This window comes from Oculina patagonica, chromosome 8 (genome assembly GCF_052425735.1).
Source record: "Oculina patagonica isolate OP01 chromosome 8, crgOcupat, whole genome shotgun sequence".
NCBI classification, from domain to species: domain Eukaryota; kingdom Metazoa; phylum Cnidaria; class Anthozoa; order Scleractinia; family Oculinidae; genus Oculina; species Oculina patagonica.
Window position 1 is genome coordinate 8,325,397 of NC_135765.1, and position 144,179 is coordinate 8,469,575.

General features: G+C 39.3%; 8 protein-coding genes, 1 long non-coding RNA gene, 1 other non-coding gene and 1 pseudogene across 12 annotated transcripts in view; 6 read left to right on the forward strand and 5 right to left on the reverse strand.

Moving 5' to 3' along the window:
- Positions 1-4,023: 4,023 nt before the first annotated feature.
- Positions 4,024-6,453, reverse strand: LOC144663096 (uncharacterized). Its single transcript, XM_078524029.1, has 3 exons — positions 5,772-6,453; positions 4,571-4,673; positions 4,024-4,402 (listed from the first exon to the last, which is right to left on the reverse strand). Exons 1-3 carry the CDS (start codon positions 6,451-6,453, stop codon positions 4,024-4,026), a joined length of 1,164 nt encoding a protein of 387 aa, XP_078380155.1.
- A 5,111-nt stretch (positions 6,454-11,564) lies between these two features.
- Positions 11,565-24,097, reverse strand: LOC144662608 (uncharacterized). The gene is made up of 3 exons (XM_078523459.1): positions 23,860-24,097; positions 18,740-19,371; positions 11,565-12,042 (listed from the first exon to the last, which is right to left on the reverse strand). Exons 2-3 carry the CDS (start codon positions 19,359-19,361, stop codon positions 11,585-11,587), a joined length of 1,080 nt encoding a protein of 359 aa, XP_078379585.1. The 5' UTR covers positions 19,362-19,371; positions 23,860-24,097; the 3' UTR covers positions 11,565-11,584.
- A 9,668-nt stretch (positions 24,098-33,765) lies between these two features.
- LOC144662595 (uncharacterized) lies at positions 33,766-38,423 on the reverse strand. 2 transcript variants are annotated; one of them, XM_078523437.1, is made up of 3 exons: positions 38,126-38,423; positions 36,103-36,782; positions 33,766-35,187 (listed from the first exon to the last, which is right to left on the reverse strand). In XM_078523437.1, the coding sequence occupies exons 2-3, from the start codon at positions 36,773-36,775 to the stop codon at positions 34,691-34,693; spliced, it is 1,170 nt and encodes a 389-aa protein (XP_078379563.1). In that variant the 5' UTR covers positions 36,776-36,782; positions 38,126-38,423; the 3' UTR covers positions 33,766-34,690. The 2 variants fall into 2 exon arrangements, with proteins under 2 accessions (XP_078379563.1, XP_078379562.1); XM_078523436.1 differs by having other exon boundaries at positions 38,120-38,423.
- A 2,824-nt stretch (positions 38,424-41,247) lies between these two features.
- Positions 41,248-41,322, forward strand: Trnat-ggu (transfer RNA threonine (anticodon GGU)). The gene has a single exon. It is a non-coding gene; the product is annotated as a tRNA-Thr (tRNA).
- Positions 41,323-46,774: 5,452 nt separating this feature from the next.
- On the forward strand, positions 46,775-75,186 carry LOC144662517 (uncharacterized). Its single transcript, XM_078523331.1, is given in 25 exon segments — positions 46,775-47,100; positions 47,737-47,778; positions 50,001-51,475; positions 51,477-51,737; positions 52,930-53,125; positions 53,820-54,089; positions 55,171-55,509; positions 56,339-56,674; positions 57,180-57,539; positions 58,139-58,459; positions 58,792-58,950; positions 59,568-59,708; positions 60,597-60,884; positions 61,925-62,437; positions 63,226-63,531; positions 64,111-65,340; positions 66,061-66,228; positions 66,980-67,309; positions 67,869-67,955; positions 68,774-68,995; positions 70,139-70,271; positions 71,575-71,768; positions 73,264-73,354; positions 73,504-73,565; positions 74,154-75,186. Coding segments are annotated over 24 exon segments (7,602 nt in total). The 5' UTR covers positions 46,775-47,000; the 3' UTR covers positions 73,544-73,565; positions 74,154-75,186.
- A 2,286-nt stretch (positions 75,187-77,472) lies between these two features.
- LOC144662672 (kelch-like protein 21) lies at positions 77,473-79,659 on the forward strand. The gene is made up of 2 exons (XM_078523524.1): positions 77,473-78,160; positions 78,198-79,659. The coding sequence occupies exons 1-2, from the start codon at positions 77,808-77,810 to the stop codon at positions 79,573-79,575; spliced, it is 1,731 nt and encodes a 576-aa protein (XP_078379650.1). The 5' UTR covers positions 77,473-77,807; the 3' UTR covers positions 79,576-79,659.
- A 13,273-nt stretch (positions 79,660-92,932) lies between these two features.
- On the forward strand, positions 92,933-95,831 carry LOC144662669 (uncharacterized). Its single transcript, XR_013572504.1, has 2 exons — positions 92,933-93,281; positions 95,601-95,831. It is a non-coding gene; the product is annotated as an uncharacterized LOC144662669 (long non-coding RNA).
- Positions 95,832-100,930: 5,099 nt separating this feature from the next.
- On the forward strand, positions 100,931-103,282 carry LOC144664132 (ATP-dependent DNA helicase Pif1-like). Its single transcript, XM_078525254.1, has one exon. It carries the CDS (start codon positions 101,186-101,188, stop codon positions 103,280-103,282), a length of 2,097 nt encoding a protein of 698 aa, XP_078381380.1. The 5' UTR covers positions 100,931-101,185.
- Positions 103,283-111,693: 8,411 nt separating this feature from the next.
- LOC144662688 (uncharacterized) lies at positions 111,694-115,440 on the reverse strand. The gene is made up of 6 exons (XM_078523546.1): positions 115,074-115,440; positions 114,617-114,646; positions 114,178-114,501; positions 113,730-113,820; positions 113,224-113,299; positions 111,694-112,926 (listed from the first exon to the last, which is right to left on the reverse strand). Exons 1-6 carry the CDS (start codon positions 115,144-115,146, stop codon positions 112,918-112,920), a joined length of 603 nt encoding a protein of 200 aa, XP_078379672.1. The 5' UTR covers positions 115,147-115,440; the 3' UTR covers positions 111,694-112,917.
- A 6,638-nt stretch (positions 115,441-122,078) lies between these two features.
- LOC144662446 (uncharacterized) lies at positions 122,079-133,218 on the reverse strand (annotated as a pseudogene). The gene is made up of 2 exons (XR_013572448.1): positions 132,818-133,218; positions 122,079-125,020 (listed from the first exon to the last, which is right to left on the reverse strand). The product of XR_013572448.1 is annotated as an uncharacterized LOC144662446 (transcript).
- Positions 133,219-135,285: 2,067 nt separating this feature from the next.
- LOC144664133 (uncharacterized) overlaps positions 135,286-144,179 on the forward strand; it is a 14,328-nt gene continuing 5,434 nt past the window's right edge. Inside the window, exons 1-2 of the mRNA XM_078525255.1 lie at positions 135,286-135,386; positions 143,183-143,409. Of these exons, the coding sequence (XP_078381381.1) occupies positions 135,286-135,386; positions 143,183-143,409 (328 nt within the window). The remainder of the gene's footprint in view (positions 135,387-143,182; positions 143,410-144,179) is intronic.

Sequence of the window (144,179 nt, forward strand, 5' to 3'; positions counted from 1 at the left end):
GATGAAACCCTCTCCCCTGGCCCCGATAAGCCCTTCTAGTCACTCAGAGAAAATCAAAGACTAGCTCTTGGTCATGGAAATTAAAACGAGCAAGTCTGAAGTGTTCTTTAAGCACTCATTCGAGTGAGCAACGCGCTGTCAAAGATGTCCACAGAACTAATCATAGTGGAGCTTATCTCACATCGTTAGGCAAACGGTTTAATGCATTTTTTTGGGATTTTATTATTTAGAATGTACCGTATTTATTCAGCTATAAGCCGATCTCGGCTATAAGCCGAGACCCCAAACTTCGGACTTGTAAACTTAGTTGGCTCATCACGGGAAAAAAAAGCAAAACATTCGGCTATAAGCCGAGACCCCATTTTAAGTCAAATGTTCGTAACAAACACAATTTTTTTTTGCAAAATCCCACCGATGAACTTTTAAAAAGCTTAACGTACCTTTCACCTCTGTGATGAGAAAGCACGATCCCTCTTGAAGAAATTATACTCGTTGAAGTTTTAACCCGATTAACACTAAATCGCCTATATCGCGTTCTTTAAATTTTTCCCGTTTATACTCGTTTTAAACTGCAGGGTTTCAGTTTCGTGACAAAGCACCACGCGGTAAAATTTGCATTCCGATCAAAAATTCACCTTGCTCCCTTGAGAAGGTCAGTGTGGTCAGCTTTATTTATACACATAAAACGCGCTGGATGCTTTTCTTTTCTTTTTTTATTGATAATGCATCGATCGTAGGGACAAGAACTTAACTAAATATTGAAAAGGAATAAACGGTAATATTGGTGTGCTAAAAAAAGATAAACATTTATTAACAAACGCTGATGGGTTTGCACTAACATGGTTGTTCTCTGTCTATTTTATTATTTGTTTAATTAATTGATCCAAGCCCCTTCCGTGAGTTGACGCATTTCAAACGTGACTTCCGCTCCGCACGGTACGTGAATAAATCCACGTTACATAAGTGATTGGTCACGCAAGTCAGGAACGATACGAACGCACTTCTCTTAATCCTCAATGGGATCAAAAGGACTTTGTCACGAGTTTTACCAGAATTTTAAACAACTAAAATTTATATTTGTGTTGCAGGAAACCTAAAAATAGTAGTCCATTTTTACCGAATGGTAATGAGGTATTAAAAATGACTATTTATTTCCCTCACTGGCTCACTCACTCACTCTTTCGCTCACTCCATTCCGATATCAAACTGCAATTAATTCATGCATTAAACAGTAAACGTGCTGACAGAAAGGACCTTTCAACGCATTCAGCACATGTCAATAACAAACAAATTATTCTCCAACCTCATTCCCAAGATCCCTCTCTTCCAGGAAGCGATGTTGATCAGTATTTACAAAAGAAATTTTCCTAAATGCGAAAGAGGACCAAAGCCTATTACACTATATTCTAGTGGTAACAAAAAAAATTGCTCTACGAAGTCTGAGAGCACAAGCCATCAACGACCAATTCGCGCAACTCCCATGAGAAAAAAAACATTCAAAGAGGCAAATGAAGTGAGATTGTGACTTACTGATAGCAGGTATGAGATACATGCAATTTCGCCATTTGACGTGATTTAATAAACATTTCAGTTGGTATCGCGGCACGTTTTTGTTTCGCGTCACGTCAACTCGTGTCACGTCATCCGTTTTCAGTGGTGAAAATAAATTCGCTCTACAAAGCCTGACAGCACAAACAATGACCCATTCACGCAACTCCCATTAAAAAAAAGAAAAAAACATTCAAAAAGGAAATTGAATAGAGAATCTGAGTTTAATACTGGGCCTTGTGGCGTGATTTAATAAACGTTTCAGCTCACTGGAAGAACACGAGTTGCAGTAGCACGTTTCTGTTTCGCGTCACGTCATTTCGTGTCACATCATCCGTTTTTCATCTTTTTGAGTCGAGCAGAAACACAAAGTGCTCAGGTGCCTCTTCTTCTCTAATTTCATCGGCTGCTCAAAAATTAACAACGCTTGTCGCTGTCCGTGACGTATATTATATCTGTCCTGACAGAAAAGTAATTGAAAACGCAATTCAGCGCATCCAAGACCGTATAGATGAAAAAAAAAAAAAAATTACAAACGAAGTGAGACTGTTACATTATTGAACGCTTAGTTGAAAAAAAAGCGAAGGACGCCACTTCATCGAATCATCGAATTACCATGAGGTTGCTCGAAGAGCCTTTGATTTTTTAAAATAAATTGTTATATAAAATCTGCGAAATTTCCGTGACAAAACTCCTTTAAGCAGACGTCTTACAAGGCAGCATTGGACTAGAATTCGATTAAAATCTTAAGTTAATTTTGGAAAGAACTGAAACGGATTATAAATGACAAAACTGATTTTTTTCTTTTTTTGACCGCCGTCATCCGTTACGCAGCACCTTTTATTAAAAGGAAAACCACTCTTGTCTATTTCAGCATGATTTGGAGCAACAGATCCCCGGTGGCTGACCGCATTGACGTAAGCCGATTTGTTTCAGAAGTTCGAGAGCACATTGTTGTTCAACCATCCTTGCATAATTACTTCGCGTTCCTGTCTTTTTTTCTATTGCTGACGCCACAAAAGGAATCCAAGTTATTTAAGCAAATTTTTGACGTGCTCAGTGGCTAAAAAATGTCATATAAATATAGACTGTGACAACTAGTTTTTTCCCCACGACAGCGTGATAATCATTTTGTTTATGTCCTCTTCGAAAGTAGTTAATGCGGGTATTTTACTCCTAGATTTCTGTTATTCTATTCTATTATTCTCCAGAAGTCTGTGAAATGTTGAAAACAAAGCAGTAAAACTTGAAAGCTGCTATTATTTAGTGATGTAAATCGGTACGTTTTGAAGTTGAAGTACTTTGTTTTTAAAGTTATCGAGGTATGTCGACCAAGGGAGGGGGAGGGGGGGGGGAGGGGGGAGGGAACTCAATAAAGCTTTATATGGGAAGTCTTTGCCCCGGGGTCCAAAGCTTTATCCTCGTTTACCATTTTTTTTTACAGAAAATGTAACCCTATAATATACCTTTGATAAAGAATGGTACCCCTTTAAATAGATACCAGCGGAAAGATCGACTTGTGTCACCAGAGCGAAAGAATCACCCGTTTTATCACCCGTTTAACGCTCACCAGTTTCACTCCTTTTTGCTAGCGTCGTTTTATATTCGCGTTATATAGACTGAAGATGAATTCAACAGACTTGTTCTTAGATGAAACCCTCTCCCCTGGCCCCGATAAGCCCTTCTAGTCACTCAGAGAAAATCAAAGACTAGCTCTTGGTCATGGAAATTAAAACGAGCAAGTCTATTGTTGAGGATCAATCCCGGATTATCCCGCCGGATCTGCTGAACCCGGGGTTTACGTCACTTCGGTTGCTAAGTAACGCTTCGCATTTCTATTGTGCCGTGTTTGCTTGGCAATTTCTGTAGTAATTCCCTGCTTATAAGAGCTGTACTTGAGTGTGGTGTCTTCTTCGTGAGGTTAGTAAAGATTTATAGAAAACTCAACAATTAAACAGTTACATAAATGTCGTTAGTTGTTCGTTAGCTATTTTATGCGGTCGAAATTAAAATTACTTAAAATTGCTTTCCTGGCTGGCAAAAATAGGACCGTCAAATTTGCTGGGAAACCTGATTCACATAAGTACACTGGCCGTGGAAAAAGATATCTTTGTAACAGATCCTGGCTGGCAACTAGAATAGGGTATCTACTGCTAGCTGGCACTGAAGAGCGGATATTTTTCCCACGGTTGTTAGTTATGAAAATTGCTCATTCGACTTCCAGTAAATCGTTTTGTGCAGTGGCAGATCGATTTTGTCGGAATTTGTCTCGTTGTCTGTAATCCTGCGCTATGTTTGATTCGGCGATGAGAAAATTGAAAAGCTTTTGAGCGCCTCGACGGTGACGAGTCTGCACTTTTCGATGCTTTGCTGCTATAGCGACCGGTAAAAAATTCATTCATATTTCTGTAGGCGCTTTAACCTTACAGACATCCCACCTACTTTCCATGTTTCTTCTGTTAGTATTTTTTTGTATCAGATTAGATTGGTGGTTTCTTTAGGCTCCCCGTTGTTCTGGTGCGCATCACTGCGATTTGGCGTCAAATCCTTCATCACAATTCTCACACTACCATAATCTGACTCAGTCTGCCCAGGATCGTTACGTGTTGAATATTGCTTAGAAAAATACGTTGTGCTCCAGCGTTTCGTTGGGTCACCAGTAGCGACTCTGGGGTACAGCTCCTTGAATTTGTTGTACGCATCAAGATAATGCCAGTTCGGGTCGTGTTCCTTCCAGTCTTTGAACATTTTGATGACCATACTTTCACCAAAACGCTCGGGAATGCTATTAGGATGGAGGGTAACCTTCACCTCTTGAGATCTGTTCTTGCTCTCGCTCTTTTCCTCACGTTCACTTTCGTGTTTGGCCTCATCAGTCTCGATGTCTTCATCGTTGCCTTCAGCGCGTTTCAAGTTCTCCCCGTTAGCAAATTCTTGATCAGAGCTTGATGCTCCTACGTATACATTCCCTGCTGCTAGACTGCTCGAGGCTTCCTCGACGACAACAGTGATGTCCCCATGCTTCAGATCTGCGCTTTCAACTTCGTCATTACGCAAACCCCGCGTGAACTCGTCGAAAACTTTTTTCGCCCATCTGGCTTCCCGCTCTTCGAAGATGCATATATCTGGAATGAAATGCACACATGTAAATGCATGGCGAGAGGAATGTATGGTGGTTATTGCAAGATGGGACAATCCTATACGCTGCACAAGAGTGTATCACTTGTTTTTGAGGAGGTTTTTTTAAAGGGAAATGTCCACACAGGAGATGAACAGACCCCCGGGGGTGGGGGAAACTTCCACATATGGGCTGTATATGTATGTGCCGCGGATTAGGGTATGGTTTGCGAGGTTCTCGGTCCTTATATTAAATAGGGTATCAATTTTTGCTCCTTTTGGCATTGTGCCTCCGGTGTGATCCTTAGATAGGGTACCTAAATTCTATCAGCTAAAATAAACGCCCAGCGAAACGCAAGAAAAGGATCTTAAAACTGAACTATCCGTTCAAGTATTAGTAAAGCGATTTTATAAAGATTTGTTTTTTTGCCGTGCACAGTTAGCCGTTATTTGGGTCGTCACGGAACACTTCTCCCCCACTTGAATAGGGTGTCATTTTTCGGTTTTGGACCATAAAAAGGGTGTCATTTTTCGCTTTCTTTATCTTCAAATAGGGTCAGGGTTTAAGAACGTTTGCGGCACACCCTTATCCGAAATTTATGGTAGTACCCCTCCCCCGGGTACAGACCTGCATATAAATCATGATGATTTTTCTAAAATATTCTGTGAAGCTGCTGTGGACAAGGGTTTTGAGGAGGTTTTTCAAAGGGACGTTTCCATACGAGAGATGGGGGGAGGGGGGGGGGGGGGGGTCTCCATGTTAATACATGGAGTGAAATCGCATTTTCAATCTTCTGTGAAACTGCTGTTGGCAATAGTTGTATTCAGAGGGCTTCATTACCTCAGTTGATATTCGGGCAAAATTCGCAAAGCATAATTCATTGGCACTAATGGTGAAATATTAAATGAAAATCCTTCAGTGAGCCTAGCCAGAAAAGACGGTAAATTTGAAAAAAGATTATTACGCAGGATTGCTAGAATACGGAATAAAATTTTAAATTGCGAAATCTTCCTGGAAAAACAACGAATCTGTAATTGGTTCGAACTTCAAACCAATTTTCCCAGTGATTACATAGAATACTAGAAAGTACATATGTAAACGTTACCATCTAAGAGGTCGTGGTCTTTGATGAAACATTTCTTTGTGATAACCATCATAGCGCCAGAGATCACTAGGATCAGAAATACTACCCAGGCTAAAATGTGTGACAGTCCCTTAGCAGCTGCAAACGCCTTTTCGTATTCTCTGATCTGATCTTTGTCAGTGATATTTCTTTCATGGATATCCTTTCCTACTTCGGCGCACACAAAATAATCCTCACGAGCGAACGCCACAGTTAACCACACAAAAGCTCCAACCATAGCCTTGACGATGCTGGGGATGGTGTGGGCGCAGAGATCGCCTCTTCGGTGATAGTCGCACACAAAGCACCGATCGGAAAGTGTCCAAATGTCCCCGATGATCAGGACATTGACGACGAAGATGATAGCGGTCGGGGCATACAGCCAGAAGCGTCCGTAACTCTTATGATTCTCAACCGGGCAGTCAAAGACTTCGGAATGCAGCAAAACTTCCAGCCCAATAACCGCCATGGAAATGACCAGATTCTTTAACGTGATCTTGTTGTCGGAAATTATGCCTAAAATGACCGTTCCTTTCGTTGATTGCTTGATTTTGTTCTTGATTTGGTCTTTGATCGTTGAGAGGTATCTCGTGGCGGGGGCGGTGTGGCCTGGGGCTAGTTCAATCCCAGGCTGCTCAGTCGGCTCAGTTCGGTCATCAGCCATTTTACCTTAGGTGATGAATCTTTTAGAGAAACAACACGGGTTAGTTTGCACAGCACATTTTTGCCCTGGGTTGTCAGTTTGGAGTATGTTTAAAAAAGCCAATATAGCTGATTCAATATAAGAAAATAGGAATGCATGATGTTGGAAATCGAGTAAAGAAATTCAAAAACCAGACCCAGAGTACTTGCAATCGATATCAGGACTGACTGACCGACCGACCGACTGACTGACTGACTGACTGACTGACTGACTGACTGACTGACTGGCTGGCTGGCTGACTGACATGACTGACTGGTTGGCTGCCTGACTGACTGACTGACTGGTTGGCTAGCTGGCTGGCTGGCTGGCTGGCTGGCTGACTGGCTGACTGACTGACTGACTGACTGACTGACTGACTGACAGACTGCAAGTGTTTGGCTACGCTTACCAGTGTCACTTGAACTCAACCTCGCTCCCATAGTCTCGATCGAGCTCTTTCTCTGGGGCTGGAAGAGAGAGACCCTGAGAACGAGGTTGTCTTTATCGTTTGCGCGCACTTTTTCAAGCTGACAAATTAAACAATCACGTATGGTACGCTGTATACATCGTTTCAGGTAACGTTGTTGGATGGAAACGTCACAACCTACGTGATAAGACCGAATGGTGGTCTGGGTATTTATTGGAACTCGATAAAGGAAATCTACAAGCTCGAGGTATCATTCTCGTCTCTAGATAGAGCCACTTGTCCTTTTTAACCGGCATTGTCTGGTGCACGAAGTGGCTCTGGGGACACGTGATTTGATTGGCTAGATCTTAAAAAAAAAATCTAGCCAATCAAATCAACCGTAGTAAAATCCCTTACAACAAAGGGATTTTAAAACTGTTTATTTGATTTGCCAAATTCAAACTTCCTTTGTTAAATTTCCTCGTGCCCCAGGCTACGCCGGCTAAGAGGGACAAGCAGCTCTGGGGACGAGAATGCTTTTCCTCTCATGAGACCTTTTCCTGTAGCGTTTTCTTTCACTGTTACATGGCTTTGAGTTTGAAAATTCTTCTAAATTTCAGTGTGGCTAAACACGTCTGAAGAGGGAAACAGTGTACAAAAGTCCCACTTGCCATAAAGCCCGTTTCGAAACTCGTTCGGCAGCTTGCCATCTAGTACTCTACCCATACCACCTTTCGGTCTAGTCGTGTAAGCTCTGACAGCGCTAAATTTACATATAGTGGAAAGGGCAATATGCAAATAATAACATAACATGAAGCAGGTTACAATATTCACGATAATCAACATCGATTTAGTTTAAATGACCAGACGCAAAAAAGTGTGGTTCAAATATGCGACTAATCGTGGAAACAAAGAATGCGCATGATCGATTTTTACCGCCATTAATCCCAACACTGTAAAGTATCTGTTTTGTTTTGATATCGGTACATAACTGCAAGATAAACCCTTGCTAAAGTGCTCTTTAAGTACTTTTTCGAGTGAGCAATGCGCTGTCAAAGAAATCAACAGCACAAATCATAGTGGAGCTTTTTTCACATCGTTAGGCAAACGGTTTAATGCATTTTTTGTATTTTATCATTTAAAATGTATTTTATTTATAAGCGGCGTTTTCCACAACACCTATCTAACTGTTTTATTTAAATGGACTTTTTAAAAAGCTTAACGTACCTTTTACCAATGTGATGAGAAAACACGATCCCTCTCAAAGAACTTCTACTCGTTGAAGTTTTAACCCGATTAACACTAAATCGTACTCTGTGCTGAATGCATTCATTTCACAGTTTCGTGACGAAGTACCATACGGTAAAATTTCCGATCAAAAATTCACCTTGCTCCCTTCAAGTGAAGGTCAGCGTGGTCAGCTTTATTAATACACATAAAACGCGCTGAATCCTTTTGTTTTCTTTATTTTAATGATAATGCATCGATCGTAGGGACAAGAACTTAAGTTAATTTTGAAAACGAAAAAACGATAATATTAGATTGCTAAAAAAAAAATAGTAAAAAAATTCTTAAACAAACGCTGATGGTTTTGTACTCACGTGATTGTTCTCTGTCTATTTTATTATTTGTTGAATTAATTGATCCATGCCCCTTCCGTGATTTGACGCATTTCATGCATGGCTTCCGCTCCGCACGGCACGTGAATTAATTCACGTTATATAAGTGATACTGGTTGATAAAAGCCAATTGGTCACGCGAGTGACGAACGATACGAACGCACTTCTCTTAATCCTCAATGGGATTAAAGGGACTTTGTCACGGGTTTTACCAGAATTTTGAACAGCTAAAATTTATATTTGTATTGCAGGAAACCTAAAAATAATAGTCCATTTTGATTAAAAATTGTTATATTAGAGCACTGAAACTGTTAACGAGCATCTTTGGCTGCGGATGGCTCGGATGGAAACGGATTGCAACGTGAAAAAGTAAAGTTTACTTTTGCAAGTTGATTCCGCGCGTCTTAAAAAGTTGACATTTATAGCCGCAGCTTGATTTCTATCCGCAAATTAGGGGTTTATCTTCCTTTAGATGTTCAAAGATAATGTTTTTATGGGTTAAGTTGCCTACCACTAATTTCAGATGTTTAGATCAAAAATCTGCAAAATGCCCGTGACATATAGCCCCTTTGAGCAGACGTCTAACAAGGCAGCAGTGCACTTCAGTAAAAGTCGATTAAAGTCTCAAGTTTGGAAAGAACTGAAACGGATTATAAACGACAAAACTAAAAAAAAATATGGCCGTCATCCGTGACGCAGCACCTTTTATCAAAGGAAAACCACTTTTGTCTATTTCAGCATGATTTGGAGCAACAGAATCCGGTGGCTTACCGTTGGCATAATTCTGCGGAAAATAGGACGTGACAAATGAAGGTCCTAAAAACAGTTTTGGACGCGTCAAATAATGATGAGATTAAAATTATTGTCTCAAAATTTCCAAAATGTCTTTTGCAATCTTAACAGTGACCAGCGTGTCCATACCGTATTTATTTGATTAAACGCCGCCCTCGAATAAACGCCGCACATAATGATAGAAATATGCGGCGTTTATTCCAATAATATGGTCAAAAAGCAAATTCAGTAATAACCAAGTTTGAGCAAGCCTAAAAATGTTTTCCTTGATTGTAACAATGTTACACTAAAACTAAAACATTTTTTGTTTTTAAAACTCAATTGTTCAGTTACCAACCATGCTTTTGTTATCAAGAAATTAACTGAATTTTAAAAAAAAAGGCTGCCCTCGAATAAACGCCGCACTCTAATCGCGAAAAATTTAATTAACGCCGCTGCGTTTAATCGAATAAATACGGTAGTAGATTTGGGACAATGCAGCATAAGTAGGCAGCTCAGACGATCCTGCTTCACTCTGCTTCTTAGTTACTTTTTATAGTCGTCGGAGGGCAGAAAATGTACGCTCTGAACTCGCCGAATCCAAAGGTAATGTCAAATACAATCTTAACGTTTGCGGACCTCTCCTAGTGGCGTTTTGGAGAGAGGAGTTTTGTTTAAAGTTCTTCAACATACTATTTCACGAAACGCGACCCTGATGAAACGATTTGTGAAACGTAGGGGATGGGAATCTAAGCCCCCTGTCCCCCCGCGCCGTGCTCCGCCGCCTATGGCTAGAAAGATGTCAAGTCTTGTTAAGTGTACTTACATAATCTCGGGCGTTTAGCACGCTCATAGGCTCATATATTGCTTTTCAAAATGACTGAAATAGGCACATTGTTTACTGGTACGAAGGTCAATGATAAATATACGGTCATCAATCTGCAGTGTTCCTTTTCATCAAATTTGATTGGCACTTACCTAATAAATTTACAGGCAGATAAAAAAGAGTAAAATTGTTTAGGAAAGGTTTTATTTTATCTTGTAAGGCGTAGAGCCGCTGATTCTTGTAAGTTTGTCTAATTTAAGGGTATCGTAAAGTTCAAAGGGTTACCCATTTTTTACCTTGTTCAGAACTCCTTTCCCTGAACCTCTAGCAAAACTGAGTCTTAATCCTTTTACTCCTAAACGCGCATTTTAAACCTATTCAGACCGGGGGGAGGGGGGGGGCTTTTGAGGCCCGCGCTGACTTTGAACGCTTATAACTTTTTCAAGATTCAACCAAACCCTGCAAAACTTTGTGATTTTATCTAAAATTTATCAGGGAATATTTTGGTAGGATAGAATGTTGTGTCAGGAACTTGACATCACCATGGCAACGGCATTTTGATAGGCATGTTTTCCCAAATTTGTAATTTTCGTGTTTCTATTAATGAAATTAACTTATATGTAATTAATTTTTTACCATTTTACGGTTTTTAAGCAAAGGTTTATTGATTTTGTGTACTTTGCAGTAGTTTTGAGTGGTTTTCTGGCATTTTCTTATGATTACTTCAAAACTTCTTCGACCAAAAGAAAGGATGTGAAGAGTAGAAAGTAAGGGACGGACCATTATTTTCTTGGAGGGGGGGATGAAAAATTTTCCTCTGCAAACTTTTTTTTTTTAGTTTCAATCAATCAATCAACTTTATTAAAAGAGGGTAACGGCAAACAGTAAAAACTACTGACAAACAAGCGGCCCTCGGATTACAAATTACAACTACATAATATATACAATTTAAAATTTGAATTAAAATACAGAAATTTCTAAAAATAGGGATTAAGAATTAAAAAACTGTAAAATGATGAATGTCCTTAAGGCTAGATGCGTAAAAATCAATTAGGCCATTTTTAAAACAATGTAGACTCTCACTTTTCTTTAAGAAATTGGGAAGAGTGTTCCAAAGTCTAGTTGCTCTCACGCTAAATGATCGCCCTCCTTCGGTTTTTCGTTTGAAACGGGGGCAGGCCAAGTTGACAGAGCCATATCGACTATTTCTTTCATTTATTTCAGAGTTTGGCACTAAAAGTTCGTTCATATAGTTTATGCACCTCTGCAAACATATTTTTCGAAATTCTTACTATTTTTTTCTATACATATCGTTTTTGCAAACAATTTATTTTGTCTTTCCAGGCCCTGCAAACACTTTTCTTCAATATTTTTCATCCCCCCCCCCCCCCCTTCCAAAAAAATAATGGTCCGTCCCTAACGAGAATAAGAAAGCCGTCCAAATTGTGGCTTACGCGCATTAGCCAAAGTGAAAATTCAGGAGTGAAAGGGTTAAGGTGGAGAGGTGTCCTCTTTCAACACATTGTCATTCACTATACAATCAGATACCCACGGCTTCCATGGCTTTCCAGACGCAATTCTGGGATACATTCCTGCAAATTCCTTATACGCTTTAAGATAATGCCAGGCGTCCTTTTTGGACCAGTTCTCGAACAGTTTTTCGACTCTTTTTTGGCCGAATAGTTCAGGCGCGCCATCGGGATAAAGAATTATTTTTGTTTCTTCGTATTTCGGTATGAATGGGTCTGTTTCTTTCCCTTCCTTATCTTCTCTGTCTTCGGCTTCGTCTTCACGGGTAACAGCGTGTGGATTAGGATTTGGTTCTTCCCCGCTACCAGATGGCCTCGTCCCTTTACTAGCGTTTCTGTCCTGTTTGTACAGATGCCTGGTACGCTCGCAGAAGGTCTCCATTGCCTTATAAGCTTCGCGTCGTTCAAGAATGAAGGGATCTAGAGAAAGAAAGAAATAATTTGAAAATATGGGTTTCAGGTGGTTTGTATATCATACAACAGATGACTGAGTCAAGGTTCCGTTAAGGTCTCCGCACACGTAGGGACATGTCGCAGGGACATGTTGCAGCAACATGTAGCAGCGACAAAATCATGTTGTTCACACTGAGGGAACATGCAACGGGGGCGATTTTGCGGCAGTTTTGTTCCTGCGACTTGTTGCACGGAATTCGAATCGTTGAACTTCGTGCACTGACATGTCGCAGGGACAAAATGTTGCAGGAATTCGTGTTGTACGCGCCAAAAATGATCAGCACACACGAGGGGACATGTCGCTGCGATATGTCCCCGCTACATTTTCTTGCGTGTGTACACATTGTGATTTTGTCGCTGCCACATGTTCCCGCTACACGTCCCGGCTTCATGTCCCCTCAGCGTGAGCAACACAAGATTTTGTCGCTGCTACATGTTGCTGCGACATGCCACTGCGTCTTGACCCCACGTATGCGGAGACCTTTAACTAACATTTATCAATGACAGCGGCTGACATGTACGATCTTTAAATTAGCTAGGTTCCATCTGATGACAACTTCGAAAGCGGTTGAACGCGACTATGGTTCTGCCTCGATTAGGGATTCGGACTGAAAGGGACTCATTCAGTACATTGAAGTGCATAAAGGTATCCGCACACGGGGGGACAAGACACAGGGGCATGTCGCAGCAACATGTAGCAGCGACAGAATCATGTGTTGTTCACACTAAAGGGACATGTAACAGGGACGTGTAGCGGGGACATGTAGCAGCAACAAAATCAAAATGAGTACCCACACAAGTAACTGTAGCCGCGGGGAACATGCCGCAGGGACATGTCGCAGCGACACATCCCCTCGAATGTGCTGATAATGGCTGCGGTCACATCTACGACGTAACTAAAGTTTAACTATAGTTAGTCTCAAGTTAGGAGACGTCATACCTAACTATAGTTAGTGCTTTCTGTCGTCTTTGCGGTCACACCAATGCAGTTAACTATAGTTAGTTCTGATAAGGTTGTGAATAATTTGGTATTTAAATTAGTTCATGACAGCCCTTGTGGTTTATTTGTGTCTAGGTGTTCCTCTATTTTTTTATTTTTGCACGGCATTTCGGCGTTGAAGAAAATAAAATGAAGTAGGGATGCTAGAAACCGAAGAATTCAAGCTTTATTTTTGCTAACATTGATGATATGTAATTTCTTGGCATGTTGTTTTTCTTGTTTTCCTTTCCTTGACGCTTTGTTTTGCATATTTATGTTCATTTCGCACGTGCGAAAAGAATTGTCGCATTCTGATTGGCTTTTCGTTTGTAAACTTAAGACTAACCCATGAACCTTGCTTGGGTATAACTATAGTTAGTGTGTATTGTTTTGGATCAGCGAGGCGTAAATTTTCTAACTATAGTTAGGGCGAACAGAGAAGCGGTCACATTATCGAAATAGCTAACTATAGTTAACGCCGTCCTAACTATAGTTAGCAGTCTAGATGTGACCGCAGCCAATGTTTGGCACGTGCAACACGAATTCCAGCAACATTTTGTCCCTGCGACATGTTGCACGAAGTTCAACGAGTTGAATTCCGTGCAACATGTCGCAGGGACAAAACAGCTTCAAAGTTCGTGTTGCTTTTGGCTGTTCTAAAGTTAATCTGTTAAAATCCGCGACAAAGCCCTTTTGAGGCTTACAAATAGTTATATGGTTAGCTCGAATAGCGAAAAAAACCTCACCATCTTTATTATTCACTACACTTGATGATTTCGACATTGCTGATCCAGCAGTATGCAGGACGTGTGTCACTTATCAACCTAGTAAAATGGCCCAGCTCAGCACAAGTCTCTCGTAGCTCAGTTAATTAGAGCGCCCAACCGGTATCTGGGAGGCCATGGGTTCGATTCTCGTCGGGGCTAAGATTTTTTCTTTTGTGTGCAATGCTTGTGTCATTGTTGAACAATTCATCTTCATTATTTATCACCGAGCTTAAAGGAAGGATTTTGTTACGATCAACGTAAAGACGCCGAGGCCAAGCTAACACAACAACTTTTAATGGCTGACGAACAAGACCACGCGAGACCCGAGGCGCGGTTACATAACAATCTTAGTCACGTGCAAAACTTAATTATGTAAACTTATTCAATATCACAACATCTTCCCCTTTGTAAAGAAAGTGTCTTTCACAAAGTTCTCGCACAAAAAGCGACTGAGTTCCTTAGTAATAAAAACAGCAACAGTGTACATGTTCAACAATGAATCAGAGTTCCAAATAAAAATGTCTAACAGGTCTAAGTAGTAAAGTCCTGAAAACGGGCTGGTGGTTTCACAATACGACCACTCCTTGTCACATTAGGATTGGATGCAAGTTCCACATGCTCTGCTGCAGGTTTCACAACAGGCGGAGGTTCAGCTGAAGGTTTCACAACAGGCAGAGGTTCAGCTGCAGGTTTCACAACAGATGGGGAATCTGCTTGTGGCAATGATCGCAGTGGCTCAAATGCTGGTTGCACAATAGTTGAAGAATCTGATTGTGGCACTGATCGCAGCTGTCGGTGATTTCGCCTGTACGTTTGGCCACCCGATACAACAACATAGGAACGTGGGCCAATCATTTTCTTGCAAACAGCTTCTGTCCAAGTAGATTCGTTTGGCTTCTTCATCCTGACTGTCTGTCCAGGTTGCAACTCGGGCAATGCTTTTCCTTTCAGGTTGTAGTAGAAAGCCTGCTTCTGTTTAGAGTTAATCAGCTTGTCTTGGACAGCTTGTGGGGGAAGTGTGTTAGGCTGTAGTTGTTTACTTGACAGAGGTAACAAATTGCGTGTTCTTCTGCTGAACAGCCTTTGCGCTGGGGATGAACCAATTTCTGTGGGCGTGTCGCGGTAGTCTAGAAGAGCAAGGTACGGGTCAAACTTTCCACACGCTGCCTTCTTCATTAGATTTTCACAGATTTTCACAGCACTCTCGACCTTTCCATTACTTTGGGGATAGCGCGGAGAGGATGTGAGGTGTTGAAAGTGCCAGTCATTTGCAAACTTTGCAAACTCAGCAGAAGAATACTGTGGTCCGTTGTCGGAGATTACAACCTCCGTAATTCCATGACGACTAAAATGCATTTTCAACTTTGCAATGACTGTCCTGGAGTCTGTCATGTCGAGCTTGTCAACCTCGAAGAAAGAGGAGTAATAATCAACTGTAATCAGGTACTGGCGCCCATCAAAGAAGAACATATCTGTGCCAATTTTTTGCCAAGGCCTTGATGGAATTGCATGGGGCATTAGCGGTTCTCAAGGCTGCTCTGGCTTGAAGGAATTGCAGATATCACACTTGAGAATGAAGTCTTTCAACTCAGCATTCATACGCGGCCAGTAAAACACCTCTCTAGCTCGTCTAAGACATCCCTCGATACCGAGATGAGACGAATGAACCATTTCCATCATCTCCTTTCTTAACTTGGCAGGTACAATAAGACGCTCAGCCTTGAACAGCAAACCATATCATTTTGAGCTGTGATTTCATCTCGAAACTGAAAATATGGCTTGACCTCTGCTGGAACTTCATCAGGAGTGCTAGGCCAACCCTCTAGGACAACTGACATAAGGGTTTGAAGGTTTTCATCTGAGGCTGTGCCTTCTTTGAATTCCATTAGTCGTGCTTCTGAAATGGGAAGATCCTCTGTAAGTACTATCGCCTCTAACTCACTACAGTACTCGGTCTGAGTGGGAGGTTCATCTAGATAAGCTCGGGACAGGGGATCTGACATAACCATCGAGCTTCCTTTTTGGTACTTGATATCAAGGTTGTATCGCTGTAGACGCAGCAGCATCCGCTGGAGACGCTTGGGAGCAGAGCCAAGCTTGAAAATAGCTTCTAGGGGCTGATGATCTGTTTTAACGTGTACCACATCTCGACCAAACAGGTACGTATCAAATCGCTCACAGGCAAACACGACTGAGAGAAGCTCCTTTTCAATCTGCGCGTAACGACCTTCTGTTGGAGTTAGGGCTCTAGAGGCAAATGCAACTGGCTGACCCTCCTGAAGTAGGGAGGCGCCAAGTCCAGAAAGTGATGCGTCACTTTCGATTGTGACTTCCTGATTGACATCGTAAAACTTCAACACTGGAGCTTTACAAACAAGATTCTCTAGCTTGATACTCTGGACAGCTTCATCATGAACAGGCAGCCAATACCATTCAGTATTCTTAAGCTCCAGTCGTCTCAACGGCTCGCAGACACTGGACAGGTTTGGTAAGAACTTAGCCAAGTAAGTAACCATGCCAAGGAATCGCTTTAGGGATTTGACATCTGTCGGGGTTGGCATGTCACGTATGGCACGAACTTTGTTTGGGTCGGTCACCACACCATCAGCAGTGAGTAGATGACCCATGAATGGTACTTCTGATAGGCGAAGCTTAACCTTCTGAAGATTAAGTGTCAGATTCAACTCACGGCATCTTTCAAGGAAAGCCGTTAAATTCTGATCATGATCCTTTACTGCTTCATCGACAGTGTCTCCAAATCCACAAACCAGGAAATCATCGGCGATAACTTCCAATCCTTGGAGACCCTCAATTGCTTCATGCATCTTCCGCTGCCATATCTCGGGCGCAGAACTTATGCCAAATGGCATTCTCAGCCAACGAAAGCGGCCAAAGGGGGTGTTAAAAGTGGTGTAAAAGCTTGATTGCTCAGTTAGTTTCACTTGCCAAAATCCACTTTTCGCATCAAACACACTGAACACTTTGGCATTTGTGAGATGAGTTGTGACATCTTCAACTGTCGGTAAAGGGTAATGAGAGCGCTTAATGGCAGTGTTCAAATCTTTGGGATCCAGACAAATGCGAACCGATCCATCCTTCTTGTGGACTGCTAAGACACTCGACACCCAGTCAGTTGGCTCTGTAACTGGAGTAATAATCTCCTTGGCAACCATCTTGTCAAGCTCGGTCTTCATGGCCTCTCGGCTTAGGAACAGGCACTCTTCGTGGTGGGTGAACAACAGGGTGAACATCTTAACTCAGCTGGATGTTGTATTCCCCGGGTAAACAGCCAATGCCTTGGAACACATCAACAAAAGGACTAAGCACAGGATCATTGGTGACATCCTCAGAAACTACTGGATCTTGTTTCGGGGCTTCAATTACATTATTGATAGGGGTATCAGCACTAGAGACCATAATCTTGATAAGACCCATCCCCTTTGATGACTGCAAACCAAGCAAAGGTGTGACCTTCTGGTCGACAATGACAAAATTCAGTTCATGCTTACTACCATTATGTTCCACTTTCATCCTGGCAAAACCCAGTGCCTTTCGCCTCGAGAGATCATGCATAACAAGTGTAATGTCCTTGGGAACAATTTTAGCTTTGCTGTGATCGTTTGTTGCCCTGATGTAATCCTGCAGTGGCAAAATATTTGCAGTAGAACCTGTATCAATTTGAAATGTCACTGATGCTGAATCATTGACAGTTAGTGAGACGAGAGCTTGACCTTGACCACTGATGCTATGAATGTAAAATTCTTCTTCGACCATGTGAACTTTCGCACCTTCTGAGTTGCCGTGACACTTGACTGCAAAATGACCTTGTTTACCACACTTCTTACATTTCTGACCAGAGGCCGGGCACAATTTCCTTTCCAGTGCATGTTTACCACCACAAAACAAACACTCTTTCAGCTTGGGAGGTCCCTTGTTTGGCGACGGAAGCTTGGGAGGCGGCGTTTTCCGGCGCTTGTTTTTAAACGGAGGTTTGTGACTCACTCGATTAATATCTTCGTGTCCTGAAGATTCTTCTGAAATTTCGGTCGCTCGCTTGTGAGTAACTTGACTTGCCTTGATAGTTTCGATGGCTTTATCGAGATCGAGGTCTCGCTTTCCAAGAAGCTTTTCACGAACTCTATCATCCTTCACACCGAGAATTAAGCGGTCTCGAACCAGCGATTCTCGTAACGCACCAAAACCACACGATTCTGAAAGCTTCATCAATGCAGTTATGTAATTATCAAGCGACTCACTGGACAATTGCTCACGTTTGAAGAAAACATATCTTTCATAGGTTTCGTTCCGTGCAGGGACACAACGCTCTTCGAACTTTTCAAGAACCTTATCAATCTTCAGAGCGTCCGAAGCATTAGCCCATTGGAAGGTGTCGTACATGTCCATTCCTTCTTTACCGATCACATTCAACAGCGAAGCCACCCGAACTTCTTCTTGTTTCTTGTGAATGCCAGCCGCTAGCTCGTAAAACTTCCATTCACGTCGAAACGATTTCCAATTTTCTCCTTGATGCAAACGGTCAGTAAGATTCAGCGGCGAGGGAATTTTCGCTGTAGTACTGACAGCAGCCATGATACTTGTAATGCCACGTGCAACGAACCAAAGCAAACTCGAACGCAAACTATAGACTTCACAACAGCCTACCAATCGCGAACGAAACGCTGGACTTGAGGACTTCAAAGCTACGAAGTAATTCTGAAACGTTGGGTTAAAATCTCGCGTCTGACACCATGTTACGATCAACGTAAAGACGCCGAGGCCAAGCTAACACAACAACTTTTAATGGCTGACGAACAAGACCACGCGAGACCCGAGGCGCGGTTACATAACAATCTTAGTCACGTGCAAAACTTAATTATGCAAACTTATTCAATATCACAACAGATTTCACGGTACTAACCTTCTACAAGTTCTTCATCTTTGAGCACACATCTCTTTGAAAACATTTCTAGGGCAGTTACAATGACCAAAATTATAAAGAACAACCAGGCCAGCATATGTGATGTGCTTTTCGCATCTGCAAACTCCTGTTCCAATGCTTTTATCACTGCCTCGTTAGTCAGATTTCTTTTCTTGATGGCCGGTCCAACTTCACTACACACGTAGGGCGTAGTGTCAACGAACGCAGTGATCAACCAAACGAATGGTCCAAAAAGAGCTTTGATGGTGTTTGGTAAAACAAGACCGGTACATTCGCTCCACCGGCGGTACTTTCCAACGAAACATCTCTCAGTTAGCTTGGAAAGCCCACCAAGAATTACCAGACTGGTGAAAAAAACTATAAAAAATGGAGCCACGAGAAATACAGTTCCGTAGGCTTTATGGTTATTGGTAGGACATTCGAACACTTTGGAACTTAAAAGCTGCTCGAGTCCCACGACAACGGCGGACAGTAGAAGGTTCTTTAAGGTGATCGTGGTTTTGTTCTTCGCTGAGTTCTTTGCTTTAGAGAATATGCCCCTGATGCCGCTAGTAATCCGGCTGGATGCACCTGCTGGCTGACGGTCCACTTTGTCACCCATTTAATGGTCGCTGAAACGAATGAGAAACTTTAATTTGTAATGGTCTTAAATCAGCATAAACTACTGTTTTGCCGGAACGGACCAGAGGGTTGGGCGCGGGTTTGTGGTTCGTAATGCATAGTGGGATTTGAGTTTGTAATAGGTGACCGTTAGGAAGGTGAGACATTCTACGGTCAGCCTTCGCCTCATTTATATTGAGGTTTTCACCGTAATTTTGAGAAGGACATTTACTCCATGATGTCGAAACTTTCAGTAGTTGTTAATTTTCGCTTACAGAAATTACTTCTTTTTTTCTCTTCTACTTCTATGTCCGGGTTCTAAGTGTCCGTTACCAATTCAAAATTTTACAACAACAGCTGATTTTCAGGTGTCGATATGAAAGGGGCAGGGATGCTCCTCGTCTCGCTTAGGGGTACACATTTCGGATGTTTGGTCTCACTTAGGGTGTTCCGGGTAAAACGCCAATAATATGATTTTACTGTTTTGCACTGGCATCCAGGTCTCTCGCCATTTGTCCTTGCGGGGAAACGTAGGGATAAATCCAAGGGAAATTGGACTTGGTTCGAGTCACTAAAGTCACTAAAGCCTGGTTCTCATATTATCGCCTCGATCGTTTCTATCCCCTCTGTCACTTACAAAAAATTTCTTGCGATCGGAACGATTATATGGGAACATTACACAGACTCGAACAGACAATCGTTGACGACCGCGGCGATTGGGATCGCTTGGATCGCGCGTGTTCTATTCTTCTAGCTTTTCTTTTCCTTCTTCTCCGTAAAACTGTTTTTTGTAGGACTTCGCTCATACCAGGCGATCGAGACGATCATATGAAAACCTACGATCGCTTCCAATCGCTTCAATAGTCTCAGTATTTGCAAACGATCGATGCGATAGAAACGATCGGGGCGATCATATGAGAACTAGGCTTTAGGCGAGGGACTGCAGAAGATCATAATATCAACAAGATCTGTTATTTTGATATCATCATGATATTTTGATATTATCATAATATTATAATGAAAGATTTGATATTTTGATATCACGACGATGTCTTGTCAATCTTGATGTTTTGATATTATCATGTTATTATTATAAAGGATTACGTACTTTATATTACGATGATATCTTAAGCTTGTCGATCTCGATATTTTAATATCATGATATTTTCATAAAGATTTGATATCTTCAGTGATATGAAGATGATATGTTGTCAGTCTTGATATTTTGATGTTATCATGATATTATCATAAAGATTTAGGGTGTCTGGAAAACCCGAATAGCGAATAGTCGCGAATAGCGAATAGTACGAATAGTTGCGATTAGTGACGAATAGTGACGAATAGTTGCGAATAGTGACGAATAGTCGCGAATAGTGACGAATAGTTGCGAATAGTGACGAAAAGTGACGAATCAGAGACATAAACTTTTTAATTTATTTATTATTATTTTTGTAGTTAGCATATTACAGATGAAGAGCCATGTCAAATGGATATACTGTAATAAAGTCGTTATTGCCAACGAGACAGCCGAGCCAAGAGGCGAGGCTGTCGAGGCGGCAGAATCATAGAGCCGTGTGCGTATGAGTGTATAGGCAGAGAAAATCTTAAGTTCTGCGTAAGGGACTCTTTTATGACCATATTTGGGTGTAAGTAAACCCCATATTTGGGTTGTATTGTTCTTCCCAACTGGTTCCCAGTCTCTCACTCCTTGCTAGAGAGCAAATGACCAAAATGGCGTCCACGCGGCTCGCTGTTAAAATTTTCAATGCGGTCATTCATCCCTTTACCGATAAATACACCTTTAGGAAATTATAAATCGAAAAAGAATACCCTACAGAATATTCGACCGCCGAAAAAACGAACATCAAGGTCTTTAAAGCGATGAAATAATCTTTCGACTTTGGAGTCCTTTGATTTACGATCGAAGAGAGACATGAAAATCAAAAGCGGACTGTTGACTTCAAATAGAGTTTTCTTGACTTATGAGAATGCTGAAGTCGGGTAAATACTTCCTTTTAGTGTTGATTGTGTTTATAGTAATTGTTTGACCGATGATTTATTCCAAATCAAATACCGTTTATATTTTATTTGGCACGCATTTTCGTTCCGCGTAGGAATAATTAACATCAATTCAAAGCGACGCTCACTAAAATTACTGCATGTCATACACACAAGAAAGTCAAAAGTTTTTTGCTTCTAACGGCAAATGTAATGTTAACTTAAATAAAAGTTTTGTCTCCAAATAATCCTTGACCGTTCGAGTTTTGTTTTCTGTTCAAATTTTTCAAGTTTTGCGAAACTGAACATGACACTTCGCATGCGAGACTGAAATCTGACCCGTGCATTACTGTCTCTGATTGCTGAAAATTATTTTTAAAAAAGCATCTTAGCAGTTTTTATTTTGGGATTTGATTTATAAGAAGTTCTTGAAATGCAACTATCCCTTTTGTGAACGGAACCATCGCGTGTTGCATTTACAAAACAGTGATTAAACCTCATTTATTGCCTATATTTTGTGACATTTTAACGTTGAAAAGAGTTTAAAGATGTTTAAAAGAGTGCGCGATCGCGAGAATACGCGCGCTGGAAACTACGGCGCCTGCTACGCAGGCTATCAAGCCTGTGTCATTTATGAACACCAGTAGCACTTTTTTCGTATATTACCTAAAATACAATTTACCATATTTTGGTCATTTCAAATATAGTTCTATCAAAAACCATTCAATATCTGTTCTTATGAACAAACATGAGTATTTCGCTCGTTGGCACTTACCGATAGGTACAACTAGTTATTATTATTATTATTATTATTATTATTATTATTATTATTATTGTTTCCTCTTGGAACTGGTTAGCACAGAAGACGACCACCACAAACCGCATAATATCAAATCCAGGCTTTAATATAATTATTCGATCTAAGAGAGATACATTTAACGTCGTGATTAGAACAAACATAACCTTATACTTGATTTCGTAACAGAAAACTCCACAGCAAACTTAATCAACCCGATCGAAACTTACTTCTGTGGCGGGTCGTTAACATCAGTTGTACTTCACTTCACAGGTTAGCTTTCCGGTTAGCTTTCCTTACAAATTCTCAGTCCTGGTTAGCGCATTTAACAGTGACGACAAAACAAACGTCGTTCTTACTTCAACATCCGATTTTACTGAACTGAACTGAAATGTGTTTTTATAACCTATTGTGTAACACTTTGAATAAATGTCTAAGTAATCAAGTAAATGTCTGTCAATAGGAGACAACGCCTATTTGATCAACGAAACAATTATTATTATTATTATTATTATTATTATTATTGTGTAGTTCCAGCAACGTGGGATATATACCGTTGAAAAAGCGTATTCTAGCGTATTTTCTGTTTTCTTGCCGGTGATTGACAGCCCCAGGCAGATACCACCAAAGAAATGGGAATAAAATTAATGCAAGCAAGGGTTGCGTGACGAGCCTTAATAACTGCTGCGAAGGAAACTGGCTTTGGTGTTGTTGTTTTTATAACACAACTTCTTATGTCTTTTCACATCGATAAACTAATTACAGAACACTTGTCTCTCATTTGTATATTATTGTTTTGCTGACAGAACTTGCCTTGGATCGTGATTCATGAGCATGAAATGTAAGTAAATACAGTTTATGGTCGGTCGGCATTTTGTGAGGAGATATAGGAAGCTACTACAAGCGGCTCTCTTTCGACGATTTGTGAGCATATGACATATGACTTGTTTGGATTTCTAGATTATCCTGTGCATGTGGCGGTTAATTTTGTAGAAATCCTGTAGGCTTATTCACAACGACTATTTACGACTATTATATTCGTCACTATTCGCGACTACTCGTCACTATTCGCGACTATTCGTCACTATTCGCAACTATTCGTCACTATTCGCAACTATTCGCGACTATTCGTCACTATTCGCGACTATTCGCACTATTCGTACTATTCGCTATTCGCGACTATTCGCTATTCGGGTTTTCCAGGTACCCTAAATGTTTGATATTTTGGTATGACGATGATATCGTGTCAACCTTGATATTTTGATAATAACCTGTATTTTGATATTATCATGATATCGATGGAGTTAGAATTGTCTGAGTTCGAGTTACGGGGGTTCTACTGTACCAGTATCCCCCAATATAGCCCACAATATGGCCCACAATCGATCGTGTGATCGATATAAATCGAACATTTTAATATTCACAAAGGTCAAATTTGGCTCTGCGGCTCCCTGTGTCTCTTCCAGCTGCTAACGAATGGCGGCGAATTCAGTTGTGCTTGCCGATGATGTGCATTTTCATCTCATGAAGACTTAACAAAAACTGTTTTTATGTAATGTTGTGATTTGAGTCTAGTCAGGCTCTAGTCACTTTACTAGTGGATCTAACAAAGAAGAACTATTCAATTTTTCACTATAAGAAATTCGATCAGAAATTGTAAGCTTATCATAAAATCATTTTCAATTTGGTAATAAGTTCAACGTACCTTTATCTTGAAACATGGCACATTGTTTTCTCGGCTACGATGAACAGAAACAATCGGTCTTTTCTTCTTCCGTTATATGTATAATCCATTGAAGACTTCTGCAATCGAATGTTGTTGCCGTTCGTCTTGGCTTGACTCGAAATTTGCATTCGCTATCGTGACAAACTGTATGCGTGTTTTGTCGATCCAGAAAGGTCATGCATAAATTGTCGTCATACGTACACTGACTGCAAATTAAAGGTCATTGTCGCCATACGCTCACATTCTTCTCCCGGGGGTACTCCCATAATTTTCGGATAGGGGTGTGCCGCGAAGGTTCTTAAACCCTGACCCTATTTAAGGATAAAGAAAGCAAAACTTGATACCATTTTTAAGGCCCAAAACCGAAAAATGACACCCTATTTAAGGGAAGGAGAAGCGTTCCGTGACGACCCAAATAGCGGCTAACCGCGCACGGCCAAACACAAATCTTTATAAAATCACTTTACTGATACTTGAACGGATTGTCCGTTTTTAAGATACCTTTTTAGGCGGTGACGCCTATATGCTATGGCCCGGTGGACGGCCGTGTGAGGAGTGAAAGATTACTCCAACCGAGTAGCACTGGGAACTAGGCACTTTGTTGTTTACTCAGTTTCGGTACGCCATCTTTGATTGTCAATGAGTATGAATCAACTTTAAGAGCATCCATCGGCAAAACGCGTTTGATTTCTAACGTACAGTTAAACGGAGTTTTGGGGTCAGGGGAGAATGATGTACTGGATAATTGTGAGCTCGCTTAAAGAACTTTTTTACCGTTGTACGTGTATTCGAAGTCGGCATACGTGATGGCAGACTAAGTTGACTGATGTTGAATTTGACGAGTGAAGACCGGTTAGTGTCATAACTTTTGAAACCTTTCCAAAAGGGAGACCGATGGCAGCAGTATCTTGATTAGATTGCAAAGGTGAGCTATCTGAAATCATTGTTTGCTTTGACGTGCATTGTTGTCGATAATATTTAACTTTTCCCTTCGCGACTCGCCATCTTCCTTTTACTGCCTTTGATAATATTTATTCGGGTATTTATCTCAAGCCATTAAAAATAACACAGTGACGGTATCCGTATTCCTATTTGTACGAGAAGCCAGAGTTCAGAAAGAACTTCTACCCTATTGCTGATTTAGCTGATCTAAAATGTTTTGTTTGATAAGTTGCATAAATGCATGTAAGTGATTCTAGGTCTTCTTGACTTCATTACATTTCAGACCATTTCAATACGGAAATGTCACACAATCTTCAGTATCGACTAGGTGTGGAAATCAATCCTGGGCCTTTCTGTTGCTAAATGACGAAGTTCATAATGATTTAATGTATTTATCTTATCATACTGTAGTTTTGTAATCTATTGGAGGTTCGTTTTGTAGTCAAGGCAAATAAAAATTAAAATGAATAAGAAAAATGCAATTTCTGGGATCATTGTAAAGCGTCTTCGCCTGTGCATGCATGTATGCGTGCCGGTTATTTCGATTAGCTGCGCGTTTATTAAAGCTGATAGAATTTAGGTACCTTATTAAAGGATCACAGCGGGAACACAATGCCAAAAGGAGCAAAAATGATACCCTATTTAAGGACTGAGAACCTCAAAAACCATACTCTATCCCGCGGCACATACCTATATAGCCCATATATGGGAGTACCCCCCGGGATTCTCCTTAACCGTTTACAGATAGATAGATAGTTTATTGATATTTTTACATGACAGTCTAAAACTGAATTGCGCATAAATTTACAAAGAGATTTACGCTGCGATTTTTCCGCAGTTAAGGCCTGACAAAACGACGAAAAACGTTTTCATAATTGCTTACCGGGGTTTTGTACGTCTGCAACGCAGGCTACATTTCATATCGCATGGAAACACGGAATGTTTTTGCGGTGTAACAGAACAACAAGTGCTTCTCGGAAACAGCTGGGGAACAATGCTTCCCGTATGGCAAAACTGGGAAACATTGGGGAGACATGCAAGCGTGCGTCATGAAGTACTATTTCAAAAACGAGTGCGAGTGTTTCATCACGATTTCCAAACACGAGAAAACAGATGAAAGCACGAGGCCGCTTCGGCCGAGTGCTTTCATCTGTTTTCGAGTGTTTGGAAATCGTGATGAAACACGATGCACGAGTTTTTGAAATGACTTCTCTAAAGAAACAATACAAAATTATGCAGTGTCGTATTTTTTCCCATTTTTCTTTAAAATGCCTTGTATGTGTGATTTGTTGTATTCAGTCGGCATTCATTGTATTTGTGAGCTTTTGTTTTTAATTATCCAATAGTTTCGCGTTGCACCAAATTTGTATTCTAAAAGCGTTGTGAACTTGAAGGGATTTACATATTGTTTTTGCCATGACCGAAGGAAGGTTTCGCTCCCCGAAAACAATCGAGGAAGAAGAACTTTGCGTAGAGAGAGCAGTACCGAAGTCTACAAGATATAAAAATAAGTGGGCAATAGGGATTTTTGAGGATTGGCAACGAGTGCGAAGTGTCAATGTTCCAATACTCGAGGTTGGTGGAGTTTTTAAAAAAGAGTATGAATTGCACAAAGTTCAGCCGCTTACACTAGGCTAGCTAGTAAGTGCGACAATTAGTGTCGATTCCAGCAGTGAGTCCGTGTCACGGAAGGTAGAAAAAGTTTCTCAGAATGTGGATATGGATACTATGCCAGTCTGTTTTGGCGACTTTAGAAATGTACTGTAAACTTTAATTTCAAATGACTTAGGCTTGTCAGTTTGTAATTTGAAATGTTTTTCCTGGTCATTGTTTATTAAAAATTAATGATTCATGTAAAGCTGTGTTTGAGTAATATATGAATATGCAGATTAAGAACAATTTTTTCACTAGTGATGAAAACGTGATGAAACACTAGTGATGAAAACGTGATGAAACACTAGTGATTTTCAACTGGTGTTTCATTGAGTTTCCAACTCATCCACCTGACCCGAATGGGGCGCTCTGGTTGGCTTATAACGTCATGAATTATTAATGAGTTTGAGAATGTTTCTGGAAACATGTTTCCTCGTTTTGCAAGGCCTTTATGTTTCTGTGAAGGAAGAAAATACACTCAGGAAGAATAGAAAAATTAGAAAATCCAACGTAGAAAATATTTCTCTTAGTTTTCAGTTTAGTAAGCCATTACCACTACCTGTTGTTATAGCGGATCATAAGTGTAATTGGTGTTTAAGTGTAAATGCAACCTGCACTAGCCTTTTGTTTAACTGTTAGCTACAGTTATCCACCTACATCGTTTTTGAAAAAATTGATATTGTAAAAGATGAATTCCGTTACAGCCAATCGTGCTTTCCAAACTGCATGTTCCAATGTTAGTTAAGATTTTTTGATGATATTACCTAATCCTGTTATATCGCCTAAATAGAACTGCATTGTAAAATATTATTTGGCTACAAACCCGGCGTATCCGATCGAACGTTCGGTAATCGAACCCAATCGAACGCCAATCATTCGATTGGGTTCGGTAATCGAACATAATCGAACTCACAATAAAATTTAGTCAACCGAACAAAATCACTGAACATACCTCTTAAAGGAGCTACAACACATTTTAAATCGTTCTTGGTTATTTTCGCCTTTTTATAACTCCTTTGTTGTTTTTCTATGTTAGAAAACTATTATTTCAGTGGCGGTTCCAGGCGGAGGGTCCGAGGGGTCCGGTCCCCCTCTCTCTCAGACCTGACACTTGCTTACCACTGGAATTCTTGCATTGGAAGTGATAAAAATAAGTTGACAAGCCTGATCTCACGAGTAAATATTTGAGAGACCTACTCCAATTGTATGATGTTAGGTGAGGTTCTTTGAATATTTTTTAAGCAATGGTTGTTGTTCTATTGAATGCCAATTTTTCACGAGTCTATAATTCGTGTTTGTACTGCCGGGTAGTATTGCGTTACTAAAAGGTAAGATTTTTCTTTTGTTTGATTGGAAGCGCTAACTTTTTTTCCGCAAATGCTGTTGTAAAGGAATTTGTTAATTTGTTCTAAGCAGTCTAAGGACCAGGGCCGTATTTTGCCTTTGTGAACGCTGGTGTCCAGGAAAATAGTTTCTGCATCAAAAGAGTCAGCCGTGAACTTGGTAGTGGGTTGATGGTTATTTTCTCGATCAAAGCACCTCTCTATTGGTGTCCCAGAGCCCCCCCCCCCCCCTGGGCTCAGAGCAAGATAATATCGTCGCTATATAATTATCTCATCCAAGCGAGAGGTTTGAATGAGCTTTGGCTTGGCGAGTGTAGAATTCATGAACACGGTAAATGGCCAAGGAATTGTAACTTGCAACCCGCCGCGACTGGTTGGGAGGGGGGGGGGGGGGGTGGTTTATTTTGCGCAAAAACGTTGCAACAGTGTTTTCTGAATCAAAGTTTGAACCCCCCTCCCCAATCAAAATTCCTGGATCCGCCCCTGTATTTTAAGTTTTCCTTCAATTTGAAAGATCTCAGAAAAAATGACTTATATACCGTGACATTGTTCCTTTCAGGAGGTGAGGTGACGCAGCATCTTTTATCAAAAGGAAAACCACTTTTGTCTATTTCAGCTTGATTTGGAGCAACAGATCTCCGGTGGCTTACCGTTGGCATAATTTTGCGGAAAATAGAACAGTAATAAAGACAGTTCTGGACGCGTCAAATAATGACGAGATTTCCATATTTCCTTGTTAGCACTAGTAAAATTACTAATTTTAAAAACACGAAACAACTTTTTAAAGACATGTTTCGGCATGACTTATGCCATCTTCAGTTTATTGAGAATTTAAAATCTAGGGCTATATATATACCCAAGCTACAAATACAAAAATAGAAATGTATACAAAGTAAAATTACAATAACAAAAGATAATGGTAAAGCCGTTACAAAGTGGCAGGTACTGTCTGGTACTGTCTAGAACAGTAATTACTCACAGTGTGAGCTTTAGACCGTTACTAATAGAACAAAAGATTAAAATAAAAAGGTGTTGACATGCTGCACTTGAGTGTTTAAATCTGGTTTTAAACTATTAATGTAAAAGGCCTCTTTTAATTTAAGAAAATAAACGGTTTGAGCAGAATCCAAAATTTTAAAGCAATCAGATGTGTATAAATTTTTGCAATTAGATGAACTGTTAAGGTGTTTAAAAACATGTGAATTTTTGTCAGTTAAAGTATACTCTTTGATCCTTGTTGAAAAATGACGGGAAGTCTCGCCAATATAACGGGAGTTACATCCCGCACAAGTAAATTGATAAACAACAGAGGATCTAATAGCATCAGGAATGGGATCTTTAAAACTGAAAAAATTCTTTATTTTAAAAGAGGAAAAAACTAACTTGATGTTTAAGTCGCTGCAAAAACGCCTAGATAACTGTTTAATTTTTATCTGGGTTATATTAGATACATTGCCGATGAAAGGTAGTTTGAAATAGCGAGTGCTAGTGTTGTTAGAATTACTAATACTAACATCACTAGAGGAATTAAGTCTAACATTATCTAGATAACGTTTAATGATTTTGTCAATTATGTGAGAGGGAAATGAGTTACGTTTAAGAGTTTCTGTTAATTTAGCGAGATCTTTGCGAAAACCCGAATTAGAGTTATTGATTTTAAAAGCTCTGTCAACTAAGGTATGAATTAAACCTATTTTATACTTAAATGAAGTAAAACTAAAGTAATTAGTAGGAAGACCAGTGTAGGTTTTCTTATGATATATAGACATGGTACAAATAGGAGAAGAGTTATCTACTAAAATATCTAAGAAAGGTAATTTACCCTCTAACTGCTTTTCAAATGTAAATCTTATGTTAGGATGTCTGGTATTAAGGTAATCTAAAAATAACATGGCATCTTGCTCATTGTTAAATACACAAAAGGTGTCATCGACATATCTACGGTAAAATAAGATAGGGGAGTCTTTATAATTATTTAACCACTGTTCCTCATGGAAACCTATAAACAAGTTAGCTAAGATAGGAGCCAAAGGGGAGCCCATAGCCACCCCATCAATTTGATCATAAAAACAACCATTGAATAAAAAATGGGTATGAGAAGTAGCAAATGAAAACAACTTTTTAAGACTAACCTTACTAATGGGAAAATCAGGATTATGTTTGAAGATAGTATTGACTGCAATATTTATAGTCTGCTCAAGAGGGATATTAGTAAATAAACTTTGTACATCAAATGAAATAAGAAACTTGTCGTATGATCTAATATTTTGAAACTCCTGAACAAAAGAAAAAGAATCTTGCGTAGTATATTTATCAGGAATATATGGACTAAGAATAGATACTAAATACTTAGCTAATTTATAATTGTAAGCCCCTATTGATGAAACGATGGGTCTAAAAGGTGGAGGAGTTCTACTACTCATGACATCAAGAAACATCGCATTCTCCGGAACATTAAGAACAATAGGAACATTATCATCCTAAAGCCAGACAAAGGAAACGGAGTTGTCATTATGGACCGTAACGTATATAATGATTGTTGTCTTAATATTCTTAGTGATCAGTCTAAGTTTAAACGTCTTGATAAGGACCCTACTTTAAGTAGGGAGGGTAAGCTTCAACGCTTTCTTAGGGATCTTAAGTCTAAAGGCTGCTTAGATGAGAAGACATATCGTGATATCTATCCTACAGGGTCACTACCTGCTAGGTTTTACGGCCTTCCCAAATTACACAAACAACGGGAAGCTAATTCTCCTCCACCTTTTAGACCCATCGTTTCATCAATAGGGGCTTACAATTATAAATTAGCTAAGTATTTAGTATCTATTCTTAGTCCATATATTCCTGATAAATATACTACGCAAGATTTTTTTTTTTTTTGTTCAGGAGTTTCAAAATATTAGATCATACGACAAGTTTCTTATTTCATTTGATGTACAAAGTTTATTTACTAATATCCCTCTTGAGCAGACTATAAATATTGCAGTCAATACTATCTTCAAACATAATCCTGATTTTCCCATTAGTAAGGTTAGTCTTAAAAAGTTGTTTTCATTTGCTACTTCTCATACCCATTTTTTATTCAATGGTTGTTTTTATGATCAAATTGATGGGGTGGCTATGGGCTCCCCTTTGGCTCCTATCTTAGCTAACTTGTTTATGGGTTTCCATGAGGAACAGTGGTTAAATAATTATAAAGACTCCCCTATCTTATTTTACCGTAGATATGTCGATGACACCTTTTGTGTATTTAACAATGAGCAAGATGCCATGTTATTTTTAGATTACCTTAATACCAGACATCCTAACATAAGATTTACATTTGAAAAGCAGTTAGAGGGTAAATTACCTTTCTTAGATATTTTAGTAGATAACTCTTCTCCTATTTGTACCATGTCTATATATCATAAGAAAACCTACACTGGTCTTCTTACTAATTACTTTAGTTTTACTTCATTTAAGTATAAAATAGGTTTAATTCATACCTTAGTTGACAGAGCTTTTAAAATCAATAACTCTAATTCGGGTTTTCGCAAAGATCTCGCTAAATTAACAGAAACTCTTAAACGTAACTCATTTCCCTCTCACATAATTGACAAAATCATTAAACGTTATCTAGATAATGTTAGACTTAATTCCTCTAGTGATGTTAGTATTAGTAATTCTAACAACACTAGCACTCGCTATTTCAAACTACCTTTCATCGGCAATGTATCTAATATAACCCAGATAAAAATTAAACAGTTATCTAGGCGTTTTTGCAGCGACTTAAACATCAAGTTAGTTTTTTCCTCTTTTAAAATAAAGAATTTTTTCAGTTTTAAAGATCCCATTCCTGATGCTATTAGATCCTCTGTTGTTTATCAATTTACTTGTGCGGGATGTAACTCCCGTTATATTGGCGAGACTTCCCGTCATTTTTCAACAAGGATCAAAGAGCATACTTTAACTGACAAAAATTCACATGTTTTTAAACACCTTAACAGTTCATCTAATTGCAAAAATTTATACACATCTGATTGCTTTAAAATTTTGGATTCTGCTCAAACCGTTTATTTTCTTAAATTAAAAGAGGCCTTTTACATTAATAGTTTAAAACCAGATTAAACACTCAAGTGCAGCATGTCAACACCTTTTTATTTTAATCTTTTGTTCTATTAGTAACGGTCTAAAGCTCACACTGTGAGTAATTACTGTTCTAGACAGTACCAGACAGTACCTGCCACTTTGTAACGGCTTTACCATTATCTTTTGTTATTGTAATTTTACTTTGTATACATTTCTATTTTTGTATTTGTAGCTTGGGTATATATATAGCCCTAGATTTTAAATTCTCAATAAACTGAAGATGGCATAAGTCATGCCGAAACATGTCTTTAAAAAGTTGTTTCGTGTTTTTAAAATTAGTAATGACGAGATTGTAATTATTATGAAAATGGTTTTGAGTTTCGTTCAGACATCTTTGCAAAAGTCTCAGCGAATCACTGTTTGGAGGATTCGCTGACCTTAGTTCTTGTAATCCCAGTAAGAATGGCTTTTAGACAAGGATTTTTTGGTTTGTCGGCGCAAAGCAGATCTACAATCCCGGACAAACGGTTAAGACACTTTGCTTTTTCACCAATTTTGGGACTACAACTCATTTTTGTCAATCCCCCCTCCCCTATTTCAATGTTTTCAATGTTGTTGTTTTATGGATACAAAGCCTGCATGGTAAATTGCAAACCCCATAAAACAGCAGTGGGGGAGAGGGGGATAACATGTTTTTAACAAGCGCGGCAAGACATTCGCGAAAAATCTGTGAAATGCATGCGTTTGTCTTAACAGGTTTTGTCCGGGATTGTAGAATGGTGTCAAGTGTACTTAAATTCAAAATCTTAAGTGTTATGTGGGTCATAACTGACTATATTGCTTTTCAAATTGAGGCTCCCCAGTGGTTCCAGAGAACAAGCAATGAGTGTCAAAAGTGTTAGGTACCCAGGAATGTTTTGGGTAGGTATCAGTGCCGCCCGGGTCTTCAAAGTAGCACCCCATTTTAAAAAAGAATTAACATCCAAAATGATACCCCGTTCTAGAAACAGTTCAATTTTTTTAACACCCTGTTTTGGCTGCTGATAATTTGAAACTTTCAAAATATCATACCTCGTTCTAGAAATTGTCTGTAAAATGGATACCCCGTTCTAGATCGGGAGCCCAAAATCACGACCCAGCTGTTGGGCGGCACATACCCGTAGAGGTATTTTAAGGGAGTACCCCCTCCCTCGGGTGTTGGCACAGTGTGCTTTTCCCCTTTTTATTGCAATACAATATTTGTTCACCCCATCCCCCTATTTCCATCCCTCCCCCCATATCAATATTGAAGTTTGTTTGCTGCAATCATATAACATTGGATGGGGGCAGGGGATATGGTATTTTGTTTAAGTGGAGCCGGTTAAATATAAAAACTTGTCATTAAAATACCGTAAGAACTACAATGGGAAGTCAATGTGTCAACTATTTTGTCTAAGATTGATGGAACATGGCCTTTAACTTTTTGGCAATATGGAGAGAAGAGGAGAATAATACTGTGAACACGGGACCAAAAGCAGTTCTCAGGGAACAGGGAACACCCAATCGAAGAAATACTTATAAGGAACATTACCCCGGGAACCATAGGATTTTTTTCTCACGCGCGGCAGATTACTCTTCGGCGACCGAAGGCAGTCTCCATGAGCGAGCGTCAAAATAGAGACATGACCGACACTGGAAGCCCTCTGGCACCCAGGGTAACGGGGAACACGAGAAACATTTTATTGGAAACAAGGGAACCCATGGACGCCCCCCCCCCCCCCACCTTCCTGGAAGGGCCTCCAAAAGCACTGAATTGTGCATTAGATAACTTGAACAAAAGTCAATGACGAAGACGCGGTCATCATTTTTTTTTCATTAAATATAATTGGCACTTGCATAATAAATTTACATGCAGATGAAAACCATTAAACTTATTTAGTTGCTTATTGTCTGTTTGTACCTTCGTTGAAATGAAGATATCAAATACTCATAGATATACTTATAGATGTAAAGCTGAAGAGCAATGTTGTGTTTTAAAAATTGATGTATATGTTGTGTATATATATATCTCCTATATAAGGTTGATCTAGAAGCGAAGGAAGGAACGCTTTCATAGCATTCTTGAGTGCGTTAAGACGGCCACCATCAACGATTCACATGATCAATTTGGCCGACTTTATTGCCGTATTTCCACTGCAAAAGTAGCTCTTCATCTGTAATAAAAAAATGTATATGCAATAAAATATAACTATATAAATATACATGTTGGCATTCTGCTAATTTGTACATGCTTGTATGTACAATTACAATAAGAAGTTATAAATATATAAACGTAAAAAAACTATCCCAGCTAGTATGGTAAGAAGGTTCTATGAATCTATAGAATACTCCCAAGCGCGACTCTTAATAGCAGCCTTAAACATATTCATTGCGTTGTAGCTAATAAGTTAAAAAACTTAAAATAAAAGCGGACAAGGCGGACCCTTAGTTACAAATACCGAGTTTTACCTTGATATTATAAATTCAGAAAGTCAGTTAATGACAATAAAAATAAAACTATATAAAATTGGCAAAAACCTTCTTTACTCGCAACTGGAACCATATTCTTCAAACAGAATTGTACAACATGTGATTAAGTTAATGGAAAAAAGTTCCATTTTAATCTCGGAACTAAAATGTAAGACGTAGCTAGTAAGGCGTGGTGGTATGCGAAAAGGGTGCCATTTTGCTAGGAAGATATTTGCAAACATTACCTTTTCTGTCAAAATAGTATTAAACTTTGTTGAGTACCCCCTTTCCCCCCAAGCGCCTAGCGAAACTACTTCTTAGGGTGATGAGGTGCCCTTTTTCAACGCATTATTTTTCGCTATGGAATCCGATATCCATGGATCCCATGGTCTTCCAGATGTGATTCTGGGATACATTTCTTCAAATTTGTTATACGCTTTAAGGTAATGCCAGGCGTCATTTTCGGACCAGTTCTCGAACAGTTTTTCGACTCTTTTTTGGCCAAATAGTTCAGGTGCACCATCGGGGTACAGGGTGATTTCCAATTCTTCGTATTTCGGTATGAGTGAGTCTGTTTCTTTCTCTTCCTTCTCGTCATTATCGTCGCCGTCAACGTCATCTTCAGGGGTAGCAATTGGTGGATTAGGATTTGGTGGTCCTCCCAAGCTTCCAGATGGAGTCGTTCGTCCACTAGCGCTTGCATGAGTCGTTTCATTTCCCTTTTCAACGTCGTCCTGTTTGTACAGATTCCTGGCACGTTCGCGGAAGGTCTCCATCGCTTTAAAAGCTTCACGCCGTTCAAGAATGAATTCATCTAGATAAAGAAAGAAATAAGTTTAAAATCATGCGTTTAGGTGGCTGACCATATCATAGATCTATCCGCGTCTTTGGTATTCTTCGGACAAGCCAGATGACATTAGTCAATGAACAGCGTAAGATGGCATGGGGGTCTTAGATATGTGCTATCTTCAAATTTAATAGTTGTCATGACAACTTCGAAAGCAGCTGAATGTGACTGTTTGCGGTTCTGCCTCGAAAAGGGACTCTCAGACAATAACAGAGTAGTTCAATGCGAAGAGAAAGTGGAGGACCGACACAACCTGTGGCCGACAACTTTGCAACGACCTTAACGTTTTTCTTGCTGACAAATTGTTGTCAAAATAGATACTTTTCAACATAAAAAAAATCAGGGACTGTGACTGATTTAAGCCAAATTTAGTTATAGGAAATGACCATCAAATTCGGTGAAATATAAAAATTACCTCTTAAAACAGCGTAGGGACATTTTAATAACATGCACAGCAAATACAAAAGAAGGTACGGATGGCGATGGCCAAAAGTGACGAGGATTGAAACGGATTGCGATATGGCAGATGTGGGTTTTGAAATATTGTTGAACTGAACAGTTTTCAAAGTAAGTCTCGTTTGCCGTGTTAACTTGAAACTTTAAGTTATAACGCCCGGGAGACACATTTGGTTGCAACGAAGCTATGGTTTTGTCATTTAGATCCATAAAATTAGTTTCTTTGCAAACATTAAGTTTCATAGTAAGTATTTAGCAAAACTTTATAAAATAAACTTACCTCAGTCGTGACACAGTCCCTTTAAGGGTAAAATCGATTTACAGTTTTCCGTTCTTCTCTTAGGAAACGTGGCCCCACAAAACGACTGGAAATCAAACCTAGCTTAAGGCACGTAAACAGTTATATGGTAAGCTCCAATACCTTACCTTCTAAAAGCTCATCATCTTTGAGTATACATCTCTTAGAAATGATTACAAGGGCAGTCACTACGATCAAAATTGTAAAGCACGCCCAGCCCCAAATATGCGATTTGGTTTTCGCATCTGCGAACTCTTGTTCCAATGCTTTAATCACTGTCTCGTTAGTCAGATTTCTTTTCTCGATGGGCTGTCCAACTTGACTACACACGTAGTACGACGTATCAGCAAATGAAGCGATCAACCACACAGTCGGTCCAAAAAGACCTTTGATGGTGTTTGGTAGAACACGGCCGTAAAAATCGCCCCATCGGCGATACCTTGGTACGCAACATCTGTCGGTTAGCTTAGAAAGCGCACCAAGGATGACCAGATTGGTGAAGAAAACTATAAAAAATGGACACACGATAAACACAGTTCCGTAGGTTTTATGGTTGTTGAGGGGGCATTCGAAGACTTCGGAACTCAAAAGCAGCTCAAGTCCCACGACAACGGCTGATAGTAGAAGATTCTTTAAGGTTATGGTATGGTCGGTTATCAAGCCCATAAATCCCTTGTTTGTCTTCGCTGAGGCCTTTGCGTTACAGATCATGTCCCTTAAGCGGCTCGCAATCCCCGGGGCCGCAATCCCGTCGGTTGCATCTACTGTCTCAACTGGCTGAAGTTCTACTTCGTCACCCATTTTGTCACTGAAATGAATGAATGAGAAAAACATATTTTGTTTTAAGAAATGTAACGATTAAAGAGCAAAGCAAGGGGTATAGGAAGGGAAGGGAAAGGAAAATTAAGGAAATAAAATGAAAGGAAATTAATCTAAAAGAAAGGGATTGAAAATAAACAAAAGGAATGGAAAAGAAAGGAACGGTAACGAAAGAAAAATAACTGAAAATGAAAGGAAAATAAATGAAAGAAGAGGAATCACAAATTACGAATCTCTTATGTTGGGTCGCATTATCTGTAAATAAGAGAATTACTCACTTATCGTGGCAAAGCATTTCCTTACACTTAAAAAAGGGAAACCTTAGCGCGATCGAGCGATACGAAAGTTAGCGAGAGAACGAAGGGAGGGAAACTTTCCCGCGCTTTTGTCCCCAATTTGCGCGCTATCATTTTTTAAATTAAATTTCCCAGTTGTCTTTCTTCGCTTTCGTTCCAGAGAAAACAGCACTTATCACAGACAAGCACAGCTGACGGATAGTAGCGGTGGAAAAAAGGTTCGAAACTTTTAATCGCCCGCCTCAGATATTCGGATTGAATGTATCTCGGTACGAAATATGCGTGAATTTTGACGTCGACCTTTGACTTTGTGTGGGGGGGTGTCCTCGGCATGTCATGCAACGACAAAGCAGCGTGACTATATTCACGACTGAGAAGTTTCACAGGCAGCAGTTTTATCACGCCAAGAGCTTGCTGGATTTCTTGACAAATTCCACCTACAGCTCTGTTTATTTAGTTAGTTTGGAACTATCTACTGTTTTCGTGTTTTGGAGTTGGAGTTCTGGCCAGGAAAATGCAATAAGAAGAGTACAAAGATCCGAGCTTGAAGTCATTGAAGCAGACGATTAGTTCAAAATGGCGGTGAGTCATTCTGAGTCGATTGGTGAACATGTATAAATATATATATATGCTAAATGCTAGCGCTTCATTTTAAATATTTTTTATCGCAAAAATGCCATACTTTGTAAAAGAAGGTAATAATCTAGACAGTCTAGGATTATAGTGAGCTGTTCGGCTTATTTCTGACACGTGCATTTCTGCAGCGACCGCCGTCTCAGTGAGTACTACTCACGAACGAATAGTATTAAATTTATTTGTGGTCGCTGGTAATACGCTTATGTATTTTCATATGATTACGAAGACTTGAAATAAATTGTTTTTGTAAAATGTTGCGGTATAAGTCTAGTCAGACTCTACCCACTTCACTCCTGGAATAAAAAGCTATCTAATTTATTGACGATGAGCATCTCGCTCAATCATAAATTAAGTTTAATTTGAATTTAACATACATAATAAAAGTTTAACATACCTCTACCTTTATAAACAGCACGTCGTTTTCTCTACGATGAACAGAAGCAATCTGTCTTCTCTCCTTCTGCCGAATTTATAATCCGTTGAACACTTTTACAATCGAATTTTACTGCCGAATGTCTTCGCTTTTATATGCTCGATTTGCATTGGTTTCGTGACAAACTTCATGTATGTTTTGTTGAGCCGGAAGATCATACTGACGTCATTTGTTTACGCCGTGATTTACGTAACACTACCGGTTCTGCATAAATGTTTGCCGTCTGTAAGAACTTGCGCTGATTATTGGAAAATTCAAAATAAAGTTAATTCTCAAACTTAGCATAAAAGCTAACTGGGTTTTGCTGGACGTAATATTTTACACGCAGCAGCTAAAGCGCCATTGAACAAACAAAGCAGCCAAGGTCGTGATTCATGTCACGGAAGCCGGCGTAAAGTGATGCAAATTGAATGAGATAGGTTTCCAGAACGTTTTAACTTTATTGGAAGTTAAGGAAGCAGTTTTAAACACTTCTTATAGTTCCGAGAAAAGGCGGACCCGTTGATATTGTCTGCTTTAACTTGCGGAACGGTTTTCTGCACGTTGTTCGCACAATGGGCACAAAATAATAAAATAATGAAAAATATGACCGAGGAATATTGAGAATTTTGGAGGTGAATTAATGTTAGAATACAAATGCTGTCTAAATTGCAGTAATAGAATAATGAATGTTCGTTTGGAATTATGTAATTTGGGTTTGGTATAATGCAATGTTTTACAACCTAAAATGTGAAACATGTTTTCCCATGGTCGGTTCGAGAAGTTCATGCCAGACTAAATGTGGTTAAAAAACTCTTCAAACCCGACAATAAATGACAATGCCGTTTCGCCTGGACGATTTTGGACGCATGCAAAGCAACATCCAACAGCTATAAATTTTTATTGGTAAATTAGTATTAAATTAGCATCAGTACATTCACCAAATTCCTTCACTGAAAATTTTTAAGCCAAAGAAAAAAAAGGAAAGAAAAATAAATAAATATATAAAGGCAAATAATTTTTTTTGAAGGGAAGTGGAAAGATGAAGCACCGGTACAAACCTTTTATGTGCCGTGCTATTACAATAATATCCATGCATAAAATAAATTGAAATGAAATAAATGGATGATTGTTTTGGTTGAACAAAATAGACGAAATATGTGGCTTTACTCACCAGCTTTAAACAATTATTGATTGAGCGGCTTTATCAGAATCATACTGATTGATTAATTAAAAATTTATTTTTACAAATAGACTTTATGGATCTCGCCAAAAGCAGTAACACTAAGGTGGATTTTCTTTTGCAAACTTGTCTCCAGAGCTCACGCGTTTTCGATCAGCGGTTATCGAACGCCAGCCGAGCTGGGCGAAACCAAAATGGCGGGAACAAGAAAATCCTGGTTTCGGTTTCATAGACTGTGCGAATTTCACATGGATTGGACCGGCTGGATTGTGCTAATTCACTTCCACATCTTCACCTTCTACGGGTTGTACAAGTATCTAACGAACTAACGATCAGTTACAAGCTTTAGTCGCACTTATTTTTACAATACATGAACAAAGCACGAATGGTCGTGATTCACGTCACGAAAGCCCGCGATAAAAAATGATCAAAATGAATGAGACAATGATTCAGAACATAAGGAAGCAGTTTTATACACTTCTTATAGTTCCGAGATAAAACGGACCGGTTAATATTTCTGCTTTAATTTGCGGAACGATTTTCTGCACGTTGTCCGCACAATAGGCACAAAATAATGACATTTGAAGCGGCCAAGGTCGGGATTCACGTCACAAGAGCCCTCGCATACAAAGTGATTAAAATGAATGAGATAGTCATTGCGGACGTTTTAACTTTTAGGAATTTAAGGAAGCAGTTTAATGCACTTCTTATAGTTCCGAGAAAAGGCGGACCCGTAAATTGCGGAACGATTTTCTGCACGTTGTTTTCACAATGCCTCACAAAAAATCCGAGAGCGTTTGGAGGCGAATGTTAAGAACGCAAATGTAGGCTATATTGCAGTAATGGAATAATGAATGTTCGTTTGGAATTACGAAACTTGTGTTTGGAATAATGAATAATGCGATGTTTTTCAACCTAAATGTGATATTTGTTTCCTCATGGTTGGTTCGAGAAGTTGTATGCTAGACTATTTTAAAAACTGTAGGGTAGACACTCTTCAAAAACGACAATAAATGACGATGCCGTTTCGCCTGGACGGTTTTGGACGTGCAATACTGAAGGGCTAGTACAAAAACCCTAAAGGAAAAGTAGCGAAATAACCGAAACGAAACGAAGTAAAAACGAAGTCCAACGAAAGCAAAAAAGGTGTCTCGGTTTTTTATTTTCTTGTTCCGTGAATTCATTATTAATATTTAAACTTAAAATGGCGTTTTTAGTGCTTCTTAAGTTAAAAAATTCACAAAAAAAAAAATAATGGAGCAAGAGAAGAAAAAGCTGAGACACCGTTTTGTAAACCAATTTATGTAGATCAAATTCCACATAAAAGTTTACGCGCTCGCGTATCCGTAGGTTCAAATAAACCTTAGGGACGGACCATTAGAAATAACCGGAGGGGGGGGGGGGGGTGACTTTTACCAAAAAAAATTCCTGCAAGGGAAACTTGTCGAAAAAAAAATCCTGCAAGCGGATGTGCCTGAAAAAGAAATCGTGCAACGGAATTACCTGTAAGTGTTGTCTGATGGCATCTATAAAACGTCCATCAGAATAGCTAAAATAGCGTTTCTGAGGTTTTGAAAATTAAAATTTTCCTGGGGGAGCATGCCCCCGGACTGTACCGAGAGAACAGCATGTCATGTACTGAGAGAACAGCATCAGCTCATTCCTATCAACTATTTGGTTGCAAACACACCCGACCCACCCTAACAATCGCGTCCTATCCGTAAACAGTTAATCAAAAGCACAAACAGTATTATTATTGGTGAAGAAATTATTCAACATGACACGAGCGTAGGACAAAGAAAAAATCTGATTCCCCGACGGGAATCGAACCCATGGCTTCCCAGATACCGGTTGGGCGCTCTAACCGACTGAGCTACGAGAGACTATGTTTTGCTAGTAAACTAGTAAATGGCCCAGCTCACAACGAGTCTCTCGTAGCTCAGTCGGTTAGAGCGCCCAACCGGTATTTGGGAGGCCATGGGTTCGATTCCCGTCGGGGACTCAGATTTTTTCTTTGTCCCACGCTCGTGTCATGTTGAATAATTTCTTCACTATTTATCACCGAGCTTGAAATTTACCATCTTTATTATTTACTAGTATTATTATTATCACTTTAAACTGCAATTTTGTCTGATATTCTTAAGTTTAGCTTGATAGGTTTTAGCTGTCATCTTTTTCATCTTTTTTGTTGAGGCACCATGATAAAAATTTCTAATAAGGAGGGGGGATTATATTTAACAGGCACTATCTATCAAATCCCTTCAGACCCCCTACCCCGTAAAAAAATGAACGGTCTCTAAATGTCGCTTAATTCAGAGAACGAATCTGAAAAATGAAACAATAATGCTATTTAATAATGATAATTATTACACGACTAAGGCGGTCCGAGGGCCAATAACTGAATCAGCCAATCAGATTACTTTATTTCCGGTCCCGCGAGGGCCGATATTTTCCAAGTATCGGACCGGATTTTGTCCCGGATGATCCCGCGCTAATTCCAGCGCGATTTAGCGCAAGATTTTTGCAAGATTTTTTTTTGCAAAATTTTTTCGGAGTTTTTATTGCTTTGAAAATGAAATGACCTTAAACACAGAAATAAAAAAAACAACAAAGGGCCTAGGGAATGACAAAATATGATCGCACAAACCGAAAAAATGTAAATGCAGTTTGGTATCGGTGTAATTCGGTGTTTGTTTATGCGGCAACCTACTCAAGCGGCTTCAATATGCATCCACCTGCTATATTGTGCGACTATCAACTTCTTAAACGGTTCAGTGCTCTCAAATGTACCCATAACCGTCTACTGTATAGAATCTGATAGAATATAGTATATAGGTATGTGCTGCGACAATTTAAAGGCCGCTGATTTTCTTTGCGCATGCCGTTCAAACCGAATCATAAAAGAACAGTCAAGGGCGGTAGAAAACAGAGCGTTTTGAAGAGCCTAACAGGGGAGAGGTGGGAGTAGAGAAGAGACAGTCACTAATGGGATATTTGTTCTTCTTCACCAAACAGTCACAAACGAATTTAGAAATCGCATTTAAAACGAACGATAACTCAATAAGAAAGACCTATGTCGAAAACCGCAAAGGATTATCTACTCCTCTAGCCTGCGAATACAGCCGCCTCTCATTCGCTACCGCTACTAGAGACGGCTGTATTCGCAGGCTACTTCTCCTCTTCCCGCCCCGAACACTTTCCACTCGACCCGGCCGCCGTTACCCCGACAAAACTATGATGTCAATGTGTCAGTAGTATTCAAGTTAAAGCAGACTGCAAATAAAACGGTGTCAACGGCAAGGCGCTTTACGACCAAATATTGAGTCATCAATTTCAGGGGCATTACTTAATTGTTGAAGACGAACTCAGCGCCTTCAAGCTACGCTTTTCAGATTTGATTGGCGCTCGCATATAGCGGGGTGATAGGGCTTAACATTGCATAAAAACAAATTGAATGGTCACTGTGCCAGTGATTTCTTTATATTTGATCCCGTTAAGGATTTCTCTGAGTGAGAGGAGGTGTGTTAAACTACTCGGCAAAATGTTCTTTGTGTTGCGCAGCCAAATGATGGTACATTCTAGTAAAATTAATACCCGGGACGTACAAACCGATAAAATGTAAATGTATATTTTATTTGTTTATCGAGGTAAATCGATGTATTTATCTACAGCAACCCACTCGAGTGGCTTGAATGGGCATTCCACCTGTTATTTTGTTCGAAAATCAACTTCTCAAACGGTTCAGTGCTCTCGAGTGTCCCCTTTACTGCCTTCTATATAGTATATAGTATATAGTATATAGTATATAGTATATAGTATATAGTATATAGTATATAGTATATAGTATATAGGTATGTACTGCGACAAATTTAAAAGCAGCTGATTTCTTTGCCGTTCAAACAGAATCAAAGAAGATCAGTCAAGGGGGGTGGAAAACAGAACGTTTTGAAGAGCCTAACAGGGGAGAGGTGGGGTAGAGAAGAAACAGTCACCAGGGGTTTAGTGAGGTTTTTTCAAGTTTAGGAATATTTCTTCTACTCCACCAAGCAGTCACAAACGACTTTAGTCATCGCGTTTTAAACGAACGATAGATCAATAAGAAAGACCTGCTATGTCAAAAACCGCAAAGGATTATCTACTCCTCTAGCCTGCGAATACAGCCGCCTCTCATTCGCTACCGCTACTTGATAGGTAGTTAGTCACACGTACACACGACCCCTCAAGCATGTATTTGCTTTAAAACAGATCGTGGTTAAATAAAGGTTTATTATTATTATTATTATTATTATTATTATTATTATTATTATTATTATTATTATTATTATTATTATTATTATTATTATTATTATTATTACTAGAGACGGCTGTATTCGCAGGCTACTTCTCCTCTTCCCGCCCCGAACACTTTCCACTCGACCCGGCCGCCGTTACCCCGAGAAAACTATGATGTCAATGTGTCAGTAGTGTTCAAGTTAAAACAGACTGCAAATAAATCGGTGTCAACGGCAAGGCGCTTTAACGACCAAATATTGAGTCATCAATTTCAGGGGCATTACTTAATTGTTGAAGACGCACTCAGCGCCTTCAAGCTACGCTTGTCAGATTTGATTGGCGCTCGCATGTAGCGGGGCGATAGCGCTTAACATTGCATAAAAACAAATTGAATGGCTACTGTGCCAGTAATTTCTTTAAATTTTGTCCCGTTAAGAGGAACTTTGTTAAACTACTCGGGAAATCATTGTGTGTGTTGCGCATCAAGATGTTGGCATAATCTAGTAAATTGAATACCCTGAACGTACAAACCGATAAAATGTAAATGTATAGTTTGGTATCCAGGTAAATCGGTGTACGCTTCTACAAAAGGTTTCTCGAGCGGCTTCAATGTGCATCCCACCTGCTATATTGTGTGACTATTAACTTCTCAAACGGTTCAGTGCTTTCGAATGTCCTTTTCGCCTTCTGCTATATACGACATAAGATTTCCTTATTTATGCTATAAAGGTATTTGCGATGCCAAAGGGTTTGGTTTTCAAGCCTTCTAAGTCTGATTAGGTATAGATTTTGATCATTTTGGTCATAAAAAGGGTATGGGCTCGTGTACTCTGGTCATCGATAAGATACAAATTCTTGGTTGTTCTTATTCATCCCTTGAAAAGTGTGATTTAAAAACATTCGGAAATTTAAAGCTCTTGTCAAATTTTTACGCAATCAGAGGCAGTTCCTGGGTATGGTCTGGTTTGAAATTGGGTAATGATTCTGGGGGTTGCGAGTCTGTAATAGGGCAAGGATTTCAGAAAGCCGGCGCTGCACACCCCCTCCCAAATTTTGGGAGAGAACCCCCCCGCCGGGAAGTTTCATTTTTCAAGTTCAAGTTCCAGTTGTGTTCAAACAGTGATTTGACTGGTACTTGACAATGGTCGAATTCAAACAAGAGTAAACAATTGTAATTCATTGTCTGTAAGACGGCATTTTCTCTCCCATTTAACTCAGACGATCGACTTTCTCTCGTTTTCTGAATCCTAATTTCTGGCTTCTGACATTGAATACGTCGGAGGTTTTTTCTGACAAAAAGTGAGGGGGGAGGGGGGTAGAACTAAAAGTAGTTAAAGTGAAATTCGACGACTCACTGTGACGTCTTATATGAAGACACCGTTTAGACGTCGGATCAGTTTGCTTATAACTAAAACATTGTCTTGGAAATATCGATTTTAATTTACCTGACGAATGCGAATGGAGTTAAAATCTAGTAAAAGTTTATGGCAAGAAAAGATGTAGTTTCAGTTGTATTGATATTTTTTTTTATTCTTTTTAAAAGACAATTGTAAGTGGTAATTCTAGGTCTGTTGATATGTTATTTTACTCTGATTACGAGAAATTGCAAACGGTGCAATATTTCATCTGGAATGATTTTACTTCCAATTTTTACTTTTTATCGCGAAGTAAGACAAATAATTTATTTCCAATCAATGCAAAGCGAATCGAAGAAAAGTCGAGCGCGGTGAGAAACAGAACGCTTTTAAGAGCCCAACAGGGGAGAGGTGGGGGTAGAGAAGAGACGGTCACTCGATTTTAGTGAGGGCTTTTTCAAATTTAGGAATATTTGTTCTTCTCCACCAAGCAATGACAAACGAATTTAGTCATCGCGTTTAAAACCTACGAAAGGTCAATGAGAAAGAAGTGCTATGTCTATGCTCATTTGAGAACAATCGAAACTCTCTGGTAGGTCAATGGGGAAAAAATGCTATGTCGATGCGTGGTTGAAAACCATCAAGGAGTACCCTGTCCCACTTACTCTTTCCACCTGACCCGGCCACCAGGAAAACTATGATTTCAATGACATTATAGCAGAGTGCAAACAGAACGGTGTCAATAGCAAGGCGCTTTACGACCAAATATTGAGTCATCAATTTCAGGGGCATTACTTAATTGTGAAGACGCACTCAGCGCCTTCAAGCTACGCTTTTCAGATTTGACTGGCGCTCGCACATAGCGGGGTGATAGCGCTTAACATTGCATAAAAACAAATTGAATGGCCACTGTGACAGTAATTTCTTTAAATTAGATCCCGTTAAAGCGTCCTTCGATTGAGAGGAAGTACCGTAGAATTCCGGTTATAAGCCCTGGGCTTATACAACTTCGTAAGGGGTTTTGGGTGGGCTTATAAACGGAGGGGCTTATATCCGGGAGGGCTTATAAGCGGAATGAAAAAAACGTTTCGAAAAGAGCCACGGGAGTTTTGATCGAAATACGTTTTTAAGTTAAAAACGCATAATAAAGCAACATTTAGCCCTGTTCAGTACTGTCATCCGGAAGAGGGGGGCTTATATCCGGGGGGGCTTATAATCGGATGTATTTTTTTGTTTCCAAGTAGATGGGCCTATAACCGGGGGGGCTTATAAGTGGGGGGGCTTATAACCGGAATTTTACGGTATGTTAAACTATTCGAAAAATATTGTGTGGTACGCCTCTAGCTGATGGTTCAACTGAATAAATTGAATACCCCGAACGTACAAACCAATAAAATGTAAATGTATGTTTTGGTATCGATGTATGTATCTACAGCAACCCACTCGAGCGGCTTGAATGGGCATTCCACCTGCTATATTGTTCGAAAATCAACTTTTCAAACGGTTCAGTGCTCTTAAATGTCCCTTTGCCGTCTACAATTATCAGGTTAAATATCCGCCTTTGTCTGGAGATGTCCTTTGCGCGTTCAGCCCAGGCGACGAGCCCATGCCATTTCTCGAGGCGCACATGACCAAACACGCTTTTTCTTTCTATTACTTCTTGCCTTGAATGTTGCTTTGTTTGAATGTGTTTTATTCCAGTGCCGACAAGCCGCGAGGATTTCGCCACCATGACGTAATTGTTTGAAACTGCCTGAATTCTCGCCTTGTGATGTCATGGTAATCCATCTCAAGCAACTCATAGATGGGTTCCAGTTATTACCGGTGTCCGCGCGCCACTCGAGGATATTTTTAGATTCGAATTTTGCTCTTTTCTTAGCGATTTTCAAATTGTGTCCGAATGCGAAAATCCTTGGATTTGGAATGCTTCTGTCACGATGGATTAACCTCTATTATGGCTACAGATCTCTGCTAACGTTTTGGTCGTGAAGAGGATAACTTTTGCATCCATGTTAATTTGGGGAGAAACGACTTGTCGAATGGTTGATTTTCAATGTACATAAGAGAAGGGAAATCTGGAAATGTTCCCAGTGTTAGAGGCTCGCGTTTCAAACGCTTCTGGTTATTCCTGTTGGCCATCTGCCTGTTGCAAGGTACCCGTGCTAAATGCTTTGCTTGTGTTTATATTAATAACTTTCTGGTGGAAACTCGAGTACTTACCGTAAAATAACGAAAATCGTTGGTTAAATTCACCCTCTTAAACGTTGGAGCTTGCCTATAGTTCAATTGCTCCAAGCTTTATCGAAGAGGGAGAACTTTGCTAAAAGAATTAACAGCAAACGCTTGGTTTCTTGCTACTTTAGTTAACTTAATTAGGGTTTGTTTGGCTGTTAGAAAGTGGAACAGTGTTCTCGGCCACTTGCGGTAACAGCCTCTTGAGTTGTTTAATTAAATTCATCAATGTTGTTCCTTTTCATTCAAAATTGCTTGTTTTTTTTTAGAAATACTAACTATTTAAACAATTTTTAAAGTAATAATGCAAAAACCAAATAGGATTTCTTTAAAAGAAGGCAATTTATTACTTATTCGGCTGACATTATATACTAAGTTTGTTGAAATCTATCATTGAGCGGTGTTGTGTATTTTGGTGCTGCGTTAAAACCACCACCTATCGCTCTTGTTATGTTGACGAAATGCGTCTTGCTTTAGCGTAATTTTTAAAATAGAAAGGAAATGGTTGTCTTACAATTGCCAATCTAAATTTCCTCTTCGTTTGTCTTTGCTTAAAGTCAAGAAAGCGAAAAGTTTCACGGATCACGCCTCCAAAACAGGTTAGTTTTAATAATTTACTCGGAGATTTTAAAACTATGTTTTGTAAGCCGGCTGAAATTTGCCATAAAACTGAGAATGAATGCGAGAATGTGTTTAATTTGTTGTTTGAAGAACACTTTGTCGTTTTAGAAAGCTGGTATATCATAATGATAACATAACCAGTTTTTGTGCTATTGACCTCTAGGAATGTTGATAAACATTAGTTGAAGCTACCTGCTAAGTCAAGTTCATACCACTTCTTGTTCCCGTTCAATGGGCTCCAAAGAATCATTAACTTTTTCGGGTTTTCAAGTTCATGATAATTAAATTTACAGAGAAGACGCCCTCTTTACGGTTGAAGCAGAACCACAAATTGAGCCTCAAATATAAAGCTGTAGAATTACAAAACACTCATACTAGCAGTTTCTTTGCCATAAGATGCCACTAATTTCAGCATTTCAAAATTTTTCTCTAGGGCGACGTATACGTCTTAATCGTTAAGTGTTTTGTTTTAATTTTTTGAGTACTTTTGAGAGACTGTGTTTTTCCATTGCGATCTTAACATCATAGTTTTGCTATAGTTTATGTCTTATGAAAGTTTTTAAAACGACAAAGATCAAAGAAGGCTAATGGAGATAACATCTAACAACGGCTCAATTAAGTAGATGTTGCCCTTGCGTGAAAACTACGATCAGTCGACCATATAGCTTTAATCAAAATCCGGCAGGTTGTAAAGATTTTTCGCTCGTTTGTAGCACTATTTGTTTGCTGTTTTTCTCCAGGATTTATTGAATTGTCTAAACATGACTTGTAATTCGTTCAAGTGTCATATCTGATGGCAAAATTAAATGAAGCGGACACCCTTGAGTGCACGTGTCAGCAACTCAGACTGAAAAAAAGTTTTGCTTTTAACACTCGTGCACGAGTTCAGTGCAAACGTGTTTGTTTGTGGTTCTTGATTTCGGCCGTCAACACAAAATATGGGAAAATTTAAAAAAAGAAAAAAAAAACGTAGATACATTGCTTTTATTGTCAGTTTCAACGCTTTTCACACTTTCTTTACTTCGGTTCCAAAAATAAGGAATACAAATGATTAGTCACACACAAAACCAATGAAGTGTAGAAAACAATTACGGCTAAATTCGCGTAGAGTGAATTGTTAAATTTAATGGGCAAGACGATATTTCCTCGGTTAGATAAAGAAACAAGTATGTCAGTTCGTTTTACATGAGATCCTCTTGGTTAAGTACGATAATTGCAGTTTGAGTTTTCATTGGAGCAATATATTAATGGCAGTATCATGAGTTCTATGGCTGGAATTTTCCTTAAGAAATAAAATAAAAATAAAAAAGACTAAAAGATGCAGGTGAATGAGTCAATAAAAGTACGGAAAACCAAATGTATACGCCCATTCCGAGTTTTGCAAGATCCTGCCAGGTTTGTTGTATAAGAAAATGTGTTATTGTTCCATCTCGGGAGGCGTGTACTTTGCGAGCATTGTGACCTGAGATAGCAATGTGGTAAACTTATCTTTTTTTAAAGCAAGGCGTGGTTTTATTCTACGAAGAAAACTGATACCAACAAACTTTTGAAAAATATCGATATTTATAACCCTAGCTTGATTTCTATCCGAAAATTAAGGTTATATCTTCCTTTAGATGTTCAAAGATGATGGTTTTCATGGGTTAAGTTGCTTACCACTAATTTCAGAACAGTTTAGACCAAAATTTGCGAAATCCCCGTGACGTAGGTATCATAGCTAGCTGCTTCTGTTTCTTGTATTTGGCAAAAATTAAAGGATCTGTTTTAACCTCCAAACCCCTTCGCCCCCCACCTCCAAAAAAAAGGGCGGAAAAATGGTTGGGAGAAATTAAAATAGGCTAGTTTCGAATTAAGCTCCACTGATCGCAAACAAAGCAATTAAGTCGAGGTTCAGGGAAATAATTTGAATTTTCTTTTGTTTTATTCCCCTCAACCTCGACTTTACTCCTTTGTTTAGGATCAGAAGAGCGTAATTCGAAACTAGCCTATCGGGAAGCTAGGCGCGAGACTACTTTCCTTTCAGTTTTCCCGTGAAAAATTCTTCCCGCTTTTTTTATTTCGGTATTTCGCTCGATGATCTTTGGAAAAACAAGAACCGTTTACAGTCTATCACATCCTTAATATTATACTTTTCCTGGTCATATTATCGCTTTATTTTTTTAGAGATCTTCGTTAACGGATTTGCTTTTCTTGCCTCCAGGTTCGCCGCAAGCACTTCACAATCAACCATTAAACTCATCAGCTGTTCTTTCGAAACCTCTGACAATTCCTGGAAAAGATGGATTGCAAATTTCAAAAACAAGTTCATCTTTGGAGAAACAAGAAATTAATCAAGGTCGCCGTAATGTTTCTACCGGCAACGATTTTAAGAAAACACACTTGAACGATAACGTCACACATTCCTTTGACTATGTCACGCACTTGTTCAATGTAACGCATTCTATGAATAATTCTAAAAATCCTCGTACTAGCACACTTACTTCTCGCGGTAATTTAGATCCCGTCGATGGAAGTTCCAAGCAGCAAAAAGCAAGAAAAGTTGGAACTAGTATAGCAAAGAGGGAATTGAAACTTTTATCGAATAAATTAGGTCTTTCAAGGCATCAACAATATGAGAGGAAGAGCCTTAATGACACAACTAAAACTTACATTAAATCTAGAAGAAAGAAAAGACGAAAATATTATTCACCCATTCACAGTGGTCGTCATCATCGCTCGCATTACCGTCACCGTCACCGAAAGGCAAATCTTCAAAGACGCAATTCCGCTTTTGATGGTGAAAGTAAGTTGAAGGAAAAAGAATTTACGAAAAGTCGAAGATCTTTACAGCATCAAACACACAGGCTTCCGCTTTTCCGTGGCGGCGAACGAGTGTTGTTGAGATTTAAACGCAAGTCGCTTTTGGAAGACGACGATGAGAAACCGCCCAAGAAGCGAAAGAAACGCAAGCGGAAAAAACGCCATCAAGCGATCCGCGGGCATGCTAAACCGCGAAGCTTGCCTCCGTTTAACCCAGTTTTGTTCACTCAGAATGGGTTAACAAAATCAAACTATCCGAGAAACATGGTTTGGAAACGACCAGGTTTAACAGGAAACCCCTTCAACAGGGCTACCGTTACCAATAATAATGCCATTTCTCAAACAAAGTACGACCCGTTAATATACGGTGGACGAGCATCTTCTCTGTCTTTGAATCCGAACGAATACAACGCCTTTAACAACCGGAGAGTAGGCGTTCCTAACGTAAATAAACCGTCATCTGTTCCGGTATCGCCTGTGAATATTGGGCTAAAGAGTAATAAGCCGGCTCAAGCTCTTCCAATTCGTTCTGAAACGGCAAAATCAGGCATTGCCCCAGCCTGGAACACAAGATTTCAAAACGCAGCGGCGATTAAACAGATGAATATTCAACAGCCAGTGAAATTGAGTTTTGGAAATAAACCGCCTCAGGAAAGCAGGTTACTCAAAGGCAACGATCAGAGCAAAAAGGAGTTTATTCCCGCCACTCAGCGTGCATTTTACGGTTATGAGCAACAATCTGAGTACCCGCCTAAGTACTCTCCTCAGATGGCGTTTGTCGGTGGCAGCCCACAAAACACCCCCTATCCTCAAATGGGACCCAATAACCCTCTGTTTTCCTCTCAAGGAAAAGCAAAAACAATTCCACAGTGGTCTGTCAGTCGTGCCGGCGATGGGTGATTACAATCACGTGAGCGCTTATAGTGACGCATTGCGGAGGTCACGTGTCTCTCAAGGGCTCGTCATGTACTTAAATTTCGAGGATGTGCAAAACGGTAGGGCGACCTATGCGTCTTTGAAAGGAGATGTTACCGACACGGACAAGCGAACTGAAATTACAAGATCTTTTGGATCGTGTGGAAAAGTCGCGAGGTTACACAATGGAAGCGAAATATTACTGAACGGAGGACAATTGAAGGTAACGTACATGCCGTACTGATTATGACTTACTTGACTCATGGCCATAACCCAGCCACTGGTTATAGATGGAATTAAATGTCCCATGGAGTGTTCAAATATTGTGCCTTACATAAGAAAGAAGCGTTGGAGTAGATTGTATAGGTGTATTTGCCTTTATCCCATCATACACCATCCTGAATGCGGAATTGGCTGTGTTCCTGATAAAATGTACTGTCTTGCAAAAAGTTTCTTCTTTTGTTTTTGTTATTTTTTGTTTGATTTATAAGCGATCAATGCACTTAGATTTAAAGCAGCTATGTTATGGAGAGCATAAAAAAGGCCAATTTTTCAAGTTTGTCATTTCTAATTCAGTTTACTCTTCCTCATTCGTAACCTTTGGTGGTTATTTTCGTCGATTTTCTTTAGGGTACCAGTTAAGGCCCGTTTACACGCGACTCGCCGCTAGTTTTCACGTGTGCAAACTCAGTGCAAAATTGCATTGAGTTGCACGACAAAAATCGCCTGTGTAAACGGGCCTTACCCTTAAAACCCTGGGTCTTTACTTTCAATTGATATTTTAGGAGAATTTAGGCTCTGTCCACATTAATCCGGATAAATTTGAAAACGTTATGCTTCATCGCACGCAGCGTTGCAACGCATGCACAGAACTATTGTTAAGCTAATTAAACCTTTTTGTTTTGACAGAGATCACATAAATATTTGACGTCAGCGCTTTTCGAAAAGTTTCGTTTTCGCCGTCCACACTTTGGAGAGCGTTTTTGAAAAGCTCCGTGACCGAAAACGCCGTTTTAGTGTAGACGGATGGCCTATCCGGGTAAAAAAAAGATGCGTTTCAAATTTGCCCGGGTTGGTTTAGACAGGGCCTTAGATGTTGGTCATATGTGGCTAAGAGTTCAATCGGTGAGAAGACTTGAATTTAGCTGTTACGGGCGGAGTAGCGCTGTTGATACAAGATTTCAATTTATTCATAATTGACGAGTCAACAACACACCAAATCAACATTGTAGACGATGACTTCATTTCTGCCATGTTTGACGTTTTCTATACACTTGCCTGAGAAGTTAGGCCAAAAAGCCAAGTTCGCTGTGGGGATCCAAACTTAGCATCAATCGTCTTTTGTGGGTCAGATATCCCGGGCGATGAGACAGTATGCCCTTCTCTTAAGTTTTTTATTTCGCATCTCTCTTCAGGAAAAACCCCGTCAGGCCATAAGCATAGCAGCGTGGATCAAGCTCGACAACAACAAGGGCTATCACTCGATATTTGATACGGTCGGTGGTCATTCTACCCATAATAACGGGCAATATCACTTCGAGATACAAGATGGCAGTGTTCGCTGGTTTCACAGGAATGAATCAGAGAATCAGATTTTCAGTGTCGAGACAGGTAAGGCAGTAAACGATTGGTCAAAATGGCTTGTTTGGGGTTGCAAATAGTAACAAGGTCTAAATGGGCAAGTTCATATGGCGGTTACTCAAAAATTGGACCTCCACATCCAAGTCCGCATAAACACAAGGAAACTTTGCAAAAGTTTTGGGGGTTTGGTTTAATTTGGGTGGTTTGGTTTGGGTTGTGTTGCAGCCCACAACCTGTGAAAGTGTTTAATTTGGTGACAAGTTTGTATTGCATGGTAAGTGCCTTTCAAATAATTTCAATATGTCTTAAAAAGTCGTTTTCGGTTGTGCTCGCTTCCTCACACTGTTTCGCCCGTACTCATGACTATTGAAGATTTCTGTTGTTGCTGTTTTGTCATTCATTTGATTTTACTCAGTTTGATAAAATTAATTGTAACTTTGAGTCATTTTCTGAAGCAGTGTTAGTGTTTATCGGCTTGCGAACAACGGAGTCTAAGGTGGCAAGGGGATGACTGTGAATCTTGAGTGTCTTGCGCCTCAACATAGTTTTCTTGATTCGCTTCCAAACTCACGCAAAACGAAACAAATGGCATTCAGTTACCCCGTTATCGCTCTTGCCTGCGAACAGGCTTCTTAAGTAGTGGTGTATAGGAGGAGAAAAGAAAGCCAAGCGCTTGAATCACTCGGGAGCCGCTTTATAAATTGATGATTTTAATTTTCCACAGATCCCATAATTCCCGCAAATGTCTGGAATCACATTGTTGGAACGTACAACGCACACACTGGTATCGCTGAGATCTTCGTTAACGGTCGACTGAAGGAAGAGGCTGCTGGGAAGGGTCTTTTGTCTCAGGACTGGGACGCGCATGCGGGAATAGGAAAACACAAGGACGAGAGGTTTCTCCAGGGGGAGGTGGACGAGTTTAGGATTTACAACAAAGCTCTGTCACAAGATGAAGTTCAAAATCTTATGAAAACATGCAGTTTTAAAAGAGGTGAATCGAGTAATAAAACTGAAATTCAACCTTTACGCGAATTATGATTCCACTATAACGTCATTTGACCATATAAGGTCAGGAAAACACGCAAAAAAGGTTTCCATATCACAGTGTCGTGCTCTATTTGGAGCAAAATGACAAAAAAATCTAGTAGAACCATAGTAAATTCCTTATTCAATGGCTTTACTCGATACTCGCGGACATTCTACTCACTACTACGAAACTCGTACAATATTCGCGCGTATTAACTGTAAAACCATCGTATGTATCTAAACCTGACAACTTTCAAGAAAAAAGGGTGGAGCACTACTAATATAATAAAAGCCTAATATAACTTGAAAATTCATTGAAATTAAACTCTAAGGATTCAAAACCTTCACCTTAAAATATAGTCTCCCTCGCAGCCGTTTTTAGTGTCGTCACTTTATGTTACTCTGAGTATTTGGACGGCGTTATTGGCGCTGGATAAGCCAAACATGTATTATATAGCATTACAAAACAAACTCTAATTGCTATTATTGATTTTATAATGTTTCTTATAATATTTGTTTTTGTTGTTGTTGTTCTTTTTCTTGTTTTCAGTTCTCGTTCTCATTCATTGTTCACTTTGTCTTCCACTTTCGCTTTCTCATTTTATTATTTACTCTTTAGTTGTAGTTGTTGTTTAAGTTGTTTACTTTCAGGTTCTTGTTTTTGGTGTTTACGTTTTTTGTTTGTCTTCTAGTTTTCGTTCTTCTTTTTCTTGTTGCTGCTTCTGCCGTTATCGTTGTTGTTATTAGCGACCTTCAGATTGGACTACGAGTACTAGATTGAGTACGAGTTTTCAAACCAAATTCGTGTGCCTCCTATAATCACTTATCACACCAATCTTATCCCTAACGTTTATTTATGTGTTAGTCAACAACAGGGAAGAGTAATAGTTTGGGGATACAATTGTGTCGAAATTCCAAAGTCGTACTTGTACTCGATCTCGTACTCGTAGTCAGATCTGAAGGTCGCTAATATCGTAAATGTCACTATTCTTATTTTTATCCTTTTTCCTGCTCAATAACAGTGCTTTCTCATTTCCCCCCTTTAGAATGCGGTGGTTTCTTCTACAGCCCAACAGGCATTTTTGAATCACCCGAATGGCCCAAAAGCTACAAAGGAAAAACGTCTTGCACATGGCACGTTTCCGTCGATCCGAGCGAGAAAATTGCGCTCAGTTTCAAACGCTTTAGTTTAGACGAGAAAGGAACTTGTGACAAGGCCAAACTGGTGGTTAGAGACGGGAGCAGTGAAAATGCTAAAGCGCTTGGAGTTTACTGTGGAGTAAAGCGGCCTCCAGAAGTAACATCAAGCGGAAATCACTTATGGGTGCAGTTTACTAGTACGGAGGGAGCAGAAGGAAAGGGCTTTTTGATGTCTTATGATACAGGTAGTATTAGTAATGAATCCACAATGGTATTCCTGCTGGGCTAATTTGTAATTGTAATTTTGGTCGTTACACAACGGCAAGGGAGGCTATATTGCCGAGAAACATTCATGTAATGTAATGTCGTTGCTAAGGTTGTCACTGAATGTATCACACCCCACTGCTTCAACATGTTCATCCTCAATGACAACTCAAGATGGAGGCTCTCTCTGAAAAAAATCCAAGCAATTGTAATGTTCATCGTTAAGTTCGTCACACAACCCTCTCGCCAACGAAAACGGAAGATGAGGCTATTTTTGCAACAAAGATTCTAAGAAATTAAATTCCCGCCAAAACCTCCTGCCAAATTCAAATGACTACTGCACAGATGACTTTTTGCCTCAATCAGATTTAAACACATTCTAAAGAAGTTTTTATTAGCTATTATGAAATATACTCTCCCATTCTCATCTCCCAAGCTTTGATTCACGTCAAGCTAAATAGCTAATGAATGGCAAAATAACTATACCGTCGGGCAAAAGGTCCACTGAAAGCGTCCAAAATACGAAGGTGGTTTCATTATCCCAAGATATTTGATTTAACAATTACATTTCTCTCGATCGTTCTCGATTCTTATTATACTTTTTATAATGGAAGTCAAATACACCTAATTGCAAAAACGTTGTCATAGAAAAATAAAAAAATAAAAAAAGGTAAAAAGGAATTAATTAGGTGTATATAACTACCAATGAAGGTATTTCTAAACTAAGAATTAAGGATAATTTTCCTGTTATTACCCATAGAACTTATACTCTTAATAACCTATGGAAATATGTATTGATTTTTTTGCCAGCAACATCTCGTCAAACTAAGAAAACCGAAAGACCACCCACTCCCGTTGACGACTCCCAAAGATGTGCGGTCACTCGACCCGAAAATAACGTTACCTTAATAGGCGGCATCAAATCCGGGATCTTCTCTGAGGCAAAGTCCGTGCATGACATGGACCTGTGCACGCGCCACTGTTGTCTGAGAAAGTCATGTGACCTGGCGTTCATGATCCGGGATTCTTGCTATCTGGTCCAATGCCACAATGCCATGCTTTGTAAAACTAAGAAGGCACGGCCGTCTAATATGAGTCCCAGGATAACTTTTGTATCGCACTTACAGACGATGACACCTGAGCCAGGTAAATAAATTTGTTATTTTAGCCTGCACGGGGCTTTACTTGTCATACGAATGTTGCGCTTACGGCTACGAATTGCGCTACGAATGTTATTTATGATTTGTAAGGTAATATTACCATAATGTATTCTCATAAAAATTCAATGTGTACCGTAAAATATATCTATTTCTAAAATGAAAATTCCCATTTGACTCGATTTTAAAACAGAATTGTGAATAACTTTAAACACTGACTTCTATAAACAGTTCTGAGACGCAAATACCGCACTTAAGACAGCAGGGCTGGCGTATAGTTACTTAGTTCATTATATGACCTCGTTTAAGGAAGTGGCTTGGACTTTGGCCTTGAAATTTTAAGGTGCTCGGAGCTCAAGCCCATCTTCCTACCACTAGCTAAAATTAGATAGCGCGAGTTTAACTGTATGGCCACGCCTTGCGAATAGCCATTTTGTTGTTGTGCCACAGTCTTCAAGTTTTTTCACAGCTGACTTTTCTTACATTTTCATCAGAACTTTCGGCCGATGGAAGCGCGTTCAGCAAGGCTGTGACTCCGAGTTTGACTACACCAACAACACAACCTGCTCAGCTCCAACCGATGTGCCATCATACAGAAGTGAGCTACAACGTTACACTGGTCGGTGGAATAAACGCGGGAAAATTCAGCACGTACGGCCAAGCCCGCACCATGGATGAGTGCATACGTCATTGTTGCCGGGACGACAAGTGTGACGTCTCGTTCATGATTCAGGGGAACTGCTACGCGGTGGAGTGTGCGGATACTGAGGGGTGTCAGGTCAAAAGAGCAAAACCTTCCTCTTATAACCCCACTGTGGCGTATGTGTACCGCGGCAATCAAAGACCCATAGGCGGTGAGTAAGGAATATGCTACCATCCGCGGGACAAGCGGTGGGGGAGGGGAGGGGCGCTGCTAAAAAAAATGGGGATACCCCGTCCCTAAGTCCATACCCTTACCCTCTATTGACAGAAAAGGAACCGTTGTATATACCTTCTATAGAGAATGGCATTCCTGTCATATTCCTACACAGGAGATACTGCATATATTTCCTAGTCTATTTTTCCCATTCTAATGCTTAGATAAATTAACCGTCTGGTGAGCTTGTATAAGAGTTTTTAAAAAGCGCTTTGTAAATACATAAAATAAAGTTTTCCCTATATTTTTCTTTACTCCAACAGCTGAATTCCCTACTGTTTATATACCTCTTGCCTGAAAAGCACCACTTTCACGCGGGCGAAACCTCCTCGTATAGCCTACTATAAGGAGTACCTCCCCTCCCGCGTAACAACCATGATTAGTCTTTAAAACTAAGCTCCGATGTACTCCATATTCACTGCCCTTCCGTACAAAGAACTATTAGGAAAAGGAAGAAACAATCTTTAGAAACGGTATTTGAAGAAGTCTTCTTCACCGCGTTGTTGATGATACAATCACATTTCTTCATCCTTGCAGACCCTTTACCAGGCGCTGAAAAGCCAAGCCAAGACGCCTGCGACAAGTATAGCGTCAGTAACACCATATACAACGTGACACTTCGCGGAGGCATACAGTCAGGGAACTTCACCGACAAGGGTGTGGTCAAACACATGGACGAATGTTCAGCATTTTGCTGCGCAGACGGGACATGCAACGTGGCTTTTCTCATCCGGGACAATTGCTTTCTGGTAGCGTGTAAAGACTATGATTCGTGTCAGGTGAAGCCGGCGCTGTCTGAGTATTATCACCCAAGGCTGGCTTATGTCAACTGGAGCCCGCCAGATGACGAAATTCCAGGTTAGTCTTTTATTTTCCCGTAATTGTTTTCATACTTATCATTTCCGTTGTATAATCGTGGCAATGTTCTTTTTAGTTACCAAGAGATGAAATCGAAAAGCAACAGAAAACCAACGAATGCGGACTGTTCTGTTTTCCGTTCGTTGTTGCATTTTTAGGTTGAGGTGTAAGAGATTTCTAGAGCTTGTCTCTTTGGTAAAGTGGAGGCAGGGAATGGGTGGAGGGGGGGGGGGGTATTACCTATTTCGTTCCTGCCTTGAAGTTCGTGTCTGTTATAAAATGTTAATAACAAGTTTTAGAGCTACAAAATAATTTATTACTTTATTTTGCAGCAAACCGGTGGTACGCTTCCCTAGGCTGCTGGAAAGACACGGAATCATTTGCCGTTGCTTCCCTTGAGGGTTCAGACCACCTCCTTACAGAGCCATACGTCACACGACAAAAGCCTATTGATACGTGCGCTCAGGTGGCGAGGAGACATGAGTTCAAAGGTATGCTATAAATAATAATAAATAATAAATAATATTTTAAGAGGAGGCCTCCAATCACCTAGGGGGTGGTTTTCAGGAGGGTCCTCTGAGAAAATAAATGTTAAACATTAAAATACATTAAAATCTAAAATACAATAAAAAAACAAAACCTATGTTGTATGCTAACTAAGATTAAAAACTAGGACAAGAATTCAAATACTACTAACTAAGGTTAAAAATGGGAAATAAAAAATATATTTAAATCTAAAAGGAAGTACAAATGTCACAGATCTATGCTTTGTTATTAGAAAATCTGCATCAGGCCAAGTGGCTTATACCGCCGGAGCCTACCTCGGTTTAAGTGAACAGGAGTATTTCCACTATCCCTTTGATGAGATGCTAGCTAGTACCCATTTATACTCCTGGGTGGAGAGATGCACTTTATAAGTAAAGTGTCTTGCCCAAGAACGCAGCACAGTGACCCCGGTCAGGGCTCGAATCCGGACCGCTCGATTCGGAGTCTAGCACGCGTTGTTGAGGTCAACCGTGACATCATCTATGTTTCGTCATTAAAATAGGGGAATAACTTGGAGCTACGAAAACACGTGCATTATATTCTATTATTGTTTTGTTCCCAGTTTTTGCCATCCAAAATGGCGGAGCGTGTTTGAGTGGACCCAGGGCAGGACGGATGTTTAACCAGTTTGGCGAGTCATCATCCTGTAAGGCAGGAAAAGGAGGCTTGTTCGCTAATGATGTCTATAGACTGACAGATACTGGTGAGTTCTTATCTCAGTCTGCCAAGTTGAATTGATTTTAAAAGTTTATCTACATGTATGTAGCGCACATAAACTGCAGATCCAGTCGATGTTAACAATTCAACAATTCTCAATACAGAATAACCATACCATATAATTTATGGTTATGATAAAGATGATGACCCTAAAATAAATACGACCTGGCACAGATAGTTGACTGTATGGAATTAACGACTTTCTCTGAGCCACTTTACAGAATAGTGTCAGTGACACGACGCTTAAAACAATTCAAGAACCAAAGGAATTTTTAGAAAGGGATGTGATGGCTTTTGCGATCGAACAAAGGGGTTAGGTCAACCTTTTACTTCGCTACCGGAGGGCTACGAACAGCTCTGCGATTGAGTGTGGGAGCAAACTATTGGCACTGGAGAGGCATCCTTTACTCCCTCTCGTACCTCGCGCTTTCCCAGATCGCTCAGTTTTGAGACGAAAAGTGTTAATAGGGAGCTTAACCAAACTACGACGACAAAGTAAGCGAGAACATCACTAAACAAAAGGTTAAATTAGCAGAATAATATCCCTGCACGTGCGTTTTGAATGTTGGTACATTTCTTGGCCATTCTCTGCAAAACATCAACATAAAATGACCAAATTCTGCGTAGTTTTGAGAATGACGACAGCTAGATTTTCGTGTATCTATTTGGGGTTAAACGCTCTCTTTACATATTCAGCTGGAGCTAGTTCTGTTCCTAAACCAATAGAGACACTGAATACATCTGGATAGCGCGAGATTCTTGTGTAAAATGTAAAATGTATGGCACTTTTCGTCGTCATTGCTTAAGCTCCCTAATGACGCGATGACGACAACAATTTTGCTAAACCAAATCTACATCTAACTATGCATTTCAGGCTCTTACGTTTCTCTTGGCTGTTGGAATGACTCTGGAATGCACGCATTGCCAGTACTCGAGCATTCTGATGCACAGTTGAACGATTTTTACAAATCTCGCATGGATCCACTGCGCAAATGCGGAGAGGTGGCGCGCAAACGAGGCTACACTGTATTCGCTCTTCAGCGAGGAGGGATGTGCTTTGGTGGACCCCGAGCAGAAATAGATTACCGGAAGTACGGGATGTCTAGGAGATGTCGTGATGGTCTAGGTGGACCTTACGCTAACAATGTTTATAGGTTGATAGGTAAGTCAAAGCAGGTCTAATTTACAAGATAATAAAATTATGAAATTGCAGAGATTCTCGCGGGTATCTTTCTTGGAAGGAGCTATTCTTCTTCACAGCATAAAGAATAGATAGCACGCAGGGCTAACAGGACACAACAACAACAACAACAACTTTATTTGCACCCTTTTCATTCAATTAACACACAAGGGCTAACAGGAAAAAATGATGTGTGACCTCGCCTTTAAATTTCAATTTTATATGATAACAGATTCACAAAAGAAAAAAAATTCCTTCGTTTGTATGTCTTTACAACCTGGTAAAAATCGTTGGAGGCGCGGTGGTCTAATGGTGAGCGCGCCGGACTCCGGATCGAACGGTCCGGGTTCAAGCCCTGGCCGGAGTCGCTGTGTTGTGTTCTTAGTGTTACCCTCATAGTGCCTCTCTCCACCCAGGTATATAAATGGGAATCGGCGAAATAATACTGGATGGGGGGTGGGGGGTAGGGGGGGGGGGGAGGGTACCCTGCGATGAACTAACATTCCATCAAGGGGGAGTAGAAATATTCCTAGGCGCTTAATGCTATGGAAAGGTGGATACGTTGTGGCATTATGAGCCACTTGGCTCGAGGCTTTTCATAGATCGTAGGCACATCATTTAGCTCCCTCGAACAACTGATAGAACCCTCGCCAGCGGCTCGGTTTCTTCAAAATCTTGGGAACAAAATGACATGGCTATAATCTTTACCACAGTACAAAGACATGGAAACAGTGGTATTATTCCTTAAAAAAGTTTACTTAAACTGGTCTATTCATTTCCCCTGCCTCTTTTGACCTTATTTTTTCAAACATTTTTGGAGTTTACCTTTCTCTGAGATCATTCCCTATACAGAGGTCGAATCAAAAGAGAACCGGAGAGTTAACAGTTTCATTTTAAGCCTTAGAAAAACCTTTCGTTTTTTGTTTTTGTTTTTTGTTTTGTTTATTTGTTTTGTTTTTGTTTTGTGACGTGTTAGAATCTCATCCAATATTTTTTTTATATCATTTAATCTGACTTTTCAGATAACTTAGACCTAGAAGTTGGACCTACAGAAAGCACCCAAAATACCACCTCTCCGACTGGTACCACGGGAAGCTCAACCTCTAGCACGAGTATCACGGTGAGCTTATCCGGCTCAACATCCAGCGACTTTACACCGACCGCGCTAAGCGGAACGCAACGGTCGCCGGCTACATCCCCCTCCCCGACACCCACCATCCATGAAAACTATCTCACACTCCAAGACGGCTTGCCGCACAAGAATACCTATACGGCTGGCGAGATTTTGTTCAACGTTACACTGAAGTATGGCATTAAGGCGGGAAAGTTTAACGACAAAGGAAAATTAGGGAACATGTCGGATTGTGTTAGAGCGTGCGGTAAAATGGAAAGTTGCAGTCTGGCGTTTATGCTTGGGAAACAGTGCTTCGCCGTTTCGTGTTATAACGACGCGCTCTGCTTGACAAAGCCTGCGTTTTCACCTTTTTATAAACCAAAGATCGCGTTTGTAAAACACACCAAGGTGGTTGTAAGTGGTGAGTAACTGAAGACGATAGTCATTTACCAATGGTTTCTGTTGAAAGTGTCTGTGGATAAAAGCGTGTCTTAGAGTTATTATTACTGCACTGTTTCAATATCAGCTTGTTCAGCACTGTTTCAATATCACTGTTTCAGTCTCAATATCAGCTTCAAAATTGTTCTAAGCAGTGTCTAATTTGTTAATTTCCCAAAAACAGGCTAAAGAACGACTTTATTTATTCCAGATTTAGAAGTTTATATCAAGTGTAAAAAAATGTAATTTATTTACCCACGTGACACGGAAGAGCTCAGGAGCTCGTTAAGACGTGTTTGTGCATCCAAGATCGAATTTGAATTTGAAGTGTTGGTTACTTTCCCCATGAAACGACGACTATGTGGGGCGGGATGGGTCGTGGAGTGGAAGAGAGGGAGGGAGGGTGGGGATGTGTCTGGTAGCGAAAGAGCGAAGGGGCGTCTTAGGTATGGCAAGTATATGCTCCTGACCCTTTCTTAAGAATAAACAGAGCGTCGGCCAATAGAGATTCCTTTGGACCACTGCCACTTCCGCATAACAATCACTACCGACATTCATGATTCCCTTCATCGTCTGACATTGCCTTAGAATTTTGGACGTTTTGACCGAAACCAACTGCTTCTGTCGTTTCAATTAAAAATGGCTGGGAACATTAATCTATCAAACAGAATCAGCCTAAAACGGTGAGAGTTGAAACGGTAATTCTCAATAAAATGCGACCTAAATGATTATGTTTACCTGCTCATGCGCAACGCATTTTTTGTTATGCAGCTAACACAACCAAGACATCGTCGGATTCCGGTCAGTGTCGCGCAAGCGCAGTTCACAATGACGTCACTTTGGTTGGAGGCATAAACGCGGGAAAGTTCACCGATCTCGGGGACGCCGACAACATGAGCATTTGTACTCAGCGGTGCTGCGTGAAGGACGCATGTGATGTAGCGTTCTTGCTCGAGGGCGAGTGCTATGGTGTTAGCTGCGTGAACGACTCGCTGTGCGAGACGCGTCCCGCGAGAAATCCCGCAAGGTACAACCCGAAAATTGCTTACGTGTATCACGATAAAAAGAAAGACAAAGGTAGGAATTATCTTGTTATTGTTGGTAGTTTTTAGGGAGTCTTAATAGCTTGCTTTATTTAAATTTTCATTTTTTTATCATCCGAAGTACAAACTCAACGAAAATCGCCTTTGATACTTAGCATTTATTTCTTTTCAAAGGCCATATGTGATACATAGCTAAAGCTTTCACTCACAGTTAATGAAAAGAGTAAAATCGTTTGCTGACTTTAAATTATACCCGCCCCCTACGAGGTTGGACGATTATTATTTCTTTCTGGAAGACAAGGCTTTCTCTTTTTAAACATAATGTTGTAAGCTCTTTTTATTGCTTTAACCTTTTTATATGTAAATATACCATTTTAATTTTAATCTTATTAAAATTGAAGCTAGCCTCACGATGGCTTTATTTCCAAACGAATACGGCATAACCAAAATCAACTGTTTCGACCGAAAACGGTTGGGAAATTGTTGTATTAAGACTCTTAAACACACCATCCAACAGGTTACATTTGAAATAGTTTAGACCAATAAAACATGTGCTACGTTGCTCTCTCTTCACTTTATTTGTTGACGATCATTTAACCGCTTACTTCTACAGCAGTACGACGACCAAAACTCAGGGCCGTCATGAAAATGATTGAACGCCTACTGTACGGGAAGACGCTACAAAAACAGACTGGAACCAATTTCGTACCTGTAAACGACAAGAATACTGATAACACGGACTTCGCTTTGGACAGTGACGCAAACAATGACGTCAGCAATGACGTAAGCAACACCCTTCCCAGCGACACTCACTCGAACATTAAAAACATTGACGAAACGTTCTCCACTGATATATTCACGCCAACGACGCCACAAATGCATTTTGAAACGCTGATGAGTAACATTAAGGGCGGAAAAATGAATGTTTATGCTCTTCCGGTGTTCTACAATGAGAATGACTCTCAGAGTCGTCTATCTAAGACATCTGCCACATCGCTCCCACCTACAGGCATAACTAGCTTAAGCGGATCTGAGTTGAATGCAGCTCAGAGCTCGCCCTCACAGAATATTTTAGGTGTCTTCATGAAGGAAATTAATTCGCCTAAAATTGATCGTGTGACGTCTGTTAGTCACGTGATACACGTTAATCCTCACGTGTCCGCGACTGGCAGACCGTCACTGATTGGCTTGTCACACGACACGACGCATGATGGCTCGCTTGCTAATCACGTGCTGTCAAATTCCCAGCCAAATGATTTGACTGTTGACAAGGTTTTGAAAGGGCTTCTACACAAATGGCTTCATGTAAACAAACATACCAGAAAATGGAGAGACGAAAACGAAGGGCTTTCTGGTTACTATGACAACACAAACGACGATCTCATGTCATTGAGTAATGAAGACGTAGACAGATTCGCAGACTACGCGATGCTTCGTTTAAGACACAGACAAAACTCTCTCACTTCTCAAGACCTTTTTACAAACCACTCACCTCTTCGAGTTTACGAAAACCCGCAGCAAATTGTTCAAAGAATAAATGCTCTATACGATCTCCCCTCCACAGCTTCTACGCAACAGAAAAGCGTTTGTTGGGACGGAGAAATTCTTCACAATTACACTCTAGTCGGTGGAATTAACGCGGGCACATTTAGTGACAACGGGAAAACCAGTAACATGGATCTCTGCATGCAGTTTTGCTGCAAGCGGGAATCTTGTGATCTGGCATTTATGATTGAGGATGACTGTTATTCAGTGGCTTGTAATAGCAATGGAGCTTGTGAGCCCAGAAAGGCGAGACCGACCCATTATTTTCCTCGCATTGCTATAAGGAAGAAACCTCAAGGTGAGTAATTGTTTAACCTGTTTAACAAAGGAGCGTCTGCTAAATGTTGTAACTTAAAAGCTCCATTTATTTAACCCTTAACTTCCTAAAAGTATAAATTACAGTAAAGTTCAATAACTTCTTTTAAGAAAAATTACAATACAGAGAATACTGAAAGTGTGTCTTACCAATCGAATGTATATAGGCCAGGTATCAACAGCTAGAATTTAAAATTCCTTCCAACGAATTGGCTAGACGACAAAATTGTTGGAAGAACACTTACGATGGACCGTTATGCCGTCCAGGGGAGGTAGCAGTAGTAGCGGTCATTTTTTGCTACGTAAACCAGAGATAACCGACAGAGCCACCTGCACGCCAATCTGGGTCCCAGAGCCTGCGTTACCCTTAGCCAGTGGAACAAGGTGAACGTGGGTTCTGGGAACGAGGTTGCCTGTAATTGGGCCACTTGTTCCGTGCATGTGCATAATGTTCTACAGTCAACTATCTCTTAGACGGACACCGTCGGGACCGGCTCCAACTGTCCGTCTTAGAAATGGGGTGGGGGGGGGGTGTCTATCTTATTGGGAGTTGAGTTACGGTAAAATGACCGAAAAACGGCAGGGACGGGACCAACGCCAGTTGTCCGTCTTAAAGAGGTATCTGTCTAATAGAGGTGTCCGTTAAGAGAGAGGCGACTGTAATACTGATATATATCGATGCTGTTATTTGTCAAAAAAACAGGAGATTATCGCGTAAAAGGATTTCCAACTGACATGTCTTCAACACCTGGTACATCATTATCGTCGTCACCATCGCCGACTCCAACTCCGTCACCATCGGCATCTTCGTCCCTGACGCCTGCTACATCTCCCTCGCCCACTTCTCCTCCAATTCCGGAAGCTCATGAAGGTACACATACTTTTAGCTTTTCTATCACTGCAAGAAATTCTGTTACGTGAAATTGGAATTTATGTCTCTTTAAGAGCTTTGCGAAGGTAAAAGTGGGGTGCATTCTTCTTTAACTGGATGTAGGGAGGGGAGGGGGAGCGCGAAAGGAAGGATATTCTGTTGGTGTAATATTTTTTTCAGAAATGATAATGTGTATTTGGTCGTGTTTGGGTTATTTATTTACTCTTTTGGCAGTATTTTGTCGAAGATTCTAATCAATAAATAGTCATATGTTAAAAAAATAAAACCAGGTGGATTCCATCTGAGGCCGTAAGTTATTTGGTGATATGTTGTTGTTTTATGGAAAAAATTAGATTGAAAAATAAGTTCCCTTGCCGATTTTTTGGCACGAATACGATTGAAAAAACGTTTCTGTTTTTTTTTTTTTTTTTGCCGGAGAAAAAAAAATAAGGTTTAAAAAATATTTTTTTTTTTTTTTACCGTAAACTCAACAAGAATCTTGGCCACTGAACCAACAAAATCAACAACAACAAAAATCTACGTCAGGCTCAACTGGTAGGGAAACTCAAGCTGACATCTCACCGCCCTCCCCTGTCACAATGCCCCCAAGCATACGTATTATTAACGTAATGATAGATTCAAAAAACCGAACTTGAATTCTTAGGGGATTTGAAAGATACTCTTTGTCCTCGACAGCTTATAGACATTGAGTTTTTTTTTTGTTCGGGGGTCATGTTCCTGATTTCAACAGATGCCTCACTAAACCCACCTGTCAAAGTGGCCCACTCGTGCGATGCCACGCCCATCGAGTACAACGTCACACTCAAGATGGGTCTTCACTCTGGAGTGTTTCAAAAGATCGGTAGGGTGGACGCCATGGACGACTGTATAGAGATGAGCTGTAAGCAGCCCAACAGTGACGTGGCCTTCATGTTAGGTAGCATGTGCTATGCCGTGCATTGTTACAGCGCGGATCTGTGCAAGACTGTTCCCATCTTCGGATCCAGTATCTCTCGGTTGAACTTGAATCCTGCTATTTCGTTCCTTAAGAGGAAGTCTCGCTTCGGTGTGAGTTCTCTTGGTAAGTTTTTGCGCTTCTCGCATAATTCACTGATGGCTAATAAAATGATGATGATGATGATGATGATGATGATGATGATGATGACGCAACGTTCTGTATATGGCAAAGCCTTTGTTGAATTCAGTTACTCATATCTTTGAAGGACAATTAATCGGAATACGAATTTTGAAATGTTTGCATGTCTGCATGTTGTTTCGTAGACGCACGCATATTTTGTTTTGATTGACGTTGTTAAAAATCTCGTTAGGATATCAATTTTCCATGAAGTGAACCAGCTTTCACCCTTGGCTTTTAGTCAACTTTTATGGGCACTTACATTTGATTGATCGATGGATTGATTGATTGATTGATTGATTGATTGTTGATTGATTGATTAATGATTGTTCGTTTGATTGTATTGATAGTATATACACGACTAAACGTCCAGGGTTTCATGTTTTTAAAAATTCGCTTTTGCAGTTTCCATTCGTTCGTTGCAGTGGGAGTCCAATGTTTGAGTTGCAATCTTATGAAAGCAAGAAAAAAGCAACAACTAATATTTCTTTTTTATACTTTTCAGCTGTAGCAAATGACTACATAGCTCAGGACAAGTGCCGTGACAGCACCATCACATACAACGTGACCTTGCGCGGAGGGATTGATGCAGGTACGAACATTGTTAAATTCTTTCGAGCCTCTGCTTATGTACACCTTCGCTAAGCAGACACCTCCCCTTAACACACTTGTGTATGCGTGAACGCACTAACTAATCACAGAGTGTAAAATGGTCAATCCGAGACTTTTCAAGAAGACGAGACACTTGTTTCAAAATTTGAGACCAAGACTTTCAAGTTAAAACAATTTCCAAGCCCGAGACTCGTGTTTCAAATACTTCGAGCCCGAGACTCAAACCCTAGCTAACCTTCATAACTCAAAGCGCTTTAGCCATATTTTCCAAGACTGAGAATAAATCAAAAGATTTAGAAACACAAGAAACCAAACGGAACTCGTTCGTCATAGTGCATTTTTTTCACTTATTACGATCAAGTCGTTTCAATTTCTATTTTTTTTCTTACAACTAGTTTGATGTGTCCTTCGTAATAGATTGGCTTAGTTTGATTAAAAGATGAGCAAAACGCTTTTAAATCATTTCTGTGGAGTTCAGCTTCTAGAAGACGTTCCCTTGTACGAATAACAAACGCCAGAAAAGTTCCGAGACTTCTAGACGGAGGTTTTTAAAATTCGAGTTTCCAAAACCCTAACAAATCAAGTGGGGGGGGGGGGGGGGGGGGGGGGCATTGAAATGAATACGAGATTTCGGGTTTTCGTTTTTAAGAGCCAAGACTGCATGACTTGGCCGAAAATTGCCGAGACTTAAGCTAATTTAGGCGACCATTCTATACCCCTAATATCAATCATTACAGACACTTTTTTGGCGCAAACAAAATCTTGGCACAAGACGCTTACCGTATATCTGTATTTCAGGCAATTTCACGGAGAGGACTGGAGTACTGTCGATGCGTGACTGCATCGGTAAATGCTGTGATGACGCGTCATGTGACCTCGCTTTCATGTTCGGCGATCACTGTTACTCGGTGGGATGTCAGAACGAGAAGCTATGCCAAGCTGTCTTGGCCAAACCATCTCATCTGGAACCCAAGGTGTCCTACGTATCCAGAGGATTCATTGACGACGATAAAGACAAGGGTAGGTTACAGGGTACCTATGCCGTACCTTGGGGGGGGGGGGGGTGAACTAATGGTTAGTGCGGTGAAATTCGGATCGAACGGTCTGGGTTCGAGCCCCAGCCGGGTCACTGCGTTGTGTTCTTTGAGCAAGACACTTTACTCTTAAAGTGCCTCTCTTCACCCAGGCATATAAATAGGTACTGGTGAATTTAATGCTGGGGGATAACCCTGCTATGGACTAGCATCCAATCCGGGGGGGGGGGGGGGTAGAAATACTCCTAGTCGTCCTTGCTACGGAAACCGGGTTAATTTCCGGCCCGATGAGCCACTATGCTCGTATGCAGCCTTTTTTCAAGGTACAGGGTACACAATGGGTGTTCACCGAACTAAAACGTTTGGGTGAGAATTTTCGTTCGCGAAGAATGTGTTCCATTTAAAGTTTCGCCGAAAAACCATTTCGGTTGAAACGCGAAATTTGGCTTGACCTTAAAAGCTAAAAGGCTTTGAACCGGTGCAAAAGATGCAAGACCGTAAATGATGGAACACGAGTTTACATTCGGGACGTCCCAACTGGAAAATGGGACTATCTTTTCTAAAGTTCCGTTTGTCCTGGAAATTTTCCAGTGGAATGAACCAAAAAGTCATGTTCAGGGACCAACCGGAATTTCCGGAAATGTTTTGTTAACGGAAACAACCAACAGGTATTAAACCATCAAGTCAGAGTCAACTCCCTACCTGACGGCGTTACGTATTTAACTTCGTGTTAGTGTCCGTTTGAATGCAGATGTGGACCAATGTTATCTTTCAATCTGATCGATCCACATGGGAACTTTAATGTTCCGGATTTACTTTGCAAGTGTTTTCTGTTTCTGATGGCTCGTTCCATCAACCAGGAGGTTATCCAAATTGAAACACACCATTATAGAGGCACTCCCAGGGGAGGCTACTTGTTCCCTCGTTCATTAAAATTTGGTATTTTCTTCCGTAAAATCCTTCCAATTTTGATCAATAATATCCCCGCCCCCAAATAAATGGCCATGTTCTCTTGTTCTCGAAAACCCCTGGGAGGCCCTCATTGTAAACAGATTTGGAGACCTATTTACCATGGATTCACGTTTTATCCACTTTCATTCCACTGATGAAAACCTTCTTTGCTTTTCAGGGACAATGTTCTCTGCTAGTGACCAGACGCCGACTTGTCGAGCAGACCAAAGATCTCAGTCAAAGGTAGTCAGCAATAAGACTTTAGTTGGAGGATTAGAAGCAGGAAAGTTCAATTTTGTCGGAGTTGTCAGGTACAGTTCATTTGGCGCTCAAATTATTATTACTCTACAATCAGCTTATGGCTGAGTGTCATGTACCGTATTTATTTGATTAAGCGCCCTGGACGCTCATTAAATTTTTGGACCTTGAGAGTGGGCGCTTATCAGGCGTATGTTCACGATTTCATAGTAGTTTATTAACAAAAATAAATATAAAAACGTAAATAGGTACAGAGAGTTTCTAGTCTACAAACTGTCATGGGGATCACTAGTCACCCTTGTGCACTGAAGTTTTTTGTGTGGTGGGGGGTGGGCGCTATTCGAGGCTGGGCGCTTATTACTTTTCCTACCTTTAGGGTGGGCGCTTATTCGAGGTTGGGCGATAAATCGAATAAATACGGTATTTGGACATGAGGTGTGGATACGCCTGGCTCAATCCCTGCTCTCTAGTGACGACCAAAGGGAATTGAGGCTAAGGGGCCCAGGTTCGACTACATATGACCGCAGTATCGTATCATTTGTATAACGTTTAAAAGCCCCGCTTCACTACTTTGACCCTTACAAAAGACTCTGTCCACCCATACAGCAATACCAGTAGCATGGCCATATTTGGTGTTTTGATTGACGGAGTGGACAACCTTAGGTTTTAAAACACAACCGTACATGTCTGTAACCAGACCTTTGCCATAGACGAGGCAAGATCTTGCTTGATGGTTCTAAGGACGTACCCTCCAGAAAATTTTAAAATCTATAAGTTTTAATTTCTTTAACATTTTTCATAAGATGTTTCTTGAGAAATATTACTCTTGTTCAAATGGGGATTATTTCCCAACAAAATATATCTAGACGAGGCAAGTGCCTTGTCTTGCCTCTCGCTAGTTACGGCCCTGAAATCTCTCACAGTACCTCTCTTTCAGTACTCAGGAGAATAAATGGGTACCAGCGAGTTCTGGGCCGGGTTGATCGAAAGCCGATTAACCTTAACCCAGGATTAAATTAATTTTTCTGTGCATAAAAGTGTTTTTATTGCTTACGTTTTGTGGAGTTTGAGTTTAGTCGATGGCCAAGGCTGAACAACGGAGAATATAAACTAGAAAATCTCACTGAAAAGTTGAAAAGCTGATATCAAAATTTGCGCTAATCCTGGATTAACTTAATCGTGCTTTGAACAACCCGGCCCTGGGGAAAACCTTCTAGAATGCTGAGAGAGGGTGGATAACCTGTCAAAGACTGGCATCCCACCCAGAAAGAATAGCAATACTTCTAGTCACTTCATGCTACTAAACCCAGAGTTAAACGTCGGTTTATCTTTTCCTTACCTTTGTTCTTTTTCCAGTAACATGGACATGTGTATGGATCGATGCTGTGCTCAGCGAGGCTGCAATGTCGCCTACATGGTGGACAAGAACTGCTTCTCTGTTGCTTGTTTTTCGCCTTCGCTGTGTAAAATCAGCGATGTGTCCTCGACAAATGGAGACGTTGAGATTTCCACCATTATGAATAGCACCGGAGAAAGACCAGCTGAGAAACGTGAGTAGAGCCGAGATAGTCGTGTTCCACTGAAGTACCGCGCACCAATGCTAAAACGAGTGTGTAACGTAACTTAACGTAACTTAAAGGGACTATGTCACGGATTTTGACAGATTTGTGAACAGCCCAAATGTCGCAAGAAACCTTAAAATAATGGTCTATTTTTTTTAACAGTTGCTATTTTAGAGCACTAAAACTGTTTAAAAGCGCGTTTGGCTGCGGATGGCTCGGATAAAAATGGATTGCAATTTGAAAGCGTTATAATTAGCCAACATTTTCAAATTGTTTCCGCACGCCTTCAAACAAATCGATATTTATAGCCGATGTTTGATTTCTATCCCAAAATAAGGGTTATATTTCCGTTAAATGTTCAAAGACAATGTTTTTCAGGGCTAAAGTTGCCTACCCCTAATATCAGAATAGTTTAGAGCAAGAAAACTGCAAAATCCCAGTGACATAGTTCCTTTAACGTAACGAAACGCGACGTATGCAATAGAAAATTTAAATGATTTATACACAGTGATAACTTACACGAAAATTGAGCGAACTCGGATCAACAACGCACAAACATTTAGCGGACAAACTCGGTAAAACCGACCATTTTCTACACTGCAACTCTGACAATACAACAACAAGAATATAAAGAAATGGGACCGGCCATTCTATTGTTCTTATCCAAAGTTCTAGAATAGTAACGCAGGCAAGTTGTTAAACCTTAGTAAAAGAAACTCATCGGTTTATCCTCGTGGCATTTCAAGGTGAGTGTTTCTCGCCAAATCACGATTTCTTTGCGATTTTGGGTTTCATTTTGTTGAGAATTTAGTTTACGACAAAGTGTACATTTGTCTAAGTTGCCGTTTGCCAAGTTTCGAAAGTAGCCTTTTGGTCGGCGATCGTGAGTGAACTTTGTCATCATTAATAAAGATCAGACATTTGGTCAGAAAATTTAAAATTCTAATTCTATAAGCCGCACTTGCCGACTGACTCATTCTCATATGTTTATTGAGTCTATAACAAAATAAACCCGGAATCGTTGAACTATTCACAATCAGAAGTTATTTAATTAATAGGCTTAAATAAATTGGCCTTATAAAATGCTTAACAACGCTAAGTGTTCAGAGAGAGATGAATTGTTTACCTACAATCAAAATAAATATTGACTTAGGCCCCCTCCACACTGACCCGGGTAAATTTGAAAACGGAGAAATTTGAAAACGCCGGGTTAAATGTTGTCCGTCCACATTAACCCTGGTAAATTTGAAAACGATACCCACTTTGGAGAGCGTTTTTGAAAAGCTCCGTTTTCGGTGACCAAAAACGCCGTTTCAGTGTGGACGGTTGGCCTATCCGTGTAAAAAAAGATGCGTTTTCAAATTTACCCGGGTCAGTGTGGGGGCCTTAGACAATCTTTTATTTTCAGAGTTCCATGGCAAAAGAATGACCAGAAAAGGGTAAAATGCTTAAGAAAGGATTATTAATTGTTTTTATTTTGCAGATTCCATGGTAGTGTATGTTATAATCGGTGTGGTCGGATTCGCGGCTGGCGCTGGAGGCATTTTATGGGCCGTCTGCATGTTTATTCGAAGGTAGGCCTTTGCATTTACACGTTTAAAATAGCCTTTCCGGATTATCTGCCCGTTTTTGTCACTGTTGTAACTTTCCCTCGCGCCCCCAATGGAAAGGTTGACGTACTGATCGAAAGTTGCTATTTTCTTTCTCGTTTCCGATGTTTCAGGCATCGTTTACGATCAAGACATAGACAGGACACGGAGTAGGACCGAGGTAAGGGGTGACGAGGTCTTCTTTTAACCCTCGGACGTACAAGGGGTGGATGTCACCTCTCCTTAAGGTTTTTTCGAAATTTTGAAAGAAGGATTTTCTTTAGAATGCTAAAACTTTCAGTAGCTGTTCATTCATCCCTTGCGGAAATTTTGATATGTCATGACAACGTCATACTTGCAAACAGGACTGGCCAAAAATTGTTATTTCTAATATTTTTCTTTATTTTCCAGTTTTTTGAAACAGAATTGTACGTTTTGTTTATTTTTACATTCCATAAGCATTGTGGCTTGATTTTGTCATGCATCAATTTCCGTTATTTTCTGACTTTCTAAGAAAATGGGGAAATCCAAGATGGCGGATCCAAGATGACGGCTCTTATGACGAAATGTGACGTCACATGACGTCACAGCCAACGAAAAATTACGTCAACTTGTAGATTAAGCTACGATCTTTCTACACAGTGAAATATAATTTCGCTAGACCTAAACAGAACGAAAACCCTGGAAAGGGCTTCCTGTACAGTGGCTCTGCACGTATGCTTTACACTCCTGAGCAGTTCCATTTTTACTTTTTTTATATTTTCAGCAAAAAAAAAACATAAAGGTTAAGATGCCGCTCTGACGAGGCCTTGCGACAAATGGGCTGAAAAAATGTCCGCGATTGAATGCAACTGGAGCCTGGAGATTTTCTCAGTTTCAGTATACTTTTCTAGTTCTAGTTTTGATTAGATTCAGCCTGTGTAGATGAAATTTGACGCGCCCAGAGAGCTGAGTGGTGTCACTGCTTTTTGAACTAAAGAGTTACCTCGATTCAAGGCCATTTTCTCCGTTAAAGAGAAATGGGCCTAAGGCGAAGGTGGTTGAGAAATTCGGGAATGAGGTTTCCTCTCAAGGCAATGATGCATTAGAACGTAGTTTAGTTTTTGTATAAATATAACAAGCATATAACATTTCACGCCGACATCAAAGTAAATATTGCATATTTCATACTCAAACAGGTACCATATTTTAATCTTAAAAACGATTGAAGACCCCTTGAGGTTTGATAAATTAATTAGCGTTTTGAATCGAACATTTAGTTTGACATCTTAGTTTGACAAAATCTAAATTTACCCCTTCACTCTTTTTGACGCACAAGCAGAAATTGTTTAAGCTCTCAACTCCCCGGCGTCACAAGCCATAGTACAAGTGTCTCTAGTTTTATAAACTTGTGTGATATAACCAAAACACAGTCAAGCTTTAAATCTGGTAGAAAAAAGGGTTAAAAGGAACGTTAAAAGTTAAAAACTGTTTAAAAATAATTAACTCTGCCGCTAAAGTTAAACGTAATCTGTAAATGTTTTAAACACTGTGATTGACAAGGTATCGAACAAGATAACCAACGTAGTTGTCAGTTTAAGAGTGAAATAAAAACAAAGTAGTTACATGTAAAACACCGTTAGAAGTTCCATTAGCGCGAAACCAACTGAAACGAAGACCGCGCGTATTGCAGAAAGAATAATCACAACCGATCACTTATTGTAACAATCGATAAATCACGCTGTATTAAGAAACAAAAATATTTGACGCAACGTTTGCATTTTGATCTATCGTTGAAAGTTTAATGTATTTTGTAATAAAATTGACTGTTAACAATACTCTGGTATCTGGTCTCTGTTAGAAAGGTGTACAGTTTATTTATGTAGAACTCGTTGATTGAAATGATAAAATATTTATTCAGTAGTTAATATCACTAGTTACTATCACTAGTATAAATAGTTGTTTTCATCGGTTATGTTTGACATACCTTCAATTTGGCGCTTTAACCCAACTTTTTCGACAACCTAAGCGCCTATCTTATCCTAGTGTCACCACACTAACCCGAAACTACAACATAAATGTTTTTACACTTTGTGAAGGCTCCCGCTTTAACGCAGAAGAGGGGACCCTTTACTAACAATGGTTTTAAGTTATGATGCTCTTTCTTTCGTTCGATCGTTTTTTTCGTTGGTTCGTTAATTGGTTGTAATTTGTAATTTATTGTAATTTATTTACCCACGTGACACGGAAGAGCTCAGGAGCGTTTTGAATTTAGGCGGGGAAGGGGTGGGGAGATCAGACAGCATTTTGAACGTTTTGAAGGCCGGCAGTTCGATAGGAAACCAGGAAGCCTCAAGCAGTAAAAACATGAATATCCATGGAACCTTATATATTCAAAACGTACAAGCTTGTTCTCCTTCTATAACATGTAGAAACAGTCAACGAAAAACCCTTCAAATCGCGAAAATTCGCCATTTTGCGCCGCATACACGGCAAAATACGACTGACGGGGATTTACGTCTATTTTGAGCTTAAATATAGCTTCTACTCGCAATACTTTAACTATCACGAGAGCCTTTCGATATTCCAAACATTTCTTTATATTTTAACTAGTCGCCCCGCTTGTACGGGCCTGGCTGTTCTAGCCTGCGTAGCTGGCGGTATTGTTGGATTTAGCGCGCACAAGCAGCGGCGAAGCCGCGACAAACGAGCGGCGCAGCCGCAAGTGGCTTTGGGAGGAGAAGCTGCGCCGCTCGTTTGTCGCGGCTTCGCCGCTTGCTTGTGCGCGCTAAACCCAACAATACCGCCAGCTACGCAGGCTAGGCTGTTCAGAACCAGTCAGACCACTAAAAAACACTAGTTCGGAAACACATTCCCTTAGGCGATATGAAAAAAACAACAACAACATTCCAAGTCTTTTTAAAATAATACTAGAACGTTTGGCTTGATCAAGAAAAGCTTTTTATTTGCATTCAAAAGTTAAAGAATTACACTTTCAATTATCGAAACATTTCAAAACACATGTTGCTGTTCACTGTATTTCGCAGATCTTGAAACGTCACCAATGCCCGATGAAAATTATTGCATGACAGGTTGATAACTACATTACTTGACTGGGTAAGAGTAATTTTGATTATTCAAAAACAAATGCAAAAGAACAAGTAGTCCATTTATATGCATCTCAAAAATACCTGAACATCATTCAGGTGGAAACCTGATAACAAAACCACTATCGATCCGTCTTCCTTCAAATCAAGACAATTTGAACAAAAACCTTTACAGTCAATTCTCTCAAAGACGAAAAGCCTCGGGACCGGCTGCAGCTGTCCGTCTTAGAGAGATGTCCGCCTTGTAGAGAGTCGAGGTAATATGACACCAGTAATTCTGAGAAATAAAGCTAAACCTTTGCACCATGCAACAAACCTTTTCTAACTGCAACAAGACTAAAATAATAAAAGGACCGTACTTTTTTTGTTAAAGCAAAAATTGAGAGCTTCTACAAACTGTAATACTCTAAGTAGAAAACGACCTCTTTAGTGTCCATACACGTAAGCAGAGAAGTAATCCGTTAAAGCGTCATTGTTTTTGGTTAGTAAGCTTGGTATGCACGTATCCTTATGGCGCTGACTAAATTTGCTTTAGGTTGATACGAAGTTTGGAAGTATTTTCACTAATAAAACATGACAAAAAACACTTCTCAAGCGTCCGTTAATGATTTCAAAGTGTCCGTTGTCCGTCTTAGAGAGTTGTCCGTCTTATAGGGAGTTTAGTTCCAGTAAAATGACTAAAAAACGCAGGGACCACCACCAGGTGTCCGTCTTGAGAGAGTTGACTGTATACCATAAGAGCAACGCTCGATGATGCTCCACGCAAGTTTTTTTTTGCGTGCAAGTCCACTCGTAAATTTCTTGTTGTAGGCTAGTTGATGACGTCAATGATAAGTCAGCGATGCGAGCAACTACGAGTAGGAAACAAGACAAACAAGATATTCATGCCACAAGAAACAAACGTGGTGTGGCAACGCATGACTGGCATAATTCGGGTGACAAGTGCGTTCAAAGAACGGAACCTGATAAAATGCACGGGTTGTTTAATATGCAATTTATATCTGCGTCGGCTCTCAAACAAACGTCATTTAGATTTGCTACACCGTGCTTCCTTTCACGTAGTATAGAGTGACCGCATCGAAACGTTCTTTGTAAACGGCTGTAAACAAGATATATATAAGAAATATTCTTAGTCTTACAACTCAACTACAAAACTTTCATTAGATTTCCATAAGTGGTGAATTCAGCAATGGAAGTTACAAAATTAGAACAAGACATATTCATGCCACAAGAAACGCAAGACAATCCTTTCGACCGTTACCTTGGTGGTCGAAGATGGCACAGAATTCAAAGCCCACAGAAAAGTTCTTTCAGAGGCAAGTTCTTTCTTTGAAAAGCTGCTAAACACTGACATGATGGAGTCTAAGAAAGGAGTGGTTCGATTGGAAATGCTAACGAAGGCTGCTTTAGGAGCTGTATTGGAGTTTATTTACACCGGTGACGTTCAGATATTGACTGAAGATGATGCTCGGGACCTGATCGAGATGGCTGACTATTTGTTTATTCTGCCGTTAAAGACTCTGGCTGGGAGAGTTTTAGCACAGACGTTGAATACTTCAAACTGTATTTCAGCTTACTATTTTGCAGAAAGATATCAATGCGAAGAGCTTGTTTCTGACGCCAAAAAATTCATCTATGCAAATTTCGCATCGCACGTAGCGAAAGCGGACGAGTTTTTGAACATGTCAAGCGTGGAAGTTAACCAGTGGATTTCAAGTGACGAAATAAATGTTAGCGCAGAGGAAAACTGTGTTTAAGATAATTCAAACTTGGATTGATCAAAACAAAAGCGAGCGAAAGAAGTATTTCGCCGATTTATTTCGTCAGGTTCGGCTAATTTATGTATCGCGTGACTATCTATTCAATGATATCGTGACAAATGATCTTGTGAACGATAATGCGTGCTGTTTCGAACTTGTGACGGACGCTATATATATGAAGACAATTGATTCAAATAATTCTGAAAATATCTCGTTTCCGCCTCCCAGGAAGTCACTTGAGACTCCTGTTATAGTACTATGTGTAACAGATCGAGATAACTGCTGCAAACAGCTCATGTGTTATGTTCCCCGTACAAATACGTGGTACAAGTTGCGTGACAGTTTACCGTGGCGCGTGACGCAAATGGTATCTTCGCCTGCTTGTCACAGCACGTTGTATACTTTATTTGCAGACTTTGAAAGCCCGATTTGGGAGCGTGACTTTATACTATTACGCTATGATTCATTCTTTGATCGATGTACGGACGTACCGTACGAAGGAAAAAGAGATTTACAGCAAATTTTTGTCAGTGATAACAATGAAGATGGAATTTACGCTCTGGAATCAGAAAATGAAATATCTTGCCCTGATTGTGCCTCTTTGCATTCTTGCAATGGGCCTGAGGAAGAGTCAAAAATTTTTACTTGTGGAAATCAGCATCTTTCCTATATCACGAGGTACAAACCAGAATCGAACTCCTGGGAAGACATATCATCATTTGATCTGGGTTTAAAGATGGGAATTTGCATTGTCGCAAAAGACAATTTTATTTATTTCATTGGTGGCGCCATTCATGGAACGAACAAGGTTCTGAACGATGTTGACAGGTATGATCTCAGCAAAAGGAAATGGGACAAACTAGCTGGTCTTCAAATAGCGAGACGGAATGCTTCAGGAACAGCCGCGCACGGGAAAATTTTCATTACTGGTGGATTGTCAGAAGCAGGCACCTATGCTGACTCGGTTAAAACTTGTGAAGTGTACAACGAAACAAAAAATGAGTGGCATATAATAGCAAAATCAAGCATAGTTTGTAGATCAATTAGAGCCAGCATATTGTGTGTTGATGACAAAGTTTATGTAGTGGACGATTCGTGTTGCAACTCAGACGGGAAAGGGGGAGAAATTGAATGTTATGACCCTTGCAAGGATAAATGGGATGTCATAACTGAAATACCTAGCGCTAGTCCTGATTTACGATACAGGGGGTCATTTTCAGGTCTTCATGTAGGTTCCTGTTCAATGAGAGTTTTTAAAGGAAGGAACCTTCAGCAACTTCAGCAGCCTCGTCCCCAGGGCCATGTCCGCTTTCAAGATGGCGGGCGAAGAAACCCTTATACATATTTAAATCGCGTTTGACCTTTAGCTCTCATCAGATAAAATTCACTAAATATGAGATTAAGGGTCAAAGAGTATAAATTAATAAGTTGTTTTTATTATTTAGGGATGTAGTTGTACTTATTTAGGTAGGTAAAACTTTATTTATGCAGGGTGGCCCATTCAGCACAGTGGCTGGCTCAGGGGGGCCGTGTGATTGGTTGCCTTTTGAAGCAAATTCAAGTGAACTGACTTGTCAATGAGTGAGAATTAATAAAATCATAAGACGACATCACTTCTTATCGATTAAAGAATTCTGAAAATAAACTGGCTCTTCCATAGCCTCGTACCAATTATTCAAAGAAAAGCTTCTCTCATAGAGGAGCTGAGTTCAGTTGTGGAGCAGCCTATCACATGATCTACGATCTGCGGTGTCTTTAAAAGATTTTAAATCTAAATTGCGTCACTGACCACAGGTTTGAAAATATAAAGTAATGTAGGTTACATTTTGAGTGCCATGTCTGTAAGGGCCAGTTTACATGGAAGGCGGGTGCCCCGGCTAACCGAGTTACCCGGCTAACCGAGCTACCCTGGGCGAGCCAACTTTTCATACGTTTCTTTAGAGAACGCATCGAAGCGTTTACATGCAAGACGGGAAACCCGCCTTGCCGGGGCACTCGGTCTACTTGCCCGGGGCACCCTTCTAGGCGGGATAGCTTTTTGCCATGTAAACGGTTATGCCCGGGCTATCCCGGCTTGCCGGGATAAGTCTTCGCGCGTGTTTTTTAATTAAATTTGAAGTTAATGGCATAAAATGTATAAATTCTGGACCGAAACAGTGCTATTTGACCAAAATTAGATCAAATTAGTTTTATCTGTAGGCTGGAAAATATTTCTTTGAGCAACAGCTAATGAATTCGAAATTTTCGTAGTGAATGATTTTCCTAACTCACAAAACAACAAATTTAATTTTCAATTTGGCGGCCAAAGACTGTTGAATTTCGATTGAATTCCGCTATAAATGGACGTACTAAAGTTCTAAGAGCTCGCACATCAAAATAAAATAGGTTTGAAGACGGCTAGCCTTGATTATTTAGTAAAAAGTTATATTTTTCGTCAATCATTTGGAGCTACATGGTTTTCCCACGCTGTGACACAGTGTGACACGCTTCAATGACGCTGTCTCAACTCGGGTAGAAGGGCTGTAAATTCTGCATGTAAAGGCGGGCTATGTTTCATCCCTTCTAGCCGGGTAACTCGGTTAGCCGGGGCACCCTCCCTCCATGTAAACAGGCCCTTATAAGATCATAAAACTAAATGTATGTCATATGATCCCCTAAATAAACTTACATTTTTTTTTCATTTTTTTACTTATTTTTAATGTTACTGAAGTACTCGAGAAAATTCCTTATAGAATTCGGAAATTCGTTTGTTTACGATAGAAAAAAGGTGCAAAATCAAATTCTGCCGGCACCGCGAAAATAAAACACTTTCGAGTGCCGCGCCGACCTTAAATTTGCGTACAACATATTTCCGCTATTAATGGAGCGACGCTGCATTCACATCGTGAAATTCTAAGGGCCGATTTACACGGTACGATTTTGTCGCATGCAATAATCTTACGACACGCCTACGACAGTCATAAGCGAGTTGTAGGTTTGATTTACACGACACAATTCGTGTCGTAGGCATGTCGCAAGCATGTCGCATGCGACAAAATCGTACCGTGTAAATCGGCGTTAACATATCAAAGTAAATAACTCTCACAAGTCTCAAGTGTATTAGTTCAGTGGTAGAGCATCCAATCGGTATGTGGATGGTCATAGGGTCGACTGCTCTTGCGAGAACTTCAGATATTTTTCCCGAGTATCGATCAAATAATCGATTCCTTTGATAGAGGATGCTAAGTTTGTTCGTCATAAAGATGGCGAAATGACAGTAGAACCGGGTCTTCTTGAACGACGGGTATCGAAAAAGCTTCACAAGCAGTAGGCTGAACTTCAGGTCGATGGCGTCTTATTTCTACCATCTCGATTTCTGGCGGGCTATTTTCCGGTTGTCTGAAATGAAAAATCTCAAGGAAAGCGCGTCGAAGCTTCTTTTTGCGCCAGCAGTAAATAACAGGGTTAAAAATAGAACCCAATATTATTAAAGTTGCGCACCAGCTCCACAGAACACACATATTGCGCGGTTCAATCGTGTGATTTGAAGATGTAAGTACAAGAAGTATTATTGTAGGCAAATAAGATAATATCAACGCACTTAGAATGAATGCTAGGGTGTTAGCTGCCTTGTTGTTTTTCTTCACTCTGTTAGCTTCTTCTTCAGATTGTTGTTCAGTTTGGAGGCGTCTTTTCTGACGCAGTGACACTGTGAAAATGTAGACATAGGTGTAGCCGATAGCAAAAATATAAAAAGACGCTATAATAGCGAGTATTATGGCTCTCGCGTTCAAGTATTTTAAGAAAGTTTCTGTTTCACTGTCTATAGCGGCCAAGACAATTTCGTGGATGGTCAAAGCCGCTGTAAAGACCCATGCAATAATTACACCAGCTTTGATTCTTTGCTTTGTGACAATGTCCCGGTACCTCAAGGGATGTTTGATAGCTACGTAGCGATCTATACCGATCAACAAAAGGTGAGCAAGCGACGCAGAGCTTATCTCTACAATGGTTATTGACATTACTTTTTCTATGGTACAAAATGGCCCATCGCTAAGGATTCGCTTCAATTCCATCGCGATGGTCACGGGGTGAGGTATTAGCCCTGCTAACAAATCGGAGCCCGCCAAACAGGCTAGAAGAATGTTGGAGTTGGTTCGAAGCGGCCGTCTTGTTGCCACGGCTAAGATAACTAGCACGTTCAGTAGGACGTTTAGAATGAGTGCCAGTGAATTGATGACAGTTACAGCAAGCAGACTTCTAAACGTATTTTCCGTTAAGTATGACTTTCGCCAAGCAGTACCTTGCATATATGGGCATTTTTCCATTTCTGAGTCATCAATCCCCATCGACATCGAGGGCGAAGAAGCGGTCGACATGTTGTGGTCGATGATGAAAGAGAACTGAAGATGTAAATTTCAAACAGATGCAAGATGTACTTTAGAAATGCAGACATCATTTCCTACGCTATTCTTTTCACGGCCGGTAAAAAGGATCGGTCACCAAACGTATTTGAATAGGTTAATAATCGTTTTGAAATATTGGAAGGAAAGGTGAGATATGATGCTATTGATAGGCTCGACTGACGCAGTTTAGAAAACAGAAAAGAATTTCCTGAGATCTTCTTTCTAAAAATAGAAAAAGGTTAAAGAAATCTCTTCGGTTCTGCTGTGCAAAATACGTGTAAATATACTTTATTACGCTACCAAGTATTCAAAAAAATTGAATAAAAAGATTATAAAAAGCAAAATTGAACAAGTATTTTAGGGAAGAAGTACAGGATTGCAAGGTTAGAAATGGATTACAGTTCATCGAATTTGATTTTGTGTCAGGATGCTAAGAAATGAAAATTGTCGTTTTGGTGAAATTTTAAATCTTTTAATTTTTTGTTTTCTTTTTACGTTGATATTTCTTTGCTTACACTATTTTTGATGTTTTTTGCAAGATAATGAAGCACGTTTGCTACAGGCCATACATTTTACTCATAAAAGTACGATACATCAGCGGGGACGGTCTCCCTTTAACTAATGGCCTTTCTAAGAAGCGAAAATGAAATAAAAGACAAAATAATTTACTTCGCTTTTCCTTTTGAATTCTATTTTACATTGTATTTTACTTTAATTTTTCATTCACTTTATATGTTTATTTCTTTTTCAAAAGTAAGAAAAAGAGGATAATACATGGTTGCGCGGAGATATGAAATTTATCTTCGAGTGTTCAATTCGATATAGTGAGATATCGATTAAAACACGAGATATAAATTTCATATCTTCAAGCAACCATTTATTATTTTTGTTTATTGTATAAACGAGGTTTTTTTATTTTTTCCGAAGATTTAATTTCCGACAATTTTCAGAAGATTTCCTAAGATGTTCAAAATGTTGTCCAAAGGTCGTTCGAATGTTTCAGAACATGTTCCGAAAATTCCGAAGATTACCGAAGATTGCCGAGAAAGATCCAAAGATGTTTCGACTTAATATCGATCAATTTTGGCTCATTGAGCATTGAAACATGGCACACTCTGCGAATTATATTTTCAAGACAAACGTAAAGAAATCCGTCGCTTTTCGTCCGTGTTGTCGTGCTATGGAAGCGAAAAGAGCTGAAAAGAAAAGTAAAATATAAACGCTGATCTACAACTTTGAATATATTCATTGGCGAACAAAGAGGAAATTGCTTTTTCTTTCTTTAAGTGCAAAGAATAAAACCTTTGGCAGTTATTTCCTGGTTAATTGTAAGTAATTACTCCGATTAAAACCAGATGTTCTACTTTTTTAAAGCCTTCAAACGCGACTCTTTAGACAAAGTGAAATTTTATAACCTGCAGAAGACCATATATACCGGGGTGACCACTCGATACTCGATAATTGATATAACTGGCAGTTAAATCGATAAAAAATAGCTACAAATCGCCAACGAATAAGAGTCGATAAAAGCCTGATTTGTAGTGAGTAATCTATGAGTCTCACCCCTACTCCCTTGACGCTTTTTTCGATTGCCATGATACGGGATACTAAGTTTATGGGAGGCGCGGTGGCCTAATGGTTAGAGCGCCGGACTCCGGATCGAGCGGTCCGAGTTCGAGCCCCGGCCGGGGTCACTTGTGTTGTGTTCTTGGGCAAGACACTTTACTCTCATAGTACCTCTCTCCACCCAGGTGTATAAATGGGTACCGGAGACATAATGCTGGGGGGGAACCCTGCAATGGACTAGCATCCCATTCAGGGGGGAGTAGAAATATTCCTAGCCGCTTAATGCTACGGAAACCGGGATAAGCTCCGGCAGTGTGGGCCGCTTGGCTCGTGGCTTCTCCTACATTGTTCACTGGCGAAAATTGTCTGCGCAGGCGCTGCTAAAATTGTCACGTGTGCGATTTCCGGAATTATGATTGGCTGCGAGCAACTCTCTAAAGCATAGTTCCAAGCTATTTTTGTTAATCAATGTTAGCAATTATTGCGAAGAACGAAAAATAAAACAAACGCTTATTTAAAAATATCAAGAGATGAAAGTAGCAACGTTTTTGGATTTTTGGCAAATTTTAGCAACTCTTTGACATGCTGGTCCAGTGAGCAACTTTCTAGCATTTTACGAGCACAATTGGGACAGGCCTAACTACGATGTTCCTTTGAAATTTGAGAAAAACATTAACGCTGGTCATATTCGTGTTCGAAAAGGATTTATTTTGAGAAAAAGGGTCGCCAATAATAATAAATTGACATTGTACGCGGACATCTCGTGTTGACAGGTGTGATTTTGATAATTTAGCAACAAATAACTCCATGTTAGTGTTTGTAAGCGTTGCCTAGGATACGCCGAGTCATTGTATTTGCATTAAAAGCATTGGCGAACAAAGAGGAAATGGCTCCTTTTTTTCGTATAAAAGTGCAAAGAATAAAACGCTTGGCAGTTATTTCCTGGTTAATTGTGAATATGTAAATACTCCGATTAAGACCAGACAGATGTTCTTCTTTTGAAAGACTTCAAAGTGACCTTTTTGCGGTCGACAAAGGAGAGCGCAAGCCTAATTTTGTTTGTTTGGCGTCCCAAACTGAGTTCAGAGACATTATTTTGCTTGAAAAAAGGGCAAAAAAACGTGTGGCCAAAACTGTAATTTTGCCGAAAATGTCATGGAGAACATCAGAGGGTTATCATCCAAGGTAGCAGAGTTGTCTTCAGCCATCGAACGTCATAAGAGTGGAAATCGAGTAAGTCGATGCGTAGCTTCGTACGGAGTTTGTTCGTACGTAAACCAACGTGTTTTCCTGCAATGATATGTTGCACAAAACTACAAATTGTTAGAATAACATGCATCGAGAGTGGGTATAATACAGATCAAAATTGTTTTATCACTTCTTTGAATTTGTGATACATCGTTATTTCCTAGAAACACTAGACGTTTTGACGAGGAAATCGTTGTATATTGAATGTTACATGCGTGTAGTGGATTACTGTCTGTATGTCTGTATTTTTAAGTACTTTGTGGAATTTAAAATCGAAGTGAAACTACGTCTAGAAGTTTGAAGAAGTTTAAATCCCGTTTAGTGCCAAATGATACCAAGTCAACTGAAATAAATAATTATTTTTGTGTATATAATATTTCATTCATTCTATCTTCTCTTGGCTCGACACACAATCTTTCTCACACTTATCCTCTTCGCGTTTAGTGAGGTATAAGCATAGTAACTAACTTTGGTATAAAGCGTACTGCTAGTAGGCCGACCATCTTTTTTTTTTTTTGCCACCACCTGCCTACGTGGGATCTATTTCCCTAATCTCTGATTACTTCTAGTAAATAAAGTGAAATGATTATAACCTACAGAAGACCATATTCCAGAGGTGACCACTCGATAGGATCGAAAATCGATAAAACTGGCGGATGAATCATAACAATAAGCTACAAATCGGCAACAGATAAAAGTCGATAAAAGCATTTGTAAGAACTATTTGTAGTGCACGTGAGTAATCTTTGAGCCTACTCCCTTGGACGCTTTTTTCTCTCCCCCCAAGCCTCTCCAAACTTCGATACTTGGATAAATTAGCCGTAAGTTGCGTTTGTTCAGGATATTTTTAAAGTTTCTTTCAGATACCCACATGACAGTTTTTCCTTCGTTTTTTTTTTACTCCAACTCGTAAAATCCCTACCCTTCAAAAAGGGTTCCCTTTCGGGCGGAGCCTCCACGTATATTCCACTATAAGAAAGGGGGGGGGGGGGGGGCACCACCGGGATATAAATTGAGTTAATTACCGGCTTGGTTTCTTTTGCCAGATACCCTTCCTTTTAATACATTTCAATGTGCTTTTGCGCTTTTCAGCCGCGCGTCGACCTTCGGTCCAAAGAAACCAGAAAGAAAACAAAGCTCGCATCCTGTTGTCCTTGTTGACCTTGTTGTGTCTTTAAACACGTCCAGTAGATAATCTGTGGCGATCCTGGATATATTTAAGATGTTCTTTGACGTCAATTATCCATCAAGTCATCGACTGAAGCGAACGAAAAGAAGCCCAAACAGATTAGTTGTAAGCAGTCTCACTTTGCGTAGACGATGGCTTCCAGCAAAAATCGCGGCCCATTCACCCAAATTGCGGCCCATCGCTCAGATTTCGCACAGAGCAACTAGAATAACTGTAGAACATCCCTGAATTTTTTCAAGGCTCAGAAAAATTTTTCACAAGAGATACACTGGATTAAAGCTGAAGAAACGACCCGAAAGACAACCAAAACAAACATACGCATCGAAAGTAAATTCTAACCTCCGCACACCATCCGCCGTGATTTTACACAATTGTCACGCATAACGCTTCTTCAATGCTTTCTTTGTGTTGTGTTACCATCTGGCAGGAAACGCACCACGGGAAAACTTGAAAAAAGGCAAATATAAATTCTAGTGGAGTCCACTCGGGAAGAATTGACAACCGCCATGTTGTTACGTCACGCTATTGTTTTCCACATTTCCAAAAGTGGACATTCTCCTGGAGTGGTCTAAAGCTACGACTTCAGAATGGAATTTTCGGGAAGTTAGGCTTCAGTCTCGGAGAAACTCTTTCTCGCTGCAGAGGATGGACTGAGCCTTGCGATGGAGACGGCTTCAGATCAAAGGAAGTAGATACGATGGCCAATGTGTGCCAGAGCTTCTGAAGAGTGGAGTGAATAGGAGTATTGCTACTTCCTCTGGATGGGATGCTAGTCAATCACTAGTCCCTCCCCCCACAATTTATCAGGGTGCCTAAACTTCACTATCCCGTCTCATTTTTCACTTTCCTGTTTTTCGTTTTCAGCGTTTCTGTATGGCTTCAAAGCGATATGTTTGAAGTTTTGTTTTATTCAGGACCGGTTTGCAGTTTCGAATTACACAGGACGAAATAACGGATTTAATTGCTTTTAAAGGTAGATTAAAGTTGTACATTTGAAGTATTTAAACCACATTTAATTTCATTAGGAAAGACTTTAAATGTACCTTTAATGAACTTTTATTTATGAAATAAAGGTATACTAATGAACCATTTCATACAAATTGCATTTTAAGATAAAAGCTAACTCAAAGAATCATTTCATAGGCTTTAAAAGGCTCTCATAAATGGCCAATAAAGATACAATTAGTTTACCTTTAACTTTTTGGAAAGGTCTCCAAAAACCATCTTTAGTTTACCTTTAATTCTCATTAAAATGTACAACAAAAGCTTCACAGTCATCCTTAATGTGTGTTTAATTCTCATTAATGTCCAACAAAAGTTTCACATCCATCTTTTAATTGTGTTTTATTCTCATTAATGTCCAACAAGTTTCATAGTCATCTTAAATGTGTGTTTTATTCCCATTAAAGTCCAACAAAAGTTTCACAATCACCTTTAATTAGCCTTGCTTCACCTTTTGATGCATTCTAAATGATACAAATTGCTAAAAAAAGGGTGGGGCCGGGGGACCAGAAGCATGCTGTGGACAAACATATACAGTGAAACCAATATTTTTTTTAATTTGTTTATTTCTTTATTTTGTCTTACTTCCCTACATAAATTACAAATAGTCACATAAAGTGTTTTAAACAGTCGTTTATAAATACGTACAATAAAAATGAATACAGTAAAATTTTTTGCTGTCAGATGAGACTGGCTAATTTTTTTTATTAAATTAAATAGCGGATTTATTTGATTAAGCGCCCAACCTCAAATTAGCGCCCACCTTGAATAAGAACCCACTCCCAAGGTCTGAAAATTTAATACGTGGCCAGGGCACTTAATCGAATAAATACAGTATTTTATGTAAAGTCTGTGTCCGGGCCATGAGGCCCATACAGCTAGAGCTTATCCCGGTTTCCGTAGCATTAAGCGACTAGGAGTATTGCTACTCCCCCCTGGATGGGATGCTAGTCCATCGCAGGGTTACCCCCCAGCAGTAAATTTATACACCGGGTGGAGAGAGGCACTGTGAGAGCAAAGTGTCTTGCCAAAGAACACAACGCAGCGCCCCACCCAGGCTGTTCGACTCGGTGTCGAGTGCACTAACCATTAGGCCACCGCACCTCCCACATAGTAGTTATAAATATTTTTTGAATGTTTTGGGACAAGTCTCAAATAAATTATTCAATCACTGGATCTGCGAAGCCAGCTGTGAAGCATTCAGGCCTGATTCCATTAGTGGAAGCAGGCCTGTGTTTACACACCCTTATATATAGTGCACAGAAGCAATATACTCTTAAACTATTGGTGGTTAGAATGATGGGGTAGTCAAATTCTAAATACCGGTAGATGCAGAACCCTTCCTTAGTACCAGCAAAAACTGATTGTTTACTTATTTTTTCTTAATTTTTTAGTTTGTTGATCCTGGTTCAAATAAGCAACATAACAACAACAATTTGGCAAGGTCACTGAGCAAACTATCTAATCCATTGATTGTTTTATGTACATTTTGTAAAATGCAATGTGCATGGCACAGTTTATGATATAAAACAAACATAATGACATCACTTCATAATATAACAATAAATTAAGTGTGGTTTTTCTAATCACCCTGTGAAACAACACTAAATGATGGACACAATGAAACACAAAATTCAATGTTTCAATTGTTGATTCACAATAGTCAACAAAATAATGGAATCAGTGTCTTATGATGATGCCTTACTTCTATTTCATGAAATCTGAGTTGAATTACTCTATCCATGTGTTCAGTACTGAGGCCAAAAGTTCTGGCACAGCATACTCTCAGAAAAAGTTGCAATTACTGGTATGTTTCTAGGCACAATGCCTCAAAAATTAAAATTTCTGCAGCCCTTCCCTTTTCATGATTGGCACCTCATTTTCAGTCAGCTTTTAAGAGCAGCTCTTTGTCTTGTTAGTTCCTAAAAAAACAATAATATAAGATATTACTTACATTAGCAGTTGTAAAGGTCTAAAAGAAGCTGCAGTAAATATCTGTTCAAAAGCATAAAGATCTCACACTCATAATAGTTGAAACTCCAAATCCCCTTATGAATACAATGTAGTCACTCGCAATAGTACAGAAGCTTAAAAAGCTCTGAGAATAAATTCACCACTTGCAAACTGACAAATCTCATGCTCATAATGGTCAAAAATTCAAACCCTATCTCGGGCCAACACAATTGCCTATATAACATAAACATGTAGGACAGAACCTCCCCTCCTCAGGGAAAATTCACATTGACTGATGTAGGTTATATTTCACTCTACTTTGAGTAAATGTCACCTGAAATTATTTTTTATGTGCCTCAAAAGCATAAAGATCTTGCATTCATAACTGTTAAAAATCCAAACCTTAATTATCTTGGGCCAACACAATTGCCTACATGTATATAACATAAACATGTACATGTAGGAGAAAACCTTTCTCGGTCTCATCAGGAAAATTCACATTGACTGACATATTATATTTTACTCTACTTTGAATTTTTAATTTATGTGCCTCAGGTTTACTCTTAGAAGTAATCAGTGATCTTTATGAATGCGGTCACTCACAATAGTACAGAAGCATAAAGATCTGACAATAAAGTCGCCACTCGCAACTGTACAAAAGCATAAAGATCTTACATTCATAACTGTTAAAAATCAAAAATCCTTTCTTAGGGCAACACAATTGCCTATATAACATACATGTAAAAATGTAGGAAAGAACCTTTCTCAGTCTCATCAGGAAAATTCACATTGACTGACATATTATATTTTACTCTACTTTGAGAAAATGTCATCTAATTTTTATTTTATTTTATGTGCCTCAGGTTTACTCTTAGAAGCAATCGATGATCTGTATGAATGCGGTCACTCGCAATGTAGTACAGAAGCATTAAGATCTGACAATAAAGTCGCCACTCGCAACTGTACACAAGCATTAAGATTTCACATTCATAACTGATAAAAATTCAAATCCTATCTTGGGCCAACACAATTGCCTATATAACATAAGCATGTAAGAGGGAACCTCTCTCAGTCTCATCAGGAAAATTCACATTGACTGACATTATATTTTACTCTACTTTGAGAAAATGTCACCTAAATTTTTATTTTATGTGTCTCTGAGGTTTACTCTTAGAAGCAATCAATAATCTCTATGAATGCAGTCACTCACAATAGAACATAAGCATTAAGATATGACAAAAAAGTTGCCACTCGCAACTGTACAAAAGCCTAAAGATCTCACATTCTTGACTGTTTAAAATCCAGACCCTATCTCAGGCCAACACAATTGCCTATTTTAAATTAGCATTAACATGTAGGAGAGAACCTTTCTCAGTCTCATCAGGAAAATTCACATTGACTGGCATAAATTATTTTATTTTACTCTACTTGGAATAAATGTCACCTAAATTGTTTATTTTGTGCCTCAGGTTTACTCTTAGAAGCAAATCAATCATATGTATGAATGTGGTCACTCGCAATAGTACAGAAGCATAAAGATCTGACAATAAAGTTATCACTGGTAACTGTACAAAAGCATAAAAATCTCACATTCACAACTGTTAATATTATCCAAACCCTATCTTGGGCCAACACAATGTATACATGTATAACATAAACATGTAGAAGAGAAAATTCACTTTTCAAAAAAAAAAATGTCACCTGAGTTTACAGTTAATATATTTTTGAAGCACAGTAGGGGTAATTATGCAGGGTTAATGATTCAAGCTGAGAAATAATTACAGCCTTTCAAATCAATATTTTTCAAAAAATGACAAATAAACTACTTATCAACTCAAATTAAAAATATAGCACGATTTCTGTCAAGCCGTACCGCCGTTAGCAAATACGTCTGCGTTCGCAGGCTATACCGCCGTTGAGAATGTCATAATTATCAATAAATAATTAATTTATGCATAATTTTAAATGCGCGCCAAAACACATTACCGTTACTTCGAATAATAACGAATTTTTCTTTGAACCACTGGGTCATTTCTTAGGAAATATTAAGCATATACTATAAATGTATAAGCTAATGTGAGTTTTTAAAGTAGAATTCTCTTACTTACTCTTGAAGCGACGATAACTGCAATTTCCTCAGCGGAGTTCGAAAACGACGAAACGGTCCGCCGACCAGCGCGGACTTTGGTATTTTCCTTGTGATCCTGCAGACGGCGCTCTACCCGTTGGAGTACTTCAGGTTGTGTCTTGGTGCTGCCTTCATTTTCTTCCTGTAGCTGTTCGATCTTTGCTACGAGGGTGCTACTGCTCTCGATATAAGCTTAATCTCAGCTTAGCTGATTTAAGCTTATATTGTCGTCCGAAAACTTGGCTCTAATATGTTTATGCCGCTGATCTTGCTCCGCCGCCATACTTCAACCGTGAAAACTGTACAATATTAAACGCTTGACGTCGGACAGAATCGAACAGTACGACCTGACAAAATAGAACTGAACAAAATTGTCTCACAAGACACGGTACGAACGGTGAAATGGCGCGCCATTTTTCGTGCACACAATAGACCCGAGGCCCCCAACTGTCTCAACCTCCTTCAGCCTGCCGCTGATCGTTGTTACCAAGGCTCAAGATTCTCAAAATAGCATTTCGCCGGTGTTTACTATTGAAAATTGAGCCTGGATTTTAAAGCGAATCGATCTGTTGATAATTTCTGCCATTAATTAATCGGGCGGGGCCTGGGCCCGATTCATAATCTGTGTCAGATTTTTTTGTTTTGTCGGTAAATCGTTCCAGAACCTCGCGGCCCAGCCGATCCCTTGGTCACGGTCACGCAAGTTTTCATGTCTACTAGCGGATCACCCGTTGAAATATTACGTTCAAATCATACAAGTTTAAATTTTTCACTCCCTAGAAGCTGTGTTACAAAATCATTCCCGTCTAATTTTACGAGTACTCTATGCTCTGTTAAACGCCAAATATATATATATTTTTGTGTCCGGCATTGAAGTCTTGACTTGGAGGGAGTACTGAAGATTCGCATCGCAAAATCTTGCTTTATTTGCCATGTCCAAACTTTCATGATTGTGAACGTGAACGCAATACCAATTAATAAATCCCACGGCTCAGACATGCACAATTTTTACGGCTTCAAAACTTTCGAAATTCAAATACTTTTCGAAACATTTCCTGGTCTTATCTTGGAAAAAAAATCAATCTGAAACATTTTTTTTGGAGATTCTTACGTTTGTCTCAGAGCGAGTACTAAATATTCAAATTGCGAAAGCTATTTTCGTACCGTAGTAAACACTACTGTACGTCATTCACGCAATTTTGTCTTCGCCGGAAACTGCAAGCGTCACTGCTTTCCGCAGTGCACTTTTTTCAGCCGGACTCCACTTTAAAGAAATTTTATTGAGGAAGAACTGTTTTATTGAAGCGTTTGGCTCAGAGCAAAAAACAAAAAGTCGTATTACGTACCCGAATGCACAGAATACCGCAAAATAACGCAGTTTGACATGTACAAGTGGCGCAAGCTAAATAAAGAACCATTACGTCATGACAGATTTCAAAACGTTAAACCGCAGTGTGCTGTGATGCAATAGCATTGTTGATGTCTTCGTTCGCTGTGCTAGTCGAGCGTTTATGAGGAGTTGCTTTGAGCTTTTAATCTACAGCAGTGTATTTACAATTCACGGACAGCCCGTGGACAAGAAACGTGACTTTCAGGTAAGTGTTTATTTTATTTACTGTCACAGTCAAAATTTACCTGTACAGCATTTTGTGTCTGTTTCTTCCGTGCCGATTGTTCGTACGCGTAAGATCACAATTTCTGTTGGTTGAGCGATTATCGTTTTAATAGAAAGGAAGTGCTAGCCCACAGAGGCAGAATTATGTTGCTCTTGCGGGGAAAGAATTCATAGAATCATTAGAATATGGTAACTTGTCTTACTGTAGTAAATGTTGTAAAATACAATGGCTCGTTTCTCTTTTGTTGCTATTAAATTCTGTTCCATCAGCAGTTTATTTCTCAGGGTATGAAGCAAAAATAGTTTTTTAAATATATTTACCTCGGAAAGGATTGCGATAAAACAATTTATATTTCTGGTAGAAAGGATAATCAGACACTTGCGTGTGCTGTACAGGTATTTTGTATCCACCATCGATCACTCGACGAGCAAGTACACTTGGCATTGAAGTTTTCGAATTATCAAAATGTGCTTTGCTGGGCGCATAACTTTCACCAAAACTAATAAAATTGAATTGAGGTCGTTTTTAAAATCGAATACCAAAACATTGACGAAAGCAATAACGAAAATAAACGCGCATTTTCTGGTCGTGTTTCTTAAAATTTATCACAGAACATGAATTTGCATATTGTGCCGGACCAAAGTTGATTTTGAGCAGCCAAGCGTGCTTTGCTGGACTCGCTACTGTCGTCACAAACAAAAAACTTGAATAAAAGTTATAACAAAAATCGAAAATAAATACAACTTCCGTGAAATTGCACTATTTTTTCCCGCGAGTCGCGGATTATTTTGTGGGACGTGACGGTTCCTTGAGTTCACAGACAAGTGAAAAACGTGACTTGTCGCATGTTATTTTAGTCAAACCTTGTCTTTAATTTTTTTCCCATTAGTTTTGTATTGGAAAAACTGCCCTTAAATTTTTTTATGGATTATATATTGCTCAACAAAAGCAAAGATTGATAAAATAGAAAGGTGGAATTTAATTGCGTCTCGACATTCTTATGACACGATGAAACGCTTTCTTGTGTTCTTTGCATCAGCTTTGGTTCACTAGAAAAAAAATCGATACTACAGGACAAACAAACGCTGATTACCTTAAGGTTACTATTGTTAGCGGCTACTAATTTTAGCGATTTTAGCGAGTTGGGCCAAAATCGCTAAATTTAGTACTCGCTAAAATTTGTCTCGGTCAAATTTAATACGCGTTAATTTAATACCCCCGCCCGCCAGAGGAACACAAAATTAAATTCAGTGGCCCTTTTCAACTATATGACAACGTCAGGCAGAAGGTAGGGCAACATTGGGAGAGAGCTGGGATCGCCGGCATCGTGGAAATATCTCTGATTTCTCTGACGAGGACAACTTTCAAACATTTGCAATTCACTCTGTTCTTTCTGATAATGGTAATGTTCGTTCAATTTTAAGTGACTTTGTTCTATTACTGAACATTTATTTCCATCTTAGCTATATATTATAATTGTTTGTTTTGTTTTGCTTTTTTAATTTTCGGAAAATCGCTAAATTGTATAGTCGCTAAATCTTGCCCATAAAAAATCGCTAAAATTAGTAGTCGCTAAAAATAGTAACCTTAAGGTAGCAATAAATAAACATATCACAGAGTTGTGTTTACAAGTTTATTTATCTCATCTTTTTTTACCACACAAATTGCAAATACCTCTGGTGTTTAAAGTAGACTCGGAGATTTTGAACTTAAAACAAACTCCCTTTTCTGCTCAAATATGATTTGATTGAATACACCTGTAACATTTTTTGGTTGGCAGTTTTCCTTAAATATTATTATGTCTTGTCTGTAAGGGCCTGAGTACATGGAGGTAGGGTGCCCCGGCTAACCGCGTTACCCGGCTAGAAGGAATGAAATATAGCCCGCCTTAAATATCATGCAGAATTCCCTGCCCTTCTACCCGAGTTGAGACAGCGCCATATTGAAGCGTGTCACAGCGTAGGAAAACCAAGTAGTTCTAAATGATTGAAGAAAAATATGACTTTTTACTGAATGATTAAGGGTAGCCGTTACGTTGATGTGCAAGCTCTTAAAAATTCACTGCGTCTATTTTTGTTTCTTCTGTAAACAAATCAATAAACAACTCTGACTATTTTACAAGTAGTTGCACCCCACCCCACCATCTCCCTTATGTCTAGGCTTCACTTAGCAACTACCGTACTTTGATCTAAAACTGTGCTCTTCCTTTTTTCAGCTTTCTTTATATTAATTTTAACAAATGAAATAAATAGCTTTTAAAAGACAATATTTTTACTGTGGTTTTGTCTATTTTTTTAGGTTCCAAAAATACAGGACCTGATCGAAGAGTGAGCAGATCAAGAGTTATCCGCCAGTTATCAATAATTATCTTAGGTTGAGCAAAGTCTCAGCGTAACGGTGATTAACCAAGTAACGGAGAGAAAACCTAGAACAACTGAAATATACACAATTATACACAATTATACTGAAAAACAGCATTACTGAGTATCCACATGCCTGACCCAATGATAATAAAAGAAACTTCTTTGAGATCTCGTTTTGCACTGTTTATCAGTAGTGTTGACAACCAGCAGAATGGAAAAGGACGACGCTGTACAGAGCCGAGTAGGCTGCCTGTAAAACAGTTGAAAAGGGTTTTGAAAAAAAGAAAACTAAGGAAAAGAATCCGAAGTTATGTATTAAAAAATGTTCCTAAGACATCAAAACTCTATCATATTATTCAATCACCCTTGCTACGCAAAACAATTGCATCTGCTAATGGAGAACGTATAACGGAAGGCAATGGGTTAACAGTAACGAGAAAATACCCTTTGAGAAATGGCTGTAAAATTTTGTCATCATGCAATAATATGGTGTACAAAAATGTGAATCACAGAATAAACAATATTGTCAGTAAGCTTTCTGGGGATATAGAGACAAATCCTGGCCCGTTTGTTGTAGATCCTTCCAAAACCATTCATGCTCCTTATAGTCAAGGAAATAGTTTAGTATTTGGTTCAAATGCGGGAAATCAGTGTGTGGCAATGAGCTTGACAGCAATATTATACAGCTTTGTCTATCCAGTAAGATCCTCCTCAGATCTTGTAGAGATAATGACTGTTGGTAATGAGTTGTACACACACCTCGCAACTTCAGCAGCACAGGATCGCTTGATGTTGACAGAATTACCCGAAGTGTTATGTCTAAGAGAAACCATGTACAGAATGCAATATAGTGACAGCTACTTTGGTACTGTACACAATTTTTATGACTATGCAACAGAAGATGTCCATTGTTTACCCCTGATAGAAGCCTTTGATTCTCTAATAAGAGAAAACTTCAAGTCATTTATTCTTACAATAACGATCAGCACCGTAGCAATTTTTATAACAAGGGACAGTACTTTTAAAGTATTTGACTCGCATAGCCGTGATTCTCAAGGAATGTCTGATCCCTGTGGAACCTGTGTGCTAATCGAGATAGCTTCTCTTGGCCAACTAGTACAGTATTTTAAAAACTTTTACGTATCAGTTGAAGATGCACTTTATGAATTAAGAGGCGTTCAGATATTAACAGAAGTCATTGAAAGTGTTGGTCTAACGGATTCCGAAATCTCTGGACCAGTTCATGCTGAAAATAGTAAAACTGAAATAAATCAAGATCGTTTAGAGGCAAGTGGTGCTAATTGCTCTTGTAAGCAGTGCTGTTTCATTTGTTTTTATGCAATTTGCTTCTCAGTCTTAAAGCAAATTAGTTATTGGAACGAAAATACATTTCATGCCATAATTGAAAATGGTTCGCAGCTGCAAGAAAAACTCATGCTGAAAAAAGATTGCATGGCCTCTGATCTTCCAAATTCTCTTGAAATAGACATTGCAAACATCGAGGCACGTGTAAGTGTTTCATACAAGGGAAGAAAAACAGCGCAAGAGTCACTATGCCTTATCGAAGAAATGAAAAAAGTTATTGCAGAAAACCAAGAACACAATACCGGCTTTTTGATGTCCTCGTTAAAGTGCTATGTTTGCTGCATTTTCAAAAGAAATTGTAAAGGGAATACAAGTTATGCTGTATTTGGTCTCAATAATAGCAAAACGAAAGGTTATGATTATGAGATAATTCAAAACATAACATGCGCAATTGAACTTCTTCTCAGAATGATTGGAGATAAAACGACGTTAGATACGCAAGCATACGAAATGCATTTCATAAGATGTAATTGTGAAATATCAAACAAAGACCGCCAGGCTGTATTAAGAAGGCATATCTCCGTGAAGCAAAAGCAGAAACTTGCAAAAGAACGCCGGGAAAACTATGCTGCTATGGAACCAGCCAAGAAACGCGCTCGCTTAGATTGTTACGCCGTAAAGTATGCGAACATGGAACTCGATAAAAAAAAGGCGCTAAGTGCTAAGAAAGCTGAAAAATACAGGCTTATGGATAGCGATGAAAAGACAGCGCTAAGTGCTAAAAATGCTGAAAAATACAAGCAGATGGATTGTAGTAAGAGGGAGGACCTAATAAAAAAGTACACGAACAGACAAAAAGAATTAAGGCAAGAACAATGTTCATCTACACATCCACTCGAGTACTACATTGAACAATTCAATCGAGATATAAGGGAAGGTCCTTATTACATTTGTGTAGTCTGCAATAGACTCTTGTACAGAAAAACTGTGTTTGAATTTAAAAAGGAAAAATACGACTCCAGCTGTTGTTTGTTTTCAAGTGTCAAGTCGTTTAATGAAAAGCTGTATATTTGCAGAACTTGTCATAATACAATTAAAAGCAAAAACAAAACTCCCTGTCAGGCAGTACACAACAACCTTGGAGTCGATGATGTACCACGCGAACTTGCAGATTTAGAAAAGCTCGAGCAAATTCTGATTTCACAACGAATAGTATTTCAAAAAATCATTGTGATGCCAAAAGGTCAGCAACGGAAAATTAAAGGAGCGATTTGTAATGTTCCTGTTACCTGTGAAGATACATGTAATGTTTTACCACGGCCACCCGATAGTACTGGAATTATTATGCTAAAGTTAAAGAGGAAGTTACAATTCAGAGGTCATGTCTACTTTCAGGCAGTTCGTCCACAGCTAATAATGCATGCTCTCGAATGGCTTAAAAGTAATAACAAGTTGTATGACAATGTTACTATTAATCTTGAGAACATTGATCCTGAACTATCATGTCTTTGTGCGCAAGAAGAACAAAATAGATCGAACACTGGAAATAGTTCTAAAAATGGAACCGAATCGCCTAATAATATTAATGACAATAGAAGTTACGATTGTGAGAAGGAAGAATCGTTTTACGAACACGCCGGATCAGAAAATGCAAACAATGTTCCAAGTGCACCTTTCACCAAGGAAGATAGTGAGGATGATACTGACGACTGTGATAAGGAAGACCCAATCAACGAACACAGAGCAGCAACCTGTGAAACCTGTCTTCAATCCATTATTCCAGACTACCCTATAATATCTGATGACCAAGGAAGGACTACATCGGCTGGAAATGAAATCTTTGATATTGCTCCTGGAGAAAACAAGCATCCCGTGTCTATGATGACCGACAGATATTGTGAAGAGCTTGCTTTTCCAGTTCTCTTTCCTAAAGGTAGATATGGATATAAGATGGACAGAGAGGAAAAACTAACACCCGTCAAATACTTCAATGCGCGTTTACTTCATTAGAGTGGAAGATTTGCAATGAATCCTGAATACCTTTTCTTTGCACAATTTATTACTGAGCAAAAGAAAGTTTCAGATAGCATCAACATTGCTTTGAAAAAGCTACGCGGCCGGCCAGTTACAGCATCACAATTTCGATCAAATGAACAATGTCTCAAAAATCTGATATTCAAGGACCAGGCATATCTTTTTCTCAGAGGTATCCCAGGCAGTCCACCGTATTGGCAAAAGTTTATGTATGAAGTGATAGCAATGGTACAACAACTAGGAATCCCAACATGGTTTATGACTTTGTCATGTGCTGATCTTAGATGGCATGAACTTTTCAACATATTGTCTCGTATAAAAGGAGAAAATATAACGGATGAGGAAATCGACAGTTTGTCATATAATGAGAAATGTTCTTTGCTAAATCTTAACCCTGTTATTACTGCTAAGCACTTCCAGTACAGAGTGGAAACTTTTTTCAAGGATGTGTTACTAAGTAACGCCAACCCTATTGGAAAGATTGTTTATTATGCACTTAGGATTGAATTTCAAATGCGTGGATCTCCTCACTTGCACTCACTGATATGGACTTCAGATTGTCCTGAGCTGAAAAAAGGCAACGAGGAAACTTATATACGATACATTGATGAACACGTGCAAGGAAAACTTCCAGAAAAGGAAAGCGATTCCGAATTCCATGACTTAGTAAACCTATATCAGAAGCACACTCATTCAAGAAGTTGTAAGAAGTATAAAAATATTCCATGCAGATTTAATTTTGGCCAATTTTTCACAGACCAGACACTTGTTTCTAAACCATTGCCAGATGAAATTCCTAATGATGAAAAAGCAATGCTATTGGAAAGGCGTAATGAAATCTTATGTTCTGTAAAAGAGAAAATCAATGAAAAATTGGATCCAAGTAAGTCTAATTATGACTCAAGCATAACTGCAGACGATGTACTGGCTATGTGCAAAGTTTCCAAAGACGACTATAACTGGGCGTTATCAGTTAGTGCGGATGCCGATTTTGAACTGCATCTTAAAAGACCAATTAACAGTTGCTTTATTAATAATTACTTTGAAGCTGGAATAAAAGGGTTTAGGGCTAATGTTGATTTACAGCCTGTTTTTAATCACTACAAGTGCATAACCTATGTTTGTTCATACTTTTCAAAAGATGAGACTGAATGTTCCCAAGCTATTATGAATGCCGCAAAAGAAGCTAAAGCCAATAATTTAAACATTAGAGAAAGCTTAAAAAAGGTTGGTGCAGCTTTCTTGTCTTATAGGGAAGTCAGTGCTCAAGAATGTGTTTACAGATGTATGCCTGAACTTTGGTTACGAAAGACATTTCCTTGCACAATTTTTGTTAATACTGGGTTACCGCAAGAAAGATGTCGAGTTGCAAAATGTCAACAAGAAATCGAAGCACTTGACGACGATAGTACTGATATTTTCAAGTCAAATGTAATTGAACGATACAGTGATCGACCTTATATTGTTGACCAGTTATGCTTAGCTGAATTTGCGGCTTACTACTACAAAGACTACAGACAAAATTCTGATGAGATTAATGATGTTCAGCCAAATGTACTTTCTGACGATTTAGTAGAATCCAACCATGTTTCTAATTCTGAATCAGCTCTACCACCGACAATTAAGCTGATTAACGCCCAAGAAATCATGAAACGTCGAAAGGTGAAGGCTGTTATAAGATTTCACACACCAAGCAAAACAAAAGAGCCTGAAAAATTCTATCATCATTTACTAATGCTTTACTTTCCATGGCGAAAAGAGAGTGATCTTCTTGGTGGTGATCAATTATACGTAACCAAATTTCAGGACCCAGTAGTGAATACTAAAGTAGAAGCAAACAGAAGAATATTTGAACCCAACGCTGAGGCTGTTGATATTGCATTGCAGTTGATAAGTGAAAATAGAGTGAAACTGAATCATCTATCATATGGTGCTATTAATGACCAAGAAAACGATGATTTATCAACAGAGCCAACAACTGACATAGATGAGTTTGATCAATGCGATGAGCAGTTACCTGAACAATTGATATCACTTCCAAAACCATGCCAAACATCCCTAGGAGTTACTACTTACAACCAACCATCTTCTATTACAGATGATGTACTGCGCAATTCTGTAAGAACTTTAAACCAAAAACAACGTTTTACGTATGACATTGTGCTGTCTTGGTGTAGAAGCATGATAAAGAAGGTAAACTGCTTAGATAAACAAAACATTGAACCAATACACATCTTTGTTACAGGTGGAGGTGGTGGTGGAAAGAGCCATTTAATTAGAACAATCTATCACACTGCAATGAATACATTCAAGTATGCTGCACTAAATCCTTCCCTGCCAACAGTTCTCTTAATGGCCCCTACTGGCGTTGCAGCTGTAAACATTAGTGGTACAACTGTTAATACAGCACTAGGTATTCCAAAAGATGCTGGAATTAATTTACCTCCACTGCCAGATCAAAAGAAAACGTTGTTGAGGCTCAGTTTTAGTGAACTCAAGCTTTTAATTATTGATGAAATTTCAATGGTTTCAAACAATATGTTACTGCATATCCATCAAAGATTGAAAGAAATTTTTGGAAGCTCTAGCTCAAAGATCTTTGCCGGTATAAGCATTATCGCTGTGGGTGATTTACTCCAGCTACCACCTATCAAACAGAAACCTATTTTTTCTTCTTATGCCAATGACACATACAATTTAGCACATCCATGGTATGAATTTAAGATGGTAGAATTGGTTCAAATTATGAGGCAAAAGGGTGATCAAGCCTTCATTGAGCTCTTAAACAGATTGAGGGTTGGAAAACACACAGAAGCCGACATATGTACTATTCAATCTAGATCGATTGATCTCAATGACACAAATAACTATCCTTCAAATGAGCTTCATGTGTGGGCTGAAAATAAACCTGCTACAGAGTATAATAATCAACGTCTTCAAGACATTTCCATGCCTTTACATGTCCTTCAAGCAGTTGACCAATATCCAAACAATGTATCAAGGACAGATATTGAAAGAGTTCTTTCAAAAGGACGTTCTTACACGGGTGGTCTTGATTTTGAGATATCTATCAAAGAAGGTGCTCGTGTCATGTTAACAAACAATGTCGATATCTCTGACAGACTTATAAACGGCCAGTTAGGTACTGTGGCTCGAATTATGGTGAGTGAAATTACTCAGAAGCCCACTATCGTGTACGTTAAATTTGATGACGATGATGCTGGTAACTTGATGATTGAAAAATCTGCAGATACCTTTGCTTTAGAAAACAAAGTTGTGGCAATTAAACCAATTTTAGCTAAAATAAAGTGTAACCCAGGAAAGCGTTCATCGCCAGAAATACAAAGATTACAGTTTCCATTAGCTTTGGCGTGGGCGTGTACTGTTCATAAAATTCAAGGATTAACGTTGAAAAAAATTGTTGTAAGTTTCGAATTGTTTAGACAAAGGTCATTTAACTACGGACAAATATATGTTGCTCTGAGCCGTGCCACTTCTCTTCAAGGTCTTTATGTGCTTGGAAAATTAGAACACAAACATGTCAAAGCAGATCCAAGAGTACTTGACGAGTATGAGAGACTACGAAGTACATCGCTGCTGGTGGATAATACTAATTTCCAAGTACAGGAAGATGATCCTATTATACCTATTGTGCTGTTAAATATCAGATCGCTTCGTAAACACAGTATTGACATGAAATTTGACACTAAAATTTTTAACTGTGATCTCCTTCTGTTAACGGAGACTCAACTTCTGCCATCTGATTCAGACAATGATGCGCAAGATCATCTTGATCCTTTCATACTAAACAGGCACGACAACGATGATAGATATTCAAGCCTAGCTTTCTGTAACAAAACAACGGTTCTTATCACTGAAAAAGAGTATTTTCCAGTCATAAATGCTTTGATGTTGACAACAGTTTTCACTAGACGGAAGAATTGTGAAATGAAACTTTTATTCCTTTACCGAAAACAAGCCTGTAACGTGCATGATTTTGTTAATAACCTCAGACATATCATCAATTTGTACACGATCGATGTAATACTTGGTGATTTTAATATTAATTTCCTGGATGAAAAAGAATCGCATAATTTAAAGAATGTTTTGGAAAAAACGTTAGGTTATCAACAAATTGTTAACAAACCAACATTTTTATCAGGAAGTCTTCTCGATCACGTTAATGTCAAGTCACAAAAGTTCAAAACTGTCGAAAATATCATAATTAGCATTTACTATTCAGATCATGATGCAGTTAAAGTCCTTCTTTATTTATAATGCAAACGAAAATAATTTGTGCCAAAAACAACAGTTTGTCCAAGCCTTTTAAACATACTTTTCTATTTTAGAGAAAATGATGTTAAAAAGTCATTTAATATAAGAAATGAATATATTGAATTTAGCCGACTGTAGTAAATGATGTGAATGTAGTAAAAGTAGTGAATTTAAATTGTAGCTTTAGTAAGCAGATGTAATACATAAATGGTAAAAATAGTGAATTATTTTAGCCAACGTGAATGTGAATTTACATTGTTGCCTTTTTTATACTATTAAATAAAGTGAATTTAGCCAATGTAGTAAATTTTAAATATTAAACTTAAGAAATTTGTATTTTTTTATTTTCCTACAAAACCCCACAAGCTATAAGCTTGAATATTTATCATGTTTAAATAAAAGTTATTTATCTATTTATCTATCTAGTGGATGCAGTGAATTTAATTTAGCGAATGTAGTGAATGTATTGAATTTGGCCAATGTAGTGAATTAGCCAATTTAGTGAATATAGTGAATTTAGCCAATTTAGTGAATATAGTGAATTAAGCCAATTTAGTGAATATAGTGAATTTAGCCAACGTAGTGAATATAATGAATTTAGCCAATTTAGTGAATATAGTGAATTTAGCCAATTTAGTGAATATAGTGAATTTAGCCAACGTAGTGAATATAGTGAATTTAGCCAATTAAGTGAATATAATGAATTTAGCCAATTTAGTGAATATAGCCAATTTAGTGAATATAGTGAATTTAGCTAATGTAGTAAATATAGTAAATTTAGCCAATGAAGTAAAAATCTTGAGTCTATCTAATTTCGTGAATAAATACTGAATTTAGCCAATGTAGTGAATGAAGTGAAAAAGAAAGTGGTAAATTCAAACACCGGCAAACAACAAAAACATAAGTTTACAAATTAACGATAAGATGAGGACGATATGTCCTCAACAACTCTGCCTGGTGCACAGCAATCAATGCTGTGCAAAGCTAGCTGTGCATGTATGTCTGACAGACACCAAGCCCTGCATCATCATGAAGGTAAGTGATACTTTAATTTAAAATTTACAGCTGTTACAATCATCCTAAGCTTTCGCTTTCTTTAAGTTTTTTCATACATGTTAAGTTTAGAAGTAACCAGTATCAAACACAAGAGACAGTGTTTCATCGGGATATCCAACACCGAGATGTTTGGATAGCCAATGAAACACTGTCTCGAGTGTTTGATATATCTTCTCAATCGCAACAAAAACTACGGAATAAATGGAGAAATAAAATTGTACAAAATCTATGCTAATTAAGATAGGGTTTCCAAACCTCCTTCACGGTTATGATTTTCTTTGTTTTAACTTGCTGAATTATTAATGAGTTGGAGAACTATATCCATTTACTTACGCAGCGATTGTCCCCAATCAACACGACTACACTCTTAAGTCAAGTTCTCTATTTCTATAACACGATTCTTACGAGTAATTGGCAATTATCAATTAGAAGTGTTGTTAAAAAATCAATTGGCTGTTGAAACCTTGACAACTGAAGTGTTTCATGCAACCATTTTAATCTTAAATAAATTTAGCCTCCTACTATCTCAAGTTATTTTGGCTCTAAAACTAAACAGGTTCTTTCTCTGATTTTATTAGTTGCAGGCCAAGAAAATACGTCAATCACAAGTCAAGTACACAAAAATTAAAGGCGACATTTATTATGAAACTGAAATGAAACTGAATATGTCAAGAAAAAATGGACATTTCATTTTTTACCAAAGAAGGATTGCATTAAAAAACACAGAAGCTACGGACTCAAGTTAATCAGCTGAACTGACATTGTACGTTTACAGAATGATTCATTGCAGTCACGGAGCAACTTGGACATAAAACAAAGAAAGTGAAGACAAAGCCTAAGAACAAGCTGCCATCGTGCACTGATACTTGAGTGTAGTGGAAGTACACTTCTTACTTCAGACAATCTACGTTTTGTCTTAGAAGAAAAGCGTTATATTTTTTCAACGTATAAACTATGTGCAATCGCGAACTTGTGTTTTAGAAAAAAAGACTTCAGTTTGCTTATTCTGCAACTAAGTTGGATTTTTCCAGAGCCATGACAAACAATGTAACAGCCCAAATGTGGTTCGACGAACAGAATGAAATCCATCTGAAAATACACAAAATGAACTATACTCACAGCTGGCGATAACAATAAAAATCAATGATTGTACTCCTATTTGCATATTTTGTGTTATTAATATATTTATATTTGCATAATATTTTACACTCTAATCATTTATTGTACATGTTAATAATCGATGATAACTGCTAATCATAAACAATGCTTGTTTTTTTTTTTTTTTTGTTAAGCAGGAAACAGAAACATAATCGAGCCGGTACACTGTACCGACTCGATTATGTTTCTATAGTCCTCAGTTCATACACTACCTGATTGAACTACCCTAATAATTACGACAAAGATCGATTTAATGATGGTAGAATCCGACATTTAATTGTTAGGCACAAATTTGAAAAGAAAAACTGTTTGAACCAGCCAGTGAGACAAGCCACACATTTTGTCCAAGCTAGTGACCACCCACCAAGCTAGTGACCACCCACATAAAGGTCATAGCCACAAGTAACTTTTGCAATCCTTGTGTATGACTTGTATGTCCGTGTTTTCTTCCTGAAGGTACTCTTTATAGTGGAATATATAGAATGGACCTGCCAAAAAGGGTGCCCTTTTTAGGCGGGAGGTCTACAACAAGGTGGGAATTGCACAAGGTGAATAATAGAAAAGGGTTGAGCGAAATGACATTTAAATATTTAAAATGGTCTTTTAAAGTTTCTCTAACTGACACCGTAACGAGTGATTCAGTTAAGCATTTGAAGGGAAACCCAAGTGAAAAGTTTAGAAGAGGGATACAGTATCTCTGACGAAGGCATGTTTTACCGTCCGATTTTAAGCTTCTTTAAGCTTCTTGTTTTGAAATTAAAGTCGTCTTTTGCATTTATGTTTCAATAAAGCTCAGAAAGACCGCTTACTGACTAATGCATGGTGTTTTTTGGTGAGATCACTTTTCAGACTATACCATATTATACGTACGGCGACTTGTCATTACTGAGTTTGACATGACATATAAAACTTCATTAAAGGTTAATTTTTGTCAGTTGCAACTTATGAGACTTTAATTTCGCATTTTAAGCCAACTAAAGATCATGACTCACGTTTAGTAACTTTAATATTCTCGATTAAAGTTTACAAAAGAAAAATTACAACTATAATGTTCCTTTACGATAAAATTAAAGGTACCAAAGTTCAAGTGGTAATTTATGGTGAAATTAAAGATTGCTGAAAGGAGGCTTAAAGACCTGTGTTTTTAAAGATTAACTAAAGGTCAATTAAACGTATATTAAAGGTCAAATGTACCTTGCAAAACTTTAATCTAACAACTAAAGACAACAAAAGATCAGGCGATGCTTTTATTTAACTTTAATTTTGTCCAAAAGGCACCAAAAGTTGAGCATTCGTCCTGTGTTACCAACTACGATGAGAAATGGTGTATTGGTAGGTGTGTGTGTGTTGGGGGGGGGGGGGGGGGGGGGGAGGGGTCAAGAAAGCTTGAACTTCCCGCCTCCCTCAGTGGTTACCGCATATATGTGCCTTAATTTGCCTTTCTCTTGCGCAATGTTACGATCAGATCGGAAATAATTTTTGTCTTATTTCTCACTCTTTCCGCAACCTTGTAACGTCCCCCTTCGAGCCTTCCCTCACCCGGAATCATTCCCCTTTCGTCTCTTCGCCCCTCCCCATGGAAACTTATTAACGAGCGCCTTTTTTTTTTTTTTTAATAATGCAACTTTATTTACACGCAACACTTTTACATACGTACTACAGATAAATACATATTTACAACGGGCTATTTACAAGAGACGTAATTTTTACATGTACACTTTCGAAAGGAAAAAAATGTTAATTGTAAGGATAACTAATTATGACTACTTCTAAAATATAATTCTTACTTACAATACACATTAACGAGCGACTTGCGAAAGCGCCTTGTAATGATAGTTCCTCATTCAAGGAATAAAGTTACTTAGATAACATCACTTATTTTTATTGTTTTCTCATTTAAACAGTAGGTAATAAGTTTGATTACACTTTACTAGAAACTGAAATTGTGAAGTATTATTTTGAGTATTTTATTTTATTTTTCTTATTTTTACTGTTACTGAAGTACTTGATAAAACCCCTTATAGAATTCGGAAATTCGTTTGTTTGAAAAAGTGCGAATTCAAAATCAGCTGCCTGCGCTGCGAAAATGAACACTTTCGAGTGCCGAGCTCAAATCTGTGTAAAACATTTCCGCTATCAATGAAGCGGCGCTGCATTCTAACATATCGAAGTAATTAATTCGCACAAGTCCCTTGTATAGTATAGCTCAGTGGCAGAGCATCCAATTGGTGTGCGGTTCGACTCCTGTTGCGAGAACTTCGAATATTTTTTCCCGTGTATCGAGTAATCGATTCTCTTGATACGGGATATTCTTCGTCATTAAAGTTGCAGAATGACAGTAGAACCGGCTCTCCCTGAACCACGGGTATCGAAAACGTTTCGCAAGCGCTAGCCTGAATTTCAGGTCGATGGCGGTGCATTTCTACCATCTCGATTTCTGACGGGTTATTTTCCGGCTGTCTGGATTAAAAAATCTCAAGGAAAGCGCGTCGAAGCTTTTTATTGCGCCAACAGTAAATAACAGGGTTGAAAATAGATCCCAGTATTATGAAAGTTTTGCACCAGCTCCACAAAACACACATTATGCGCAATTCAACAGTGTGATTTGAAGATGTTAGTGCAAGGAGTACTATAGCAAGCAAATGAGATAATATCAACGCAACCAGAATGAATGCTAGGGTGTTAGATGCCTTGTTGTTTTTCTTCACTCTGTTGGCCTCTTGTTGAGATGGTTGGTTTATAGTTTGAAGGCGTCTTTTCTGATGCAGTGACACTATGAAAATGTAGACATAGGTGTAGATGATAGCAGAAATATAAACGGAGGCTAAAATAACAATTATTATAGCGTCTATGTTCAAGTATTGTAAGAACGTGTTTGTTTCACTGTCTATAGCGGCTAAGACAATTTCGTGGATGGTCAAAATCGCTGTAAAGACCCATGCAAAAATTATACCACCTTTTATCTTTCGCTTTGTGACAATGTACCGGTACCTCAGAGGATGTTTGATAGCTATGTAGCGATCTAAACCGACCCCAAAAAGGTGATAAAGCGATGCAAAACTATTCTCTGCAATGGTTAACGAACTTACTTTTTCTAAGGTACAAAATGGACCGTCGCCAAGGATTCGCTTCAATTCCATCGCGATGGTCACGGCATGACCAGTTAGCCCTGACAACAAATCGCAGCCAGCCAAACAGGCTAGAAGAATGTTGGAGTTTGTTTGAAGCGGCCTCCTTGTTGCCACAGCTAAGATGACTAACACGTTCAGCAGGATGTTTAGAATGAGTGCAAATGAATTGACGACAGTTACAGCAACCAGACTTCCCAACGTATTTTCTGTTTTGTATGACTCTCGCCAAACGGTACCTTGCAAGAGGGTCTGAATGGGGTTAACCGACTACCGACAAAGGGCGAAAAATATAACCGACAAACGACAAAATAATTAATTTTAACTGACTACCGACATGAGGACCCTACACTTCATACCCGACTAGCGACAAAGGGCGAAAAATATAACTGACAACCAACAAAGTAATAAAATTTTAACTGACTACCGACATGTGGACCCCCCCATTCAGACCCTCTTGCAAATAAGGGCATTTTTCCATTTCTTGGTGGTCGAACAAGATGTAGTTTAAAATTCAGGGCATGATTTCCTCGCTATTCTTTTTACAGACGGTAAGAAATATTGTTGCTTACGCAAATGTTTCCCTATTTAGCCACGCGGGAAACATATGTTGCGGAAACAAATTTTGCTACACGGAAACAAAAAAGTTTCTGCCTCAAGTCAAAAACATTTTTCTTCCCGAACACAAATAATGTTTCCGAAATTTTTGTCGCCCAGTTTAGCTACCATGGAAGCAAATGTTGACTAGTTTATGCACATGCGTGACACTTTGTTCCCGGAACATTGTTTTCTAGTTTCGCTCCCCGGGCAGCAAAACATTTTCCTTGCTTCCCGTTGAATTAGCCACCTAGGAAGCATGACAAGGAGCAATGTTTCCGCAACAATGTTTCCTAGTTTAACCAGGCCTTAAGAAATAAAAGCAGATGCAAAAACTGAAACATCGGACAACGGACTACCAGAATTTTGATTTGCTTCGCGCCCAAAAACTCAACAAAAGCAAAGAATCAGAGATTTTTGTCCGTTGCCTCAGACCCCAGGCATATTGTAGTCGATTTCCTTTTAGACTTGCTCGCTTTGAAATCGTAAATGTTAACTTAAATTAAGCAGAAGGCATGTAGTCTAGGGTAGGTTAACCACAAGGGGGGCCCTTTCACCAAATTAGAGGCTGTAGTAAGTACGCGGTCAGCTAATGGGATGTCTGGAACTGAAGCTCTCGACACTGACTCGTCCCCAGTCGTCTCTCAGTCTCGCCATTAGTATTAATGTAAGAAGCGCGGGGAGCCCGAGGGGTTATGGGAAGGAAGACGAAAGTCTCCTTCGCTTCTTCTCTTACTTCCCATGATTCCCTCCGTTTTCAGTTTCACCCAGTTTCCCTGGACACAGAAGAGACAGAAAAGACGACTGTGGACGAGTCAGCTCTCGGCACGCGATCGAATGTCGCAAGAATTTGAGAATTTTCTCAGCACTCCTAGACCTCGTAAGTTTTGGGTTCCGGATCACGCACCATGCAGATGACCGCGTATATAAAACTTACAACCAATTAACAATTTAATCCGTCCTTTTATTTGATGTGAGTTGGTCAAAATGGCAATAACTTTGAAGTCGAAGAGTCGCTCAAACGCAAGTTACCGGTAAAAAAAAAAATATTTCGCGAAAAAAAAATTCTTTGCGCCCAAAATATGGAATATTCCTCTTCAGCTCTTTTTCACATTTAAAGGCTTGCTATTTATAAGTTGATTGATAAATGAAAAAACCCCGAGATTAACCGCTCAAAAACTGACAACACACCATGCCAAGTAGGCTAAATATTATTGGTACATTTCCTGGCTTCGCAGCTGCAATGAACAATAGCAATGATCCTAACATAGTAATTCCGTACGTTTGGTTTGTTCAAAAATGCATTCACATCTTCGCTACATAATTATATATTGTGATGTTTGAGATTACCGTCGCTATGTTTTTAAAAAATAAGTATCTGTAGCTTCCTTCATTGCTATCTCACGGTGAAATAAATTTCGTTTACACTTCGTTAGGTGCACTTTAAAGTGCCGTAGCAGGCTTAAATGTATTATAAGGATACATCACGAGCGCCGAAGGAGCGAGCTTCTAGCGGGTCGGGGGGGGGGGGGGGCATGCTCCCCCGGGAGATTTTCAAATCTTGGGTCTCTAAAATAGCATTTCCAGCCTTCGATCCGAGGGCATTTTCTTGATGAAAAACGATATTAAGATAGCAATGGGAAAACACTTATACCTCAGAAAGAATGCAACAGTATCCTAACATTATAACTGTTCTACTTTTGAATATTTTTATTTTGTGTTTGCCAAATCCCCCCCCCCCCCCCCGGGCCCGAAAAATGATCAAAATGCACAGAATTTTTTCGGCTTTCGGCAGCTCATACCAACCGGGACGAAAGGACTACAGCAGAAGCCCGATTTCTCAAAGCACCCGACAACTCGAACCAAAACAAAAGCGAGTTCCCTTCTCTCAGTCGAATTACGTCACAATTTAACCCTCGATTTCTCGAACTCCATGATTTCTCGAAAGACTGTTCGTTTCCCTTTAAAGTTCGAGAAATCGAAATTTAACTATACCTTAGCCTGCGTAGCTGGCGAGATTGGCACGGCGCGAGAAAAATCGCCTGCGAAACCCGTGGCGTTAGCGGCGCAGCTGCGATTGAAATTCCCGCCGGGATCTCAACTTGATTCCTCCCCAATTCCCTCGCGGCTTCGCAGCTCGTCTCTGTGGTACTCGCACTTGGTCGCGAAACCCGCCAGCTAGGCAGGCTTACTGTACCTATGAACGAATTCCACAACTTAGTTCTTTCTAACGGCATGAATTTGGTTTAAATAATAAACAGCCATGGTAATAAACGGCCAAACGGCTGCGCACTGGAATTGTTTCGGAACTGGGTGCCCTCTTGATTTGGCTAAATGCGAACTACTGAATCCCAATCTTTTACTTTTTCTGGTAATTTAAGTTAAGTTAAAGCCTCGGTCCATAAATCTCCTGATTAATTTCTTTTCTTAGAACGAAATTCCTTCTTCAAATTACAAAAATTACAACTCAAAGTATTTAAAATATTCTTTAACTTTATTTCCGTTTGTGATATATGACAACTAATGTAGTCTTTTGTCGGTAAAAATCAGAGCAAATAACGTTACATGTTTATCTTAACTAAGAGGCGCAAATTCTATACAACACACAATTGAATAATTGTCCTCAACAACGAATCCCCTTTTATGAATGAAACCCGAGGTAATTAGTTTGGTTTCTACACAGTTACCCATATTTAAAAATGTAAAACGTACAGGTGTACTGTTTGGCTCATTATAAAGCCATCTTCCAGAAATGTTAAAATAAGCTTGACTTCAAAGCTTCAGCCATCTGATCAGCGTAGAATGTTGAGAACGTGGGCACATGTATGTAAGAGCAAAATTCTCCACGAGCCATGAATTAACTGAAATAGATTTCTAGTTGTCCGATGTTTAGGTGGGGGGGGGGGGGGGGGGGTATATTTCACGTGATGTCATAATAAGAAAATAATATCAGGTAAGAAGAATGATTATAGATCGCGGTCTCAACTCGATTCTACAAAAATCGATTTCGTCGCAACATAACATGCTCGAGGTTTCTATTTAAACAATAGAGCGTTTATGTCTCGGAACTATCGGCTGATAGTTGCCCCGCGGAAATTTGTTGTTCTTAGAACAAATATTAGCCCGAGAAGCGAAGCTTCGAATGCTAATATGCTAGTTTTAAGAACATCAAATTTCCAAGGGGCAACTATCAGACCGTCTTTATTGTTCACCACTAAATTTTCCTCCGCATACCATTCAAAAACGAACATCGTGAATGAGTTTTTACTATTAAAAATAAAAGACTCAATTGAAAGACGAAATTTAATAAACAAACGAAACAAAACCAGACAATAAACCCACTAAATGTAGTGAATTTAGTGGGGTTTTTCTGTCTACAGGCCCGCTTGTTTACAAAAAAAAAATTCACGGACGGGCACTATCCATCTGGGAATTTTTATCGGAAGGGCATATTGTCCTCCGTGGGTGAACACTATCGCGTCACGTGATGAATTTAAACCAATCAGTAGGGTGTTTGCCGCACATTAAACATTATATATGTCGCTCGTAGTTATAATGTAACTTATAAAAGTTATGTCATTTCTTGCTCGGCTCCACGTTGCCACGGTAATTTAAGTCTATTTTTGAGAGCGTCTTTTCATTCAGTAACACTAATCGCTCTTTTAGCTTCAAAGTTTATCCTGTGTCGTGTTTCTCGAATTAATAAACCTGTAAGAATAAAGGGTAAAAAGAAGTAGTTATTTATGTCAATGGTCACGCGATATTACTTAATTCCTATAGCAGGAACTTCATTCCCTAAACGAGGTTGCAAAGCAAAAAATTCAAATGGAAGGTAAGTTGCCGGGACTACCTGAGGGAATATCGGCTAGGGGCACTATTGTCGGGGGGGGGGGGGGGAATGAGTGGTTGGGGGCTCTATCTAGGAGGTAAAGTGGTCTATGAAAGACGCAGAGTCAGAATTTTTTTATTAAGGGAACTAAACGAGTTACTAAAGCAAACGCCCACCTTAGGTTCAGCATTTATGTCTTCTTCTTCGTCACCTTGGCCTTTGCTTGAATGCGTTCCGCCATTCTCTCGATATCTGATGGATAACGAATAGTATAATTCAATAATGATATATGTAGAAGACTTGGGACAGCGTATCAGAGTCGAAACATTTAAAGGGATACTTTACACCATATTTCAACTTTTGCTTAAAATGTAGCATTTGTACTACAAAGCCAATTGCATCTGGGAAAACGTGAAAAATGTCGACTCGATTTTCTTCCAGTTTACCTCAGTTTGTTCGAAAATTTGTTTGTATAGCCGTCATTTTCTCTTTTAAAATACTGTCGCTCTCTACCGATTTGAAGCTTAGAGTTTATATGTTAATCAAAATAAACAAAATAGCCTAAAATACTTCGGGCTAGCTGACCTTGAATGTTTAATTTTTATCAAGTTTGAACTCTAGCCCTCTTGGGTGTACAAGGATTACAGTAGATTTCTTAATGGATCTAAACTAAATAACTTACTTTCTAACAAAAATAAAGACAGCCCATACAGTTCCGGACACAGCAGCCCCAAACGCCACTACTACCACCACAATGTAAGCTGTAACATAAGCTGTAGAACAAACAACAACCATGGCAATCATTGTACACTTTCGCTTAACTCAGCAACAAAAAACAAACAAACACGATTTTCTAAATAAACAACACATTCTCATTTAAACTTTGCCCATATAACTGATGCGGCAGACTGACAGCATTATTCAACTTATGATATCAGTTTTCAGTCCGTTTTAGCATTATCCCACAGTCGAACACCTATATTTAAGTATCACTGCAGGTTCAAGTCTATAACATGATTATGGACTTCTGCTCATGGACAGTGTGATATGGTCAGCTATTTCAAAAAGGGAAGATTAGGTCGAAACAAAAATGGACCTTACTTTAACTTCCTGTTCTTGTTATTTCATACCTTTTCTGTTGATATCGTTTCTAACCATCAGCGATATCTTGACGTCATTTGTTGGGATACCGGTAGTTATTTTGCACAGTTCTTCGCTGTAGCACTTGACGCCGTAACATTTGGCTTTATCCATGTACGCCAGTTGACACCGTTTGCTGGCGCAGCATAATGACATGCATTCTTCCATATCCTTGACAGCGCCAAGAAATGTAAAATTCCCAGCGTGCAGCTGGCCTTCCAAGGAAGCATTTTGCACTACGTCACTGTGCAGTAACTGGGCTTTTTTACATACGGGATTTTGATTTATAGCGAGAGGAGGACCGGAGCGTGTCGCTAACATGAAATACAAAAAGGACGATTGTTTAAAAAAGTCAGTTTCCACTTCGTGTATAAAGTAACATCCAAAACAAACTTTCCAAGTGAGTTAGGAAGATTTTAAACCACTTACCTCGATAAAGACCAAAGAACGAATCACTTCCTGAAGAACAAAACACGACAGAAGATCGTAGTCATTAAACTTTCACAGGTAAATTCTATAAACTCCATTGTAAAATATCAGCAAGAAGGCAATCCTTCATTTCTCTTAAATTAGCGTGCTACTTAGAATAAAGATAGCCGTAGAATTTTAAACTGTGGCTACAATATATCTTATTTTATGTTCGAACGATTTGTCTTCCTTTGGCTCGAAGTAAAATAATAATGTAACAGACCTTAACCTGTTAACTAAAGAGCGGAAAATCGAATTATTTGAAGGCCAATATTTGACACGATATAGCCGAACTCACTCTTTTGTGTAGCGAACGTTTCCACTTGGAGTTTAATTAAAGCAAAACTGAAAAATATAGCCTTAAAATTTAACAGCGAGATTAATTATAAGCACAGTTCCAAACGCTTCGTCTTCTTACCTCTGGCGGGTGACGTTGCCAAGAAGGCTAACACTAAAGCTGTCGTTGTAAGGTAAAATATTAAATTGTCCATATTTCTTCTATTTTATCCAGTTATGTGCTAAACCAAACCAAAAAGTCCAAGAAAACGAATCCTGATAATAAATGACACTGCGACGGTTTAGATCCCAGTTGTTTCGTCAAAGAGTAAACATGGTTCTTCCAGTTAATTCCCTAATTCCAGGCCTTGTTCTTTACGAGTGAAATCCTCTTGTTATTTTCCCAAATGACACAAAAATCGAAAGGTTTACAGATGAAGCGAAATAATCTTTTGCAGTTTTTTACTTAAGTTTTTTCCTCTTCTCCCGGTAAACATTACATTAATATTGAAAAGGAGCAAAACATTGACAATGACGTAGAGTCAATGAATGAAACACCAAATTCCATTTTGATAATACAATCTATTCTTTGTTTGCCACCGGGATAGATCAAGCTGGGAAACCTAGCTTCAGTTTAATAATTCTTCAAAAAAGGTTCTAAATTACGCTTAAATTTGAATCACAAGTAGCTTGTGTAAATTTTACAGTTCTGATATAGATTTATGGGCAGTTAATTTCTGGCAAGCAATTCTACCGTGACGCCTTACCAGTCTTAAACACAACGGGTGACCCGTCTAAAGCAAACACTGGAAAGACAAACAGTCCGCGAGCTTTAGTGATCTGTTGACGAGTGATTCCGATCTAGCTTCGGAAATTCTTCGGATTTAAGACGAAGTTTCAGTTTCTGTTCTCCGAGTTCCGTTTTGCTGGCGGACCCGAAAACAACTACCCAAATAAACCAATATGCAAAATCACGTGTAAAATGCAAAAGTTTTCAGTGGCATTGGTTACGTTAGGGTAATAAAAAAAAGTTCAGAAAAATTGCAGATCTGAACTGAAAAAAAAAAAAAAACACGAATAGAATATCAAGCCATACCGTGAGAGGATAAATCAACCTCGCTCCCATGCTCAAACTCATTCTCATCAAGTCAACGAGATCGGCCGATTGACATTTATTTCCTCAATGACTCCATGTATAACAGACTCACCACACAGGAAGTTTCCATTCTTTTAATCTTTACCCCAAAATAAAGGCTGGCAGTAAGTTATTTTGGGAAAGTCGGAAGTAAAATAATCTTGTACCCCAGGTCCCTACTTCCGACTTGGATTCAAGATGGTGTCCATTAGGGATATCGAAAAAATGCACAAAACTCATTATTTTCATTGCCGAAAAAGTCCGAATATTACCGGGGAAGGTCCGAAGAATCAACGGCCATATATTCCAAGTACTCGTTTCAAACTCATACCATAAGTTGTATTAATGGTGAATTAACGTCGTAACTGTCTTGGCCATTTTTTCAAGATAACATCTTCATGTTCCCGAGATAGTGTAGCTTTCGATACGTGACATTTTAAGTGGTAGTTTTATATATTGATTATATTATTGGCCCTGGGGCACAAGAAAAAAGCGATTTTAGTGTATGTATCTATTTAACGTTAATTACGTTTCTCGCCTGGGGTCGGAATTTAGGAGACATATTTTACTTTCTTTGTCAAAACACATCTTAGCCATGAGACATTGAATAAAATATTCACGACTCTTGACAGAATTTCGGTTATTACACCGACAACCAAATAATAACCCTATCGACCTTACACAGCTTTTATTTCGTGTAATTAACATACAAGACTTATGGCTTCCTCAAAATTACTCCTCTGTGGAATGATCTTCATGGTAATAGCTTCAAATGCAGCTAGCGATGAAAATACGCATAAAAATCAAGACGAAGTAGCCGTTAAAGCCGAAGATGAACTGCTAACAGAAGTCGAAGAAAGCGCCGAAGCAACAGGAAAGCCGAACAGAGATCTAGAGGTACAGGGAATCGTAGTTCCAGAAGGGAAAACGGCTTGGGAAGAAAACTACAAGAAAAACCAAGTTGATCCCAACATGGATGGTCTTGTTCTTCTTGCTTGTATCGTTGGCTTGGTTCTTTTTATCGTCGTTCTGCGTTACATGTGCTGTACAATTGAACAGTGCGAAGAAAAATCCAAGAAGTCTCTTCAGGGTGCTAGAGAAAAAGTGGAGCACACAGACAAAGAGATTGTTTTGCATGGAACCAAGTACAAGTCCTTGGTTTGAAATAACAGATTGATTTACTCATTGTGACTGAGAGAGTCGATTTATGTACGGAAAAGCTATTGGCAACGTCTAGATCTGAAGGATGAAAAGCTATTTCAGGATTTGGGAGGATAACTTGCAGCCCGATTTTAAGCTTTTTAACGATTATTGATACTTTTTCAGGAAAAGGTTGAATTTTGGAATTCAAGAGCGAAGATAAAGAGTACAATTTCCGATTAATTTTTGCACTTTAAATCCTCATAAACTGATGCATATAATGAATGACATTTTTCAAGCCTGATCTTAATGATTAAGTGGATACTGTAAGATTTAGCATCTGGTGATATCCAAACTTGAAATGTGTTAAATGTGGTGAGCTTATATTCTACTTCTTAGGCCCCGTCCACACTGACCCGGGTAAATTTGAAAAACGCATCTTTTTTCTCCGGTTAGGCCAACCGTCCACACTGAAACGGCGTTTTCGGTCACCGAAAACGGAGCTTTTCAAAAACGCTCACCAATGAGCGTTTTTATATTTTATTGTAAATAATTTTAAAGGGCCACTGGTTTGTTAGTATTTTTTATGTTATTTTAGTGCTACCCTTACCCGGGTTAATGTGGACGGAAAACATTTTACGCGGCGTTTTCAAATTTACCCGGGTCACTGTGGATTAGATTCAGGAAATTAATATTTCACGAGTCTTATATAAATTAAATGTTTTGTACATAGGTTCAATTTTTTTTACATAAGCAGATAATGCAGGCCCTTTACTTTGGGTCAAGCATGGTAAACAGCCTCGCCTCACATAGAATCGGGGTGCAAAAAAGTATGTTTGCTGTTGGGTGACACGGTTTCGTCTATTAAATTACACTTTTTTTGTAAAACAAATCTCAAAGTACACATAACGTATATACCAAGAATCGAAAGTTTTGGTTATGAAAAATGTAAAACCAGACATTATGACCCAGACATAATGTAATTTATGTCAAAGCATGATACTCACATGATAATCCGTTGGGTAAGGTTGTATCAGGTACTTGAAATCTAACCAATGAGATTTGAGGGGCGTTGTTTCGAGGTTATATTACTTCTAGTTCTTAAGCTACTCTTCCTGTAAAATGTAAAATGTAAAATCTTACCCTCCTCCTTCCCCTTCACCTACCAACGGGTTATCATTGCTATTTCATTTCTGCTTCTATTTTATACCTGTTGTATTCGTTTAAGTAGTGTGGCGGATTTTTGTCGCCCCACTTTTTAGAAGTTATTTATTAATCGCTTTTACATAGATCGCTGTGTTGTAATTCTGTTAAATTTGTTGTTATGAAAACCTGCCACAATCGTGGCCAGATTTATCCAACACAGTTGTTTGTTTTAATGATCTTGTATTACCACACGGGAATTCAAGCAAAGCTCGCGCTAAGTAAGAGTGGTCGGTTTTCCGTAGCATGCCTTGATATACCTGTCATTTAGACATTTAGAGAATTGACCGATATTATTTTTTACATGTGAACCTGGTGTCCGGCAAAATCTTATTTCTAAAATGTTAACTTTATTGTGTTGGAAGAACTTGCCAGTAGAATAATTCGAGTGATATAGATTTTACGAGAAATGTGTATGCTGCGTTTCAGTATATACATCAGTTTTCCCCCTAGGGGGGGATACTCCGGCTTGTTAATGACGGGGATGATCGAAGGATTTTTTTGGGTTTGAAATTTCGATTCCGGGATTTTTTTGGGGTTGGAAAATTTGGCAAGTATTTTTTTGGGTGACTTGATTTAGATAGGTGATTTTTGGGGTATTAAAAGCGAACTAAAGGGCCTTGGCGTATTTATGGTATGATGAATAAACAAAACGAGCGTTCTTTGTGTTATGTTATTGCCCCTCCTGGCAATTTAGAGGTAATTTGACAAGGGATTTTTTGGGGGATTTTTTTTTTGTCCAGGGATTTTTTTGGGTAATGTCGGAAGACTAAGGGATTTTTTGGGTCCAAAGTTTTGCCTCCATTCGATCATCCCTGTCATTTACAAGCCGGAGAACCCCCCCCCCCCCCCTGGGGTTTTCCCGAGGTTTTTGAATCTGCCCACATGCATGCGTGGTCGTGGTAAACTGTAAAAGGGACTTGTACAACCAGACTGACCACTTTGTGGCACAGATACACCTCTCAGGTCTGATCAACACGTCAAACTTATCTTGATTTAGTGGCAAACTAGTAAATGTATAAAATACATAAATTGTAAATAAAGAAGATTATTGTGAAAACTGCAGCGATCCTCGTGTCTTCAAAGTCATGCTAAGACAGATAAATAGATTTTGGAATCGTTAGGCGCTGGTCTTAGGTAAGGAATACGTTAATAAGAGGAAAATATTGTTAGTTTGTTGCATTGCATTTTTTCAGATTTTCGGCAAAGTTGTATTCCTTTCAGAAATATTATTCAAACTTGTTTCAGATGATATTTGCTGGTGACAGCATCGCCCCTTTTTTTAATAGTAATCAGCGCAATAATAATAGCGGACTTGGATATTGTAATGAACCATTGAATGCCCGACGAATCATTGACGATAAGGCGAGTTTACAAGAGCAATTTTTTGTGGCACTTTTTATGTGACAACTTTTATTTGCTCGTGTAGATGAGAAAAATTGGTTAATTTTTATGTGGCAAATATATTTGTTGAAAGCTGGCGTGTGAGCTTTTACATGACAAACAAACGTTGTCGCATAGGAAAATTGCTCGTGTGACGACTCATAATAAAATGTGGCGAATATTGCGTCAGCAAATGTGGTCCCCAATCTCCCAAACTCGCCCACTGAGCATTGTGCGCGCGTATTTCTGTGCGTATATCTCAGGCTGTCCAAGGTCATTACTGGCGCTCTAAACTTTGAACTACACGATCAAATATGTTTGTCACATAAAAATTGTCACATAAAATTTTTTTGTGTAAACCCGGCGGTATACTCTTTGAACCAAACTATACGTAAGCTTTTAGAAAGCACCTCGTAAACTTTAGGAAAGCACCTCCTAAAAACAAGCATATAAGAATACATATTCTTATCCTATTTTAAATAAAAAATATGTTTCTCTTTTGCGACTGCCGAAAACCCATTTCTTGTTTTAAGGCACATTCTAAGATCAGTAGTTGATGGTGCAGCCTTGGGCTCCCCTTAAGCCCCTGTTTTTGCCATCTTTTTATGGGACACCATGATAAGATCGATGTGGCTGGAACAAACAAGCCTTCCAAAGGATACCGACCTAATTCTTTTATTTAATTAAGAGCCAACACCCAAATATGTATTTCACTTTGTGGAAGGAAGTAAACCTCCTTTTGCCTTTCTCGATGTGTTATTTAATAAACAACAAAACCTCACAAATCCCTGTCATCACACTTATCGAAAGATCTTCACGGGCGTGCTTACCAATTTTCTTTTTTTTTTTAATTTGGTGGAGAAGACCTTGACTCGATAATTCACCGGTTTGATTACATGCCCCCCCCCAAAATAAGGAGCAGTTAATTTCCTGTTTTAAGACCCTGTAGAGTTTTATAAATTCCACAGGTTTTATTATCTGGATTAAAGTGAAGAAATGATCCAAATCATAATCTGGATTAAACGAAAAAAATAAATGAAACAATAGTTGAAAAAAGGCATTTATTGCTTAAATTATCCGAGAAATAAAGTTCTTTTCTTTATCGATGCATTCAAACGGAGATAAAAAAGCTATTTTTACAATGTAAAACTTAAAAAAAATTGTTCGTCGCTATTTGTTACTTATTTTCGGGGTTGGAATAAATCTTTCACTGAAAATATTTTAGTACAACAAAACGAAGTCTCTTATTTACACAAACATTATGTCCACTTGAAAAAGGAACTTCTTTCAACATGAACATCGTAAATAATAACAACTATTCACCATAATGGAGGTGGCTAGTCCACCTCCACCACTAGCCACCAACACTGAGGTGAATAGTTGTTTTAGTATATAATCAAACAGTGAGATAATATAGCTTTGGACTAGTTAATTCCGTAAACGAGTACAGTTCTCGCGCGCAAGTTGCTCGGAGGTGAAGTAGCAAAGGATATCCGGAGGTTTAAGTAGCCAATCAGCGCGCGCGAAAAATGCTATCCACTGTTTGAGCATATACTTATAACTAATACCCTAAACTAAATATTTCATATTCACTGACTAGAAGATGTCAGTCCTAGAGTGAACAAATTAACTCTTTTGGGGTGTTGGGTTTGTTAAATTTTTTCCCTGCTTTTCCTCAAAACATCAATGTAAAGCCTTACTGCAGACTATAGGAATAAAGTGAATGATCACTGACAACTTTGTCTTGATCTACAATCGAATTCTCCTAATTAGCACTGTAACAAATGCATGGAAGCCAGCAAGGAGAATTTGTAAGTTACGGTTGAATGACGCAATTACGAACGAACAACAAATGTCCAGTAAAAAATCGACATCATAGGTTTCTTAATCAACCTAATTGTGGAAAAAGTGGCAAGAATGAAGCATGAAAAAACTATTGGAAGCCTCAAAAGAGGCTCGGGTCACGTTTTTTTAAAAGAATGTGTGACATACAAATAGAATGAACCTCTATGGTACGGACCATTATTTTTTGAGGGGGTGGGTAAGGGTGGGCAATTTTTCTAAGAAAGAATTTCTTTAAGCATTGGTACTTGCAAGTATTTTACCAGCATAACCCTCTGCAATTTGTTTGTTGTTTGTTTTTTTGCTCCAGCCACCTTTAGCGGGTGGGGCTTGCTTGAATTTTTTTCCCCGTTCTTACTTGGACGGTTTTTTTTTTCTTATGCAAGAGGTTTTTAGTAATTGCCCAACATCACCCCCCCCCCCCCCCCCCCACAGCCCCCGGCAATGAACAACGCTCTGGGCTAGGTCACGCCATTTCATCAAATTACACAGAAACTGGTATTAAAATAGAGTTAAACCTCTAGATAATACAAGCATAAAAACTGTGAAAAAAGATAGAGCAATGTTAGAATATACCGTCTCTTCGTAATACTGTCCAGATATTTCTGTCAAAACCATCAGTCTCTGTTTTCTTTTTTAATACCTCTTTGCTGCAAGTTTCAAGTCTTTTTCTCAGGGAGCTCAAATTCGTAAAGATCTTGACATTCTTTTTAACTGGCTTTGTTTCAGCAGATTTATCTTGTTTCTTCGTTTCGGTGGGAGTGGAAGTTTTTTCTTGATTCACAATAAGAGAAGATTCTTCAGAGGTCTCGGGTAACAGAAGTTTGTCATCCTTCAAGCTGGGCGAGGCCTGGATTCCAGACGAAAATGCCTCAAATAGATTTTCAATTCTCACTTGAGGCTTTTCACTTGCGTTACTAGCAAACGTCACCCATTCTTTGTTGTCATCATTACATTGTAAGCCTTGTGGCGACTTCTCGTGAGTGCTATCAGATAATTCAGTGCTAACGTGCTTTTCAGTTTGACCGCATTGGAAAACGTTTGCGCTTACTCTGTCAGAGGTTTCGCTTTCAGTTCTTTTTTCTGCCTTGCCGGAGAATGCAGTTTCTTGGCAATGTTCGATTGTCGCGCAATCCACGTTGTTTGTGTTTTCGACCGAGTTAACGATTCTTTCCTCTTTGTCTACGTTCAATGGCTCTTCGAACTCATTGCAAAGTTCCTTTGAACGTTTCTCTACATTTTCTTCTTTGATTACTTGTGTGGAATGTTCACAGTGTTCAGTTCTTTCCTCCCCGGCGCTTGGTATTTCATCGTCCTCGTTTTCTTTGCATTTCTCAGCGAACACGTCAAAACAATTGTCTTTTCCTTCCATCGTGGGATCATCGTCTTCTGTATCCTTTTGCGAGCATTCTTGAAGTTTATCGCCTGATTCCTCTAAATGTTCAGATTCTTGTGAAAGATTTTCCGACCTTTCAAGCGTAGTATCATTATCATCGTCTGTCACGCTATCCGTCACGCTATCGTTGACGCTATCCGTCACGCTTTCCGCTCCACTGCTTCTCCTGTCGAAGCTAGTACTTCTGCTCTTATTTCTCTTTTTCGAGTCTTTTCCCCGCAAGTCTTCGATCTCAGATTTTTCTCCCGTCACACTCTCTGTTCGCCTTAGTTTCTTCATTAATTGTTTCTCCAGCCTGTAAAGTATCTTTTTCTTCCACTCTATGGTCTCATTCTTGATTCTGTCTCTCGTCTCCATGATTTTCTCGCTGATTTCCGGAATGGTCCTCGTGAGCTTGGGTGAAGTGGGATTACTGCCTCGACGTTTCCCTGACTCTGCAGGCGGCGATGTTCTCTCCTTCTCCAGCTCAGCCATTTCAGAACTGTTGAGAACTGGAAGGTACGGAGGGGGGCCGCCCAAATATTCGGCTGAGTCAGCACGGTTCCGATTTTGAAGGTCTTCCGGATGTACATGACTTTCGCTATTGGCAGTGCCTGTTTGAGAAACACTAGTTGCAAGCACATCACTGGTCACTGTGTAATCAGTAGTAGCATTGTCATTTGTCAAATCCATTTTCTCCACTAATTTCGAATCACCAGAACTAGTACAATCGACATGTCCCGTATGATCAGTATGCCCTGAAGGTTCAACATGTCCCGGATGAATAAAATGTCCGGAATGTTCAGCATTTGCTGGACTTTCACTTAGTCCCGAAGTTTCAGCATGTCTTGGATGATTTGTATTGAGGACAATTGAGCAAAACTTTGCCTGTTGACTTGATTTCTATTTGGTGAACGCTCTCTTTCGTTTGCCGCACTTTCATTGGGTTTTGTTACGTTTGTCTCCACACGTTTCCGTTCTGTGCTGAGCGAGCGGCGAGATCTTCCAGGAAGAACTTTTGTCAAGACTACTTCATCGTCTTCACAATCAATCACGACCTTGCTTGAGCCTGGTGACTGCGGTTGGTTTTGCCGAACTTCACTTTTCTCGTGCGGATTTCCAACGTCGTAAGAACGTTTCATCTGCGCTGCTACGGCAGCCCCGAGAAGACTACGACTTACGGGGATCGCGGTTTTTCCACTTTTGTCTCTTATCACGGAGTGAACAGCTACAATTTTGGGCAGTGCCTTGTGGTCCCACGCCAGTCCAACAGAATCGGAAGACTTGTAAGAATAACTACTCGTCCTTTGCGCATTGGACTGAACTCCGTCTTCGATGATGTTGATTCCAGGTACGCGTCGGAGACTTTGAGATGTTGAGGAAATGTGGGATGGCCCTCGTATTGCCGTGTATGGAACAGAAACGTTTCGTTTCGGAAAAGCAGGAACTGATCTAGGATCATTTTGTACACAAGCCAAATTCGGGGTCCCATTTTGTCTCTCATAGGCTGAACCCTGTCGAGAATGGTACTGGGCTTCTCTTCTTTGAAAGCTACCGGAACTGTTAGCTTGATCGGAGCGTGGGTCTTTTTCATAATAATGAACGAGTTCTTGCATATGCTGCAACTTAAGCAGCTTCAAAATGTTATCTTTGGTATGGTCAAGTCGTCGCAGGATCTGTAACTTCATTTGTTCTCGTTGAAGCCTTTTGAAGTCTCGCTCAGTGGTAGGGGGAGATAAGCGAGGTCGCTTAGCTTCACTTCCGGTAAACTCGGTGACGTAATCACCGGAAGAACGCCGCCTCTGTTGTTGACCATAAGTGATGGGAGGAGCTGAAGAATCATTCATAAAAGGACTCGAGAATCCGGCCGAAGAAGGAGCTGTAATTGAAACACGTGTCTGAGACGCCAGAGCCCTCTCGAAAACATTTCGGGGCAATGAAAATGAATTGTCCACAACTGGAACTTGATTGAAATTCATCTCTCCTCTAGATGATGTGCTTTGTTGTGGTTCTGAAAACAAAACAAAATATGGTAAAAAATAGTGAAAAGAAAGGGGAAAAAGACGGATTAGTGTCTTTACGGATTGAGCGCGGCAAAATACAGAGAAAGGCCTAGGGACTATAAGCAAGGTTTGGTCGACGTCCAAGTTTCAGGCCTTTATTTTTGTTGACGGTCGCCTATTAAATTGTTTTGATTCTTTTAAAATTGTATTCATACTGAGGTTTCGTAGGATAACACATCATTAAAAGCAACATATTACACGAATAAACACGGAATTCCTACTTTTTGTCTTTCAGTCCGATCCGAGGATCTTAAACGTTCACAATCGTTTTTCTGTTACGCGTCGATCTAAACTTGAACTTATGGGTCTGGTGGCCGGTTATATAGTCTAGCCGATTCTTAAAATAGATTATGACGTAGGCGAAATTGCATCACTGTTCTATAAATAGATATATTTTGCTGAGTCACGAAATCTAGAACCTTCTAGAAAAAAGTGCAACGGTCATGTAATGCGATCCAGAATGTTCTACAAAGTTCGGTTACTTTCTAAGAAACTTTCTAGGCGAAATATGTAAATACAAATGTATCTCGATATAGCCTCTTGTTAAAAAACGTCACGCAAGTCGTCATAGTCTCCCGTAAGTACATAAATTTCGATAACTTTTGTCAAAACCAATTTAAAACTTTACCAACAACATAAATGTATGACACAAATTCATTTGTGCGAATATAGTATTTTGCAACACGATTTCTACACTCAGATAACTGAAAAGAAACCATGCTTGACGAATTAAAATACATTCTCAAATCTAACACAAAGCTGTCAAAGGATCGATGTCTTAAATCAGTCGAGAGTAGAATAACTAAGGCCATAAACTGATTACCTTTTCGTAACAACATATTTTAAATAGAGGCGCTTAGATTTATATCGAAGACAGTACATTTAAAACGACTCGCATTATAACAATTCTTAAGATGACGGCCGATTGTAAAATTCATTGTCCTCGTTAACGGGTTGAGACTAAAATTTAGGGCAGTTTACGGTTAACGGTTACCGGTTAACGGTTAGCAGAAGCGAATACGCAAACTGGTACAAAAGAAACCGTAGGAACTTAGTTCGTTATTTCCCTTGAAGGGACTACATGTATGTCACGGATTTAACAGATTTTTGAACGGCCAAAATCTATATTTGTGTCGTAGGGAACTTAAAAATATTGGTTCATTTTCATGAACAATTGCTATTTTAGAGGACTAAAACTGTTAAAAAGCGCGTTTGGCTGCGGATGGTTCGGATGGAAATGGATTGCAATTTGAAAACGTTAGCCAACGTTTTTAAGTTGTTTCCGCGTGGCTTAAAAAAAAATCAATATTTATAGCCGAAGTTTGATTTCTACCCCCAAATAAAGGTTACATCTTCAATTAAATATTCAAAGACAATGTTTTTCATGGGTTAAGTTGCTAACACTATTAGACCAAAAATCTGCGAAATCCCCGCGACATAGACCCTTTGAAAGCTTCTACACTAAATAAAGTTTACCGGAACTAAATAAGGTTTACCGGAACGGTGCCGTAGGTAACATTAAAGGAACAATTCGCTGTGCTGCTTTAGATCTCGGAAGAGTTGTTTACATCCCTAGAAAATTTTCCTTCGTTGAAGAGTATCACAAACAAATGAAAATTGCCCCCTGTACTAAAGCTTGACAAAGCTCTTTTATAAACTACCGTCGGAGCTGGAACGGAAATCGCCCACTCAAAATTCTTTAGAATTACCACAGATTTAACATAACATCCGGAATACAAACCTATCCCCGCCGAAATACGTGAAGGTATGAAAAATGTCAGATCCGTTTCCGGTCTTTTCCAGAAATATTCATGTGGGAAAAAAGACTGTTCTTTGCGGGCGCTTAATTCCGATTTTTGTAGCATTTTCAAACAACTAGGAGGTAGTTTTACCACGTAATAGCGATTTAAAATCACTTAGCCTGCGAAAGAAGATTTATATTGCTCAGTGTATTTAGCTGTGCTGTGCGGTCTTAACAAAGCTAAGTGACAGATATTGGTACAGGTTGTGGAATTGTTTGCTCTTTTGTGGGTGCTCATCAAAGCATGCACAATGTCTTTTGTAATCTCCACGTGCTCTGGTAGTGAATGGTCTTTGTCCAGCAAGGTAGTCATTCAGCTCTACGCCTTTAGTAACCCATAGAAACTAACAGCGTTGACAAAAATGAAATTAACGTGAAATTGGGAGAAAGAGCTTTTTGTGGTTAAATTGCACATGGCCTGTATGATACAATTATTCAGCTTTATGCCTTAAGTCACTCATAGAAACGGCGTAACGGCGACAAAAATGAAGGACACGTGAAATGGTACATGTCTGGTTTAATACTATACACCCGCATGCAATGGTTTCATATAAACTTGAAAGAAAATTAATTTTTCTAAAATGCCTCGTGCTTTTCTAGCAGTTTTTCCCAATAACCGTCCACTTCCGAGTTCCGATTCCCCATTATTTAAAGAATAATTAAAAAATACATTCTTATCTATTTATGCCAATTTATCGCCACTTCAAAAAATAAAGTAGATCAGTTTTCCACTTTGACCGTGACATTCTTAGAATTTCTTTAATTCTTCGGCACGGAATGTTTATTCATCGACGTATCTCGCCTAGAACATTTCAGCTCCAAGCTCCCATCGATCCGAATAAAGAAAGAAAATTCTCTTTTCTAGCTCAGTCGGGGGAACAAGTGCCAGTTGATGGCGACATCACTTCTCCGAGAAGTTACTGAGCCTGCGGTTTTTTCGTCACACAAGTTGCTAAGCAACATGTTATTAAACAACAGGGGCAAAGAACACGACACAACGATCCCGGCCAACGCACGAACCTGGGAACACTCGACCTGAGGTCCTCATTCAGGCACGCCGCGACAAAAATAGCAAATTTTGGTTCGGTGGAAAACGCGGAGTGCGGAGTGAGCACTCCGCATTTTCCACACTCCTCATTTTCTACACTCCACATTTTACACACTCCACGTTTTCCACACTCCGCATTCTCCACACTCCACATTTTCTACACTCCGCATTTTACACACTCCACGTTTTCCACACTCCGCATTCTCCACACTCCGCATTTTCTACACTCCTCATTTTACACACTCCGCGTTTTCCACACTCCGCATTCTCCACACTCCACATTTTCTACACTCCGCACTCCGCGTTTTCCACCGAACCGCAAATTTTCGCCGAAACAACAGACGGAAATTCCGGAATTTCCCTTGGTGTTAAAACTTGTGAAATCTCGATCTCGCTTTGTTTTGGAACTATTGTTTTCCTGCTCTGTATTGTTTCAAGGTTCTTTGTTGTCTACGGTTCGTTCTTTGTTTTACGTCACTGCTGAGTTTCACAGAATTTTACAAGTAAGTTTGTTATCCACCCGGCGATTTTAATAACTGAACAAGTCATTTTGGATCGTATTGGGTTGAAATTTAACTGACCGTGATCCTAATAAATTTTATCACCAGCAAAAAACAATAACTGTTTTATGATAAAATAAATATCTTGAGTAAGTAAGCTAACTTCTTATTTTACTGTAGAAGGCTCCATTGTTCGATAGTAGCAGAAACCAATTCCGCAGCCGCCTAGCGGGAGCGAATGAGAGGCGGCTCTATTCGCAGGCTAATTCGACTTGTTCCGCAGTACAGATCTTTTATCCATACGCTCACGTTCTAACGACTCGCTTTACAAATGAACTCACTAAAATTACTAAAATAATCAGATCGCTTATATGTTGTTTGGTAAAATAAACGGGATTACCAACAAAAGTTGCTTATAGTGGTTTAAAAACAGGAAATACTGTAAAACCCCTATTTAGCGGCCACCCTCAGGGAAATGAGGCCTTTTACAAAGGTCGCGTTATTTCAATACATTATGAACTTGAAAAGGAATAACGGAACCAAATGAAGACGACAATAAACCTGTGTTTGAATGATGTTATCAGCCGTCACTGTCCGAGCTTGTTGAAAATAAATCCAAACATCATATATTACATTCTAGAGGCCGCTAAAAACAATAGAAGAACGCTCATTGGGGCGGCAGCCTTTCGGAAAGGTGGACGCGGCCGCTTAATAGAGGTGGCCCCTTGAAAGGGGTTTTATTAACAGTATTATAAAATTCTGACAATAGTTTCGGGACTTTAGTAACTGGCCGCTTAATAGGACAGTAATTATGTTAGCGACCAAGACGTGACCAACGCAATGAGTCGGTACCAAAGAACATTTCCTGGCTTTACACAGTTACCGTGGGAAAGATAGAACGACAAGGTGACCATTGTTTGTCGGTGCTACAAACTTCAACTAATATAAAACGACACAAATATATACATTACCTGATTATTACAGCGAAACACCCGAAGCTTAAAATTGAATATATACTTCAACAAAATACTGATGTCATCGCTGGCAGGTAGAGTTAGAAGCTTGACAAAAGTGCTTGAAAACAAACAATCCGAGCAGGTATATTTTACACCCGATTTTTGTCGTCAACAGAAAACGCTCTGGCGAACGCCTACCACAATTGGCCAGTTTTGAGTCTTCAAGCTATCTATATGCAACAACCGGGTAGTATAGATAAACCACTTCATGTTTCCGGTATAATTTTCTACAAATATGACTGTTTACAAAAAAATAATTATAAACTCGAAAATTTTGTTTTACCTTTCTATACGTGAGCGGGAATTTAATTTTATCCACGATGGAAAACAAAATAGCAAAAAAAAAGTTAAGCGAAAAAGAAACAGCTCACATGAGTCAGAAGCCTAGAAAAATAACTACAGACCTTCCCACTAGAAACTAAAAAAAAAACACTTTTGATAAGATTTTCTTTCATTTTCGACAACTATTGTAAACTTTTCCTAAAAATTTCAATATGAAATTAGATATCAGGGCCTTGAGGAGGGTCTGAGGAAAATAGAAATGAAAATTTGCGTCTTGAAATCAGTTGGAACAAAGAGTCTGTACAAAAAAGAGGGTCTTCTTTTCTGATCGCGCGCAACTGATCTGTAAAGGAAAGGGAGTCAAGAAAGATAGCTTCAATTTGTCGCTTTTATCATCTCGGCTCCCGCGCGCGAAGCCACGCGCCCGGCGGTATGAAGCGAACCAAAAAGCGCATGTTTTTTAAAGCCGGTGTACCGCAAAGTTCACACGACAGCATGTACATGATCACGCATGGCACAACAAAAAAATAATAATACCTGAAACGTCCAATTCCCTTTTCCTAAAACGACGCCACTTCAATCAGAGAACCAGGCAGAGCGCGCGAATTGGAGCAAAGTTTCAAGGTCTTCAAGTATCACTAACTGCTACTTTGTTTGATTTTCTTTCTTTATATACTTTTCTTTCATTGCGCGCTAAGCAAAAACGAGAAAGAAAAAATCTGCGATTGCCGCGATAAGGAACTCTTAATGAAGCCGAAGAGCTTTCCGAGTGATTTTCAGCACGAAAGTCAAAACGCGGGATTAAAACGGTCTGACATTCAGGGAACGCGTGTAAAATTTTTCATACTTTCTGACATTGTGTGTGACACTAAATATGACCGCTTTATCCATTTGGAGACACTATAGTATTTCCGAAGAAAATAAGAAAAGGTCATCCCCTGGGCTCTGCTCTGTGCGGGGACGAGTAACGAAATAAAAGTGGTCTTGACAAATTTTGCACCGCTTTTACTAAGAAACGTCTGCGAAGCAAATAAGAATGTGTCTGTTCTGTTTCGTGCTGCCATATATCCCGACGTTACTAATCGAACAGTTCGGTAATCGAACTTGATCGAACTGAATCGAACTTAATCGAACGATTCGGTTCGATTAGTTCGATAATCGAACAGAATCGAACCCAAAACTTTGTGTGAGAGAGTTCGATTCCGTTCGATTTCCGAACTAATCGAACCAAATCGAACTTAATCGAACACAAAAGACAAATCTTAAATTCACCCTCATACAACCAGATAATGAACAGTCTGTCTAAGTAACAGTAATAAATGAATAATTTTTATTTATGGACTCGGCAAAAAAAACCCGAAACGCAAAGTTCAACAGACAATAGAAAATAAATCCTCCTTCACTCTAGTTCTATTTCATGTTATCAACCTATGGAGTCCCAAGTAGTCTGCGTAGCTGGCGATTTCGTCGGAAAGCACGCGTGGGAGATTACTGCGAAGACTCGCCTTGCAGATGACGAGAACTAAAGCCAGAAACCTATCGAGAGCCTTGAATCAAATTGGAGTACAAAACACGTTGAAAGAATGTGAAGAAATAAGCGACAAACAGTAATAAAATTGACATCAATTTCCTTTCTGTTTATTTATTCGTTGTTCTGGGCTAAACAACCGCGCCTGTGACACTCGTATTCACACCCGTTTATTGGGAACATACCGCCATTTGCAGCCAAATGTAATTAGACCGTGATTTTACGACCGTTGTTTTTTAATCAACATCCATTTTCCATGATTTTCAAATCGAACCCAGTCGAACTTAATCGAGCCTAATCGAACTTAATCGAACGTTCGATTTAGTTCGATTACTCAAAATTTTTTGTGAGAGTTCGATTCTGTTCGATTACCGAACTTAATCGAACCTAATCGCGTGATTACAGTTCGATTCAGTTCGAGTAAGTTCGATTAATCGAACGTTCGATTTGGTTCGATTAGTAACGTCGGGCATATATATTTTGACGTTTGGACTATCTGATAGTGAAAGAACTGATATCATTCTTGATCTTTATCTGCACTGCAATCTCAGGTGCCCCAGTCTCACGCAGTGCGAACTTTTTATTTCGAAATATATGAAATGATTTTGAAATAATGAAAATAAATAATGAAAATGGTAGGATAGGAGTTAGAAAATATGGAAGATATATAAATAGAAAAATACGAATAAGAAGGAAAGTTTACTAGTTACTCGAGTTTCACGCTCAAGGCGATCATCAGACAGATGATCATCAGTCTGATGATCGCCTTGAGCGTGAAACTCGAGTAACTAGTAATACTTTCCTTCTTATTCGTATTTTGCTCTGCATATATTTTTGCATTGAGCACTCCTAGGATAAGTGAAGCAATTTTATTTCTTGTTTATTCGTTTAAATAGAAAAATAAAAATGTCTTGTCTTTTAATTTCTACGCTCTATAGATTCCGGACTTGGTCTCTAATAAGCTCCCAGGTTTCAATTGTTCTTGTGTAAATACCAAACTTCTTACGGCCCACGAGAATGGTCGAGAATGCTAGGGAAGTGCAAAGCACCATAGATTCAGAAGTGCCTAAAGCTTTGATTATAAATCTTCTATTGTGCTAAGCCCCCAACTCCCATTCCAATACAAACCCTCATATTTATATCGCATTTCTCAAACAAACCCTTATGTTTTGACTGCTGTTTGTAATATAATGCTTTATATCATAACCAATCTCTTCTATACAAATATTTCAAAAAATACAGTAAATAAAATTTCTGCGTTCATTATTGCTCAATTTATACAAGCAGATTGTCTATTTTGTTCCCAAATTCGGAAAAATTTCAAGTCCAAAGAAATATCGGCACTATACAAAAGTGATAGCGCAAAAAAAATGATAGTGTGAGTGCTAGCCAGCGTAGCTTGGCGTTCTAGTCAGTCGGGGAGAGCGCGAAATCGCGCGCGACTGACTAGAACGCCAAGCTACGCTGGCTATGTGAGTGCAGGTTTGATCTGTCGATACTCTACGCCATTTTCAAAGGAGATTAACGATTGCTGTACACGATAAAATATTAAAACCAACTTTGTGCTTACCCTGACTACATCTCCCGCTCTGACTCACAGTGAGCGATGACCTCCGGCGATCGAACACATTTCGCTGGTAAAGTTCGTTTTGCGAGCTGAGATCGATGAAGGAAGGCTCAGGTCGACTGCCGACGTTGTTTGGCCACAGCGTCTCTGTTCCCGGATAAATAACTGAATCCATGTGCGAGTTTCTCGTTGTTTCGCTTTCTAACGAAACAAACAATTATGTAAATCGAAAACGTGAATTCACGTGCAAGCGAATGTGCACGCTCCTCGTGCGCTTTCGAAATGTACGGGGAACAGGGCCTTTTAAATGACTGCTATTAGGTTCGCGTGGAGATCTTTGTGAGTTGAAAACAAATGCGATCTGAGATCTGGAGATTGCACACAGCTTGTCGTGTGGCTAGCTAAAGAAAAGAATAGTTCGCAGTGATGACAGCAATTTAACAGGTTATCTTTCCTGTGGCGACCCGTGACGGTATGCGTTTCAAATATATCACTTTCGCCTTCCCTTTGATGTGCCGCGCGATTATATGAGTCACGCAGGAAAGCGTGGGTTTTAGTTTCTTCCACAAATCACTAATATAACTCCTACAGTCACATACTGTAATGTTCTCATCACAAAAGCACTTGCTACAAAACTAACACGGATTCCTTTCCTTTAAATATGACGAAAAATTGTTTTCACATCATTTGTTGCAGAGCCTTTGACCTAAGATATAATGTGATTTTATCGTGAGCGGAAGAAAAAAAATCACGGAAAACGTGAACTACAAATTCAGATTTTTAGACAAAACATGAAAACGATCGTGACTGAGTACAAGACACGCTACCAAAGATAGATGGTGTTTATAACTCGACCCATATCCTGTCTATTGCATGGGATATTTCGTGCTTTTAAAAGAGAAAAGTAAATATTCGCCAAAAATAATAACAAATAAATAAATAAATAAACAAAGACGCTTTCTTTTTGATCCGCAGATCAATGCTGGTGGCATATAAATATGAGAGGTTTCCTGGGGGGGGGGGGGGGGTGCGCGAACATTACCGTATTTCCCACGCTGATTAGCGCCCTCCTTTGAATATAAAGCGCCACTGCAGTCCGACATAAATATGGTGACTTTTGTTTGGCCACGTGCTTGAAAAGTTCCGTTTCATATGCATGTGCTTCAGTCTAGTCTTTGAGGACCAGTTACAAATGATATTCCCTCCACTTCTTTTGGCCGGGAACTTATTCGAAGAATATATAGCGAAGCGCACGAGGTCTAAAATAGAATGCAAGTGAATATAACCCCCACGAGGCTCAGAAAACATCAGCGTGTTCTGAGAGAAATAGTTGGAGTCCAGGTAACGTTTTCGTTTTATGAAAGTGCTTTAGGAACATTGGCTGTTTTAGAAAGCATTTTACGAAAATCGTCCGCCATTTCGGTTTGTTTTATTGTTTGTTTGAGTCTTGTCTGAGTCGTGACGTCACTCGTGTGCTTCACTTACTGACTCACGATTTTCTGGGACTTTGCTCACAGGGTATAACTGTAGTATCAGTGTCAGTTTAAAAACCGGAACAAATCTTTAAACCCACACATTCACATTCCGTTGCTCTAGATTGTTATAAATAGACTTTATAATAAATGAGATAAATGGCCTCACTGGTCGTCGCCACTAAACGCCGGGTAAACGTGGGCCATTACTCAGACCACTCGCCATATTGAATAGATCTATGCTTTTACATCCCCCGACACAGTACACAACCCAGACCTAGTGAGGCTGGAGGGTCGGGGACTAAACTGACAGACAACAAGCTGTTACGTCTGTATGACGCAATGTGCGCTTCTTCGTTACGTAACTCTCATTATGACTCAAGATTACTCAAGATGTATAGTCCAACTTCTTGCAAAGCCTTGCACATCCACAGTTTACTGTTTAGGCTTTTTTTCCGGGGCATATCTGCCATTTCTGTTTAGATATCTGTCTTTCAGGCATCTAGGTGATAATCGGTGATTGCGCATTCTTTTTGCCTGTTTTTTGGTTTGTTTTATTTTGTTTTGTTTGTTTGTTTGTTTGTTTATTTAAAAAAAAAAAAACGAAAAGAACGATTGCACAACTGCAAAGAACTTTGTTTTGAAACGGGACAGGAAGCAGCGAAGCAGCTTGCTGTGAAAAATTGCAACATCTCATGTAAATCGCGATTTACACAAGGTAATATACCAATTATCTTTGACACTTGTTATCTCAGTATAATTAACATCGCACCTTCTGATTCGCTCAAACAAAACTGCTCCCTCGTGGAGATCGAGGTGTGAGCATTCCTCGAAACAATGAATTAGCTGACACGTGCAAAATCAAATATCACACGTTACCGATACATTCCACGGAGACCATATTCTGGACCTTGATTTACTTGCTTTCTCGTTCTCAAGATTAAAGTTTTCGTCGTGTTGTTTTGGAAATGCAAGTTTGTTGATGCCAGAACTAATGCAATGTCGTTCGTTCCTGCGAACTTGCCCGGTGTGACAGAAAGCACACGAAATTCTAAACTTGAAGATTATGCAGTCGAGAAACGTGGACTTTCAACTTCAAGGTAGGTGAACTAAACTGTGCAGTACCAGTTTTGAGAAGCTTATTCCTCACAACTTAGCGTTGTTTACAAATGTATCTGTTTGTCATTGATTTTATATATTTACGTTTCATCGATCACGCCAATTCATTTTTCGTCGCTTAAGGCTGGTTCTCATATGATCGCCTCGATCGTCTCTGTCGCTTCTGTCGTTAGCAAAGTCTGAGGTGATTGGAGCAAGCAAACTTTTTGAAGCGACAGAGGCGACAGAGGCGATCATATGAGAACCAGCCTTAAGCGTTCAAGCATAACTTATGCCGATCTCATGTAATCATGAGCCGCAAACAAAAATAAACAAGGGAATCTTAGCACCAAGTCTTGGGAATTATGAATAAAAACTTTGATTTCCTTGAGCGAAATTGTGGTCATCCTGGAAATTAGCAAACAGTTACTACAATGTTGCGTCGATTTGAATGTTTTGCATTACACGGCCGCACGTGGTCATTAAAGGGAAGGCCTTTAAATTTAGCTTGAAATCTAAGGGCGCATTTATTTGCAACATACGCGTATACCTGTCGCATTTCTAACGCGTACCCAGTTTCAAATAAATGCGTCGATAACCCCCAAATCCCCTGGGTAAACAATAAGTCCTGTGCTGGCTTTTTTGCCACAAAATACCACAGAACAAGTTTTATCGAGTGGTGAAAGGAATGTAGCTAGTCAGAATACGACAATGCTGATATGACCAGTGATTTTAACACGAAAATAGATGATGAGGGGCACGAGGCTGAAACAGCCATTGCACGCCGATGGTTCGTAATTATTTATACTTTCATATCTTAGATCAGTATGATAAAAAAAAGGGAATCAAAGGAAATGAGAATCGATAGTGCGGAAAGATTTCCGCACAGCCCCCTACATTAATTATGTATGCAACTATTTCATACTATCACTATACATAAACAGCAATCATGAAAAGAACGTAACGAATCAGTCAGAAAATTGTATGCATAATTAATGTAGGGGGCTGTGCGGAAATCTTGCCGATAGTGCTATCTCAAGCTTTTCAGAATTTTTGCCAAGCAGGAAATTTTAAATTGGTGCACAAAGGTATTCTCTAAAATAAGGTTCAACGACAACAATAAACAAACAAGCAAACGAGCAACAAGAGCGAATGTTAAAATTCATTCATATTTCTGTGAGGAATGAATTTATTTGCGAATAATCGAGAACTCACAATTTCCCGTTAAATGACTTAACGAGCATATAGTTACATGCATTTCGCTGCGCTTTGCGTTTATTACAAAAAATTGAAAATTCGAGAACCTATTTTTTTGCGTCACATTCCTGGTTACACGTGGAGGGTATACGATTAATCGGTAGCGTATCGATTAATCGCATTCAAGTCGTACATCAACCCTGTGGTTGCAAATTCACACACAAACGTAGTCAAAAATTGCGTTTTCGTATTCTGTGTAATACTGAGTAATATTTTCTGCGGTCAAATTTGCTTCAGATTCACTTAAATCAAATTGTACGGTTATTTTTCTCAAACAAGCAAGAGAAAAAATTGCACAGCCCTAAAACTTTTTCGGCACAAATGTGGTTCGTTTGCCAAGAGAATACAATAGGTCAACAATCAGTCTCTCCTTTGGGGTTATTAATCAAGGACATACAAAGGAAACAATAATACCGAGAACAATATTGCCTAATTAGTTCGCCACGCTTCGCCATTGCTTAATCACATACCCCATACGCATAACCAGAAATGCGACGCAAATAAATACGTCGTCTCGTCTTCCGGTATACGCGTATGCTGCAAATAAATACGCCCTAAATCTAAAGACTTGTTCTTGTATTTGAACTCAGAAATGCTCACGTCAAAAACGAATGTAACTTTTGAATCGGAATTTTAATTGCGTTGACTTCTTTCTCCAAACGGACGCCTACAGCCTCGTCCCCAGTCGTCCCCGGCGAATTTGGATGTGACGTCACCCGCCAAGCTTGTCGGGGAAGTTCGCCTAGGACGCCTGGCAATAAACGGCAAATCCAATATGGCGGAGCCTGTCCAACGATTGAACTTCAGTCAACTTCTTGAAGAACTTAAAAACGCGTCAGAATTAGGCTGGGATTCCTTCATCCATGTCTGCCAGCAAACTCGTGAAGTAATTGGAGATTTTTTATTTAAGGTAGAAAAATTAAATGTCGATTTTTATGCGCAGCAAATTGTACCATCTAAAGAGCTTAAAGAATATGTTCCACTAACTGTAACTGGCGATGGGAGCTGACTCTATCGATCGATTTCTCTGTTGGTGTCTTGGTGAACGGAGATAGAATAGTGGTCGTTCGTGGAAAGTTGTATGATGAGTATTTTTGCTTCTCGCTAACACAACAACAACAGCGGTGAAAAGATAAAAGGCTCAAAGCTGATATCCATCAGTACTTTCAACTGTGCTTTCGTGTGTGCTTTGTTTGTTCCTTTGCCTTCGCTTTTTTCGAATATTTTTCGCAGTTTTATCCAGGGTAAGTGAAGTTGTAACTATCTATTCGAAGTATCAGTAGCGAAATATATGACTAAAGCTACTTATCAGAAAATTAGAAAGCTGTGTAGTGGTTTGTTTTCTGGGAAACAAACGCTGCAATTCGCCTACTGTTGGTGACGATACCGAGTTGTAATGTGTCAACTCAGCTGCTTAACAGATTCAACTTCTCTCTTGTGAACTTCAGACTTGTGAGACTCTATAACATACCAAATTCCCTTCGGCCACTAAGCATTGACAAGATTAATATGATTGTAAGGAAACAAAAAACTGTTCCGAATGGACTGGTATCAAAATGTTTAGAATGGCTTCATTTCAGTTTAAAAGTCGTTTGTTACTGTTAGTTAATGTTATATTTATATTGTTACTATTGTTACTATACAAACATTATCCAGAGTATCTTCTAAATATACAATGTACTCTATTTGGATTCATTAAAGACCTTTAGCCACTTAGCTTGGCACAATCAATCAAAAGGCTTTATTCTTCTCTTATGCTTTAGAAAGATGGGTTGGTACAAGCAGATCAGGTTTCATCAGTTGGCAATGTCATACATTTTCTATGGGCAGACCTCAAATATCAAGAGAATATGAAAACATAATATAACACTTTCCACTGCCTCCAGCTTTCCCTGCCTCCTCCCCAAATCACCCCACCCTACCAAATGCACTCCCCTAAATTCCAATAACTACTAGTTTTAGTATATATTGCAAGAGTTGAATACATGTTAATACTTTTGTATACTGTACTGTGTTTATGTGTGTGTGTGTGTGTGTCAGTCAAGCTCAGTTTAATATCTCTGCAAGTAGGAGTTAAAAAGGTGGTAGTTTAAGGAATGGGAAAAATAGCCAGTGTACCCATGTGAGTACCGGCCCTTTGCCCACTTAGGGCTTATGGCCATAAGTCAAGTACCCATGTGAGGAAAAATACAAATATTTTTGGGCTGTCAAAAATGCAGAATGGGGCTCACAAATTAAAAAGAAACTGGTCCAAAAGTCCCAGTAACCAGCTTTTCTGGAGCGGTTCAAACAATATTTAAACATTATATATTTTGATATTTTAATTTATTTGCAAATAAACATATAAACACAGTATATATATATATATATATTGTGTTTATGTGTTTCTTTGCAAGTAAATGTCAGAGAGAATAGCAGAAGAATCATACTTTGTTAAACGAGCTATGTCTACAATGATGCAGTATGTACCTTGTCTAAAGGGGAAAGCAGTGCACTTCTGTTTCTTTTTGAACATCTCAGCAGGTAAATTTGTCAAAACTACACGAAAATTGGCAGCAAAATATATAAACTTCAGCTGAAATGCTAACTCTGCAACTGAGGGAAATTGAAATAAATTTCCACACCTTTTGGGCTGACAAGAACTGTTGGCTATTTAGTGGTGCTACACAATGGAAATGTTATCAATTCACACTTGGAATCTGCAATAAGTCATGACCAGCTGTAATTTTTATTTAATAAGCTCATTGAATTGACGAAAATGATTGAAGCATACTTGTTATATATAACCTGAACATGGCCCAGGATTTGGATTAACATCTCCTGCTAATGAAATGAGCCAGAGTATTACAAGAAAAAGACAGGCTACATCAAGATCAAATAAAGTTTTGGTTTACGAGAGTTAGATTATTTTTTTTCTTTCTCTAAAAAGCTAAATAAAAAATTACAGGTAATCAATGACAAGCTTTAATACATGCATCGGGGGATTAGCCCTCTTCTCTCAAGTAAGCTGAATTGTTTCTTTGTTTTCGCACATAAATTTGTAAACAACAAAGGTCGAAAATACCGACCCTAGCTCTATAAACATTGAGATCGACGCCTTTCAGGTTTAAATAAAACTAACACAGTTACTAGTACCTGGCGAACGTAATTTGCTTACCACAAAGAACTTCTAGATACATGTAGACCCATGTATCACTACGAGTAGTGAACGAAAACAATGATAACAGAATAATTTTCTTAACTCTATTAAATACGACCAATACCATTCTGCAAGGCAGGAAAAAACGGCATTACAGTTCGTCTCCGCCATCTAAAATAGTCCACAAATGTTCAAAAGGGATGCAGTTTCCTCATGAACCAGAAATATTTTCTTTTCCTCGCAGAAAAACGTATATTTTCGTCGAGCTATATCTGGGACTTTTTCTCGCTAAACTGGGACTTTTTTGCCATTTTGTGCCAGGCCTCGCGCTATCGCGCTCGGTTCCAGTCCTCCTCCGCTCACTCGCATAGCGCGGTATGGCCTGGGGACGAGGCTGGGACGCCTATGCTTTCTCGACCTGACTCTGCTTCAGTCTCTGTGGGCAGCCGCGTTTGATTTTTGCTCCTTAGCCCGGGGGGGGGGGGGGGGATACTCAAAAATATTTTATACGGGGAGGCTCCGCCCCAAGTTCTAACCCCTTACCCTTTTATATACCATTTTTGAGAGAAATTGTACCCCTTTCGTATACCTTTAACTGAAAAAAGGTACCCCTTTCATATACCTAAGATACATGGCGTGGACTTAAAATAGGACGTTTTCTTGTCATTTTTATGTAGCGCTTAATAAATTAAAATAGTACAGCCATAAATTGCGTCTGTTCGAAATATTTTAATTAAAGGCCCTTTTAAATATCCAAATGACAGATTTCCATACCCTTTCAAATACTTAAACTCGTGAAATCCCTACCCTTTTATATACCTGTAGCCTGAAAAAGGTACCCCTTTTCGGGCGGAGCCTAGGCCTTTCTCGATTATACTAGCATTTTTTTCGGCATTTTTTGGGAAAACGAGCATTTTTTTTCGTTTTTTCTTGAAAAAGAATTGCTAGCATTTTCTGTCAATTTTTATGACTGTGATCCAGATTTCAGCACTCAGAACTCAGAAGGATAAATAATCCTAAAGTTTCACAGTTTTTATTACTTAATTTGATTGTTTTCTGTCTGTTTCGACTGTTTGTGCGTTGTGTTACTTGTGTACTTGTGTTGTGTTACTTACGTGTGTGTTTTTTTATTTGTTATTTTTTTAAAAAAAAATTAAAATATTTTTTTTTTATTTCTTATTTTTATAAACAAACAATTATTAAGTATCACCTGTTGTTGATATGAGCATATAATGTAAGAGTTCGTACGTTTTGTTTGAAATAAAACAAAGCATTCTTTGGAATTCATGTGGCATTTTTTAAAGAAATCAGGCATTATGTTAGCATTTTTTTTGGCTTTATGCGAGAATTTCTAGTAGCATTAAATGCCAGTTTTACTAGCATAATCGAGAAAGGCCTAGCGGAGCCTCCCCGTATAGGCCATTATAGGGAGTAGCCCCCCCCCCCCCCCCGGGCTCCTTAGCTTTTCTTCAACATGCTTCATTCGTCAGCACTGCATACAGTTTGAACTCCCATATGAATCGGCTGCAATCAGGCGCCGTAAAATTGTTCGTTCTCCTTGACCATAGCAATTCTAGCTACCGTATTCTATTGGTAAATATATGTTGGTATTTTCGAAATGTGGGCTTTCACGTAGTGTTCACAGTTGGGGATTGGAGGTATTTGGGACTATCTCGAAGAACGTTCAAATGAACTTTTCCAAATTCGTGAATGTAAGTGGTATCTGATCACCGTTAACGTTAAGAAAGACCCAGTTTTTTTTTTGTTTTCTTTTACAGACCGAATGAGGTTATCCGTCGATAAGATTATCGCATCGTTGTTTAGATTATCTATCCTCGCGGCAAAATCTTCCTGGGTGACATTTCTTATTTGTTTTTTCTGGTTCACAGTTTAAACATTAGTTTCCCTCCACTAAGCAAAATTCTGGTACCTTTTACGTAGGTGTTTTAGGTTGGTTTAGAAATTCACGACGATCACCCTGGTCACTTTATATGGGAGTCCCACGGAATCTGATTGGTTGTTGAAAACTTGTTCATTTCACAATCTCCAGCACAGCCGCACAATCAAACCGGATCCAGGAGTTCCTGGTTTCGGTTTTGGATTAGCTACAATAGGTCTTACGTCGAGTTTCCCGACCGTTGGTCAAGGAGGACGCAGGCTCTGGGACGATATTGGCAATCTCGTTCCCACAGCCTGTGTTCCCCTTGACCAGCGGTCGGGAAACTCAACGGCTCTGGGCGAGTCCAAAACCAGAACCAGGAAATCCTGCTTCCGGTTCGATTGTGAGAGTGCGCCGGAGAGTGTGGTGAAACGAACAAGTTTTCAACAGCCAATCAGATTCAGACGCCTTTGTGGCGGGCTTTCAGAATAGCCCAGAGGTCCCAATCCCTTGCGCAGACCAGAAGGATCGCGGCCCTCTGGGGACGAGATTGCATAATGCGCATCAAGTCGAGGTATGCGTGCTTCGTTTTCGTTTTCTTCTTCTTTCCGAGCTCCCTTCTCGCTACTCGCTCGCATCCTCGAATTCGTGTTTTCGCGTCACACGCTAGGAAAAGAAAGAAACTGCTCGCAGTCTATTTTCGATAGAGTTTTGTTCGCTTTGTCATTTGTCAAGTTTTACGTACGTGATGGTACAAGTTTCCCTTTCGAGTTTTGTGTTCTTCCTTTTCGAGTCTTGAGTGCCTCGTTTTCGAGGTCTTGATACTTCGTTCATTAGGCACGTACTTCGTTTTCGATTATTGTGTAGATTACGCGTGTAATTTCAGCTTCTTTTCTCCTTTACTTTCTGGTAGTACGTGTGTTTGTCCGGCTAAAATTTGACAAATCAATTTGTAAACTGGCAACCCGGCATTTTTAACCTAGTGGTTATTTCGGGTTGCCAGAACTCCTTATCTTTAGTAATATTTATATAACAATTTCTGTAATTTAATTTTATTGATAAGGAAATAAAGAGGATGTTGTTGTTGTGTGTTGTTGTTGTTGCTCTTGAAGTTTAGATGCGAGTTACGGGCACTTCATTTTCGGATGCTTCGTCATTCTCAAGTTTTGGGTGCTTTATTTTTGAGTTTTGCGTCTTTCATTTTCGAGTGTCGGGTAATTCGTTTTCGACTTTTGACCGAGTTCTTCTTGCTTAGGTTTTCGAGCGAGCACTTCGTTGGCCTTTGTTTTCGATTATACTGCAGGTTTTTTTTTCTTTTGTGGTCAATTGCGTTTTTCTGTTTCAACGGACAGGAGAGGGTCCCGGAAATCTTAACGACTCATTAGCGGATGGAGGGCTATTTCAAATCAACATCTCTAAAAAGTACATTTTCCCAAAATAACTAATGCAATGCTTCAGGTTATTGTGGTGGATGACATTATTTTCTTGTTCATAAAATGCCATGATCTAAATTTTGTTTGCAGTGAAGCGCCTTGTTGCTGCGACATCTGTTCCTTCAACAAGTTAAAAGAATTAGAAAGAACTCTTCCTCCTGGCTTGCCAATGCCTTACTTTTCTTCCTGGACGACGTCGCAATTCTCCCAAACAAACATTCATCACCCAGCAGGCGCGCATCTCGCACCACGGACTGGGTACGAGCCACCCTACTGGCATCGGCCATGTTACTTTGGATGGCAGTACGTGACTAGTGGTAAGTTACATGTCACGCACGTCAGACCATTTCACCACCACAGAATCGACGTGTTAGGCGGTTTATTTAGCTATTTTGCGGAGCGCGAAAGCCTCCTGTTCCGTGCAGGCGAACATGTTTTGACTCCATTTCCCCTTATTTGTAGTACGCCATTTCTTAGCTGCCTTTTTGCCTCTGCTTCAAAACGACTGAAGATGGATGCAGGACATACGAAATATATTTTGTAAATTTAAATACGTGTGTTTATTCTTGAAGATTATTTCTTGCCTGCTCTTGTTACGTAAAATAAGTTGGATTTGCATGAAAATGAGCGTGCAGTTGAAACTCATTTTCATATGAATGGTTTCGTACGAAGGCTCTTTTTGGCACATAGGAAAGGACAGAATTGGTATATTTTGCTTTCTTTTTATCATTTGGGCCACAGATGCAAATTTGAAAGTCGCAATAAATAGCAAAGCGCGCGAGGTCTAAAAATAGAATGCAAATGAATATAACCGCCATAATAAGGCTCAAAAAACATTGAAAAACTAAATGGGCATGTTTATTAACGACGGGTTGCTTTTAATACAAACTACAAGGCCGAATTTATTCGAGGTCACGCGCTTATTTGAATTCGACCTTCAGTTTAGTTTTCTTGATTACCAAGGCATTTTTCTCTACACAATCAGCGTTTTGACAGAACTGACAGCTAAGAAAGATGGCGGCCGAACCGTACACGCGCACGCCATGACTTGTTTAGTTAAGGTCAGTTAACGTTTGTGTTAAAGTTG

Excerpts from the sequence above, each read along its gene's own strand:
- LOC144662672 (XM_078523524.1), top strand. The coding sequence starts at position 77,808 with ATGATGGAGTCTAAGAAAGGAGTGGTTCGATTGGAAATGCTAACGAAG. Across the intron at positions 78,161-78,197 it reads TCAAGCGTGGAAGTTAACCA|GAAAACTGTGTTTAAGATAA; the intron begins GTGGATTTCAAG and ends GTTAGCGCAGAG.
- LOC144662688 (XM_078523546.1), bottom strand. The coding sequence starts at position 115,146 with ATGGACAATTTAATATTTTACCTTACAACGACAGCTTTAGTGTTAGCC. Across the intron at positions 114,647-115,073 it reads GGCAACGTCACCCGCCAGAG|GAAGTGATTCGTTCTTTGGT; the intron begins GTAAGAAGACGA and ends TTTGTTCTTCAG. Across the intron at positions 113,821-114,177 it reads AAACGATATCAACAGAAAAG|CTTATGTTACAGCTTACATT; the intron begins GTATGAAATAAC and ends TTTGTTCTACAG.
- LOC144664132 (XM_078525254.1), top strand. The coding sequence starts at position 101,186 with ATGATAAAGAAGGTAAACTGCTTAGATAAACAAAACATTGAACCAATA.
- LOC144663096 (XM_078524029.1), bottom strand. The coding sequence starts at position 6,453 with ATGGCTGATGACCGAACTGAGCCGACTGAGCAGCCTGGGATTGAACTA. Across the intron at positions 4,674-5,771 it reads AGACCACGACCTCTTAGATG|ATATATGCATCTTCGAAGAG; the intron begins GTAACGTTTACA and ends ATTTCATTCCAG. Across the intron at positions 4,403-4,570 it reads GTTGAAAGCGCAGATCTGAA|TGAACGTGAGGAAAAGAGCG; the intron begins GCATGGGGACAT and ends CAAACACGAAAG.
- LOC144662595 (XM_078523437.1), bottom strand. The coding sequence starts at position 36,775 with ATGGGTGACGAAGTAGAACTTCAGCCAGTTGAGACAGTAGATGCAACC. Across the intron at positions 35,188-36,102 it reads AGATGATGAGCTTTTAGAAG|ATGAATTCATTCTTGAACGG; the intron begins GTAAGGTATTGG and ends TTCTTTATCTAG.
- LOC144662608 (XM_078523459.1), bottom strand. The coding sequence starts at position 19,361 with ATGGGTGACAAAGTGGACCGTCAGCCAGCAGGTGCATCCAGCCGGATT. Across the intron at positions 12,043-18,739 it reads AGATGAAGAACTTGTAGAAG|ATCCCTTCATTCTTGAACGA; the intron begins GTTAGTACCGTG and ends TTCTTTCTCTAG.